Source organism: Acipenser ruthenus, chromosome 18, assembly GCF_902713425.1.
Source record: "Acipenser ruthenus chromosome 18, fAciRut3.2 maternal haplotype, whole genome shotgun sequence".
NCBI classification, from domain to species: Eukaryota; Metazoa; Chordata; class Actinopteri; order Acipenseriformes; family Acipenseridae; genus Acipenser; species Acipenser ruthenus.
Window position 1 is genome coordinate 2,399,473 of NC_081206.1, and position 142,991 is coordinate 2,542,463.

Here is a 142,991-nt window from a genome sequence, read left to right on the forward strand (position 1 = left end):
CTGAGGCCTGATGCAATTGAAGGCCAGACTGAATGAAATAATCCCTTCTTTATAGTCACTTCTATCCTTTTGTCTGCTTTCTTTTTCATGGTCTTTATTTGTGTTCCACCACACAGCCTTGTAAATGAGATGATGTTTTTTTTCCTGGTTAACAAGCAATACAAATAGTCAGACAGAAGGGTGATGGTTATAGCTATAGATTGATAGACAGTTAGTTTTAAAAAGGATTAGCTAATGAAGGGACTGAATAAAAAAACAGAAATCAGAACTGATATATTTTTACAAATAGAAAGAGAATTGCATATTGGATTTTGATGTAACTTGTTATTGTTATTGACATTAGCAGAATATTATGAGGACAGCTGAATGTCACTCACATATTATTTTGTTTCACATATTTAATATTTTGGAGGGAGAAGAGCATTGTTATAATCTACAAATTGGGATCATTCAGTATTGGGTTGGGGCTGAGTATTGAATTGAATTAAACGAAAATCCTAATCTGTACCGTGCACACAAATAAAATGAAATACTTTCACCAAAGCATAAAGATATTTTTCGTGTGATAATATTCACATTACTTTAAATCTAGTACATCTATTTACATAACGAATTATTAGGCCAATGATAAACAATAGACACTATGATTAACATTAAGCGATACCTAAATAAATGTTGAAAATATTATATTTAATATAGTAATATATAATATACCTATTGAGGTTATTTGACTCAAATACTACATTATTTTAGTGATACTACACCTAATGCCTTACACGCTTACAGAGAGAAATAGACCAGAATGGAAAATCTGTTTTTCAGTTCTCTGAGGTTTCTAATACAGGTTTTTCCATATCCTTCCAGAGTATACTGCTGGCTAGGCTTCAGTCAGCCCCAGATCAATGTGATTGTCAGTGATTCCTCTATAGCAGACACAAACACTGACCACGCGATCACTATGCCTCTTCTGAGCTGAAAAATATGTAGGATTCAACAAAAACGAGATCACAAAAATGAATAAATAAAATACTCTTTGTATTTCAATAACATAATAAAACAGTTCCCTTTGTTGAAAACATATCCCTGTTGAGATTATTACAGTATTTCAACATGCTCTCTGCAAGTGGAAGACAACGTCTCTGCATCAAGTCATGTCATGAATGATCTATTACCCTTCCTCAAACAGAAATGTTGTATTCTGTCTTGTCCTTTTAAATTTGTTAGGCGCGTGTTCCTTTTTTGTAATGATATTTGCTTCTTAGCCTCGGTACAACAGCAATAGAGTTGCCTACTGTGTTTTGCACACTGCATTGTTGTTGCCAGCACTGTCTGTATAAACCCTGGACACTTAAACGTTGCACTGATCTGTTCATTTGTTGCTGTAATTAATATTCGGGCCACACTCGAATGATCAAGTGCACTTCTTTGCTTTACTGGGGGTCATAAATCAGTCAACCCCTGGTTGACCTTTGAACCCATAGAAGGTAACATCCGTGGCCACTGATTTGAGACAACATTTTATTGAGTGTTACCCTGAGGCTGACGAAGCCTGGCTTCTCGCTCTTCAAGACCTATCTGTTTAGTTATCTCCGAATTCAAACAAGCTTCTCTCCAACCCAAAGCACAGTGTTTCCGTATTGTTAGTAAAACGATCTGCTTCATGGGCAGAGGCCACGGGTATTTCAAGTTGACCAGTCCAGACAGACAGTGGAGTTTAAAAGGCCTATCACCTGTTTGTTAGTGCCCTGTTGCGGGGCAAGTTTTTGTTTTAATATCATTACCATCCATACGCATTTATTTAGTTATGAATACATTCTTAAAGTAGATCCAATGTTTTTATTTAGTTCAGTATCAGTGTTTGAAGTTTGCCATACATGAGTATAAGAAATAGCCTAACAAGATAACAACCCATTGGTAATTACAGTATACTAGGATTTTTATCATGCTGTTATAAGACTGGCCTTTTAGTTCAGGCACGCCATCATATCTGATATTGAGATGAAGTCTGAAGACGGGTATCTTAAAAATCAGCTGCACTTGTTTTTAAAAACAATGTCTTCTAGTAGTGGATACAGAAAACTAGTTGAGAATAAATAGTACCCAGTATTAAAACTATCAAACCTTTTCTTTTCCCTGGTTTTGGAATGATTTATCATGGCAGATATTTTATACACTAAACTATCGCATGCCGCTCCAAAAAAAAAAAAAAAAGTGTTTTATTCATGACAAGTCCACCATAAAGCTTCCTATTAAAAACAGACAGATAGCTTTCTCCCGGAGAATAAATTAGCAGACTTGTCCTTTAATATCTGTCAGGCAAGAGGCGTTGTTGACAACAGACTGATATACCTTTTCATCACCTACTTTGTTCCACTGTCAAATTCAGCCAGAGTGTTACCATGCTTAGTTAGAATAACAAGGTACAATTAATTAGGGTACTCATTTGCATCAAGGGACCCAGTGCGTGTTTCATATGTTAATTGCCATTGCTCATCAAACCCTTTAATTAATGCCAAGTTGTCTTTGCTTTCCTGTAGTATATCTAAACTCTCCCTCAATCTGTACCCCTCTATACTGTAACAGAGCCCCCAACTCTCCCTCAATCTGTACCCCTCTATACTGTAACAGAGCCCCCAACTCTCCCTCAATCTGTACCCCTCTATACTGTAACAGAGCCCCCGACTCTCCCTCAATCTGTACCCCTCTATACTGTAACAGAGCCCCCGACTCTCCCTCAATCTGTACCCCTCTATACTGTAGCAGAGCCCCTAACTCTCCCTCAATCTGTACCCCTCTATACTATAACAGAGCACCTAACTCTAATCTGTACCCCTCTATACTGTAACAGAGCCCCTAACTCTCCCTCAATCAGTACTTCTCTACCTTGGAATCTATTGATGTGTATTATTTCATCCTCCTTAATATAGTCTTAATTCTGCAAATAACTTGGAATTTGAGTTAACATTAAAAGCCAGGTATGAAGAATGCAAAAGACAAATGTTAATCCTTAAAATAATAATAATAATAATAATAATAATAATAATAATAATAATAATAATAATAATAATAATAATAATAATAATAATGTATTTTCATTTTCTTGAAGTCATAAAAAATAAACTGTTAAAGCTTGAAGAAGAACTTAGAATTTAATAAAATTAGCATTTAAGCAAATTAGTTTAATTAACTGCTGACCTGTGAATGGAAAAACAATGTAATTTTAGTGTGTGAGAGCAGGGTTAATTAGTTACACTGTACTGTGGATTTGTGGAAAGGTCGAACACAGCCAGGGGCGTGCACACGGTCTCTGATCTTACTGCAAACGGGATGTCACAAAGAGACAAGCGCACTGCTGAGGGTTTTTTTCTTTCTTTTATTTTTGTGTTGTTCTTTTCGTCTTTCAATCAACAATTGTTCTGCTGCGTTAATGATCAGAGTACGATTCTTTAACACACATTGCTGTTCCAGGCTTTCTGCAGTACCTGGACTGCACAGATTTACTGTATCACTTTTAAAGGTCACCAGGTCACCAGAAACGTGTTTCCATGGTTGTACAGTAGCTGGTTATCACAGGCTGCAGTGCCCAGGCCACATTTCCTTGGTAGTGTTTTCTAATATATTGCAAGTGAATGAATTCAATAAGGTTGGGTATGCAGGGAAAACTGTTGGCTTCAGAGTCTATAACAGTATCATGATCTTGTGCAGGGAAGTAATTTGGGCGCCCCTCTCTGACCCACCCCCCCTACACACACATTTGACTAAAGATGCAATGCTACTATAATAACATCATAAAAACAGCCTCTCCCAAGTTATTGTGATAATCTGCATTTGTTGAAATTCAAAATTAACGATAGCAGCTGTGTGTACGTTGTGTTACAAAAAGCAAAAGAGAAATGCACGTTTTACTCATAGTCATCATCATGTGTTTATGATGTGTTTTGGGAATGTGTCAGTAAAAGTGCTCAGCTTATAAGACCTATCACGTCACAGCAACCAAGCAAATAGCAAAATAATAGCCAAGGCAGACGTCAGCACCCGGGCAAGCACACAGGGCCCTGAGGCCAGAGGGGGGCCACACACATACAGAAATATGAGTAAATGTACGATTTCTGTGCCAGCTATCCTGCTCAAGCAGACTTCAGGACTAGAAACATTTCGTTTTCACTCAGCTAAACTGTATACGTGCAGTGCAGTGAAACTTGTCACATCTCCCCCCTTTTTATTCCTCATATCCTGCTTTCCTCCTTTTCTCTTAGTCCCGCCTCTTCTCACTCCCTATTGGCTTTGTAAAGTCGAAAGCTATTGGCTGATCTCGACATTGATCGCATACATTTTGAAGTACTTTTATTACTAGTTGTATTGTTTTATAAAGAACACAAATACAACACAAAGACTTCCCGTTGAAATGTGTGTTTAATTGTAAAACACAGTTTCATTCTATGCATACAGCTCTGACCAAAAGTTTTGCATCGCCTAGAATTTAAGGATTGCGACACAATACAAAAAAATAAATAAAAATAAATATATGAACATAATTTAGATATTTTATTTAACATCATGTAATCAAATAAACTACAAAATGATGTCGCAAAAGCCTACCGGAAGCCATAATAGTAGTACAGTATTTCATGTTAGATTTGGAAATGTCACATATGGAAAACTACAAAGCGGTATGTAATCCATTATGTTAACGTAACATTATTCAGCAGGTTTCATTCGACTGTGTGAATCAAAGTGTGTTAATTATATAGGGCGATGCAAAACCTTTGACCACAGCTGTACATAATGACAGGTTTGAGGCATATTTCATCAGTATGTTCCAGTTATTATTTTTTAAAAGGGTGTGTGTTTTTCACTGTTACTCGTGCTTTCTCTTTTCAGTCAGCAGGTATGCAAGGTGTGATAATTCTCCACATTTCATTTGAAATATCATGCATTGCCCTGGCCAGCTGACGATGAGATTCCTCTGAAGCGGTGTGGTTAAACGCATTGCTGGCACAGGGTAATTATGAGGGTGCTTCATTGTGCAGGGATTACTCCTCCAGAAATAAAGCCTTTTCGAACAAAAGCAGGAGTCAGGTGCCTGTCGAGGGAAGGCAGTCACACCTTGTACTGTGACGCAGTAGCAACACTGCTGAACAGCTCCCGAGCAAAGCCTTCATTTCACCGCCCCTCGCCAGGCCAGTTTCTACAAGATTAGCTTTTCTCCATTACTTATTACCATTCAGGGCTGTAACTGTATTTGCATTCCAGCACAGACTTCAATGCAGTGCAAAGGAAGGGCTTGGGTGTCACACTGTGGTTCAAAGCCTGGCCATCTGTGTAATAATAATAATAATTATTATTATTATTATTATTATTATTATTATTATTATTATTATTATTATTATACATTTTGACAACACTGTTGTTAATAGGGATATCCTGTATCCATGCTCTGCCTTTGAAAAGGCCAATGTTGATTCTCTACTGTACAGTACAAGCTGTCAGCATCCCATCACCTGATGGAAAGACATATCCAGCCTTGTAATGTGTGTTTTGCATTTGGATATCACTTCAACATGGGAAGGTTAACGAGGCAGAAGCAGTCACATGCGTTTGATCAGCAGCCAGTTAGGAGTGTAACAGACTGTCACTAGTCTACTGCAAAGCAATCCTTCCCTGAGAAATCCCTGCCTCAGAAGGACTTGCATTTTTATTTCAAGAAAATAAATGCCCCTGTTAAATGTGATTGAAATTGACAGCACTTGTGACTGAAGGCTTGCTTAGATTAGACACACAGAGAGCCATCCTGTCCTCTCCATACACATGTTTAGGGTTTTCTACGGTTTATTTGAAGAGAGATCTGACATGCAACTCGTGTGTGTGTGTGTGTGTGTGTGTGTGTGTGTGTGTGTGTGTGTGTGTGAGTGTGTGTGTGTGTATATAATCTGGAAACAGAATGCTATATTCAAAAATATATATCTTATTGTCTTCATGTACATAAGTAAGTGCGTGTGAAAAATACATTCCTCTCTCTCTCTATATATATATATATATACAAGTCCCTACATCATGACACTCCCTGTTTGGCATCTTTGTTTAAAAACAAACCACACAATGAAGAGAACTCGGAAACAAAGAGGTTCAGATGTTTTCAAAAGAGCAACAAAATGGAAATACAAAGGAAACAGCCACTTGCTGATATAAACCTCACAAAGTCGTGTTTGCGTTCAGTTTGGAGAAACAAGAGATGGTCACCAGATACCTGAAAAAGACTTGGACAAACGCCTTTCAAATGTCATCTTGTCAGTACAAAGAGAAAAACGGGTTAGACTTTGAGCAATGTCTTTTATTTAAGTGTGTAGCCGCCTGCATTGTACTGTACCCTGTACGATGTGGTGCTGTATAACAAACAGCTGAGCCGTATTCTCACACTGCTGATCAGAATGAGAATAATGGGGAAGGTTCACACATGGGCTCAGCCAATTCCGATGTGTGGTGTTGTGTTCTTTAGACTGTCCAGTTTAAGCATGTAGAGCCAGTGTCCCCACGAAGCTCAGGGTGGTGAGGAATCACTGACCGGAGATAATGACTTGTTTAGAGCCGTCTTCCTCTGTTTATTCCACATGGAATCAACCATCATTTGTTAGAGGAAGAACGCAAACAAACTCTGTTCGTTATAACTCCTGTCTCCTGCTCCATCCCAAACAGTGTAATCAAATCAAACACTTCCAGCTAGTTTTCCATTCATAAACCTGAAACAGAAAGCTTCAAACGCAAATCAAATGTTTAATGTATAAATTTGTCATCTACCGGCCTTGGGTATAACCAACCAACGTTTATTGTGAAAAGTGGCCTTGCTATGTACTGTATTTGTGGGACTTGGAGTTCAGTGCAGTCTACACGCAGGTTTTTAAATTTTTATTTTTTTTTGCTCATTTCCATAACGGATATGCAAAGTCAGCCTAGTTCTCTTCTTTTTAAACCTGTTTTTTTACTTTTCAGAAATTACCTGGTTGTGTAATACAGGGTAACTTATGAGTAATGTTTCCATAGCAACAGAGAAAGAATACAAATAGCTGGCCCAATGGGGTGTGGCTGACACACTTTGAGCAAAACCTGTTGACCTTTTCTAAAGTGCTGGCAAGGCTGTGAGCGAGAGTCAGAGCAGGTTAGCATTGGGGATGGAAACGAGGGTATCACTTTAAAACAAAGGCTCAAATTCATAATGGATCCCACAGGAATAACACCTGGATATCTTCTGCACTTCCTCCGTGTTTTTAAGTAATTCATTTTGAATTCAGCCCTGTTAATTCATGTGTATTTTACTCATTCCATGTTCCTTTGTAAGGATGTTGATCAAGGCGTGCATTCATGCTTGAATTAACACTTCCCACAATCCCCTGGTGTTCAAGTAAGAGGGCAGGAATTCATCATGATCTATGCCTTATACATGTGATCAACAGCATTTGTTGCAAACCATGGAATAAATAGGGGTAATTAAATCCACCTGAATTAACAAGGACTGAATTCAACATGAATTACTTCAGAACTTGGAGGAACTGCTTTAGACATAAGTCGCAATTCATTAGGAATTTGCTGCCATTATTTTTAGGTGTTAACGAAACAATACTCCCACTGCATAGCAGTTTGAGACAGTGCAGGTTTTAATTATAACTTATTCACACCTGAGTTTAATTAGACAAACCCCAAGGGCTGCGAGAGCAGATGTGCCTAATTAATCCAGCAGCGTAGACGTAGATCACTCAAAACTGCTAAGTGTTACTACTTCAAATACATTCCCACGATTTCATAGTGAATTTCTATTGCACAGCTAGAGACAGACAGAAATGGAAACATGGGCAAATGTGCAGTTCTCAACCGTTGAAGTCATTCGATAACAATTCATATTTCCTGTAATTATCAATCAGAACATGTGACAGTGTTATCGTAAAAGGAAGGCACTATAGGTGTGATATGAAGTAATCATTATACTGTATGTGTGTGTGTATATATATATATATATATATATATATATATATATATATATATATATATATATATATATATAATATGACATGCTGTGTGCCTTCGTTTTAATCCCTGCCCCTATCTGTAATGCATCAAGGACACGCTCTGTTTGAACCATGCTTTAGTAGGTTTGTTTGATTCAGTGCTGGTAAATACTGCAAATGAATAATGAGCTTTCCTATGGGTGGTTCCTGTGTTTATATATCACATGTGTGGGGTTACGTGAACCCTCATAAAAGATAATACCCCACTGTGTGTACTTGCCATTACGCATATGTGAATACATTATATATATATATATATATATGTATGTGCCACCAATGACATCATAAAGGAAAGATGTTTTGTCTAACAAAGATACTGGCCTGAGGAAAATGGAGTTGTTGTCTTCATGTTTAAAGGGAAATCCGTACATGAAAACATTCAAACTTGAATCTAGTAAGCGTGCAGCCTCTCTGTCAGCAGTCCTCTATCCAGCAAGCTTCCTTCTTCTTCATTATGATTTGTTTGCAGTAAACATTTGTAGACATTTCCAGTTAGCTTCTGCCTGCACTGCTTTCAGATATTAAACCAGCACCATCGCTCTCTCTTGGGTTGGGTAGCTGAGATCGGGTGCCGCCTCCACTCTCGGTGCTCTTTGAACTTAAAGCTGGCAGTAAATTCCTTCATCTTTTATACTCTTCCCCTTCTCAATTAGCAGGTTAACAAGATTCAGCAAGCAGGTTAACGAGGTCCTGCCTGGCGACGGGCATGACAGGAACACCCTGCCGAGGGGTCCTACTGGTCTGGGGTCCTAATAAGAACCCTAATCCAACCCCCACCCCTCCAATCCCGAGGTCCGGCACTTCTGCACGCCTGGCGACAGGACCTTCTGGAGAGGGAGAGGGAGGGAGCTCTCATTAAGGCAGGATGTGCCAGGATGCTGTAAAATGTTTTTTTTATGAAGCTCAGTATGCCATGAGATCACTTGCAGATGTACAAAGGGATGGCTCCTGACTGAGCAAGCTAAAGTGGCCTTAAATCCCATTGTTTAGATTAGGAGACCAGAGTAATAGAGAGCACTACTGTGGTTCAATGCTGTGTCTGTCACCCCCTGGAGATTTCACTTCAAAGCTCCAGCTTGGCTTTAATTCATGATCTTTCTACCGTATGTGTACGTGTAAGTGCGTGTATAAAGTATATACATAATCACACAAAGTAATGCCAAGCTCTTTGCATAGGCAAAACAAATTGCCCTTGGTGTTCTCAACAGCTCTTAATGTTTGTATTTCCATTTTGTTTATTATGTATATATATATATATATATATATATATATATATATATATATATATATATATATATATATATATATATATTATATAGTGCAGTTATCATTTTTATTGGCTTTCATTATCAGAGCATCTTTGAATGAAGGTTGTATAGATGTTTTTTTCCTTAGAAAAGCATGAAACAACTAGCGTTTGCACGTTGTATGCAGTTTCGATCACTTGTGCCTTTTTCTGTGTTCCCAGAAATACATCACCGAATCTAATCTTGTATTTCACATATCGGAATAAACAAAATGTAAATGCAAACATTAAGAGCTTTTGAGAACAGCAATGCTGAGGGCAATTTGTTTTGCCTATGCAAAGAGCCAGGCCTCACTTTGTCTGGATTATGTGTGTTCTGTATGTGTTTTGTTGTTTCAGCTTAGATGGCAACAATTGCTTCTTGGCCGTTGTGGGGAAGCATATTGGTGTTGCAGAGTATGTACAGCATGGTGCTCGTCAGTCTGTGCTACACTAAAATGCTTCCCCATATTCACAAACAAACTTTGCTGTAATAGTAAGCATGGTGATAATGACCAAAACATCAACAGCAACAGAGGATTCTACAGCACACTCTCCAATATGTTGAACAAGTAAATCTATATTGAGAAACTGTAGCCTTAAGCCTCAACCATATACTTGCCCTTTTTATATAATCTTGGCCAAGTGAAGCAGTTCCAGCTCAATGATGCAGGCTGCAGTGTAGATGTCCCTTAGGCACTTGACATACTGTGTCAGAAGTTACGACACACACACAAAAAGAAGTTTCCTTTTACACAGTGTGGATGTGCACCATGCCAGGACCAGACTAGACGAAGTGTAATAAAGGCGTCATGCTTTCTGATGGTTCGGTGAAAAGCAAAGGCACAGAGCATACAAAAAATGGTAATTCCCCCAACAAATGATATTTCTAGCAGTAAAATACACACGCTATTCAATTTAGAAAAGTAAGGAAGTCTGCTTAATCCTGGGGTTTGGTACATTCATTCTGAAATGATGGGCACACAGGCTTGGTGTCACCAACACATGTCCTGGGTTGAATTGTGTTTGATGTTTTTCATGACAATGATGATGATATTACTAGCAGTAGTAGTTTTAACATCTCATATTAACACTGTACAGTTAGTGGCAAGACTTCGAGTTGAATTTTATATTAACTAAATCAAATAAAAATGCATTTATAAAAGGGCGTTGAATAAAGAGCAGAGTAAACGCTATGACAAGATGTCAGATCTTTCTTCATGCAGAGCTGCTGTATTCAATAACCAGTGCTGTCTGGCTCAATTGAGACGAACCCCCCTGAAGAGATTTCCTCAGGACAGCTCACAGGATCTGAGGGGCTCCATCGTGTTTCCAGTAGGGGTCTGGCCTCTGGTCACCTTTACAGCAGGGGTAGACATGAAGCCCAGGGAGGTTAAGTGACTTACCCCCCACAGGTCACACAGTCAGCAGCTGACTTTGCATTCATACCCAGCAAGGATCTCCTTGTTCCCAGTCCTCAGCTCTAACAACTACACTAGACAACACAGCCTCCTTGTGTTGGGACCCCCATCCATCACACACACAGGGGTCCCAGTACCGGAGTGCTGTCAAGACGTCTTATTGGTGGGGGAGGCTGGCTTGAACCCCCACTCCCACAGGACTCTTGAGAGCCTGAGGGCTGTCGGTAGGGAAATAACTGGGGTAAAATAATCAGAACTAGGGCTAATAATAATTTAATTAAAAGAACGCTCATTATGGGGCATGCACAGATTCCGGTGAACAGTCACATTCCTACCGCGGGCTGCCTAATTGAACGCCGCGCTTAATGATTTCCAACATGCCCCGCTGTAATTTGTCCTGCGGGGGGGACCTTGTAATTAGTTAATTATTCCTTACAGGAGCCGCTCAGCCCAGCAGCATGGAACTGGGGGAGGGTAAACAGGCTCCTTCTTTGTGTGACGTTCCATCCTCTAAAAGGGCTGTTGTTGAGGCTGACCAAAGAGTATCACAAAGTATCCAGGAATGCTTAGCTTCCAGCCCCCCGGGATCGAGAATCCAAAATGCTTAAAATCAGGAGAAAGGATCTGGATCTGGTTGACAACACAGAAGCAGAAAGAAAAAGGTGTGTTATTAATGAGGGCAGGGTTTTAAGTGATTAGACACTAGAGCAGCTGAGCTGATAAAAGCTTAACACATCAAAAACCACAAGTACTTGTACCGCCTACATTAGAGCTTGTCAGAAACATATACTTCCATACTGTATGCTTTACTCCTACAGAACAGAGGGGAATCAAAGCAGCCGGTGGGAAACTGATGCTTATTGATTGTTTTTTAAATGCACAGTAGAATCATTTGTGCAGTATTCCTGCACCAGGAAGAGGGAGAGAGAGAGAAAAACAGAGCTGCTTTCCAAACAAGGAAAGCTGTAGCCCTCCATCCCTTTCACGTCGGATGGACTGCTTTGAAGCCCGGATCACGAGACCGATTTGAGTTTCTCAGTTTTGCTCCTGGCTGAGTGGATGTTAGTCTGCATCCAACCCAGAGCTATGAGTAAAAGAGCTCAGTTTGCCAGACAGGATCATGTCTGTGAAGTCAGTGTCATTGCCCCTCGATTCCAGTCGCTCTAGAATGAATAAAATAAATATATCTTTGCAAAATAAAAATAATAAATGGTGCGATTGAATAGCGTACGGTTTTCTACAGGCATAGACACAGTATATAAAAAATATAGTAAATCTCAAGATAAGACCGGAGTTATCCAGTCTGACGTAAAAGTATCTACTGTGAATCCTGTTTCAATAAGCAGAATGTCTCCAGAATAGAAAGGTCTCAATGTAAGCAAAAGGGGAAGGCGGTTATACTCTTGCTCTGACAGCTTTGCATACCTTTATGAACCGAGCAGTGACTCATTTTCATCTTTCAGTAAAAACTAGTCAGCGTAGTAAGTTTTCTGTTAGAACTTGTTCTCACTGTTTGGTTGTGCTCTGTCTGTTTTGTAGTGTGGGAATCGGAACTTTCAAACAGATTGACATCAAATTACAATTTGTGTTGCTTTTTATTTTGTGTGAAAAAAGCAACTCAGAAGATTATGTTTAAGAACATGCAGGTGTGCCTGAGCTGTGACTTCTGGTTTTATTTTCCTTTCACAAAACAGAAATGGTGCCCTAATTTAATTGTAGTGTACATACCATGATACTGTAGATGTTGTGAGGGGATTGTCAACGTCAATATATCCAAGAATGGTAGTTTGGAAAGAGGAACAAAAAGAAGACACGAACCACATTATCAGATATTTTGCAAAACTAAGCACACACTTGCACATATGCAGAGCACCACTGAAAACGAACTTAATAGAGTGGAAGAAAAAAAGTCTGGAGTCAAAACACAACAAAACTCACGACGTCAAACAGCATAAAAACACTGAAGATGTGTCTCAGTCGTCTGCCAGCTTTTTAATAAACTAAACTTAACTTACAGCGTGTTTCTATTTTTAGTGGTGTTGCTCTTTAAGAATTCACTGGTCATCGACGTGGCTCTTCTTAGCCCACGAGTTTCTGTGTTAATGCATGGCTGATTAAGAGTGTGTGTCTCTGTTCTGACGGAGGATGTATTCAGCAGAGAAGAGGTCGGTGTGTCATTGGTGCTGCTCTGCTGTTTCAAGCCAGGGCAGTGCAGGGAGGTGACAGTGAGTGGCAGGATGTCATGACGCTACAGATGGGGCTGGTCAGGGAACAGCAGTTCAGTGTTGCCCTTGTCACATGGCCCGCACTTAATTGACCACCATATTGAAAAGCTCCCCTAAATGCCACAGTCGTTATACTGGCAGACACTCGCTCTGTCAGGCGTCATTCAGGTCAGCTCAGCGCTGTTGACAGGGCTTTCCCAAGCTGTTTAGAAACTGCCTTGATCATTTACAGGCAGGGCATTGACAGAACTGGGGACTGGGGCAACCATATTTTGATGTGTACACTGTGAATGTTTCTGCGTCATCGTCACCTGTCTGTGATTCCTTTAGTTTATTCCCCTGAATCAGGAATCCATTCTTTTCTGATATTGGCCTACCCTCCTTCCCTTTTTAAACCACTGGAGCTAGTTCACATTGTCATAAAACGAGTTCTTTATAAATGAGGATTGCAAATCCATTTCTACTACCTTTCATTAGCACTGTCACAATCGCCCGTGCCCTGGTAGTTATCACCAAGATCTTTCTGTTCTATTTTGCTGGTTTCTTTATTTTTTTGTGTGTAAATTCAAGATATGCAAATAAAAAACAAGTACAGCGGCCTACAGTTTAAACTGCCACTTCCTGGTAATCTCTGTGCTGGTAGCCATAGTAACTCCTACCTGAACTCTGTGTAGTTACACATTACCTTGCGAAGGGTCTTCAGCTTTGCTTGCATGTTAATTGTAGATCGTTCTTGTGTAGCGACCACCGTGCAGTTTGTGAAACTCCGGGGTGCTGATGTGTCTGAGAATTGATGAGTTTATTCTAATCATGTAAATAAATAAAGAAATGAATGAATGAGAGAATGCATGCATACATAATCAATAAAAGAAATAAATATGTACAAAATGCTCATTACAGAAGGGCAGCAGCTGGAATTACATGTACTGTTTGATGCTGGATGGCTGTTGTGGTTACAAGTGCTAATCTGGTGCTTTTAACCGGTATTTAAAAGGTTTTTTATTTGCAGTACAACCAGGACTAAAACTGTGCATGCCAGTTTGCAAGCAGATATAATATAAGGGATTAAAAGCACAGGCACTCAGTTTATGGGTGAGTAGTGACCAATTGAAAGGGTTAATAATGCTTTTGGTGTGGAATTGTGAAAGTATAAACTGTGCCAGTAAAAAGTTAGGTGTACATCTTGACCTTTATTTCTCAGTCGTTTAGCTCCAGTAGTTTATCCTGCAGTTTTGGCTTTGTGAAGTGTAAAAGCGTGGTATTCTGCACAGACCCAAACGAAAGCCTCTGGGATCACTGGGTTCTCTTCTAGTTCTAGAAAGTTTAATAATAGTAATAATAATAATAATAATGTTATTACTAATAGTGGATGGTGAACGTGTGTAGTGTATGTGTGCAGTTGTGTGTGTCCGTGTGTTTCCGATGTCTAAAAGAATGCAAATGGTGTCAGAAGGAATTTAGCTGTAGCCAGGCTGCGCCGGGGCCTGGCGTTCACATTTAATTACCGGCACAGTGCCAGCCGCCCCGAGCCGGCCTGCCCGCCTCAGCGGATCGCGCCGTGGCCGCACACCGAATGCCACATACTGTACGGATCAGCAGCCAGCTCCGGGCACTCGCTTCTAATGTACTTGCCCTGCTGCCATGTCAGGCCTGTCAAAACTGATTTGTCTCCCGTTCTCTTCCTCCCTCACTTTGCCATCCTCCCTCCCTCCCCCTCCTGTTTCTGAAGATGGCTGAGGGCAGGAGCACTGCCTTAGCTGCCTCTTTGCATTACTGGCTGTGGATTTTGTATTCCCGTCACCCCCTTGTAGCATGCATGCTCCTCTTCAAAGACTGGTCCCTCATGCTGGGGTGGGGTTTCGAAGGGTATGGGAAGGACCAGAGGCCACCCCTTTGAACATGCATGCCTATCCCTAATCTTGTTGTGGGGATGATGTTGATACTGTAAACCCACTTTTGTTCCTGTCTCGTTAATCTTGGCAAGTTTTGCTTTGCCTCTATAATAGCAGACTGAAATAAAAGCTACATGCGCAATGTTCTGGGCGCAACTCATTACAAGACGCTCCCTGTTTGTCCTTCATCACTAAAATGTGCTTCTAATGTTGAGTTTCTTGAAAATGTATATAAGGACAAGAGGCCGGTCCTGGAAAGTGGAGGTGCCTGCGTTCCTAGCATTAACAGTGAGGTTCTCGGATTAAACTGAGCACTGAGTATTTGTACAGTTGTTTCATAGTTATCATGGCAAGAGTTAAAAGCAGCTAATAAAACACTACCAAATCCATACACTTCTTTTATTTGATTGCAGCATTGCATAAATGCCAACACCCTCAGTGAATGATGGAATTACAGCTGGCTAAACTCACAAAAAGACAGGCAAGTATCAGCAGGTTCACTATATGTACATACAAACCTGAATTACCCAAGTCAGTGAATTGACTGAATATCAGTGGCTGCTAAAGACAGACTGCTCTTCCCCCATTTTAGGTGAAGAATCATTATAATGGCTTGACGGGTCCTCCCACAGCAAGCACACTGATATATAGAACAAAGTAGCTTTATTGAACCCTGGGTTGCATTTCCAACATGCTGTAAATTACAAGGCATGACTTCATTTAGCAAGGCTAAAAAAAAAAAAAAAAAATTAAAAAACTTTTTTCATTTATTTAAGAGGAACGTTCCATTAAATTGGAATATTTGACTTAAATGAGGGGTATGTTCAACACAACTTGATAAGAAGAAGGAGAAAAACCAAGCCAGTGTCCTTCTCAAGCAACAATCATTTGGGATCTCAAGAGTAATGCGTGTTGCAGAAAGGCAGGAAAGTAACTGAACTTGGAAGAACAAGGAAGCCTTGTGGAGCAGCTCACACTGCTATTCCAATGCACTTCAAACCAAGCCTATGTTTCCAATGCAGTGCTGTTTGAAAGGCTTTCCTGCAGAGAGGTGCGCGGTGGCTGTTTTTGGATTTTGTTCCTTTTTTTATTGTTTGGGTGCGTTTGTGATGCAGATTACAAGATATTACTCAGAGGATCGCTGGATTGTTTTCATTACAGATGTCTCTTAAAGGGGCTGGTCTGCAAGATTTCCAAAATATTAACCCTCATTGTAACAACTTAGGGCAAGCCATTTCAAAGTACTTTGGCGAGCAGGGATGTGGATGAAAAGGCTTTTGCCTGCATAGCTTCACACAGCTTGATTAGGTGAAGACAGCTAATTCACTGCTCAGTCTTCAACAGTACTGTATAATAACCAAACACTCCAGCTTAATATTCATACCATTCATGATTCCAAACATGTGGAATGGGGAAGCCAACAATAAAAAGTTCAACACTTTTAATTCCAGTTCGAATTTAAGGTAAACAGCACCATATTTCTGCGTATCCCAAGCGACCACAAGAACAATCAAACAGTGGCATTATTGAATTTTTTTTTTTTTTGGCTTTTTTTACATTAACAGGAAACAAACCCAGTATATACGAGCACAATTGTGTATTTATTTGTCTCTGATTTGCTCTTTTCTTTAGTCTTGACATCTGAATTGAGTGATACTAATCCACAAGTTGCCTCCAATAACAGTGCTATCCTGGCTGGCTAGGCAGGTCTAGACAGTATTGTATGGCATTGCACTAATAGTTTCTCTGGCAGCGCTCCAGAGATGCAAACACACAAGGAAAGGCTCATGGGATTTAGGTCTTCACCTCCCTCCCTGTGTTGACTTACCTGAGTATGGGGTGTGTCTCGAGAGGTCTCCTGGCCAGGCAGAAAGGTAACAACAAGGTCACTGGCCTTCTGTGAGCTGGGGTGCGCTGAAGAACCCCAATTGTTCTTGATCAAAAGCTGCGTTTCACTATCCTCGAACCATTAATGTATTATTTTGATTATGATTTGCCATATAAACTAGTACGTACTAGTAATGTAACATTAAGTACTTTGTTGGACCTTCATTTGACCTAGTGTGACAACACCAAATAAGGCTTTCGTTGAAACATTTGGCTACTTTTATAGTTCTACAATAAACATTCAGCAAATGTGTTGCTTTACCTTTCCATTTTGTTTGGATCTGCCAAGTCGACAAAAGTCTTGTCTAATTCCCCTGGTGAAGGCATTAGACTTGGTTTCATATAGTTCTTACTCTGAATTTGTGATTGAATGGATGGTGGCAGAGACCTTGCAAAGGACTGCAGCATCATTTCTGTTTCCATGATGAAGCTTCTACTACAAAGAGACAAGAAAGCCAGGCAATGAATCAAAGTGATTATTACGGAGATCTCTCTGGTGGTTAAGGTTCTTTTTCAAAAGCAGCTCAGTTGCAAACTGTGCTGACTCTCTTTGTCTGAAAGTTGTAGTCAGTTGGTGGAGCGGTTAGAGCTGGGAGGCTGGGTGCCATCAGGCCCTGGGTTCCAAATCCTAGCTCATCCCCCGCACAGACACACATACAAGAAAAACCAAATGTTCCACAACAGAAATAACATGAAAAAATAATGCGTTAAGGATAAAATGCTTCATCTGCTAAGACGTGCGTGAGAGGACTGAGCTCTGTGCTAAAGAACGTATCCAGAACTAGAGCTCTGACACCACAGAATTAAAAGACCCACCCTTTTAACACAAGAGGCATTGACAGTGACTTCCCATTGAAACGCTTGTCTAATTTCATAACTACTTTCTTTTTATTTACTGCTGAAATATCTTGCATTTGAGTATACGAAGTTACGGTTATTCCCCACTTATTTGGGAAGATGAACTACACAACGATGGGTGAACATTGAGAAGCGTGTGGACTGTAATGAACAGTAGGGAGTGTAATAGTTAAGGGACTACCCCTTTTCACAACTGTAAACTTGGTGGCCGATCAAAGGAGAAATGTACTGTTGCAGGATCAGCTATTTCACTGTTCCTCTTTAAATGTGCTGGCTTATTTATTTTGTCTAACCAGCCCCTGAAATAGCATAAACCAGTTCTCTGAATGTGAGGTACAGTAAAAGCAATGCTGATTTGTAGCTGGGGTTGTCTAAGAGGTAATCGCGGAGTCCGGTACACAAAGGACAGCGTGAACACAAGTAATCCGATCACACAGCTGATGTACAGCAGTGTTTGTGATGTTGCTGCTGCCAGTGCGTATTAGCATAACTATCAATCCATTTTAAGATCCAGCTTTTCATTCAGATAACAGCTTTAAGTAGAATAGCACTTAGGGGGTTTCAAGGACTTGTGAAGTGTTTGTAGTGACAGAGGCGGTCATTCGCTAAAAACAACTGCTTTACTAGACATCAAGTGCAAAGCCCAAGTCGGCATCGTTTTCTGAGGGATTGGGATTTACTGCATTGATGTGGTAATCACCATTCATTTATATCTTAACAATATTATGTGACCAGGGTTAAACTATCTATCTATCTATCTATCTATCTATCTATCTATCTATCTATCTATCTATCTATCTATCTATCTATCTATCTATCGATCAATCTATCTATCTATCATGGTGCATTTGTGAATATACAGATCATATAAAGTATACCTTTACATGATATTGTCCATATCTATAAAACGTCAGTATTGAGTGAGCCGCTCCAGGACTGATGCAATGCTATGAGCAGGGAGTGGAGTCTTCAATGCTCCCTCTGTACTGTTATCAATAAGACCATCTGTCATCTAAACTGGGGGCTGTCGTACCCCCCCCCCCCCACACACACACTCACCCACACTCGCACACACACACACACACACACACACACTCCAGTGTAGCTAGCGAGGCCCCTGGGGTTAGTGCTGCTGGATCTCTTACCTGAGCTGCTCATCAACTCCGTTTATTTAGAGCACAAAAGTGGAGTTTAAGCCAGTGCTTTATTTAGGTAAACACGCTTGCGTGCCTGAGCAGTCAGTCATGGGTTTAACAATTTCACTGCCTTGACAGTGTATTGTGTGTCTCATCTGTTGTGTTTCCCAAGTAGCAGTGCTAAGCATGCAAGTGTGAGAAAGAGAGAGGGAGAGAAAGCATCAAATTGTGTGTGTGCGAATGTGAGTGTCAAAGAGTCTGTTTGTGTAAGAGTGTGCGAGAGTGTGTGTGTGTGTGTGTGTTTGTTTAGCTATGCCTCTATTTGTCTGAATGAGTGCTTGTGTGCACTGTTTTGCTGTTTGTGTGTGTGTGTTTAAGGGCTTTTCTGAGCTTGTATAGTGTACAATAAAGAAGAAAAAGTGTTTGCAACATTGTAATGTTACAATGAGAAAAAAAAAAAACTGAATCTACTTACTGAAGGCCTTCAGGCAAGACTATTAACTCTCAAGTTGCTATTTTTAAACAACAAGGAAGTAAAATGACTATCTGATACATAACAAAAACCAGAATTTCTCCTAAGGCTAGTATTGGTCACACATGCATGAAGTCCTTTGATGCTGGTTCTGTTGTGTAAGTTTAGAACTACAGCTATGGCCAATTGTGCTTCATAAAGTCGAATTCAACCTGCTGAATAATGTTATATTAACATATTGAATTACATACCGCTTTGTACTGAATGAAAAAGTGACAAAAATGGAAAAAACTGACATTTCAAAATCTAAGTACTATTACGGCTTCCGGTAGACATTTGCGATATCATTTTGTAGTTTCTTGTGTTAAATATCTAAATATAATAAAATATCTAAATTATGTTCATATATATATATATTTTTTTTTAATTATGTCTCAAGCCTAAAATTCTAGGTGATGCAAAACTTTTGGCCAGAGCTGTATATGTGGATTTTCCATATTAAATGCTGAAGGACTTTACATTTAAAATGAATGAAAACTTGCTTTTTCTTGTTAGCTTCCCTCTTATAAAAGCTTGTTAAATAATACTGCAAAGTTACAATGGTAAATAGGTTTGTAAGTCATGCTTTTACTTTTATCTACTGCGTTCCTTCAAGTCCAATAACTTTTAACAATAAAACTATTCATAGTATTAACAGAACAAAATTGCAACTTCACTGTAGTTCAATAGTGTCCCTCAGACAAAGATACCAGTGCAGTCAGAAGCTGTTAACAAAGGTGAGAGGGTTCAAATAAACTCCCTTTATGCAATCTGCACGCCCTGTACCAGAGCTAACCACAATCTCATTTCTCAGTACAGGCAGCATGCCCCAGCCTGTTTCTTTGACATGCCTCCTTGCAATGTTACCATAGGAGAAAGCACGCTATCGTTCAGATCTCCTTCCCTATGCTGTCATCATTTCCTGTGATGAAGTTCCACAATGCTTCTTCACCTGCCTGCTATTTTGACATCTCTGCGGAGAAACGTAAACCAACCCAGGGATCCCAGCCACCTGCTCGTCTCCCAAAGAGCCCTGACCAAATCCCATTGGACAGCAAGACCTGCATCACCGATGCAATCAGGGCTCTCATGAAATAGCAACAGTGTGGCAAGCAGGTTCGATTAGTCCGGAAAGTATTGAGAAACAAAACAAAACGAAACAAAATCATTCTGATTTATCCAACTCCTTCAGAGGTCTATATTCTAAAATGTAGTGATTTCCCTAATATAGTGACATACTTACTTGAACTTAGACGTGTAAAACTACACGGGGAGGGGGGGCTGCACTGAAGCTCTTTGTTTCTTCACTGAGCAGCAGCTCTGGGGTGAGGGGGGTGGGCTGCCTGGTTCAGGTTTATGGAGTTCAGGGCTAATCAGGTGATGACAGAAAAATACAAACCGGAAAAACCAGGGGACTAGAAAACACTTCAACAACTAGAGAATCCAATCTGAAACAAGAGAGGTGAAGCCCCAACGAGGAAGTCCAGGATATTATTATTATTATTATTATTATTATTATTATTATTATTATTATTATTATTATTATTATTATTATTATTATCACTGCTCCTGCCGATAGTTTACCGGATGTGTCTGTCTGCAGAAGTGGGTTACTGGTAAGAGGGAAGTTTGTATTTGAGAAACAATTCAGTTTGTGATACTGGGAAATGCCTGTATTTGTTATGTACTGAACGTAATATTTTGCATTTGGTAGCTGTGTAACATCAAGGCATGATGTTACACAGCTGATTGGTGTTTGTAAAGCTCAGATAATCCAGTCATCTGTCAGTACAGTACACAGCATTTTCGTCAAACTCCCCTTGAAATAATTACAATACACCACCCCAATACTTTTCAAATGTATAATGCACAGTACCTTACTGTAAATAAAAGAGATTGAGGGCTGGAGATCACATTGTCCCTGTGAGAATGAGGTAGAAGTACATTGTTCAGATTACTGTTAATAAAAGCAAAACTCAAGGTTTTATTACTGTCATTACTGAGCTTGTCCTCAGACTCCCTCATCCCTGCTTCTTTGAGATGCTGAGGTCAGCTGTCCAGACCTGTCTATCTCAGGTATCAGGCCTGAGTTTGAAAAGGCTGAAGCTGGCCTCTCTGCAGATCTGTCCACGCCGCTGTGCCAGTTTTAGCGAGGGAACGCGTGCTGCCTCAGCAGAACCCTGTCGCAGATACAGATTCAGCTTTTCTTTTTTTGGTTAAAAGTGCCTGAAATGATACGTGCTTTTGCTACTGTATAAATGTGAGACGCAGGGAAATTTACAGAGCGATGCCAGCAGTGCTTTTCATGTCCATGAAAACAGAAACAAGTATGCAATACCAAAAGGTAGTCAAAACTACAAAGCAATAATAAACAGTTGAAGAAATTAGGTAATGAATAAGAATGATAAAACAGAAAATGACAAGCATAAGAAAAACTGTTATATTTGTAAGTCAGGTTACAAAAAGCTAACCTATAAAAATAAGTCTTTAATCTTCATTTAAAAAATATTGATCGAAGCTGCATCTCTAATAGAAAGGGCACAGTTCCAGAATCTTTTGAAATTGTACCTTTGGGAGGCACAAAAGTCCAGCGTTTGCAGATAGATTTAGCACTAGCTGTAAGATCATTAACCTCGTATTTAACTCTCAAGGACCTCTGAAGAGCACAGAATTGCTAGAAGGGTTTGTGGGTGTTTCTCTAGGTTGATAGTCAGGTAAGAAGAGTTCCAACAATCTGACAGTCACCATTCATTTCTGATTTGTTTTAGCATGTTTTTTTTCCCCTTCTCTCGCTAGCACTAAGCTTTGTTATCCAGCAGAGGATGTCTGCCCTTTTTATTAGTTGCACATGATTTCATTCTGAATAATGATTTCACAAGACATTTCTTGCTGTACAGTTTCATCAATGCTATGGTTGAAACGCCCTGTTGGTTCAGTCTGTTCCCACTTCTTGTGTAGACACGTTCGGTTTAGTCAGTTCCTAATGTAATATTAAACAGTTTTCCAAAGCTAGCGGCATTCATTTGAGGTTGAAGCTTCTTGGATATTAATGGACAGATCTTAGCGGTTTACCCCAGGGTATCATTTTTCTTTTTAAATAGCAGGAAACAAAGTAGGTGAATATCCTACTGTAGTTCTCAAGTTTTATCCTACTGTAGTTCTCAAGTTTTTTTTAAAACCCTGACAGTTTTAATTTGCTTTCAGTTGACATCCTGGTTTACAGTAACGGTTTAGAAATTTAGATTTTGTTTATTCATGTATTTTTTTTTCTGCTCAGGGTGCTTTCCCTTCAAGCTTTGAGTTCTTGCTGTCTGTCTGATGATGTTATTCTCGCCCAAATGAATGACAGAGGCCTGTCATGTGGAGTGAGACCTACACTCTCGGACAGCCTGAAACCTGCCCCCCTCACCCCTCTGAATAGAGCCCCCCACCTCCCCAAGACATCGAGGGCCAGCGTTGAGTCTGTGTACCCAGGGGGGATCCCTCTATCTCCTACGCATCTCTCCCCAGGGACTCCAAGTGAGATTGAGGAGGAACAAGCTCATACGCACATGCAGCAACAGACTGAAATAAACACAGAACCCCACACAAACACATGGAGTGCGCGCGCGCGCACACACACACACACACACACACACACACACACACACACTCTACACTCCCTACCCACAGTGTGATCTTAGCAGCACGGACGAATCTCAGATACAATCATCTTTCCAACAGAGAGAAGAACGTTAGAGTTTTGAGTTTGTTTGAAAGAGATGTTCTCAAAACAATCCCACCACTCCAGTGACAGGCTGCTCCTCAATAGAAAGCTAATTGCGAAGCCGACCCATGAGATAAGAGATCCCTTGTTTTGACTTGGCTTATCAACGGTGAGAGCAGTGTTGGCACGCTAGTTCCCAAAGTGCCCGATGCTCTTCAATGCTTCTTTTATCTAAACAAAGCGTTATCATATTTGGAACCTTTTTTTTTCTTCATAAATGCACCTGCTGGACCTGTCAGGTGTTGACAGGGCTCCTTTGTCTCTGAGGGAGGCGAGGAGAGTATTTGATTGTCTTTCGTTTTAGTTTAAGGTATACGTTACAGTTAGCAGAAACTCCAGAATGAGACAGGAGGACTGAGACGCAAAAGGAGTCTGGCAAGAGAAAAGAAAATATGCAACACTCTAGGAGGGAAGATGTCGCTGGAACTCTGTAGGAAATGAGCAACAATTGGGCCAAACTGATCGAGCCCCAAACAGCTGCACTTGTCAAAGGTTTATTTAGGATTCTTAGTTCTTTACCTTGATCTTTTTACTGATACTGGTACAGTACACTGTAATTACAATCTTGTTCCTTGTATACTCAAAGCCAGGGGTCTAAAACAGAAGAAAGTCTTCACAAGAGCTTTCACAAGACTCTTGAACTTGCCACAGATACGGTATGCACACACAGTAATGTGCAAATTAATAAGAACACCCCAATCCTTCTGCTGCGCATATGAAATCAAACCACTGTAACTGAAAATCTTGGAAAATTGTCAAAATAGGCAAAGTGTGGGTACGAACATAAGCACACCCCTAACCCTTAGTGCCTGAGCTAAGGGAAGATTTCTGCTAACTCATATCATTGCTCAATCCTCACCTGGGAGGAGATTGAGGAGATGAACGATTAACAGTAAGGGACGGGCCCCCCCCCCCCCCCACTCTGTGTGTGTGTGTGTGTGTGTGTGTGTGTGTGTGTGTGTGTGTTTGTGTGTGTGTGTGTGTGTGTGTGTGTGTGTGTGTGTGTGTGTGTGTGTGTGTGTGTGTTGTGTGTGTGTGTGTGTGTGTGTGTGTGTGTGTGTGTGTGTGTGTGTGTTTGTGTGTGTGTGTGTGTGTGTGTGTGTGTGTGTGTGTGTGTGTGTTTGTGTGTGTGTGTGTGTGTGTGTGTGTGTGTGTGTGTGTGTGTGTGTGTGTGTGTGTTGTGTGTGTGTGTGTGTGTGTGTGTGTGTGTGTGTGTGTGTGTGTGTGTGTGTGTGTGTGTACAGCACATGTCTGTGGTTTTGTTACAACCCGTTCAGGCTTCTTTACAGGACAGAGAGAGAATTATGTTTTATAACAATGTACAGGGTGGGGAGGCAGCAAGACAGCTAATAGGAACATGGCTTAAACACATGGCCCTAGTCCAGCTTGCGCAGTTTATCTGTACTTGTTTATCTATTTAGGGTTTTTTTGTGTATTTTAGTACATCAAATGACCTTTTGTCAGTTTATCTTCTTCTACCGTGACGTCCCTGTAAAATTAATTTCTGATTATTCGTCGGCACTGAATTTTGCTGAATCACTAATACACGTACCAGTCCTGCTGCCCATGCTTCTGTGTGCTTCTTTGAGGCTGTTCGACTCTGTAGAGGTGCACTGCAGCGAATCTCACACGCTGAAAAGAATGAACAGGTGTTTCCTCTTGTTTAAAGAAGGGACAGGTCTACACTGACAGTTTTTCTCGCCACACCACACAATGTGCTGAAATCTGTGCCCTGGACCCTTGCCAGTGTCTTCTGTAAACATGCCTGTGGTTTATGACACAATAATCCACCCTGACAAGAAATCTGTTACCATAGGTGATGTGAGTTAGAGGTGGAGTGGGAATCTGGGAGGCGAGAGACGGGCTGAACGTTGCGTAGCACGCAAGGGTAAGGGCAGAAAGAAATCTTTTTTCATAGTTGATGAGAAATATTACTTTTAAACATCTTGGACGGAGTATAATATGTTCTGTTAATTATTTGAAATAGTATTGATCCTAATTAAGTATTAAGGTTACCAAATTTGATGTCATAAATATCCCACCAATCAGTATCGGTAATGGAGGTTTTTAATATTTTTTTATCTTATATTCTTAACAGGGTTTACATGAACTCTTATACAGGCATGTGTTCTAGATATAAATGTGTCAGAGCTCTTGTAAATTGATAGCTTTGCCATGAAAAACTACCTGCCAAAGAGAAGATTCAAGACCAGAGTTCAAGTCCCTGCTTGTTAGTTTATTAAGTTTTTCCCTGCTTATGTGGAGTGGAACACACACACACACACACACAAACACACACGCCCTGACATGGACAGGCTCCTGCTCACTCACATGCATTAACACATAAGCATGCTCACCAGTGTGTGGCACATACAATCACGCACACGCCACAGACGATACACTTGCTAATACCACACACACAACAGGGCACTCGGCCACCACTTGAACTGGGTCCTTGATACAGTAACATCTCCGAAGAGCAGGTTTTATTTATAGACTGCACATGAGGAACATGTCTGGACAGTTTGTGTCTGATTCCCGTGAATAAGCACAGGCAGGAAATGAGTGTGGTTTTCTGTGATTCACTCTGTTCTGGAACTATTTATTGTCAAAGAAATCTCTTCAAGACGATGCCTTTGCTGGAGTTGTTTACTAAATAAGCCTGGGTTTTTTTTTTTTTTTTTGCTGAAATCAGAGACGACTCTAATTTAAATGGCTAGTTTCCAGCAGTGCTCTCTACTAAATAAAAGGAATTGAGAAGCTGTGCAATGGTTTCAAATATTAAAATATGAATGCAATATTTTGTGTTCACAAAGACAGTGTGCATCAGCATCACCCTGCAAAATATTCCAACTTGAACTGTTTCTGCAGTTAAAAAACTTCAAGCTAAAATGTGTTCCTTGGGTACACAGTGGGAGATGGCTAGTCTTCAAATCATCAACAGAACTTTGCACTCTTTCAAAAAAGACCATATGCATGAAAATTAAGACTTGGTTTGCAACCCTGTTAAAGACCACTTTTGTTCATCTTCTGTAAGTGTCCCAGTAGTCAGGATAACCCTCAGGGCTGTATTAAATAAACATGAGCCTGCCGGTAAATGCATGGCAGTCCTACACTTTTATAGTACTGCTGTGCTAATTCTTTATCAATACAGCCCTCTGTTCTCAGTTCATCTGCTCCTCCATGGTGGAGCAACAGAGCCTGCTTGGGTTCGCAGGGCTTAAACTTCTGAGATAGACCATCTCCATACCCAGCAGGAGAGCCATGGGGGTAAACCTGGAGCTGAATGAATGTTTCAGCTGATCTGGGTGCTTCGTCCGTTCAGAACCAATGTATGTTGTTTATATGTTCTATTGTTTTCCTCATAGGAATGAACCCATCCCTTTGACACATGCACAGTCGGCATGTAGGTAATTTCTTAGGCAATTACGGCATGCTGTCTGTCATACAATATCAGCATTATACAGCGATGATTCATTGATGATGTGTTAATTCAATCAGTTTGCTCCGTCGCAGATTGCATGAGTTGTAATTTGCCCAAAGCATTTCCTTCCAGCTAAACCCTTAATTGAATTAGTCCCAAAGAGGCTCCCTCTGGACTGAAGCTGAATAGTAGTTGAGGGGGGTCCTGTCTTCAGCAGGACAGCTAGAGATCTGAGCAGCTAACTCAGGGCTGTCTTTCTAGTTTCAGCGTGCTGATATTGTCTCTATTGCCTGTTATCTGATGGCAAGCCCCCTAATCTTGCATTGCATAATGTTACCAGCTTGTGATGAAGCCAGTTTGCTGTAAAAAGCTGATTTTGAAACTTCCCTCGCTATGTGTACTGTAGTGAACAATCGGGACATGCTGCTGTTAGCAAACAGATCAGACATTCTCCCTGGAGAGCGTTCAGCCTTCAGCTCAGCTTCCAAACTCTTGAACAGTGATATCCTGTATGCAGAACACTCCTATGCTGCACATGATGGCCACAGTCAACATGAGGTCTCATTAATAAAAGTTCAAGGGGAATAAGCATTAATAGCAGCAGCATCCACGACCATACTGTGTATTTACAGATTCCTTCATTATATCAAGGCACTTCAGGTCATGTTCATAATCACTCCCTAGTTCTGGCATCCCTACCCAGCCGATTGTTACAAGGGATTTGTAAAAAGCTCTTTTTTATTATCAGTGTTGGGCTTGTCTTTCTTCGCAGTTCATTTTATAATCTGATATTCCGGAGTTTGGCTGAATGTGAATGGACTTCCATCAACAAAGCAGAGATAGAGCCAGGATTACCTTTATATCCCACGAAATCCCTTTAGGACTAGAAACAGGATTCACACGTTACTGTAACTGGATAGGACACGAAGCTCTGATGAGTCCGCAGTGAGAAAGTGGCCTGGGCAGGCTTTGCGTTAACGCAGAGTAGGGTGTCAATGCCCTGGTACAATGCCCTGGTACAATGCCAGGCCCTGGGAGACATGCAGTTAATACAGTATCATGGTCCAGGCTTAAAACTGCAGTGACACAGAGACATGTTCAGGTTTACACTGAAATGCCCTTCCTAGATGAGTTGTGTTTGCTGACTCTTTCACAACAGTAGTTGGCTGCCCAGCATTCACTCCCAGAAGTCAAGAGAGTTGTCTTCCTCATTCCTCTAAGCATTTCTTGCCTCTGGATCTACAGAAATGCCCCAGCAATGCCAGCAGCAACAGGTTGTGACTCTCATCTGTAGGCACTATGGCAGTGGTATGCTCTGGCACCACTTACAGCCCTTGTTCCTGGTCTTAAGCGACACCTTGGCTCAGTTAAATAGTTAAAGATGACTTTGTAACAAGGCTATGCATGGCTTTATTCAATGATAACAGACCTATTTGGATGGAATAAATCGAAAGAGACACCAAATCTGTAGCACTGCACTGCGAAGTCTATTCAGTTGATCTAAACTGATGTTTAAAGTATTAAAAAAGGACACTCCCTTTCACAGGTTTTCACAAACATAAATGCCCTAAAGAGACGCACAGGCACTGTTAGATATTGGATTTCAAGACCCTTGATACACAAAGGGTTTGTTATTTTACTCCAAACAGTGGGCGTGTTTTTTTTTAATAATCCTTGCATATAAACAGATGAAACAGTGTGATTCTCTTGTTTAAGTTTCCTAACCATGATCCACCGATAATGTTTGCGATCTCTTACAAGTAGTGGGAAAAAATATCAATGAGATGACAATCTTTTACAGGTAAACAATATTCATAAATAATACAGCATGCAAAGCTTCATCTCCTCTGGCAATTTAGGATGCAAATGCCGTGGCAAACTTTGACAGCTGTGGCTAAGGCTATCGTACTGTAACGTTTCGCGTGGTTTTACAACCAAATAGGAACAACAAAAAACAGACCTCAGACAAACCCAGTGCAGAACAGTGCCGCGCTTGTTTGAAGCCGTGTCGCTTTTCAGTCAGGGAACACATGAAAGAAGTTATGAACTTTTGCTGCTCAGTAAATATTCAGTGAAATAGATAGCGCTGGTTGGCTAGCACTTAAACTTTTTTTTTTGGTTATCCTGTTTTTTACTGTCCATATATAGTACCTTCCTTTTTTATGATTCAGCCCCGAGTTTGTTATTATTCGTTGTTTCTATAGTTCACTTTAGAGATGAAGGAGCTAACAGACCCACGTGGCTTTTGGAAGGAGGAAATCGAAGACAGTGACGTTTTATCCCCACATTGAGATACCAGCACTTGCATATCTGACATTGGGAATCAGGCTGTAAATCTCAGTTTAATAGATTAACAAGTGGTTCCACAGAACCTGATAAGCACTGATCTTGCATTACCTAGTGGTAGGTAAGGTAATCCAAGACTAGAGCTAAGTGGTTTCTTGAATAATATTTAAAAAAAAAGCTTTTTGTGCAAATCACATTTGCAATGGAAAAATAAGTTTACAATGCATGAACATACAACAAACGATGAAACAAAAAGCCAGAATTATATATAAAAAAAAGGAAATTATCGGTTTAGTAAAGCGCTACGCCATTTAGGAATTGAAATGTTGGCTTGTTTTTCGCTTGCAGCTCTTTATACCTTTGCAGATTTGCTTCAGTTGTGAATTCCTTTTGTGCGTTTTCTTTTATGGCCGTTGACTTTGAAACCAGACTTTCCAGTAGAATGTCTCGTAAAGCTTTGGCAAGCAGAAGCCCAACCTAACACACTGTTCACTTACTGCTTCACTGACACCTATGGAAAGAGCAGCACACCTTCTGCGAGGGCAGCCAATGGAAGGGGCTGCTGAGTGAGAGGCAGTTTAAACAATCCTCATGTGGTCACGCATTGGCAAGGACCAGGATCGCAGAGCAGATTCCATGTACGACAGCCACTTAGCAGCAGATGAAATACATGTGCTTTAAAGAGCCAGCCTTCAAAACACAGCTGCCATGCAGAAACGCATGAATGCCATGTGTGAGGGAAGGTCTTACAGCTCAGATAGTCTAGGTAATACCAGGGGAGAGGGGATCCTTTATACAGTTTTACCCAAGTCTTTTTTGCTCTGTGTTTTTGCAGTTTTCCCATGCTTTTCCCATGGTGATACTATGCATTTACCATGGCTCACCCTGGTTTGCCATGTTTATCAATAGACAGACCATACATCACCTATTCTCTACAATGCATACCTATGCACAGAACCGCAAGCTACCACTGAAAAGCCATTTGAAGTCTGGCCTGGTACAATTATGTGAGCTGAATGCCACAGTATACATAATAACTTATTGAGTAGATCGAAACGTAATAGTTAAAATAGGTAATAGTAAATTACTAGTTGTAATAGTAAAACAATTTTATAGGCAGAAATATACTAAAGAGGCTCACATGCACTGTGTGATATTTCCACCCTTGGTCCTTGGCTATTTTAATGTAAAGCAGTGGTATTTTGTTCTGCTGCTGTTTAACTTGATCGAATGGATCCCATTAGTGTGTCTCCCTATTTATCTGAAGGCAAGGGATTTGGGGCACTATACACTGCATAAAGCATTCTCGGTACTGTTTCTACTACCCTACAGATCCACCCTGGAAACTGGCTATTCTGCTAATATTTATCTGACACGGTCTTGTCATGCCTTACCTTGTATAAACAATGTTTTAAAAACCATACAAACAAAACCCAACAAAAAAGGAATAAAAAAAAGAATATCTGGCCTATTACGTGGCAGGGAGGGATCGGCTGTGTTGGGACTTGATATCGTCAAGGTGATTTATGAGGAATAACGTAGCAGGAATTCAAACCTGCGTGCAATGCGATGGGCTAATTCACTATGTAGCACTCACACAATGTGCTCTGTGCTTTTTCCTTCGCTGGTGACTTTGCTCCATGTGGTCTCTTCACTAGATGCTTGTTCCTTTACTGCACAATGTTATTATGCACAGTTGCAATGCACTTAATATAACCCTAACCCTAAATTTCCGATACAAATGTGTAGAAAAACACATAAAGTGCCTTGAACCTATGCATAATAACATTGTAATTCTGTGCAAGCACAATGATATTTATCAAGTAAATACTATGTCAATACACAGTAATTAGAGACACGCAGTGTGTTTCCCATTATAATTGCTTTATTATAAGATCCAGTACCTTTCTTGCTGACAAATGAACCGCTGCTTGAGATGTTACCAACGCACTGGGAACACTGCAGGAGACAAGCTTAGTACAAGCCTCTGTGAGATTGAAATGTAAGGTGCGTGAGAGATTTAAAGGCTCTCATCAAAAAACGTTATCCTTCTGTTCAGAATAAGCATGCTGTATATATGTGTGTGGCTTCACACATCCCCACACACTCTCGGGTTACATTTCTATGGGCCACTTGAATAGAGCAATGCTTGTCTGACTGGTATGCATGGAATCATGCTTTCACACATACAGTAGGTTTGCATTTGTGTCAACACACTAGACAGCAGGGCAGGTGCTACTGTTTTGAGTCTCATACAAGATGCCTAGAGATAACGCTACGGTGGTGGAGGGCTGGCTGTCAGACATCCACTATGTCGCTCTCACACTAACCGTTTAGAAACACATGTCAAGGCAAACATGTAGTTTCATTTTAAAAGGTTAGATAAAGCTCTGTTTGCCAGCCTAGTTTCAGGTAGTCCTGGGTCTTTTCTAAACTGTATGGGAAGCGGCTCCTTTAAAACGTGTCTGCTTGGTAAGGCGTGATTCAAAAAGTACTCTTGCTCCCTGACATTCATTTTCAAATCCTCATGTTTACGGTTGTTTCTCTCCTTTCGTTGGTGAACACAACTCAATCTTCAGCGTTGGGTTGCTTGGTGATTCATTGCTTGTGCATGCTTTTATTGCTGGCATTAGGTGATTCATCAGTCCTAGACAAAACCTTTAATAACTCTGACTCAGTAGTGCATAAAGGAGATTATAGACGTCCCATACAGAGCCAATTATTAAGATGAATAGGTGACAGGACAGGGCGCTTTTGGCACAGAATGCGCTTTCCTAAAACTTTGGCGAGTGTTGACTTAATTATGGTCTTGAAGTCTATGCAAATAACACAGTGTCCTCTCAAAATTTTTTCAATTTGTTTATAGGTAGCACAGTATCAAAGCACTGGCAGTCCACATTTCAGAATATTCTGAGCAATCGGCACTAGGTGTGGCCCTTTAGGAAGAGGCCCCTCATGAACTGCTCCATAGTAGCCCCTTAAAGGACAGTTCCCCCAAGGCAGGCTTGAGACAGACTCACAGGGTAATGTACAATACAGTAGTTCACATCTGCATTGCTATTCCCTTCTCCTTCTCGTTATTGCTGAGCTTCCCACACACTGCCATTAGGAGTTGGTTGCCACTCCAGTTCCTGGCACGGATGATGAAAAAAAAGAAAAAAAAGCATTAAACACAGATTGGTTGTTTTCCAGGTCGTAAGTCTACCTGAGAGGTGCTGAGTGTGCAGGAAGAATGAGTCACAAGACAAGCCCAGGGAACACCTGAGTGAGAGCGAAAGAGCGGAGTTTGTACAGGCACTGCAGGAGCCCAATGCAATCACTGTTCGGGAAAATGAACTCTCTCCATAGATATTAGCACTTCAGATACTCTTTTATAAGCACCAGCAGCTCTCTGTATCTTAATTCAAATTGAACTCGGTAAACCAGAAGGCGGGGTGAAGTTATTTTAGCAGGGCTCACTGTTCTGACTGGACTGTTCTCCAATTAACCTGGGAGAACCGTCATTCAACCGCGCCGATAAATCTTTGCTAAAATTGATTATGATGGTAGGAAGCTGCATATCTATTAGGACCACATGAGTATTTGATTTTTTGAACTGATATTTTTTTATTCATTTTGATGCCTTTTTGTAATTTATGAGAAGCAAAAGAAAAACAGCCAACCTTTACAGTTTCAGCACTAAGAAACTTTGCAAAAAGTCAACCCTGCTAGAAGTGGAATTATTCTACTGCGCCGCAGCTTCATATGCCACAGCTTGACCAGGGACACAATATAAAAAACAGATTTCTCTCCTCTGTTCCGTGGCAGGAAACTCTGCAATTGTGCAATAAGATCCATGATTCTCTCCAGAAGTGTGCCCTCTCTGAAAAGGGAAGTTAATCTCATATACAAGGTTAGACTGTCATAATCAGACAGGTAGTGCAATGGGCTTGTGGGCCTGGATTAAAATCCTTTGATTCCTTCCTTCCTTCATTTTCAAAGACTTGGTTCATTTACCTTATAGTCAATGAAAAGAACATGCTTCCATGGAAGTGATATTCTGGGATCCAGTATCTGATGATAGACAGCTGCCCACATGAAGCCTTCCCATGTTCCTCTGCTGTAGCTTGACGTCTCAACCCGGCCTGGCAGGTGGCTAACGGGATGCTCACCACTGCTCTCCCACACAGACTTCCCTGTGTCCCCGACCTCCTAGCCATCGTTTGGAATCAATTCACTGCCGCCCAGCCTCTACAGGGTGGAACTCGTGAGAAAAAAGGCTGCTGAAAACAAGAAGCTCTTGCCACATTATAGCATGAAGAACTGCACCGGTTTTAAGCCGTGGGATGTTGACGTCACAGCTGTTGTCTAATGCCTGCTGTTTATTCACACTTTTGTATTGCCTCTCTCTATTGTGCTCATGGTCATTATTACTGTTGTGTGTTTGCGTTGAAGCGAATGGGCATATATACAATATTCAACTATAACATACTGCTCACCCCAGGCAAAAAGAAGATTAAGTAGCATTATCAATGATTATTACACATCTGATCACCGAGTACTGTCAGTCTGGTACACCTTAAGATATGGTTTGTGTAGCATTTTGCAACCTTTCATTTATATTCTGTACCGTTTGTCTGGCAGTAAATACATTGCTGTACATGCAAGCACGCACCGTATAACTTTTTTGGTTGATGACAATGACCTACACATGCCTGTGTTCTGGTTTCTGATTGGTTAAGCTACTAAGTGCTATATCTTAGGAGCTGTTTTGCTCTTTCTGGTGCAACAGTTTTAAAGTGGAAGGGGGGAGGTTTTAAAAAATGAATAATGAGAGGGTAGCGTTCATGTTTTCTCAGAAAAATGAACATCTGCTGTCTGCCTCTGAAGAACGTTAATTGGGACGGAGGGCAGCCTGGTAGGAGAGAGGAATCAAACATCTTCTATGTGGGGAAGGGGAGGGGACCGGCCGGCACATTCCCACAGAATGACTCAGGCAGAACAAAAGGAAGAGTCACTATACCCCATACCCCCCCTAAACATCCGATGTCTGTAATTAAATTTATTTGCACCACATCTCTCCGGGGATTTGTAGTTCACCCCCGGCAGTTCTTTCTTTCTTGCCGTTTTATTTCTTTTTTTATTAGCAACTCTGATCCTTGTCTGACCTGAAAAAAACAATTTCTGGGGATTCTCTTGTAGAGAGGCCACGCTGCAACCCAGCCCCTTAACTAACCATTAGGCCACACTGCCTTCCAGTCCCTCACCTCTAACCACTGAGTCACAATGCCTCCCAGTTCCTTTAACCATTAAACCACTCTGCACTCAAGTCTTAACGCTCTAACCACTAGGCAACTCCCAGTCCCTCATCTCTAACCACTGATTTGCCTCAGACTCAAACAGCTGTTATATTCATCCATGAAACATCTCATCGCTGTAATGAAGCTGGTGCAGATAGCTACAGTAGATATGTTAATCATTCTGTTTACTTTTTCCCTGTAATTGCTTCCCGGTTTTCTTTTGCATGAGGTAAAATGGCACCTTTCCAATGTGTCTCCTGGACTCAATTCAACGCAGAGCAATACGGTGCAGCCTTCCATTCCTCAGGGGTCACGGATCCATGTCTGATGGCTGACAGTTGAAGGACCTCCCCAGCACTGGTTCCCTTTGCAAGCCCCTATCAGAAAATATGAAATGGAACAAGGCAGCATGCATCAGGTCTAAGTAAGACGGATAACAAGCAGTTAAGGTTCAAAGACAATGTTGGCAGCTCTTAAAAAGTTTTTCATTTTGAGGCTTTTTGAATTGTGTTGAGTTCTGTACTAATTGTACATTCAAATGAATGGCTAAGTACTAAGTTTTCAGTAGTAGGTTTGAGTAGCTCAGAGGCTAGTGCAGGGCTGCAGTGTGGAGGGCAGTGGGTTTGAGTAGCTTAGTGGTAAGAGTGCACGGCTGCAGTGTGTTTGAGAAGCTCAGAGGCTAGTGCAGGGCTGCAGTGTCGAGGGCAGTAGGTTTGAGTAGCTTAGTGGTAAGAGTGCACGGCTGCAGTGTCGAGGGCAGTGGGTTTGAGTAACTTAGTGGTAAGAGTGCACGGCTGCAGTGTGTTTGAGAAGCTCAGAGGCTAGTGCAGGGCTGCAGTGTCGAGCGCAGTGGGTTTAAGTAGCTTAGTGGTAAGAGTGCATGGCTGCAGTGTGGAGGGCAGTGGGTTTAAGTAGCTTAGTACTAAGAGTGCAGGCCTGCAGTGTGGAAGGTTGCAGTTTTTAATTGTTCTTTAATTACTGTATTACAGTGTTGGATGGCAGTGGAATTAATTACTAAGAAGATCAGCAGCTCCAGAATTTGGCTGTTTTTAAAATGGAAATAGAAAAAGAACAAAAGATAGTATAGATTAGCCATTTGAGTTTGCTACCCTGGGGAAACAATGTATTTGGCTGAAGGTGTTTTTGCAAAGCTGCAGTGCCAGCTGCTGATCCGACAGGACTGGTAGAACAGGTTTAGGGCAGCACAGCCAAACATGTAACTGTTATTAAAAAAAAAAAATCAAAAAAAATAAGCAGCACACTTTGCATCCCTTATTTAAGTTCCACTCCACTGAAGTGCAACTTTTTACACAGACTTAAATGAATAGAATCAGATTTGCATATTGGAGCTGTATAAATACAAGATGCATTAAAATGCACACCTGCACATTTCTGTAGGAAAATGTGAAAAAACTGTGTCATTTTAAATGATTAGAGAATAAAGTATTCTGAATAGACTATTGCATCAGCTGCAAGCCTATTTATGTCTCCTGATTTTCCAGACCTTGTTTGTACTTCCAATACATAAATACTTTGTTTCATGAAGTGTGGGTCTGCTGCAGTCCAAATTATTTCCACCCGTTCCAGAACTGAGGGTGGGAGGGGATGACATCATGAAGGGTTTATGGATGGACTTCGTGTGAACCCCTGAGACTCAATCAGTGCCCTGTGCTGAGCCATCTGCAATGTGTTATTTTATAGGAATACAATGTCCCGATTTTCTTTCTACATTCTGCTTAACCTCCCTGTTGGTCATTCTTGCTTTACAAATTGGCATCGGGCGACGTCCCTTTGTTTTCTGGGAAGCACAGTACTGTCGGATGCCTGTGTGCATGTCCAATGTGGCGAGCACCTTCCTAACTTCATTTGTAAACAGAGTACACCATCATCTTTAATGTGGAAGGCATGAGAGAGGTTGATCTACACACTCCTATACAAAGACTACCTTTAGTCACTTGCACATTTTAAACAGGTTTGGATAGTCCAGATCATCCCACATATTAGACCACCCCCACTCCTGTTTGCAGATGCTGTGCTCACACTGCAACAATCATTATTACCTCTGGATTAGACCCAGCTCTGCACACCTCTCCGAGCAAGACCCCTATCATGACGGTTCTGTGCCTGAACAGTAATCTGTAGCCACTGCCATTCATCTCTGTCTGCACATTAAGAAATACTGAAAGAACCATAATAAAAGCAATGATAAACATTCAGATTAGAAGTGTTTCTGGCTCTGTTTAGTTTTGTTTGCTGCAGTAATTAACGCTCCATCAGTCAGAAGGCTGGGATATCTCTATTCAACATGTTTAAAAAACATTGCAGCCATGAAAAAAAAAAAAATCAAAAAAAAAATCTATCAAATTATCTTATGCACTCAACAAAAAATTATGTCAGGAACGGGACATGATAATGTATCCCCCAATGAGCCACGTTCTCTTAAAAACAAAAGTATATAAAACCAATTTTAACCAGAAAATTAAATTGCTTTATTGAATGGCTAAGTCACACAGATAGTGGTGTTCGTTTGGTATTTTTTACAGATTGCTTTTCCACAAAGCACCTTGCTCTTTTACTGAAAACAATCTGCAGGTATTACTTTCTCAGTTTCACAAAAGGAAGAGGCACCGTACCACATCACAAAGACTCAAAAACAACTAAGAGAGTAAAGGGCAAAACTGTACAAAGTCACTTTAAAATTACCCTGTTTTATTTCATTTTAAAAGATACCTTTGCACGAACTTTAAACATCTCAGCATCCCATCACAGCTGATCACATTTCTTCTAAAAAATAAAGAGCTGAAACCCATTTACAAAATTCAAACTTTTTTTTTGTTGTTTTTTTTTTTAAAGTTAAGAGTTATCACCAGTATTTACAAATCCCATTAAATTACAACATAAATAAAAATATTTACACATTCGAGAGGAAAAAAAAAAAAAAGCAGTATCTTTTTTAAAAGTTAATAATAACAACAATAATAATACCAACAATAATGTGCCTTTATGTTCAGAGGTCAGACACCTGAAACAGATTTGGCAGGTTTGATGCACAGTTTGCATGACTCTGCAACAGTCTTTGTCTTGTGCACTCATTTCTGCTTTTTTCAGCTTGCACGACTCCCCTGTCTTTTCTTGCACAGGGCCACTTGTGCCAAAGTAATTTGTTTGTTTCATGTGTCCGGTTTTCTTGCTTACCCCACTTGTTTTGCATGTTACTGCGCACTGTCCGTTCGGAAAAGGGAAAGAGAAAGAACGCGGCTTTCAGGCAAAAAACAGATCAGTCACGCGAAAGGAGTGGCCAGTCAACATGAACAGATTGGTCAGTTAGAGAGTGAAGACAAAGCTGGTGGAAACATGCAGCAATATAGATTTCCCATGATTGTTTGCCAACTGTGATAAAAAGCACCAGCGGCTGCCTTCGTACAATGTCCACTGCAGTAAAAATGGCATGGACTGTCCAGACTGCGTGCTAGTTGTGTGTATTCAGCCCAGTGTCCAGCGGCAGCTGCGTCCTCTAGCAAAGTGTTCTCACACAAAGCAGGACAGCCACAGGCTGCTGCTGAATCCTCCTGTTCCTTCAAGCAGCGTGCCGATCCTCTCCGATCAAAAAAAAAAAATGGTATCGCTGCACCTCTGTAGGACCTCTTACTCATTCCCAGCAGGTAAGACCACCTCTTTCAAAAAACACAAATAAAAAACAGTAATGGCAAAAGCACTGTCGGGGGAGGTCGGAAAGGGAAGCTGGGTGTAAAAGTTATCAAAAAAAAAAAAAAAAAAAAAGTGGGCTTAGGAGAAAAGTTGCAGGTTAAGAGGCATACATGTAAAAAATATTAAAATATATTTTTAAAAAATTGGGACGTGGGAAATATGAAGGCGTAACCCCCTCCCTCCCCCCGTCCTCGGGATGCTCACTTCCGGTGCTTGTCCATCTTCTCTACAGATTTGCTGCCGTCCGAGGAGCCCTGCTGCTCGCTCCCGGAGCTCAGGTACATTTTGTCCACCTGCTTGAGCGCCTCGTTCAGGTAGTTCTGCAGGGAGGTCATGGCAGCGCAGATTGCGGGGCCTCCAAACCCGTGTGTGATGAGGCTGAAGTGAGTCAGGCAGCCCTGGATCCCAGGCTCCAGGATGGGCGCGGGCCGGGAGTTCCCCAGCGGAGATCGGTCTTGGGTCAGCACCTCTGTGAACTCTTTGCAGATTTGCCTGGAAGAAGCAGCGAAGAGAAAACAGAAGATGTAAACACATGGAGAACGATAGGATGCAATTACTAACAATCAGAACATATCAAGAACTGATCAACAGCCAATCAGTTTGCCAGAAATGTTTTTCAACAAGGTATTATTATACAGCACAGCCGTTCAACTACATATCCAGCAGTAGTGTGGAGTAGTGGTTAGGGCTCTGGACTCTTGACCGGAGAGTTGTGGGTTCAATCCCCAGTGGGGGACACTGCTGTTGTACCCTTGAGCAAGGTACTTTACCTAGATTGCTCCACTAAAAACCCAACTGTATAAATGGGTAATTGTATGTAAAATAATGTGATATCTGTATAATGTGATATCTTGTAACAATTGTAAGTCGCCCTGGATAAGGGTGTCTGCTAAGAAATAAATAATAATAATAATAATAATAATAATTCCTTGCCAGCGAGACAGGCATATTTATTTGCTAAGAGCTTCTACAAAGAACTGCAAAGCATCCTTTCTGACATGCTACTTTCCAGATGTCTAGAGTTCCCTGGACCAGCAAGACATTGACTGACATGTACAGAAGCATAGTCTCAGTGCCCTTCTTCAAGAACAGGTGAATAGATTCAGAGCTGCTGCTCTGCCAGACCCTCGCTATCCCAGAAGCCATAAAGTTTTGTGCTCTACGCTGTCAGTCAAGTACAAATTACCCAAGTTTTATAATGCTCTCATCTGGTTTGTAAACACATGTTACTTCATTAATGCGGCTGAACTTTATTTCATTGAAATGCAATTAAGTGACAGGATATGATTTTGAAGTGGAACCCACATCCTAAACCAGGCTGCCATGTGGGGCCCTGCTCCAGGGATGTGGGCACTGAGGGGCAGGGGTAGGGGCAGGCTTGACAGTAAATCGCCACAGCCAGGGGTTCAGACAGGCCAGCGCTAAGGCGAGACAGCTTTGAATTGAGAACACAACTGTACACAGCGTGCTGCATGGGCTAGGAACTCACTTTGCGGCGAGCAGCATGTTCTTGCGGCTGTTGGCCTCATTGCGTTCCACATGCGGCCGGCCCAGGTACTCGGCCATGGCCTTGGCAGGGAACTCCGTCTCGCAGACGTAACCGAAGTCACGGGCCAGGTGCACAGCCTCACCTGTTAGTGAAAAGCATCCTTGGTTAGAGAGGACAGCTTGAGAACACCAGGAATACATAGGGTCAGTGCACCCACTCAAGATAACAGTGGACAGACATTCAGAACACAGTTCTTCAGAGCTAAACGCACTAAAAATGTTTGACATTTTAATTGAGCAGTTCAGATTAACTTCTCTGTTTTCGGGCTATTATGGGTAATGAACATTTTCCCCATCTGTATGGCTCCCAGTGGTGTGTAGTCTCATTAGTGGGTCCAGCTCTGAGGCATGCCCAGTTTTAATGGGTTTCTTCCCCTACAGCAGCAACAGAACCTACTTCGACAGACACGCACTTAGTTTGCAGGCGCGTTTGTTCAAAAGACAGCCTTAAAGGTCAGTTAGTCCTTGTGGCGATGGATCAAATGCATTGACAATTAATTCTTAACTGCAAGCTGCAAAACATTTCTTTAATAGGGTGTATCACCTGAATCCTAAACGGAGACCAAAAAAATAAATAGATGATGGCACTGCTAGTTGCTTGGCAACCTCAAAATGTCATATACAAAGTCCTGTTCAATAATGTCAATTCTTCCAGGCAAAAGAGAGAAACTGGGATTTGAAACAGAGAGAGGCTGTTTCTGCAGCATCAGCCCTTCCACTGCACAGAGAGTGCAGCGACTCAAACACAAAGAGACGCCTACCTTCTACCAGTGCTGTCAGCAACGTGACGTTTGCTGCCTTTCGTCTGCCGGCAGGGAGGTTCAGACCGATTTTATCCAGCTTTTCCCGCAAGGAGCGGCCCCCGTTTTTGGATTTCGCTCTGGAGGAATAAAAGAAAAAGCAATACCCAAAATAAGCCTGACGCTTTAAGGATTGTTTGCAGATGTTGCACAGGAAACATACTGCTTTGATAAGAGTCTTACAGTCAACACACAAGACCAAAGTTTGAGATAGGACTGGACGATACAGGAATCATTTAGCCCTATTACGTAATAGGGTTGTAAATGTAACAGGATTGCCCCGCTAGGCTACTCAACAATGGTCTTTCAATCTTTACATTTCCATCATTTATTTTATTTGTAATTAGAGCACCTCTTCAACATAACATCATACCCTAAACTTAACCCTGAACCAATCCAACCTCTAAATAAACAAGTCAGGGTTCAGCTTAAGAAAACAAAACAACAACAACAACTGAGGGAAATATCTAGGAATTCCCTACTCGCTGTAGCAGTTTCTCTTTGACTGCAGCAACGCTTCACACAGAGCTTGGTGAGAGCTGACAGCCGTGGAGAGGCAAGTAGGGCAGCCCCCCCCCCCCCCCCCTCTCTCCTCTCCTCTCCTCTCCACGACACGACCTACTTTACAGCGTGTCTAATGCTCAGTGTCTGTCTCTAGCACCGCGGCACACATGGGAAGGAAAAAACATGCTCTCCAGACGACCAGAGCCATTTAGCTCTCCCCAGGAGTCTACACCCACTAGTGACTGGAACTGGAGACAAACACACAGGATCTAGAATCAATTCGATTAAGGAAAAGAAAGTCTACTAGTTATGTTAATTTCAATAAGTTTAGGGAATTTCTTTAATAAAATAATTATATGTGAAGGACCACAGGAGTATTTGGGAGGCCCCTTATAAGTAAGTTTGTCTGCATTTATTTCAGGCTTAAGCTGAGAGAACATGAAGCCACTTTGTGGCTTGTAACTTGGTTTCAGGAGACTGGTTTTCAGGACACTGCATGGCACACCAGGGGAGACTTGGGGTTTGATACAGCAAAGTTGCCTCAAACAAGGTCTCCCGGAACCAGATTTCAGGCCGCTGTTTGCGTTCCTTCAGCTTCAGACTCACACATTCTTGCTGAACAGGGCCCAAAGAGGGAAAGGCAGGGACGTGGGCTTGTGGGACTGACCTGCGCAGAACCCCTCCCAGCAGGGAGGCGTTGAGACACTCTGGGGGGGACAGGCGGCGCTGCACCTCGGACACCGTCACCTTGTACTTGGAGGTGGAGCTGAGCAGGGAAAGACGGCCAGGTACAGAGCAGAACACCTCAGTGGGGTTCGATACCATCCCCAGCAAGCCCTCCTTCTGATAGGGGTTCACCAGGGCATTCCCCTTCGAATGATTCACCGGGCCTGTGGAGCAAGCAGCGCAAAGTTACAATCAAATATGCATCTCTTTCCTTCCTCCAGAGCGAAATTCTTTTGACAAAAAAAAAAGGAATAAAAAATATGTATAAAATGCATCACTGTTAGTGGAAGCAGATCTACAGTGCGTTCTGGCATGCAGCATGGAGTGCATTGACAAAGTCATTGGGTCACTTAATAGGGAAATGACCAGAGACCAGAAAATCCTTTCAGACAAACTTTTGATTTCTATATTCTTGTTTGGAATTTATAACCCTACTATAGAAATGGCAAAACCAGCTGCAGAACCTGCTGCTTGAAACCTATCAACTGCCTTGCTTCTTCACGGATCATGGATATGTGTAGCACACCTCCATCCTAGCAGTCTTGAAAAAGAAGCAAGACGCTCTCGTCACGGGCCTTTGTTTAATCACACCAGCCCAGGAAAAGAACACTCTCATTGGAAATCTCAATTCATTTCTCCCCATCTCCCTTCTCTTCCTTTTACACGAGCCTGCACTACTGAAATGGATTACTTCTTTCAACAAAAGCTCAACTCAAGAGAGTAAATAAAACATAAGCATTGAAAGAACCCCTCAGACACTTTCTGAACAGAACGGAAATCCTTTTAAAAAGACATCGGCCTCCCGCACAGCCAGCGAGCCACACATTTTAAAATACAGTATACCTTCATCCTCACCAGCAAGAAAGCCACTCCCAAAATAACTCCTCCGAATACGATCCTGACTCGTGCCACTTCTTATTCCTAATACTGAGACAAGAACAGCGCAAACTTTTAGCACAGAACAACCCGGGCACACCAAGAGATTATAAAACAAGCATTCAAAAGACCATCATAAAGACTTTCAATGGCTGTGTGTTTCGTAGTGCTAAATGTTACAGTATCTAGCCCAGCCTTATCTAATCTGCAGTCCTGCAAACTGTAGAAGCAAAGTCTGAGACTCTTTACAACCATACAGCCTCAATGTTCTTTTCAGCACAGCCTTGGAATCCTCGTTATGCCAAGTATGCCTCATTATCACCACCCTGTTTCACCTTCATTACCATCTTTGGTGGAGCTCGAGTTACGCATTTAAAAGAGTCAGACCTCTTGCAAAATGAAAACACCTTTGTAATGCAAGGATGAGCTTTATGCACTGCTTGAACTAGCAACAATGGTTTGTTTTTTTGTTTGCAAAGGACCTTGCATAGGAAGATCAGGCTCTCCTGGTTTTAAGCCATCCAGGTTCATGATCCAAGGGGCAGGTACTCAAGCACCTTGTGTAATTGTCCTGTTGATGGGACATTGGGCCTAATGGGGGTTAGGTAAATACAGAAGGCACAACTGTGAATGGTCTCTCACTAGGGAAATGGGTTAGGTTAAGGAGGCAGCTTATTTTTTTTCTTCTCCAATTGTTTGGAAATAGTTCCAAGTATATACAGAAAAATGCATTACCGAAGCAGCGGGACAGATCTTTCCAAAGAGAGCAATGTTAAAGAGCTAGGACTATTGTACAGAACGCACCTAACAGTAACTCCAAACAGCCTGCTCTGCAGATACAGGGAAAGGGAAATCAGCTGGCATGCTATTAAAACGGCTCAGCCCGTCTGCACTTCACTATTCCTGGCACCAATGAGCTTTACCGAAGGGGTCTGACGGGATAGTTTCAGCATGAACAAGAAGTTTCACATTAAAAGTCCCTTCAGAGAACGCTGCAGCCAGCAATGTGTTATCACCACAACAAACAAACAGAAAAGGGCAGTCTATTAGGTACTGCGAATTAATCAAAGCTAACAGATTCAATGCAAGGTTCAGGTCCAAGCTCGGTCACAGGCTCACATAATATATTAAAAGCATCAAGAAGTCATTACATTTAACCAAGAAACAGATGTATTTGCATACAAGGGATCAGTGGAAACAGAACGGCCACATACCTAATGTTCTGTTTGCACTGTAATATTGGAGCAGTTTCCAAAACACTCGCCCTTGATTATGAGCAGGGCTGGGGGGGTCAATTCAAATTCCATTTCCAATTCCTTTTTAAAATCAATTTCCAATTCCAATTCCCCATTCCCTTGTAATCAATTCCAACACAGCAGTGGTTAAAATTATAATGAGTAGTATTCTGGAAAAATGAGCTTCTCACAGTGGCAAGAAATGACTTCAGTTGAAGTCCCCATTAGTCAATTAAATTGGCTTCAAACGAAAGCCGTTGAACAAACAATCACAACAATTATGATGTCTCTAAAATATAATTTCCGTCTAAGGAATTGGGATTTGATTTGGAATTGAAACAAAGGAATTGACCCCAACCCTGATTATTCACATATGATCATTTAAATGAGGTCACAAAACAAGCTTTCCAACCAACAGGGCTGTGTTACTCAAGGACCAGCACAGCTGTGAATGTTTTGTGCAAGTAGTGTGTGCGAGTATGTGTGTACTGTACTGTACAGAAATTTGCTAACAGAATTCATAACCTTATACTGTGCCGGGATCTCGTGTTAAATAAAAGTGGATAATCTCTGCGGCCATGTATTAATATACACATTAAAAAAAAAACAACAACAATAATAATATTCTATTGTGCTTTATCAGATCAAATATGAGAACACTGAAACCAAAAACCAACGATTAGCCAAAAATACATCAACTGCGCAGGACGCGCATTCCATTCATAATCAACACAGAACCCGAAACGTGCAAACTCCAGCTCTGGAGCGTAAACTCTCACTCCAGAATTGAAGCGACTTTTCATAATATTGCGTTTTATTACAGAGCAAACTATAAACACAGGATATCAACTCGAGGCATCCTGTCTGCAACTAGTTATTGTATTTTAAACATCCCCCCCCCCCCCCACACACACACACAAAACCTACCTTTTTTAATTACTGTCTGGTCTGCCATCACGATGCTGCTATCATCCACATGCTGAAAAAACATGGGAAAGAAAACAATTAAAAACAAGGGACAACAGGATTTGAATGTTCTAGATTTGTAGTTGTAAAAAATTAAAAACGACATTTTAAAAAAATACACCAAGATATATTTTAAATTTGTCTTTTTTAATGTTTTAAACTTACAAAAATGTGGTAAATGACGGCGTTAGGCTTGGTACAGAGTGTTCGTCTAAGAAAATAAAATGTAGTGACGTTTACGACAAGCATCTTTGTATTCAATAATCTACACACTTCACCTCCTGACAAAGAGCAAATTAGGTTTTCTCGCTTGATTAGCAAATCCTGTGTTCATATTGAGTATAGACTTCTGATTAAGAAAGGCTTGGATCTGAATAAAACCGATCTGCAGAAAATACTGAGGAAACACGGGCTGTGTAGACTACTGCTCAATCTCTCCATATCTATATTATTGTTTCTGTGTGTAATATATACACACACACACACACACACACACACACACACACACACACACACATATAATATATATATATATATACACATACACACAACCCATTTAATGCTTTGTACACTGCCATTATACCTCCTTTCGAGAGAGAGAGAGAGAGAGAGAGAGAGAGACAGAGGTTACAGTATAAGCAATCCATTAATTGAAAAGGTTAAGTACACTTCCAGCAAGTCGTAATAAGTAGTGCCAAGCACACACCTGCACGTCGTCCATGCTTTGCCCAATGTCATGCAGTCCCATGCTCTCTCCGATGACCCCCGAATCGATCTGGTGACCGTGGGGCAGTAGAAGTTCCGGCCGGCGGAATGCTTCTCTTCTGCCGCTGATGGAGCCCGACTCCAGTCCGAGTATCTGGCTGGCCAGACCGGAGCGTCCAATCCCCGAGTGGTCTTGGTTCTGTCTGCTGGGCCATCCTTGCTGCTGATTAGGCACTGGTGGACCCGATTGGTGGAGAGAATTGATGGAAAACGGGTCTCCCAAGTGGGAAAAGGGATCGCTGGATTGGGCGTATGAAAGCGGCTGGTATGGTGGAGGAAAGTAAGGGGGCTGGAAATCCGAGCTGCCCGGGTGAGAGAGCGGGGGAGCCGGGCTGTAGAGGTGCTGGCTCACCGCTGACAAGTGTGGAAGCCGGGTGTTCCCATTGCTGCTGCCGTCGTGCCGTTCCTGTGGGTAAAATACATGATTATAGCTGGGGGCACCGCATGCATATATTTCCAAACAGTACAATCTATTTAAATTATTGATTCATTTTAACATGTAAAAAAAAAAGTTTTTTTTTTTTTTTAAACATATAGGACCCAGCCTTTTAGTTAACTAAAAAAATAAACCTAAAAAACAAACCCAGCTGTATTCCCAATAGAAACATTAAAATAATAATCAAACCCTTCCTTCTGGTTTCTCAGAGCTCGTCTGTCAGTACTCTACTGTACCGAACACAGGTAGCCTGCAGGGTCTGGAACCGCCAGTTACTCGAAGTTTAAATGGATGTTACCCAACTGTATCCTCTCAGAAACAGTTTAAATACAAATACATTCATTATGGTTATTACAATTGGACGTACTGTAGGCTACTCGCATTATTTAAAAAGTTGATTGTGTATATTTAACAGCAAGTGTGCATACGAAGTAAATACCGTTATTACTTAAATACAAATGAAAAAGGTAATCTCAAGAAAGATAACGTCGCCTATTTTAAACTTTTACGTTTTCATATTAGTCTCGGATTGCTTTCGTTCTGAATGTAAACAGATTAGAAAAACATTAAAACAATGTGTTTAAAAAAGAATTTAATCTTATAGCCCCCCCCCCCCCCCAAAAAAAAAAAAAACTCGAGTTGTCAAAAACAACTTTTCAATGTAACGTGCATAAGAATCAGATTAGGGAATGTTTCGCATCTAAAATCGAGACGGATGTCGACAGTATTTTTGAAGTCTCGTGGCTACTAAATGCGTCCGCATTCTAAACTGTTAATTGATTATTTTTTTCTTCACAAGATTTGCGGCGATTTAATTATGCAAACTTAATAACAGACAACTCTGCAGCATGCGTAAATTTGATCATGGTTTCCCCACTTCAAAAATAACCCTTATCTGAAATAAAAAAACAAATTTTAGCAGCAATACAGTATATGCAAATGCATGTATTTGGGAAAACACAGAATACATTTGAGTGTGTGTGTGTGTGTGTGTGTGTGTACTGGGCGGCAACACGATTGGCAGTCCTAATTGTAAAAAATATAAATAGGCCCTTTATGTAGAAAAATGCAATAAATATCGATTAAAAAAAACAAACTTTGTATGCAAGTTAAACTTTTTTTCCTCGAGTCATAGAATTGTTCAAGCAATCCCCCCTGCTCTCTTTCTGCTATATTTGCATCAACACATGATCTTCCTCTTCCCTCTAATAGATGTAGTGTTCTTGGTTCTTTGAAGCGCATCATAAACGGACCCACAGCTTCGCCAGTGAAAGGGAGACTTTCTGGTTGTATAAAATGTTTAAACACAGACATAGAAATGATCACGCAAAGCGACTGCTGCCAAGCCTGGCTTCTGAGACATGCAGGAGAATCAACGCAACAAGGACGAGCTAATAAAAGACCGAAAACAGGGATCCCAAGAGCGTGACGCGCAGAGGTCCAACCGGCCAGCATTTCTAAATGGCTCTATTGATGGCAAATTGCTGGATCTAATCTGGAGGAGACAAGGCGACAGTGCTGAGCAGACCATGACAAATTTGGGTTATGAAGGAAAGAGGATGAGGGAAAACTGTACAATATAGAAATCCTAATGAACACACACACACATATAATTATATATATATATATATATATATATATATATATATATATATATATATATATATATATACACGCAGACAAACGCACCCCATTTTCGTACTCAAGAATACATAGACTAGATTACCGTAATACTAAACAAGGCCTTTTCTAACGTGTTCTGTTGGGGTCAATCGAAATTCCATATTATTAGCGTCTCCTTCCCCCAGTTTACGGGGTTGTCAATCTGTGCTCTTTATTTGAAGGAGAGCGCTAAACCCGTTTAACTGGCTAGCTGAGTTTCTTCATCATTCCGGTTCTGTCACGGGGTTTACAGACACAGGGGAAGGGTTTGCAGCAAACCCAAACACATCCTATTGTTCCTGCGTGTAGTTCTGCATCCTGTGCGGAGATTTTAATAGAGGGTTGCTTTAAAAAGAAGGAACGACACATCGAATTAGGTAGCTGGAGACGGCTAAAATGACATCAACACACGAGAAACACAAACATCACGTCCATGCAGAGGGAAAAAAACAACCCGTGCGATACGTAAATAACGACCCGAGTTCTGTAAAGACAATCCGACTCGCTACACTTCCAGCAGTCAATGAGAAAAGGCTCATACAAATTGTTATTTTCTTGTTAAATACGATTCTGAACGCGGTTTGTCCTGTGTGAAAGCTCACTCAGTCACCCACCTTGACACCTGACAACTATTAAATCCCAAATTAAAGAGCAGCTAATGGCCCTACTATAGACAAAGCAACGCGAGCAATTAGACTGGGGTTAAACCAAGACACAGCCTATTAAAATACTGCTGTGGCTGCTCTCGTGTTTTCCTTTTCACTTTGGGTTCACCTCGAATCTCATAAAAACTCTCACCTCGTTCACATGTATTTAGTGGCATATTGTCAAACGCGTTAGGTAGATTGTGAAGGCTCCTTTCCTTTAATGGACCATTACCTTGATTGCTTTGATAAATACATAGCTGCTCAAAACTAGGATAGTCTACATAAAAAAGCTCGATTCCTCCGATTGTCGGTGCCCAAGTTATGTTTCGTTAAATCATTGTTCTTTCTTATTTCAAACGGAAACACCCTACCCTGTGCTGTATACATATCAACAAATTACATTTTTCAGCGTCAGCGTGTATACTCAAACAGGACATTCAGTTTGCCTGTCAGTTAGGCATCGGTTAACCCCCAGTTTACAATATGTTATTACAGACGGGTTAAATTTGCATTCTTGTGCAGTTAAATACATGTATATATATATATATATAGAGAGAGAGAGAGAGAGAGTAGTGCTCACCTCGCAGTCATCTTCGTATTTGACGTTATCAGCTAGTTTCCACAACATGATTGCTCGCTGATTCGACCCAAATTCAAAGCAGCCGGGTTGATATATCCCAAAAGTGCTCTTGAAATAACTTGAACACGCTCTGTCACTGTAACTTCTTCGCTCTGAAGCACGGAGTATTGCAGTCAATGCATTCGATTCAAATCAAAGTATACGTGCACAACCTGCAAGTCGGGACTCTAGCGTCTTCAATGGAGAAGTTAGGCTATGCTATACTATTCTATAACTACCGCCGATGGAAGCCCACACTATCTGAATCTAAACTCCTTCTGACGGCCACGGTTCTATTTAGTTACCCTTCTGGGTCATTGTAATCTAACTGGGCGGGATTAAATTAGCATAATCCCTCCTGGGAGGCGTGACGGGGGAATGTCACCTGTGCATTGTCTCATGGGCGGGACTACTGCCCGGGAGGAGGTGGCTCCTGGCTTGCAACTGGCCAATAAAGTTGTCACTGTTTCCATTTGATTGATTATTGGTCGCCTATGAGTTTTGTCGCTTGCTGGCCGTCTTTGTTATTTTGTTTCTGAATCTTGCAAAACACATTGAAATCTTTTGGGTGTTTTCTTGAAGACGAAGATATGTTTCCCAATCCAACTATATAAAACATATTTGGTAAATATAATCTAGAATTGGCTAGTTTCTGCAGCAGACAACTGAACAAATTCAAATCTATAAAGAAAGAAAGGTTTTCCATTATCATTCCTATACAGTGTGCTTATCTTGCTAAACAACTCGACTATATCAATTTTACTGTCCTGGGACCCCCTATATTTAATTTAATTTGATTTATTTCATTTCATTTATATAGCACTTTATGTCATAGACCCCAATAATAATAATAATAATAATAATAATAATAATAATAATAATAATAATAATAATAATAATAATAATATCTGCCAAGTGTTTAACCTGTAGTATTTTGTATTTAATCATATCCTGATGTAACTATCACTATTTAATCATATCCTGATGTAACTATCACTATTATCTGCTGTATTATTGAATTGTGGTTTGTCACACTTGAACAAAAGTTATTGTATTTCTTGCTCTTATTGTATTACTTGTATTGTAACACTTGAAATGTATTTGCTTACGATTGTAAGTCGCCCTGGATAAGGGCGTCTGCTAAGAAATAAATAAATAAATAATAATAATAATAATAATAATAATAATAATAATAATAATAATAATAATAATAATAATAATAATAATAATAATAATAATAATAATAATGGCTATCAATAATAAAAAGACTATAATAAAAGGCTTGTGTATAGAAATAAAATAATAAATAAGCCTCATAAGAAAAGGCCCTTCCTCCCATACTGTTTGTATTGACCCTCGGAATAACCACGAGTCCTGCATCCTGAGATCTAAGACTCCGTTTAGGAATGTATGGGATCAACAGCTCTTGTAAATAACTGGGTGCTAATCCATTAAGGGCTTTATAAGTTAAAAAATAAAATCTTAAAATCAATTCAAAACTGCACAGGAAGCCATTGTAAGGAGACCAAGACAGGGGTAATATGTTCACCTTTTCTGGTTTTAGTTAGAATTCTTGCAGCAGCATTCTGAATAAACTGCAAGCGAGATACCAAATACTTCGGGGAAAAAAGTGCATTACAATAGTCGATTCTCGATGAAACAAAGGCATGCGTTAGCCTCTTAGCATCAGATACAGAAATAATAGAACTAAGTTTAGCTGTATTTCTCAAATGATAAAAAGATGCTTTAGTAATTTTCATAATATGGGACTCAAATGATAGAACAGGACCAAAAATAACCTCCAACGAAATGGATAAGTACATATGGGGTTTGTTGTTGATGTTATCGGAATCTTTTGATCCTCAGATTGACAAGCATCGGGCAGCCAGGAGGGTTAATACACCGATGTTTGTTAAAAAGATAAACTAAAATTATCTGAGAAAAACAAAACAAAATAAAATGTCAACACATACATTATATACACACATACATTACCTCGCAACACATATGCATTGCTGCAAACTCCTACATGCGCATCTAATTGTACGTATGTATTTATTTATTTTGGTAAGTGCTCATTTTATATTTTTTGCATTACAGGGTACTACAACAGTAATGGAATCAATTGAATAGGCATTGTATACAAGACGTAATAAGTATTGCCTAGGCTACTGTAGAATGTTAAAACTCTGCATTTCCAGTACGTCACGCACTGCAGCCGAACATAGGAGCTGGTACAGTATCTGTTAGATACCGTTCCCGCTTGGATATTTCACAAATTAACACATGCACAATCGGTCCAGCCACCGTGCCTTTTCACATGCATATTATTAAGACAGGAGACCAATTCAAAGTGTGAATAATGATACTGCGGTATCAGTAAAGCGCGCTAAGGACCTTTCCTTACAGAGCTCTATACCAGAATGCGTAGCGCAGGCCTTATGGTTTTTTTGTTTTGTTTTGTTTTTTATCAAAGTAGTAAAATTTCGTGTAGAACCATTTTTTCCCCCCATATCTTCGTGACAACTGACAGTGTATGGACGATCCCGCTCCAGTTTCAATAAACAGCTGGAGGAATATATTACAATATGCATAGGTGCGCCTAAATAATAATAATAATAATAATAATAATAATAATAATAATAATAATAATAATAATAATAACCATGCTCCACAGTGTCACGGGGCCCATGTTAATTACCTGTTATTGTGAATATCGCTTCATCGGAATTAAACATCAATCATATGGGATTGATTTTAAACACATTTCTGGTGTTCGTTTGAATTTACACCGTGCTTTAGGTGATCTAAAAACACCAAAATAAACATTACGGTGCAAAATACATAAATATTAAACTGTGTTCAGAATCTGTCAGACAGGGTCTGTGTTGAATTCCTGTGTAATAGTTTATTTTTCAGTAACATAAACTTAGAGTCATACCATAACATGTTATGGTGGTAGAGTTAAAATAGTCATTAGGCCTGTATAGGAATGCGTAAGAAATCATGAAGCCTGCGGGTGGACTTGTGTACTCGGCTGTCTTTTACAGGGTTTAAACCTGGCGAGCTGGCTGGGCAGCCGCGGCTCTTTGTTCCATTGTGTTTGTATGAAGCGAGCGTTTAACGCGCACCGCAGCACAGATCTGTAAAGTTTACCCCAGGATTGCTTTTCTATTTCATAACATAAACTATTTAAGCATTGCTCACGTGGCGTGAATCTATTGAGTCACTCACTGTCAATAATGTGTTGTTATGTTTAAATTAGGCTATGATCATGCTATATATCACCCTTCACTATCACCCTTCATTTAAATGTGCTTTATTTTGCTCTTATCTGCCCCCTATTTTAATGCATTTAATCCTGTACTTCAGAATATTGTAATCTGCCAAGTGTTTAACCTGTAGTATTTTGTATTTAATCACATCCTGATGTAACTATCACTATTTAATCATATCCTGATGTAACTATCACTATTATCTGCTGTATTATTGTATTACTTGTATTGTAACACTTGAATGTATTTGTATTTGCTCACGATTGTAAGTCTCCCTGGATAAGGGCGTCTGCTAAGAAATAAATAATAATAATAATAATAATAATAATAATAATAATAATAATAATAATATATATATATATATATATATATATATATATATATATATATATATATATATATATATATATATATATATATATAAGACGTATCTTTGAAATGCCGGGGCAGTGTAAACAAATAGACATCTTTTAAAAGGAGCTCTCGCGAAAAGCACTGCAATTCAAATTCTTCGAAATTTTTGTCATTAAATTGATGGGGCGCTGGAAGCAGTTTGAGGTTATTTAAATAGGTTTGACAGAAAGCCTGTACATTTAATTATATCTATGAGCTTTCGCCTTTCGTTAAGATAACATGTAAAATTCAGATCATTAATAATAAAAAATAATACTACTAATAATACTCATGAAATCTTTATTTAACAGGCTTTTTCATCATCATCATTATTATTATTATTATTATTATTATTATTATTATTATTATTATTATTATTATTATTATTATTATTTGATCTGGTCAGGAGTAAACGAGTCAAACAGACATTTCACACCTCCACTGACCAGCATTGAAAGACTGAATTGGTCAGAAACAGCCCCACTCTGCTAACTAATTAAATAACATAATGATGAAGCACCAGCACCGCCAATGAAAATGTCTTCAGAGTTGATGCTGATGCTCAATAATCTACCTGTGGCGTTTCTGCTTGATAGATCACCCACTGCTACCGCTCCCGAGCCTGCGTTCTTTCAAACCTTAATAACAACCCAGCGGGCAAAGCGGGCGTACGAATGGTCTGCTGGCACTGACTGCACTCAGCCCATCAACACTGGTTATTAGGATAATATTTCACTACATTTCGCTTTATATATATATTATTCCTTACAGCATCTTACAAGTCTTGCACACCCTTGTGATAGATAGATTCAGTTCTGAAGACAATGCTTGTATCAGGTCATGGAATAATGAATATCAGCATTGAGGAGGCACGACTCTTTTTTATGATCATGGCTGGAACTGTAGTATAGATTACCAATGTGAATACAGCTGGGATCTTAGAGCGATCACTGCACGCCTAGGTCTAATTCAGCACAACGTGTTTGAAAAGTCTGGGCCGGCTGAAGAACCAGGAGTCTGAAACAACGCTTCTGTGACTGTCTACCTCTTTTCTTACATGACACGTAGCTGCCTCGCAGCGTGAGTATGCGGATAGTCCGCCTCCTATTGTTCAGAGGTCCCGACACCGCTCACCCCCGGGCTCAGCAGGTAGGGCGGGCCCATCTGTGTCGTTTATTGCTGATAGCCTCCCAACAGGTAGAGTAGGTCCCGGTCAACCGCTTTAATGGACGTCGGGTGTCGTAGCCGCTAGAGGGCGCTAAACAAGCGGTGCTGAAATAATAGTGACAGTTTAATAGTAACGCTGTTAGGTTTAGGGGTAGAGATTAGGTTTAGGAATAGAGATTACGTTAGTGGTAGACATTAGGTTTAGAGGTAGAGGGTAGATTTAGAGGTTAGGAGGCTAGCAGGTACTTACTGGCCCATTCCTATGGGATGATTTTGCTTGATAACGCCCTGTTGAATCGACTGATTCTAATCGGATCGGCTGTTTCTTCAGGTAGCTGGAAGGTTGTTAAATGAGTTAGGGGCGCTTGCCCTGCACGGTTCTACAGCCCCATTGCCCCTACCTGTAACTGCCCGGAGGGAGCTATTAATGCACCCTTCCCCTCCCCTCCCCTCCCCATACCCCAACAATGCGGCTACTGATATTCACCCCCCGTGTAGCCGTGAAGAATCGTCCATTAAAATACATAATGGTCGCTTATGCCTGAAAAGAAAGCGCTACCGTAGAAAGAAAAACGAAAGAAATAACTGTAGCCTGCTCACTGACTACCCCGAAAACCCGCCGAAGCCCGCAAACTAAGGACCAGCGCGCCAAATTAAGCAGCATTTTATTTTTAAAATTGGAAAAAACTGAAAAGAAACCGCTCAGGTGCGCGTATAGGGCTCTTGTTTATTTGAAACTAATATCAGCTTTTAAAATAAAACTGGTCACTTCACAGTGCTGAATATGACCCCAAGTAAATGTCTTATGATTATTTTCTGTCTATATATTAATTTTCAAAAGGAGTAATATATATGCTTTTTCGGGTAAGCTGTCCACATAAAGATCATAAGAATAGTCTAAAACGGAATTCGGTATTCTCTTTAATTAATCTTAATGACATTAGTGTGTTTCTATGCACACGCATCGCCCTCTAAGAAAACATCTATAGCCTAGGGTTCCTGTGTGTTCATTTAAATAAACAAAGACTACGTTTATGGAAAGCCCTATTGGTTAGGAGCTCTCTAGTTGTATGTTCTGTTGAAATGGTTCTAGAACGGTTCTTTAAAGAACTTTAAAGCGGGGGTCCTTCCAGAACTTGCGGTTACAGAACGCACATGCACTGGGTCGCCCCCACACAGTGCCGCCCTGCGGGGATTCGACGCCACCTTTAAAAGAAACGCAAATGACATGTGAGGTAGAAACACAGACCATTGTATGCAGATAAAGACTACAATCAGGCCCCGAAGATCTCCCGCTTCTCTTTCCAGGAGCTGGTACCCGGTCCCCTTGTCTTGGACCCCATCACCTCGGGGATTCACTTCACCGCTTGGCACTCATCTTCATTACCATTTTTGGTGGAGCTCACCTTATTTTTAAGAGAGAGAACCCCTTTGAAATGCAAATGCATAGCTTTATACACTGCTTGTAGTAGAAACACATGTTTATATTCGTCTCAAAGGGACCTCGGGGTAATTAAGACCCATGATTTGAATAAATAATGAGGACTGTACACTTTGAAGCTATTCATATTGGAGAGAGCTTATTGACTCTTCTCAGTAACGGTGGGATCGTGTCTCTCGTTTGATTCTGCATGAATTCCTCTAGTCTTGGAGTTATTACACAACCTCAGAAGAAGACACCGTGGCTGCAGCGTCGGGAAATTCATACGCCTGTGATACAAAAACAACGACACGCCGCTTACACGCTACAAAAACCCGCTCCCCATAGTTACAAGCAGACCAGTCTTTCTCCGTGTGTGATAGCTATTCTCTACGACAGGTGATGCTTTTAATTGCATGCCAGGGAAACATCAAGCTTCATAAAACTGTGAAAGCCACCGCGTGAACCGTCGCTGGAAATAATCCTCATCGTTCCAAGTTCTTAATGTTCAGATCATTTAGAAACCACACGGGGAACACCCTCGTGAATGCAGCTGTTCACCTGTACTCGTGTTAGATATACAGGTAGAATATCGGTTTGTATAAAGGTAGATGGGTTTTTATATTCCGGATTCCTTCATTCACTCTTCTTAAACACACGCTGTGTCAAAGTTGTAGTGGATTTGCGCAGTAAATTCAGAATGTATGGGCTTGTGATAAAGAGTTAGGTTAGTTCATGAAATTTCAACTAATACTTGCTATTGTTGTTCAAACTGTCAAAAAGATCATGACTATTCTCTTGAATTGTGACTTCGCGTTTGTGCACTACAGGCTGAGAAAAACACTGAATGAACTCATCAAAGTAACGACGTGGTTCCTTAAACCAATATTTGAAATCCATGCGATTTACCTGCATGACGTTTCATTGATATTGTAATACAGAGATCACACTGAAAAGTACTTACAGGTCACACGACTTTATTTGGTAAATCAAGGGAGAAGTGTTAATTAGTCCTGGTAAATACTGCTCCTTACATATCTTAATTATTTTAATTAAAAATGATACTGTATAAAATGTGCTACTATCTGGACAGAGTAAGAAGAGTTATTACCGAATTCAATCCAATCATTGTACTAATCTGTTGAAATAAGACAAGGGTATGTGATTATCATTTGTGTTAAATCTGTAACAAGGGTCCGTGTTTATTATTATTATTATTATTATTATTATTATTATTATTATTACATGTTGTTAAATACAATCATCGACATTAAGTTTATATAAAGGAGTCAGCTCATTGTTAAACACATTATTACACTAAAATACTTTCCGTGTGATTGAAAGCAGACAGGTGGTCTTTGCGACTCCAGTTTGTGACCCAATATATTCAGCAAACCAGTTAGAACGGACTGGGATCGAATGCGTCAATAACATTATTATTATTATTATTATTATTATTATTATTATTATTATTATTATTATTATTATTATTATTATTGTAAGTGTTGATAGGAGGTATTTAAGTTCACGGGAACGCTTTCTTACTTTCGCGCTGCACTCTTCATTAAAAAGCCGTTTCAATTCAAGCCTAACGGGGTTGAATTAATCTTTTATTTTGGTGATATCGATTATTAAAACTGGGGCTGGAATGCGCGCAGGAAATCCACGCACATTGTCGTCTTCGTGACATCACAACCGGACCCTTTCCTCGCTCCGTTATTACTCATTATTCTAGTTATCGATTGCTTTAATTAAACACATTCAGGAAAATACACAGTAACAATTACAAAAAAGTGTTAAACGAATTATGAATGATGTTTCGGTCATTAAAAGTGTGTTAAAAGCGAATACCACGGTGCAGCAGCCATGGATATAGACACACACAGGCATGTTTTATAGCGCGTCAGGTTGACTGGCATTTCATTTAATAAGAAACTCAAATCCGTTCTTGTAATCACTCTTGTTATTTCTTTCATTTTTTGTTATAAAACTGAATTGAATAATTAGATCAAAAGCCACATTACCTGCCAGTCTATCCTTTCCAGCAAAGTCATGATACAGGGTTCGGTCGGTAACGTTCCTTTTTTCCAGAAGCTCTTGCAAGTCGCTTGATCCGAATTGTAACCTGCGCTGCGGGACTCACCTGAACTTCTCTCTCTACCTGCGCAGGCGCACTCCAATTTACCTGCGAGGCTAGCAATTAGAAATGCCATCCCTGTTTAGACAACATTCCAATCGCTATCGAGAGCCCAGATCATATTCGTGTGCAGGAGTCATCATATCACACCCAACTACAAAGGAGGAAGACAACAGCAATCGATACCTGCATCCAGGCTGGTGGATCCCATAGGCTTTTCAGCATCAGCGAGCAATATTCACGTTTTGGTTAGATCACTTTTTTCATTTTTAGAGCTGTTGATGCCCTTTCCTCCTTCTTCCCTATGCACTGGGATAGACAATTTACCAGGTGTGCTTTATTTCATTTTCTATGCTTTTCTCCGCGGTATACAACAATAAACTAAAACTAAAAAGAAGATAGGTTGTTCAGCGGGGCCTGATATATCCAGACGCGTCTTTTTAAAGGTTAGCCAGCTGGTCAAGTGTTTGCATAATTTGCTACACATACAGTTAAAACGGGTTTATATTACAGTTAGAACGGTAAATATTTCAATTTCAAATACAGTTACATTCAGGTGCATTACTTTTTGTGTTGCAACGGAAAGAGGTGAGAAAATACCAATGTTCTGTCAAAACAAGACGCACACACACACGTATTCCTCTTCTTATTGTGTACCTACAATACCTTATTCTTTCTGTTTCCTTTAATCCACAGCAGCTTTCCTTTTGCTAATGGCATATATAAAGCAATATATATATAATATGACAGAGAGAGAGAGAGAGAGTGCACAATTGGTGCATTTTGTTTCGTGTTTCTCTGCTCACAGGTTTCTACTCTCAAAGCGCCGCCAGGTTATATTGTTAACCCGCCATTTTAAAGTAAAGTAAAGCACCGGCCAAAACGGTATTACAAGTATTTTCAGCAGTCGACTATATGCTCATATATATATATATATATATATATATATATATATATATATATATATATATATATATATATATATATATATATGAAAATCTTCTGATCAGTTTAATGTTTAGAATTTCTAAAGATTTCTGGTTTAGGTCGCTCGTAGGTTCCTCTTAAAACCACATAAAATTGTATTAGCCTATACAAGCAGGATTTATCAGGGGAAACTATGAATTACTCTTTGGACAAAAACAAAATAACAGTTCTTTTTTTATTATTCAATACATTTAAATGAACTATAGTTTCCACATTAATTAATTATAATAAAAAATATATATTAAAAGAGACAAATCCTCGTTGGTAAAATGATCTGAGAGTGCTTGAAAAATAAAACCTTTATTTGGAGACTTGGGATTGTGTATTCCTGGAGAAGATTGTGTCAAGCCACTAGCCTATGACTTAGGGAATAAAACAAGAATGTTTGTTTGTTTTAAGATGGGGGCGCAATGTAGCCTACTGAGAATGTATGCACACGACATGAACAGATCCTCCGTCTCCACAGACTCATTGAAACATTACGCTTTCGAATATGCTTTACTAACAAAAAAAAAAAAACTACATACACACATACATTTGATTGGATGTCATACTGTCCTGGCTTGCGAGGTTGCAAACTGCAGCCCATTTACGTTAGCAATTCAAACTGCTGTTCTCATCGCTATTTCCAGCCTTGTCCGTCTCTATAATGTACATTATTATACAGCAAATTACCAACGCAACCACGCCGTGGAAGCCCGCTGTCAACAAGAACACAGGTTCAAATTCAATTAAAATATGATGGCAGTGAACCTACGGGTTTTCTTTTCTAATCAGAATATCGAACAGTAAAAGGGCAGCTCCGGTCAGTTTATTATGCACTTGTATTGCGATACCCTCTCATTTAAAATAGGACACAGGCGCCTGCACTGTAACGATTCCTAATTAATAGCATCACATCTCTTCTATATATTTAAGATGTTACTCTTGCTATACCCACCCAGTCCAGACAATGAGCGACTAGCACGCATTGAAACCACAGGAGACATTCACTTAATGCGTTCTCAAAACGTGTCGATGATAGCGCATGATATAGAATAGGGTATAGCTAGACTGTAATTTAAATGTCTCGGATTGTTCTGCATGACCCCGGTCTCGGTGGATAAATCTCCTGGTTCAAATAATAATAATAATAATAATAATAATAATAATAATAATAATAATAATAATGAGTAAAGGTATAGATTTGTGTTATGTCCTAAACTATTACATTGAATTATTACACCCTTGACCTGTGTTCTTTATTGAATTATACATGCTGAATCTGGAAAAGCCCCCAGCCCAGTACAGGTTATTGGCTTCATACAAATATGAAGTGTTTCAAACGCTGAGGTTACCTTCCTTGTCGGGAAAGAAGGAAGCTGATAAAATCGGCCTCGCTGACTTGTTTTTTTCACTCAATAAAAAAGGCTGGATCTGCACGCCTACGCCTATTTTATCTTTTTAAAAAAATAAAAAATAACTAATGTTCCATATCTTATAGACTCTTTATAAGGGCGATGGAAAACATGATTATTGTTATTTTATTGCTCGCTCTCTCTCTCTCTCTCTCTCTCTCTCTCTCTCTCTCTCTCTCTATATATATATATATATATATGTATATATATCCAGTAATACTGGTTACTCTATTAAGTGCATTTCAGTCTTTTTTATTATTATTAAAATTGGCATATTGTCAGTGCCCGTGGTGTATACCGTACCGTGCTAAATTGTCTCGCAGTTTCTCATTTTCGTGTCAGCTTTTTTAAAATTTTATTTTCATGTTTCTGGTTGCGTGTATGGACTTGACGTTCGGCAGCCTCCTCTGATGATATTGAATAAACAACTTTTAAAATTGCTTATCGGAAAATTATATTCCAAAATTGCCCACAAATATAGAAACATAACGTCTTTCTGCGTTTTTTGTATCTCTGCGTGTGTGTAGGGGAAGATATGGTAAACTACTCTTAAAAAAAAAAAAAAACATTAAAACCAAAAAGCCTTAATACACACGTTTACCGTATTTATGATGGCCTTAATGTGTAGTTATTGTACGACCAAGAAAGGATATTTGCTTGTAAGTTTTCCGCTATTTCTGAGAAAGCAGAACGATTCTACGGGTAGATACGGCGCTCTGCTATGCCAGAGACACGCACCCTCATCCCGTGGCGTTTAAGAGCAGGTGCCTCGTTATCTCTTCTATATTTCAAACCACCATAGTCTCGTTGTCTTGTCCCTACCAGCAGTTACGACAGCTCTCATTTCCAGTAAGACAGCATTCTAACCTTTACAAAATCATTTTCAGAGGAATGTCTGACAAATGCCAAAGGACACCAAAACCTCGTTAACCTGGTTTTACAGACTCTGATTAGACTAATCTTGGACTCTCCAATATTACTTAAGGTAAGGTAGTCCGAAAGCAGCGCTAATTGGGATCTGTGAAAGCAGCTGATTAGAGTGTATTTATTTTAAAAGAGAATGTAGGTGCATCGATACTCTTGGGTGTACCTGTGCGTTACCTGGCGGCGTTAAGACTGGGGTTAATTATTAAATACATTAACGCATCAGTCAATGTGTGCAAGAGATGTATTGCTACAACAGTATATATTTTAAAAAACTGCTCCACCACCTTTATATTTCTAATGATTCTTGTGTTGTATTCAAGACATCTCTCGACGTCCAGACGCATTGGTTTCCATATGGTCTCCACAGAATCAGGCTGCGTAAAACCAGCCATCCCGACTGCGTTGTGATCTCGTTTGGATCAAAGATTGTACGGCAACCCCACAACATGACTGTACACAAAGTGACAGACCACCGCATTGTTTGGTCGAGTGTCACGATCAGACTCCAGATCCGAGTCGACACACACACACACTAATCACACCTGCATGTGAAGGAAACGAATGGCAAGAACTTGGTTTCAACGCGTGTACAAAAACATCATGCCACTCCAAACGCTCTGTTTACACGGTCACATTTCTAAATCAGCTTCAGTCCACATTCTTGAACTGCCGGTGAAGATGAAGAGTTAGTAAATTCATTTTAATGGGCAATGAACAACTCGAGGTTTATCTCGCGAGAAATGCCACTTTTTGCCTTTTTTGTTTATAGGGGTTAAAGTATCACTCAGAAACTTACAGATCGGATGCAAAAAATACAAAAACCGCACTCGCTGGCAATGCACCTAGGTTACCATTTGGGATAGGGGCGGGGGGGGGGGGGGGGGGGGTTACAGATAATGACCGAAGTACAATATCTACTCACCCGCGGATATGTAACCCAACCCCAAAAGCATTATCGTACCGACCATATGAATGCTTACGCGGTTAAAATACCAACGTAGCTCTGCTGCCATCTAGAGGGCGAAAGTGAAACCTTGGAATCCAACAGAAGATCACGCTTTTATGATGCAACAGCGACTCGTGTGTCCTTAATGCAACCTTGATGAAACTGTTGATGTTTTTAGAAATGTAAGTGAGTCATTTCCAATAACTAAACAGTAGGGATTGAGGGACAGGCTGCTAATACTTCCTGCTTCATCACTGGGGCAGCAGTAACAGTTTAACCAGCTGATGTACAGCATGTTTTAGGAATGATAAATAGTCTGTGGCTGTCCTCCAACAGTATGTCACCACTACTCCAGTAAAGCTGAAGGAGCTTGGAAGTGTAATTCAATTGAATACACACGATTTGCAATTGCTTTCCTTTAAAGAATATATCTATTATTATATTTTGGATTGAAATATATCTTTTTTTTTTTTTGCATTTCCAGTCATAATAGTATCAGCAGCAAACCCTACTGTGTTTATCGGATGCTAAGTTTGGTTTACTCTGATCAGTAGACTTGTATCTAATTGGTGAGGAAATACTTCAGACTCAAACTTCACATTCAATTCTCAAATCAGCATGCCATACCAAACAGTCAGCAGTAAAACAAAGATATTTCATTATTTATTATTTGTTTTTTTACAAAGGAGACAGTGAAATAATCAGATTTGTAAAGAAGTACAACAGAAAGGATTCGTTCATTTTCTCACTTCGCATTAAAAGCTGACAAAGTTAGTCATAGCGTTGCACAGCGTGCTCTAGTTTGCTGCAGTAATTGGGTTGGATGCCACTGTATTGACTTCACTCCTTTGTTATTTAAATTATTTTGTTTTAATAAAGAGTCTTGTCCACTCCTCCTTGTTCACTAGTGAGCTGTGAATGGCTTTACCAGCTGGATTCGTATACGCAACACACCTCCAACAGGGCTGGGTATCACACGAGAGATTAGAATAGGAATCCTTAATTGTTACATTCATATCAGCCAGGTCCTAACTGGCTCTTCCTAAACTCCCACTAGCATAGCAACAAAAAACACACACACACACAACACAAACAAGCAATGTCTGTGCTATCCCTAAAAAACAAAATCCTGCTTTTCCCCTACACTACACTATGGCCGTCTAAAAAGGCAATCAATGGCATACATTTCTCCGTTTTGTTTTTGTCATTATTATTCGGTACAGAGAGGAGGTCAGCTCCACTGGGCAGGGGCACAGTTTTGTTTTAGAAGTGGTAAGGCGTGTGGGTGACCCAGTTGGATGTCTGGTCCTTGGTGCGCTTCGCAGAGCTGTGGGAGGTGAAGAGGGATTTGTAAGTCTCAGACTTCTCATCTCTGCCCGAGAAGAGCCTCTTGCTGCCAGCAGCGGCAACGGGTTTTATGGACACTGCTGTTGAAGTGGAAGGTTCAGGGGCTGAAAGAGCAAGGACACATTCATCTCCAACTGGAAGATGTCTACTAAATTGAAAAGCGTTCAATTCAAAAATCTGACCAGGCAATCTTCAGCACAATTAAAAGGTGTAGTGCAGGTAAGCAAGCCATACAATTCTGCCACTAAAACTACATCATACTGGTTACTGCCATGCGCGATTAATGACCCACCTGATGCGCTGCTGTCTTCGGCTTTATTGACAGTGGCTGTCTTGAGTTCATTCTTCGTAGTTTTAGAGGGGCCAGGGTTATCTGGTGAAATAAAAACAAACATATCACAAAAAGAAATCAAAAGTCAGTATGTAACAGAACTGTTGAACACACAAACCCAAAACTGCTGCAAAAAGATCAAGAAAACGTGGTGTGCATGACGGCCCAAAGCAGAGACAGGACTGTCTTTTTACTTCTCAATGAATGCACAGTCACAGGCATTCTCTTCAATTTTGCCACCATCATTCACTGCTTGGTTAACAGCACCATCCTGTGGCTCAGGAACAACATTTAAAAACCAGCTCCCAGCATTAAACTATGCAAACCAGAATAGGTTATATACTTGTAACAGGCGTTACTACTGAGATTACAGTGGCCTGGAATCGGCAGCAATCTCATACTGAAATACATTTACTCAACAAAAACCAGCCTTGTGCCAAATATTATGTGACTGTATTCTTCCAAAGTTTAATCATCTACAGTATTTTAACATTCCCCACAAGCGGTGTCGCTCTAGGAACGCAGTCCAAACAAACACTGTTTGCGTAAAGTTTTTTTTTTTTATAAATAAAACAGGTGATTGATTTATTGTGGTTACTTCACTGACACTCCAAAGTTTAGGTCATAAAGCAAACACCCTTGAACCACCAATACTGTCTCTCTCTCTCTCTCTCTGTCTCTCGCTCATACATTGTGTACCTTTAACTTTACCTTTTGAAGCTTCTGATTTGGAAACTGTTTCTGCTGCCTTGGATTTCTTAGATTTCTGAAACAAGAACAACATTTTATAATATATATATATATATATAAATGCCATAAAGTATTATTTTTTCATCAAATTGGAGGGTAGTAAATTTGGGCTTCGTCTTAAATTCGAAGGAATACAGTAATAAAAGTTACCACCCCCTAAATTACCTTAAGTTAGGTGTCTAATATAATCTAAGAACAGATTTGCGTGTTGTTATATTACTATGCAATAATGGGATGGAGATGAGTATTGTTTAATAAACCGCTTGATTGGATAGATCTTGAGTAATACTTGTCACTGTCTTTATTGTTAAACACATATATGTAGGGAAAAGAAATAATTGTTAATACCACAATCCAATCCTGGTTACCAACAATTGCTATGAAGGGTACAAACTGCAACTGGTCTCATGCCATTTTCATATTCAAAAAATCTGTTCACTCGCTAGTGAACCAGTGTACCAGTGGAGGTAGCGGACAAAAATGTCTGACAGATGAACTAATGAATAAATAAAATAAATAAACATACATACATACATACATACATACATACATACAGCAAAACTTTCTTGCTGCTATCCTCCACAAGAGGAATTGGGAAATAAGTTCGACACTGCCTCCCAGTCCCTTAGCTCTCAACACTTGGCCACACTGTCTACCATTCCCTTGGCTCTGATCTCCAGGCAACACTGCCTCAGCTTAGCGCTAAATCACTTGGCAGCACTACCCGCTCAGCCACCTACAGTGTTCATACAGGTCTGGAATCCATTACTACCGTGACATCAGTATTACTCAATACTGCTTTGTACCTTTCCCGGCTTTTCTTTGGCTCGCCTTTCTTCCATCCCCTTACGGAGCTCCTCCACCTCCTCCTTGCTCCCGTTGAGAATCACAATGTCACTGTTCCGAAACGGGTCGCCGCACTAGTGGAAGAAAAAACAAAACACCTCATTATAATATAGGAGGCTGTGTGGTCCAGTGGTTAAAGAAAAGGGCTTGTAACCAGGAAGTCCCCGGTTCAAACCCCACCTCAGCCACTGACTCATTGTGTGACTCCTTGTGCTCTGTCTTTCAGGTAACACGTAGTTGTAAGTGACTCTGCAGCTGATGCATAGTTCACACACCCTAGTCTCTGTAAGTCGCCTTGGATAAAGGCGTCTGCTAAATAAACAAATAATACATACATTTCCATATAGAGAGAGAGAGACACACACACACAGCCCTGTGAATAGTACTGGGACAGCAGCAGTAGCCCTGAAACTGAACACCTTGTTACCTCACTCATTACCAACTCACTAAATGTCCTGATATCACCGCAAAGATAAATCATCTCCTCTTTAAAAACACGCAGGTGCTTTTTCCACAGCTGCAGGTAAAGGTGGCCTACCAGCAGCAGGTATTATTTCTGCACATATTCATAAACAAAAACATAAAGCAAACCATATTCACCCCTTGAAAACAGCAAAGATGACATGCAAATACCCTGCTTCCCCTCTCCAATCATGAGACACAGTTTCAAATGACATCGGCTCGGTAAAAAGGACTCTAATCTAAATATCCAAATACCACTACGAGGTGACAGGGTTGAAGGACAACGCTTCCTTTACTGGCAACAATGTAGCTCTTCCTTTTTGAGCTGCATTAATTCGCTGGTCCACTCCAGCAATGAAACCTGACTGAAAGAATCATATAAAACAGCTGTGTGCCAACTGTAAATGCAGCATGTGTGCTCTCTGTATCACTGGCCAGAAACAACGTGGGAGTGAATTCATTTTGTTTTAAATCACAAGATACAGCTATGTAGCAAATATTAAAAGACAATGTGTCAAGTGTTCTGTCTGAGTTAACTGATTAGGTAACACTATACATTTAATCAAAGGTTGGTGGAAGACTGACAGCTGGGCTTACTTTTTCATCATCAGTCTACACTCCTTCACGCAACCGTCGCTCAAATGATCTTGGATTGTTATGTGTTCCCTCTGTTCACCTGCGTTCTATGAGCGACAGGGCTTTTGTTGTTATGCCCCAGAACTTTGGAACACCATTCCTAAAGAGATCAGGGATTCTGCCACTCTTAATGCTTTTAAATCTAGCTTAAAAGACCTACTTTTATAGAAAGGCATTTTTATGACTTTATTTTCTGTTTTGTTTGTTTGTAAAGCGCTTTGAGATGTTGCTTTTAAAGGTGCTATATAAAATTATTATTATTATTTACAGGTTTGCAGAAACATGATTATAGTGACAACATCTTAATGTAGCTTGTTTAAGTAAGTTTTTTGGAAGATGACAGCAGATTATTCCCAGCCCAAGGCTCTATTGTGAGTATTGTACGATAGTCAGTTAGGCTCTCTTGTTTACACAGTGCCTTCATTGTACATAGGAATGCAGTGAATGCAGCTATGATGCTGGAAAGTGGAAACTGAGAACACCACCTTACTGAATATGGGCATAAAAACAACATTGGAATGAACATATGTTACTATATTAGAATAAAACTCCAAACAGTACATAGGTAAGAATGCAGAAGATTATACAATACAACAGAGAATACATAATGCAAGAGGTGACTACGTTATTCCAGTTCATAATCCTCTCTGATAAACTAAACTAAAAAAATAACCGATAGATTAAGTGGAGTACAAAACATGAGCACATTCCCTGTAGTTTTAGTTCTGAGAGCTCTGGTATGCAAAGTAGGCTGTGCTGCACATGTGCAGAAGCAACGTTTAGATAAGTAAAACAGAAAGTATTTAAAAAGGGGCCGCATTCAATTTGACAGCGCATTGTTGTTTGCAGGGAATGTATCCCCAGTAAAAAAAGCTTGTGAATCTACAATTGAAGACGCTAATGCAGCACATGGACACACAGTGCAAACCATATGAACCCCACAGTAAGTAGCATGCATTTAATATTAGTGCCGAAAATGTAGAAGAGTCATTAACAGAATGCTCTAACTTAATTAAGGATCATTAATGAGTCAAGTACATTTTGCCCTATTATGGGAACCCTTTAAGTGCATACAAACTCTATTCCTTGAAATGCTAATCGAAATTTGACCTCCCCCTCAATGTGGTATAACACTATGCATTGACTTGTTCACTCATGCTTTTTGAATATGATCCACACCTGCAGTAAAAGGAAAATATAAAATCACCCGTTTCGGGTATTGCTAAAATAAAACATTTCTGTGGTCTGCCAGGGTTAGACAACAGAAGAATGCATTTACGCAAGTTCTAAACAGGTTATCTTGCGATATAGAAGGAGATAAGACTGGTTTCCCAACATTTACTCCTAATCTACAGTTTGGAAGCTTTTCACTGATAGATTTTACCATTACTGCCAGTGTTTATTTGTGGTCACATTCATTAATAATACCCCCTGCTTGGAATAACAATTTCAGTGAAAGTTCAAACACTTGAAAGGTCACACTTCTCGGTATTATGTATAAGTACAAACGCCGTATGTGTCTTTAAACAAAGTTGTAGGTGTCATATCTGGCCAAAAAAATCACAAAACCCATTCCATTTACAGCAAGTCCCTCCCCTAGAGGAACATGTTTCAACTGAATAGTCCCCAGGATACAATGTGTGCCAGAGAAATCTGACCTTTTACTACCGAGGCGGCACAAATAAATGATTACCCGGATCAGTCTGACTAGTTAAGTGCAGCAGCATGAAGGAACATTTACATAGCTGCTATGACCCCATGAAGGGCATTGCTAACCCTCAAGGAATTCAGCCAATAAAGCACACACACACACACACACACACACACAGAGGAGGCAGGTGGAGAGGCTGGTCTCAGAAGGTGTGTTGCTACAGTAGGTGGCCGAGAGCCTCAATGGGATAGGGGCCAGGGGAGAATTGTCTCTAAATACTACATATTTTGTACAGCTGGGTTATTTAAAACAAGTTTCAAAAGAATTTAAACAAAGAAAAAAAGGACACAGGGGTGGTCATAATCTAACAAGAGCCATAAAGTGATAAATGACATACAAGTTTCCTGATGTTGAGGTTAACAGGCCACTACAACAGCAACATGCAGGATGGAAAACTTACACTTACCCTGCATGGTTGTTATTTTATGTTATCGGGCAACAGGGAAGGGTTTCTGGAATATAAGTTGGCTGCCTTTTACTTTACAAAAAAAAGCTCCAATTCCAACTGGGATGGTGCTAAAACCAGTGTGTGAGCTTGATCTCATTTTTTATACAAGCCATTCACTTGAAATAAATAAATCATAATTTGAATGCTGGGAAAGGGCAACATTTCTCACCCTGTACGTTCTGAACATTACACTAGGCACAGGATGCCCATAATGCAGCATAGTCTAAACCAAAACAGCAAAAAAAGAAACTGCCCCCTCTCAAATGAAGGGTCAGCCCGAGGTTACTTAATCATTAAGCTCTAGCACTCAGCCTGGCGGTGTTGGGTGCATGTACTGTGTTTACAGGCACTCTCGCTCAGAACCCAAGAGAAGTTAAATAATCTCAACTGCCCTCATTACACATGGATGAGGGCGGAGTAAGACATGTTACAGAGGGGTAGGGTAAAGAGAGAGAGAGAGAAAGAGAGAGAGAGGTTACAACATCCACACAGATATATTACTCGGCAACCAATGCAACGCTTTACTGAATCAACAACTGTATGCGACTGAAATTAAAAAATATACAAAAGCGATGACACACACACAGAGGCAGAGAATGTTCCCCGCTGCATGACTGACTAACTATTCTCCTCCTCTAATTGGGTTAAAGGAATCTGTTTTAAACACACCCACCAGTCTCACGAGGAAACTGCTCACTGCATTACTACCAACAAACAAGTCAGGCCGAAAGACAGAGGAAGACAGAATCCATGTACAACAGCAGATAAAAGATCTGGAGCAAGAGGCGAAAACAGAGGAAGCGAAAAGCAGGAGGAATATATTGATACAGAACAGCACTGAATATTTAAGTGGGACATTTTTATTTATAGAAACAAACGCACAGGCTGGCTGACTGCTGATTCACTGTTGCTAATATTTAACACGATCTTTCCTTTCGGACTGGGATTAACATTTTCATCAGGTGAGATTTAAATAAAATAACATTTCTTTAAACCTTTTTTTCCTTCAAGTGTTAGCAGGAAGTATCTCAGTATCTGCTTTAAAATGTTACATACAATGCCCGTGCTAGTTTTAATATTTTGTGGTTTGACTATGTTCCAAAGTTATTATCAAGGTATACACGGATAGCTGCAACCACTGCCTTTTTTTCTCAGATTTGTTGACAGCCACTGGCATATACTTTAATTACCTCAGAAGAACATACAATATAAAGAAAACTATTTTGTACCACTGGAATCTGGTGAAATCTGCACATTTGTCAGCAATATCACAAATATTCACTTAATGAAGCAAATACCAATTTCTCTACAGAGTACACAAATTAACTGGTGTCAGTATACCAACGTGGACTTCGGACTGCCTCCCGCTGATAGTTTCAATGAGCCATTAGCAGGGTTAGACGCTTGCAAATTAAACAAACAGGTGCAAGGAATCTGGGCAGTCAGGGCCCTGCCTGAATAAAAGGCTCCCCTGAGTTTGCAGGTTTACTATTATGGGTTGTTTGTGCAGCTGCAGGGGACAGAACAAAATACTTCACGTGTAAACCACGTTTAGAACAAAATCCAAATTGGTCTGAAATGTGTTGATCTGTATGTAATCAGTTTTGGAAATGAAACTGCTGCTGCATTACAACATGCGTTTTTGACGATTTCAAAATTCATATAAATAATGATACGTAGGATACATAGGGCTGCTGGTTGTTCCGAGAGTGAATAAAGACAGGGACGGAGGGCCTTCTCTTGTAAAGCCCCAATATTGTGGAATGCTCTACCATCTTCAGTCAAAAAAGCAGAGAATCTTTTATAAAATGGCTTTTTTTTAACCATAATTTTATCATTGACTATATATCGTTTTAGACTTTGTAACTGTTTTACAGGAATTATCTTTGGCTTTTAAATTTTGTATTACAGTGTAAAATGTTGTAAAGCGCATTGAGGTCCCTGTGATGAAAGGTGCAATATAAAATGTAAATAAAGTATATTACGGGGGGGCAAACAGCCAAGAATTCTACCCTGTGCAGAGAAAAGCAAATGGCTGTGTTTTTTTTTTGTTTTTTTTGGCTTCAGAACAAAATTCCAAGCAACATTAAAGCTGTGAACAGTAACTGCAGAGTAAACCTGTTCTTTGAAATGAGTCATTTAACTTCTCAAACGGAAGTCTACACAGAAGTCTGGTTACAGGATATTTTTACCTACTGTTCATGGGAAGTTTCCAGTTCAGAAAAATCACAGCACGCCTGCATTTCCCCTGTATAATGGCAGTCTTGAGAAGCCTTGTGCACTAAAGAGTGAAACATCATAAAAGGCACTTGCTCATCAAATTACAGTCACATGTTTTGACCTTCCTCTCTTTCTCAAGATCTGCTTTTCCAAAACTGCTCCATCAAAAAAGTACTTTACTCTAGAGGTTTATAAAAAATGTACAACAATACATAAACGCTTTTTCGGCAGAGGGCCAATGCAGCAGTCTGTGAACATATAGAAGGAGAAATTGAATCAAGTGGTTTTACACGCATATGTACACAAAATAAATAGTTATAAATAAGAGGCAGTTAAATAGTACACATCAGGTATGGACTTGAACACAAAAATAGGTTTTAAAAAGTAGATCTCTGGCTGTAGCACATCCTAACTTGAATCCAAACCGTGGCTAAGCAGCTCCACAACATAAGCACCAGGACTGTAACGTTTCATTGTAGACTGATGAATCGTGATGGATTCTTTACATGATAGATCAGATGATATCCTGACAGCAGTGCATTGTTACATTGCTAAAAATTACTGTTGCACCAATCTTCAGTTTAATTGTACTGTAGATTTAGGTTGACCATTGTATTTATTGCATAGAATTCAAAAGATTTAGATACCATGTTCTTTGCGCTATTCTTTGTGTAATTATATTTTTAAAACAAGCTCCAGTCAGACCACAGTAGAACTGCGATCTAAAAATATCATGAATGGTATGCCATCATCAGTACTGCTGTTAACATGTGTAAGGTGTGGATTATTGAACACTGCGGATAAGCATTCTCATAATACTGCAACTGAATATGGGGGGTTTACAGGACCTTGACTGAACACTTTTGTTCAGGTCTGACCCATTTGATATACATGTATTTTATTTAATGAATGAATGAATAAATAAATCAAAACTAGCAATTTCCTCGCTGCAACCTACAATGTAGGGGCATTGTGCATATTTCAAAATATGCACATTTTTGTGGCTCAGGCCATGTGTTTTGGTGCTGCGGTGTATGAAAATTCAGACTTTCCCACTTCTGTTTTCTTTGCTTCAACAATCAGCTTTGATCAAATATGAATTTGTATATAACTAGCACTAGAACGAAACGGGAAGAGCTTAATAGTACTTTGCATAAATATATTCTTCCTCCAACCCTGAACAGAATGTTTGTCAGTGGCTTCAGAAAGAGCATGTACCTAAACTATAAACTGGGGCCCCAGATACAGATATTTTTTTTCTTTCCGAAACTGAATTAACTTTCACTCTGAATCCCCATTCGTATATGCTGCAGGGAGGCTAAACATAATCATGTTTTAATTCAGTCGGTCAAAGCACAACAGAATCAAAACCAGTTAAAGCACACCTGACGCAGAACTGGGAGCTGTGTTTCCAACCTATGTTTTTTTTTCTTTTTAATGCATAGTGAAATCCCCTCTGGAATTCATTAAGATGATCTCTTGTAGTTATTCAAAATTCTCAAATGGTAAACACTCAGCTTAAATACCCAAGGGGTCTAACTAGAGGTACAATCCTCAGGGTCCTATCAACTAAATCAGAAGAGGGCTTTTAAGGGCCTGGTTTGTGCATCATGCTTACTACTCCTCCGTGACTGGGAAGGGTAAAAACAAAACAGTACAAGAGGCAACTTTTCTGAATAGAAAAGAAATAAAATGACTGCAAAAATACAACACAGCAACAATGCACCTTTTGTCATCAAACTGAATGGCAGTAGGCTAATGCAGAGACAGGTAGGTGTTACCCGCATTAGTATTATTTTATTTCTTTCAACACCCTTGCACTGTTAAAATACATTACATTTTGGATTGTATCATAAATACAGAAAGCATTTATTTTTGTTTATTTTTTTCTTGATCCAGGTAATTTTAGCAACACCAACTGGGGCTGACCTATTATGATCCAGCTTAATGCTGCCAAGCTAAGTTTCCTCATCTGTTTGGGTCTATGTCTTTGTACCTTAATATACGTGAAGACCAAGGTGCCCAGCCTACAGGCGGAGGAAGCAGTGGATACGGCAGTGTGCGGGATTCACCCCGATGAACTGTGCATGTCCCTCTTCGACGGCGAGGAGCTCGGGAGCGAATGCCTGAAGCTCCACAAACCGGAAACGCTTCTGCTGGGAGCCAAGCTGAACTGCTCCCGCTTGGCAGAGGACCTGCATTTCATTACCAGCCCTCTAAGCAAAGAGGAGGAAGAATACCCCCTGGCCTACATCATAACCATCCACAAGGAGCTGGAGATGTTCATAAGGTTGCTCAGGGCCATCTACGCCCCTCAGAACGTGTACTGCATCCATGTGGACGATAAGTCACCCGAGGATTACAAAGCTGCCGTCAGGAGTCTGACTGACTGCTTCCCTAACGTCTTCCTAGCCTCCAAAGCAGAGAAGGTGGTATATGGAGGATTCTCCCGGCTTCAGGCCGACATGAACTGCATGAAGGACCTGGTGCGCTTCCCAGTGCCCTGGAAGAGTGTCATAAATCTCTGCGGCCAGGACTTCCCCACCAAAACCAACCACGAGATAATTCAGAACCTGCAGGGCAAGCAGTGGAGGGGGAAGAGTATAACACCCGGGGTGAAGCAGCCACCCACCATGAGCCATAGGACACAGAACCAGCACAAGGAGATAATGAACCCAAAGGACCCCCATGTGCAGCGGCTAAACTTAAAGAAAGGGAGGCCCCCACATGACCTGGTCCTCTACTTTGGGAACGCTTACTATTCTCTCACACGGCCATTCGTAGAATTCGTCCTAAAGGATCAGCGTGCAAAGGACCTGCTGGAGTGGTCCAAGGACACCTACAGCCCAGATGAACACTACTGGGTGACACTCAATCGTTTACCAGGTAAGACAGCAATGTTGTGCAACAGGCATGCACAGATGACAATGCTTGTCATTCATTCTTTTTGCTTTCACAAAATAGAACATCCATAATTTAATTAACTATCTTTCAGATTTTTTATTCTTTGATATGTCAATAAACAGTGCGCGCTGTACAGAACAGTAGATTTGAGAGGAAGCATCCAAACTTTTACTGTTTTTATCAGGGGCTCCAGGAGCAGACCCAGAAGCAGGATGGGAGGGCAATGTTCGCTCAATAAAATGGAGGGACCAGGAAAAAAAGGCACATGACGGGTGTAAAGGTACAGGAGGTTTTTTTTTTTTTTTTTTTTTTGTTTGTTTTTTTTTTTTTTAAATAAAAATGTGAATCGAGTGTTCATGAAAAGCCTGCTTCTCCCTCTTAACTCTGCAAGCATACCTCAACTGAAATGGTGTACTGGTTAAAGATTGTACCGTATATCTATATCCCAGTCACAAGTGATATTCATCCCTGGCACAGGATTATACATTTGATTTATGCTTCATGATTTATTTCTGGGATTTGAACTTGGGAGACATCAGAAAGCAATTGTGTCAAATAGTCCCTTGATAATACTTGTGATTTAAAACCGTGTGTGGTGCCTAACATAAGTTACTTGTTTATCTTATTTGCAGGGCACTACATTCGTGACATCTGTGTTTATGGACCCGGGGACTTGAAATGGGTCATAGAACAAGACAACATGTTTGCCAACAAGTTTGAGCTGGAGACCTATCCTCTTGCTGTGGTGTGTATGGAGCGCTGGCACCGTCTTAAAGTCCTGGAGCAGGCAAATGTCACCATAAAGCCTGCCTGGCAGCTACAGAATGAGAGCTACATCGGAATGAGGCTCAACGCTTCTATAGAGCCGTAGATACGGAACGCCCTGCTGTCTTCTGCAACAAGGGATTTCATTATTCTGGATAAAAAAACTACTTCAATAACAACAACAACAACAAAAAGAAAGGCTTCTACATAGGAAGCCACTTGAAAGATTTTCTTTTTTTTTTACGGTTTTCTTTGCAGAGCAGAAACCAAGCAGATTAGTATTATTATTTATTTATTGTTGTTACAACACTTAAAACAAGGAACATAGGGTTAAGACACCCAAAGAAATTCCAATGGCTCACCAACACGCACAGCGCTTCTTCATAAACTGAAGGACTACTTTCAATGCTGAGAAATGTGTATTGGGCAGACTTTAAAATACAAAAAACAGGAATGTAGAATATGAACTGAATATTATTGTTCAGCAGCAGTAATATTTATTTATTTATTTATTTATTTTTTAAAAGTTTTACTATTTTAAGGTAAACAATTACAAGAAATAAAACAATGTATATACTTGTAATTATGTTGAACTAAGTGGGTTGACTGATTAAGTACTGTATGGAAATTGAAATATGCTTCCCGCTTGCATAAAGGGAACAGCCCTATTATACCACCTATAATATGTAGCAGTGTGTAATAAAAATGTAATGTAAAATTAAATAATGGAAAAGATGTATGAAAGTAATTATTGAAAATTATTATTATTTATTACCACATTTTACACTTGGTTAATGGACAGTTACAACAATGTGTTTTATGATAGTATGCACTATTTCACCAAGGGCACATATATGTTTATCAATAAAATTTCTAGATACCGCATCTTGCTCTACATGTTTTTATTTCCAATCTAGTTCTACAGGATTAGAGTCAGAAATTAACAGATTGCTGCACGCCCCTTTACTGCAAACACAGCACACCAGCGAGAACAGAAGTAACGATCTAAAAGGAATAAAAGTGCTGAGAACACAGGTTCCCAAACTTTTCTATGGTCTGATCTAAATGCACACATCTACCTGTCTGCTGCAGCTGTAGGGCAGGTAAAAAAACTTGTGGGAAAGAAATATGTAATCATAACAGAAAGCCTGGGATCTGCTTAACAGCTGGAAACGTTCCTCCCTATAATAAACACATCAGTCTGAATCCTGGTTAGTAATTCCCAGTCTAGCACTAGGTCAAGGGACAGAATGAGAATATTTTCCTGGCAATAGTCTGAGAATGTGCTAGTCTCTGCCTCCAAAACCCCCTCAACCGAGATGAAAATGGAGCATGCCTTAATTTGACAGAGTGGCCCAGGGACCTTGAGGGAACATGTAAAGGTCTTGTTAAAATACATTCAGCTATGTATCTCAAGTGAGATTCTACAAGAAAGGATTCATTAAAACAAGACCTGAAACAAGGTCAAGGACAAATACAAAGCTGAATTTGCACTCGGCTATCTATATTTAGAACATATCTTTCCGAAGGAGTACAATGTGGGCTTGTGAACAGGCTGGCTGAGTGGTGACGTCAGACCCAGGAAAGGAAACACACACAGGACAGTGAAATGAAATGATGAAGGCGCTTGCTTGCGCCGGTTTATTATAAATAAAAGGTTTGAACAAAACACAACACAGGACACGGCATGTGATGCCAAAATAAACAAACAGACAGATAACCAAAACGAACAGACACTAACACACAGGGACGAACACTAAACAAACACGTACCGTGCTGGTCCTCCAGCACCACGTAGCAATTGGTTATTTACTTTTTTACTTTACTCTCCTCACTCTCTCCCGTTCTTTCGCCCTGAACAAACAACCCCGAGTGAGTAAAACGTGCATCTATATATTCTGTTGTGCCGGGATTCAATTACCAATTAATTATTCACTTGAATCCCAGCACGTGAACTCATTCTGTGCAACCCCGTGTTCACATATTATTACATACTTTAAATGCACGTGAAATGAAGTGCAATCCCCGTGCCTAAATACAATTATACATTTTAAACACTCATTACCCGCATTATATCCCGTGTACCAACTACAATACACCAACATTAACACATGCAACATACAACACATAACACACAAATACACACAGGGGCAGGGCACATTGCCACAGGGCTATATTATGAAGGGATTCCTAAGGGGCCATGGGGAAGGGTTTTGCTTATATTTGGGTGGGGTCAACATTATACCTATTAAGGAACAACTTCACAAAAAATAATAATTATGACAGTAATAAATGCTTTTGAAGGCTATCTGGATTTTTTAAGCACAGACTTAACATGTTAGTTGTTGATATATTTTTAATGCAGCTAAAATAAATGTGTTATGACAACAGACCAGCAAACAAACAAACAAACAAAAAAAGATATATTATTTTCTCCTACCTTGTGGCAAATCTCAGTTTTAACCTCCCTTAGGGCACGCTCAGAAAACACACAGCCACAGGTTCGAAGATAACAAAACCTACAAAAGAATTAAATAAAAACATATTACATATACGTTTTTGCTCAAAGAGCAAACTTCCCAACGTTTCAGTATGTTTAACATGCTTTTGTCAACGGAGCGTGTTTGAAAACAAACATTGGATGTATTTATAGGCTTGTGTTGCCATGGTAACCACATATTTATTTATCTTTGAATAATGTCTGTTACATTATTCGCTATATAGTGAATGACATCATAATCTACTTTTCCTTTCTATTTAAACCTGCAGGCACCACTGTATCTAGTCTATTTATCAATTTATTTTGTTTTATTCTTCTATACTGTACATTATCTCATTTTATTTTTTCTAAAACCACAGGTCCTCCATGGTGTGTCTGTTCCTTGTAAAGTGCTGAACTATTGGTTCATTTCCTTTTTTTACTGTTTATATTTGACAGGTGGTTCTGTATTATTTTATATAATGATGTCCCTGTCTCTCCTTTGTATTTTATTTTATTACATTTTATGCAATTATATACCATATACAAGGTCGCTATCCTTGCATGACGGATTTATTTTCGTTACTTGAGATTTCACTTTTATCTTTTCCAATATATTTGTACACTTTACACATGCTTAGACAGGTTTCAATGTCCCTTAATGCAGGGGGTTCCCAAACTTTTTAACCTGAGGCCCACCTGTTCAGCTGCATTAGGCACTGCGGATCACTATTAGCACTCCTTGGGAAAATGTCAAATTAAAAACATTGTATATGGTTAAACCTGTAACATTATAAATAAACCTAATCTAAACCGTCCTTTATTCATTTGAATAAATATTGTGAAAGATGGAAATCACATAGAATATGCACCGAGTGAAAATGAAACATCATCAGTTCACATTTCAGCACTCACTTGTGTCTCCCGTTCATCTCCAGCCCGACCACAGGGCAGATATAGCAAGCGCGGTGCAGGTCCTCATAGCGATCCCCCTTGGTGTTCGCTCTGTCTCCCTGCCAGGCTGGATTATCAGTCAGGTTCAGCTCCTTCACATCCTGAGGAAACACAAGACCATTTTCACATCTCCATCACCTGCCCTTAGCTTTCATTCACGTGTATCTCCGGAGGTCTCATATCAACAAAACTAACTCATCAATGGAAAGCAGGTATCATCACATGTGGGGGAACTGAAAAGCAGGGAATAAAATAAATGCAAAACTTTTTTAGCATACTAACAATTTTATTTATTTTACAAATGCAAGCAGCGTAACAATTCTGTGAAAGTAATACGAACCTTGATACCCCTGATGTGCACTGCAACCTCCATGTTGGGTCTTTCAGCAGACTTGTCTAACAGGTACTCAATAACAGCATCTTTGTTGTACAGCCTGGAAAACAAGGGGAGACGGTATAAAATATTGAGCATCTCTGTGTGGCCTGGTAGTCAAGCTAGCTCTGGTGGTGCCTGTTACCACCAGAGCTACTGTAATCGGCAGACCTCACATTAATTACAGTAAATCCTGTCTAATCAAGCCCTTTTACAAAAACACATTCTGTAAAGTTCGGCATCATTTTTGAGTTACGACCCCATTGAAATTCATGATGCGACACCCTCTACAATCCGGTACCTGTATATTCTGGAATCCGCCACGATTTTCAAGTCTTGTCTGCCTAAAATCAGAGTAAATCTGACTCTGCACTCCAGCATCAAGTGAGGTGTTTTTTTTTTCTTTTGTAAGTTTATCATCAGGTATGTTTTGTAAACATGCACATGTCCCACAGGTACGATACAGTAAAATCCTTGTTTACTTAATGGAGAAGGTAAAATGAATGCAATGCTTGAATTACAGGATACACCCAGACCGCACTTCGACTCTATGTATTGTAATAGTTTTTTGATAGTATTTCATAGCTTTATTTTTATTTAGGTAGAGTATTGCATTTAACAGTACCTCTGTAATCCAGCACAAAGCCAGATTAGACAGGTTTTACTGCAGTATGCTACTGTCATTCCTGACACTGTCTGCAGGTTTATTGGTTTTTAAGTTGAGTTTTCTTACCTTCCCAGGTCACAGGAGACAACGGGTCTGTTCAGCTTCTCCTGAGTAAGAGCGCAGTAGTACCAGCGGGCAACCAGTGCAGCATTTTTATCAACCTGCATCAAACAAAGAAAGGAAGGGCCGGTCAGTGGCTGGACTTGAGTTTTATTCCCCTTCTTCACAGAATGCCGACAGTCTAAAAACAGTAATATGGACAGTGTCTGCTGAGCTTAGCTGAGATGCGTTTACATACCAGAGCTGTACACCTTTCAAAGCCTGAGAGGACCCGATCTCTTTACTCCCTGTGGTACTGTCTGACAACCCTAACTCGCACATGATCAGATGCAATGTAAGTATTATACAGTAGTTCTACACGTTACGTTTGAATTGCCTTGAGACAAATCACGGCTTTTGTTGAAGGTCAGACACCGACGTACAACACAGCTGCACTGACTCGCTAAAAACAGAAGAGATGGAGTGGGTGAACAGTACGGCATCTACACTAATTATAGTGGGGCTTAACGTTGGAGTTGTCAGTGGAGAAGATATTGCAACACATTTCTGGGAGACCAAGAGCTAAATATTAATGAAATATTACATCCAAGTTAAGTATCTAACCGTGAGAATATCAAATCAAATATCTCCGCTAATAATCGCGCTCAGGCTGAACCCCTGGAGCAGTCACTGCGACACCGAGGATTCAGTTGAACAGCAGGCCCCAAAACAAATCCAAATTATAAACAAACACAGATTTTTAAATAACCACCCCGTACCTTCTCCACTTTCTTGGGTCCTTTAACGAGTTCGTGTCGTTTTGGAATGGTCCCGCCGTCACAACCCATGGCGAAAGAGCAACAGAAATATATATATTAAAATAAAAAAATAGAAAAATCAACAAAATATTTGTATTCAAACAACAAGGAGCGACACAAAGAGCGTTTGAGACCGAGAAACAGCTTGGAATGTTCAGGAGCGAACAACGCACCGCGCCACCTGCTGGCTGGATGATTGTAGTGTCTGCTTGATAAAATTACTAAACACCAAAATGAAACCCTGAGTTAAAGACTTTAATATTTCCGCACTGTTTGGATAACCTGAAAAATATGTTATTACATTAATAATGTATTTATTAATATGCTTTTCCTATGCAGAATACAGTTCTGGCTTCTACTTTTTTTTTGTCTGTTAGGGATCCGGCGACAGAAAAGGTTGAAAACCCCTTGGCCTACTCTATAATAGCAGAATGTTTGAAAAACAAAAAGGGAAACTTAACCGGCAATTGGCGTGTGGTGAAGATCGTGCTTTGTGCTAAACAGACATGAGGTTTGCCGATCCCGCTGTATTCACAGAAGCACGTGTGTGCAAATAACCTTGTCTACCTTAACAGAATGATTGTATGCACTGCGTTGTATATAGTAAAGTGTGAGATAATGTTTAATGCCCAGCCCAATTGAAAGGCACTGTACTGTACTTTTTTTCTTGAAAAGACCCCGCCCATTGTTTAAACGGCGCTGTTTACTTTATTGCAGGTGGTTTATATATAAAATATATATATATATATGAAAATATAAACAAGTAGAAACGTCATTTAAATCTAGCCTTATGGTATTGAAATTGGACACTAGAGGGAGCTAAAGCTCTACCTTGGACTCACAAAGTTTCTAACTTTGCATTCAGTTACATTGGAAATAAAAGGTCATTTTTAGCGCTTTATTAAAAATCAATTTTCTTCCCTTAGAAAATATCCTTTAAGAATTGACCAATTACTCGTGTGGCACGAAAACCAGAAGACCCTGCGGCTCTCCAGGACCGGGGATGGCCGCCTCTGGTACCCTGGTTCAGGCTCTCGACCTCCATCCTGCCTTTGTACTGATGAGCAGCTCTACCTGCTGTCTGAACCCATGTGTCTGTAGGTAGCGCATCAATACACCGGGTCGGCTATATGGACAGGGCTGGGGAGATACCCTCTTAAACTGATGCAGCAGCAAGGGGGATCTAACCTTTATTTTGTATCAAGAGACAGTATGAAATCGTTCTTTTCAGTGTGGGTGGCACGTTCTCACTTGGACATCGATTCATTGATCTAAATGGTGGCGTTTCTTAATACCTTTGATACAAATCCACGCCTCTATCACAGTAACTTTCGTGTATTTGACATCTTTAACAGTTAGTAAAATGGCAGAGACATGAAGGAGGGAGCTGCTGTACAGGGGTCTTGTGAGTACAGAGGCGTCTCAAAGGAAGATAGGAAAAGACTGCAAAAGCAAGGGGCAGGAAATACAGAGCTTAATGAACTGATACAGGGACACGTCACAGAGTTTGTCTTGGTGAATGTGTCTTGATTCCTTATGTGGATGTGGGTGGAAGAATTCTCTTAATATAACCAAATCTCTCCAGGTTTGTTGTCATGGGCTAGATTTTCTGAAAACCCAATTCTGTGTGAGGACACCTGCTTTTAAAAAATGTGAAAACACAACACTCACTGATTGTACCGTCACTGGAAGCATGGTCAGGTATCGACCGTTTAATTATTATTATTATTATTATTATTATTATTATTATTATTATTATTATTATTATTATTATTATTAATTTCATTGTTATTTTTGTCACCGTCACAAAAAAAAACAACTTATATACAGAACAGAGGAAAGGCAGCGTAAGGCACAGTACAGTAGACACATGCAAAGTCCAATAACAACCCGTACCACTTTTTATTTTTTTTATATGAAAACACATTGATTTCCATGAACAGAAAATGATCCTAACAACACATGTACTGAATGCAGAACCAGCTCCCCTCCTGAAGATTGTCCTTCCACTTGACAGACGGAGCCACAGTCCAATCCCAGAAGTGTAGATGGAAACGCTACCAGCGGGTCCATCACACCTCCCTGCTCTCAATAAATTCACTGGGAGAGCCCAGCACTTGGGCTGCAATAAGCAATCAAACAGCTCCAAGCAGCTCAAATCTGTAGCCCTGAACATCTATTGGTATCTCTGAGGTTAATGTTTAGCTAATAAGCTGCTGCTGCTGTGGACAACCATACACCTGCCTGGTCTTCCTTTAAGGAGGTGTTAGTCCCCGTGGGAATGCTGCGTTGAGACTTTTTTAAGTCCTGTGATTAACTAAATCCAGGGATGGTATTGCAGCTTCACCCATTGTAGGTTTTGCTATGAGCTTGATTAGCCACAGTATATAGGTAACAAGCTCAGGTGTGTCTTATTAAATTATTAGTGAAACCAGGAATGGATTACATTGCTGTGCAACGGGAGTCTTATTTCCATCCCTGAAATCAAATGTTTTATTCTAGTTCATTCTCTTGTTTTTCCCCCCAAAGCGCTCATCAAAAAACAGTCCACGTTTTGTATATGAGGATCTGAAATGGTTATTTTTATTAGCGCCTGACCTGTAATTGCAGTCCTAATGTTTCTGCGTGTAACCTGTAGTCTTGCGGCTTTCTCTGTCATGTTTCGGAGGTACTGTGACCTGCATTCCCTGGTACTGTCTAAACCTGCACCCAGAACAGGACCTGCACTTAATCAACGAATACAGCACTGCAGGAGACAGCTTCGCTCTACAGCGCAATTCAGGAACACGCTTCTGGACTATAGACAATAGCATAGCAGAAACAAGAAGGGCTCATAAACAAGAAGGAACTAAGAAAACAGTTTATAAATATGAAAGTGATTGTCCTATGCGGATGAAGGGCTTTGCTCTCATTCCAGGCAGGATTTAAACACACACCGCAATGTATCGTATTGCATACCGTCTGATTGGATCAGAGGTATCATGTGATGAGTCACCTTGCCCAGCCCCTGTTACTGAACTGCCAATCACTGCAGTCGTATACCTGCGCCGTTAAAAAAGAAAGCGCTCCTTAAGGACGTCGTCCCAGCCCTTATTAAGAAGAGAAAATATCTTATTCAAAAAGAAAAATAACTTATTTCAACTAGCGCGCAGAGTTTTCTATTCTGCAGCACAATAGCGACCCCCGGTGGCCGGACATGGGTTTTCCCTTTCTTGGTCTGTGAGCAGTGTTTAGAAAGCTCTTAAGAAGGATATGACAGATCCTAGCGACGTTAACTAGCATCTCTGTGCATGGCGCCCTAATGGCTACGGCTGTGCTCTCATCTGGACTGAATCCAGGCTCTAGCACACAGGTACAGACTGACTGCAGCAGCTTGAAATTGGATCCTTGTCCCTGTGGAGACCATTGCAGATTCTGTGGGGTGCAGGAAGCTTTCAGGTCTGCTTCTGTGGCAATAGAATGATGAGGTTAGCTAGTGTGAGTGTGTGTGCGTGCGTGTGTCAGTGTGTGTGTGTGTGCGTGTGTCCATGAGTGTGTCAGTGTGTGTGTCCTGAAACACACTCTACAAATCCACACTTTCTATTGCAGGTCTGGTAATGCACATGACCACACAGCCCTGAGCCTCAGTATGCTCTGATCAGCACTGAGCTGGGCAGGAATCGAACCAGCGACTCAGAAGTGAACATCTTTGTATCCCCTTGCGATACACTGAGCCGCCCAGCCTGTCAGGACAGCCTGCTGATGCTCTGTTTTATTAAATAACAGTGGGCTCTATTGCCTCTAATTGACATGAAGGACCCGCGGTGAACCTGCAGCTGCACAGCCAGCATCAGTCTGCCTGGATCCTGTTCACCTGGGAATTAGGACTGGAGACGTCTTCTGAAACTGAAGTCCGTTTATTTTTTTGCTAATCCCACCAAGTGTTTTTCTAAAAGTCTTTAACGTTGAAACGCAACGAGATTCCTGATGTTCTTGAAAGCTGAATGATGAAACAAGTGTCAAAAATCCTTTCTGATTGATTGTTGTTTTTTTAAGCTCCGCTGTCGCCAGCGAGAGATCCACCCGGTCCAGAGAGATTGAGAGGTGGCGCCCCCTAGAGGTACTCCAGCTCCAGGGCGTGGCTCAGAGCATCCAGGTCAGCCCTGCAGCTCACCCTCCAGAATGGCATGTTCTTCTGTGGGGAGAGACAGGCAAAAGCAGGCTTAGCAGAACAAACGAATACATTGACGGGAGTAAAGAGGGGAAAGTGACAGGGAGAGGGGGGTTGGGCTGACAATCACATGGAAGCAATAACAGATTGACAGGGGAGAGTGGTGTTTCATTATGGATGAACAAACATTCAATAGAATCTAGAAATACTAAAAGAAACATCATTCCACCCTTGCACAAGTTTACCATAGTAAAAGCACAGCACAGTGAAAGCATGGTAAAGCATAGGTAAGCACTGTAAAGAATAGCGAGGTTTGGTAAAGCATATTAATAAACCTGTCAAATCAGGGTAGACGATGGTAAATGTCTAGGATAACCATGGGAAGAGCATGAGGGAAAACTCCAACTATACCATGGGAAACTTTTCTAAGGGCAATGACAAACGTTTCCAGCGGAAGTCTGTTTCTCCCCCGCGCCGTACCTTCTTGGCGGCACTTTCCTCCTCTGCTCCGTCCCCCACCACCACGTAGACTGCTCGCCTCCCGAAACGCTGCACCACCCTCTCGAAGCAGCTGTCCTTCCCTGGGACAGACAGGCACACACAGACACGGAGTTACTGATCCTCGTATAACCAGAGCGCTTTCTTTTCATGCAAAGCATCCATTCAGACACGCCAGCAACCACCACAGCATTCACTACGGTACATACTGTATATATATATATATATATATATATATATATATATATATAGGTAAGATGATGGATTAAGCCAAACGCATACACCTTCCTGCTGTAAAACAAGAGTGTGACTAGTCCTCGCAGTACCCTATACAGACTGGTACACGAGCGTGGCATACTGACTTATTAGGCAGCCCCTGAATCGTGTGTCCGTGCCCCTCACCTGTCTTGGTTGCACTGTAGATGTTCTCGATGGGGAAGGCGCTCCCCAGCCCGTACAGCAGGACCTTCGACAGCGCTGGGATCAGCTGAGTGGTGGTCACTAACACATTCACACAATTCGGCCTGTAAAACAACCACCAGGGGGCGTTAGAACCCCACATCTGCACCACAGTCTGAGTATACAGCACAGACAGATTTTATTAGGAATGTGTGTTTCTTAAGGCTAAAGCCATATAGGTATTTTATTAACTGTTAACAATGAGCTGCTGTTGTAATCTTTTGATATAGCTTAGATTATTTGAAGCAATGCATTAATAACCCCTTCGTCACAATTTTGATTTTTTTTTTTTAAACAGTTTGAGTTTGAGATGCTGCCTTGCCAAAACTTACCAGTCATGCATTATTAAATAGATACATAGACAGGAAACTTAACATGGTCCGATTGTACACGCAGTGACTGATGGGGATGCCTGGTTTTTCTAAACAGAAGCATAACATGCTGGTTGCTGGATTAAACACACTTCACCGACTGAATGAAGTTAGTTGTCTAAAGTACGTGAAACAGTACAAGAAGACTACGCGGCGATCTGATTCAAGCATTCAAAATCCTAAAAGGTATTGACAATGTCGACGCAAGGGACGTTTTCGACATGAAAAAAGAAACAAGGGGTCACAAGTGGAGATTAGATAAAGGGGCATTCAGAAAAGAAAATAGGAGGCACTTTTTTTACACAGAGAATCATGGGAATCTGGAACCAACTCCCCAGTAATGTTGTTGAAGCTGACACCCTGGGATCCTTCAAGAAGCTGCTTGATGAGACTCTGGGATCAATAAGCTACTAACAACCAAACGAGCAAGATGGGCCGAACGGCCTCCTCTCGTTCGTAAACTTTCTTATGTTCTTATTGTTGAAATGAACGCCGCTCTGAAGCAGTCCTGTGAAAATGAAACCTAGTCCATCAAAGAGAATTTGAAACAGCATTCCTTAAAAAACTCCTGAGTGACAGCGTCCCGCTGTGTTAGCACCCCCGATGGCTCCTGCTTACCTGGAGTTGATGAGAGTCAGTGCTTTCACTGCATTGGTGAGCCACATGTCAGTCATGACCTCCATGTCTCTCCTGAGCTGAAGCCACTCCTCCCTCTTGGGACTGCCCAACACACCTGCCAATCACAAGACGGAGAGTCAGTCAGGGTTTGGGAGTGCTAGCATGGTCCTGAACCCTGCTTCTATATAATTCATGAAAGAGACAAGCGGGCCGGGTCCTCCAGATCTTCTAACGCACGTTCCACACTTGCCTCCGATGTTGTTCTTGTAGGTGTTGTAAACCTCCTTGACTCGCCGGTAACGGAAGGCCAGCTTCCTCATCCAGTCGACCCCACCGTGAACCCCGGACCCCAGGCACAGTGTGGCCCCGCTCGAGGGGCTGTGGAACCCGTCCGCAGCGAAGTTATACGTGCTGGAAAACAAGAGGGGGAGAGGGGGCGCGGGGGTCAGACTGTGCTTCAGAAGCTCTCAAACACTGCATTCTACTCTTTATTTAAAACTACTTTTAAGCATGCACTTACACACAAGTACAATGCTTTACCACACCCATAGCTAGAAGGGGGTGCAGTATATTATTCAGAGGAGATATAGATATATATATACACACACATACAGTATAACATAGCTATTGAGAAGTGCAAATAAAAACAGGACAGTGAAGTCAAAAATAATGCACACATAGTACAGAAAAGATTTAATTGTATCAAATATGCGAAGCTATGTAAGCCTTATATACACACACACGTGTATAAATTACATTCTTGTTCAGTTAATGAATCTGTTATCAAGGCTCCCCTCATTTATAAAAAAAAGTTTCCCTCCGTTGAGTGAGATTTAAGACAGTCTTCGAGTCTCTTTCCAAATGTTTTTCTAACCGCAAAATGATCTGCAGTGTATTTGTCATTATTGTATAGCGCTGTTAAAATGTACACTTGAACCCGTGAGAATTTGGGGTGAATGCCAGAGCCCCAAGCGCAGCAAGAAGAATTCCCGAGCAGGGTCAGCCCCGATAATAAATCATCTTTAATTAAAAGAACATGACGCGCATATCTCACAGTCACCCTCTCAGACAGGCGAAGCAAGACGAGGGAGAGAACGATGTCTCGGAATGTTTGTGAATGACCTACAATTAGAACCTTCTAAATATTCCTGTTCTTTAAATTTGAACATTCTGTCCTTGCAAAGAAGCAGCATGGAGCCATGTGCTGTGCCTTGTAATGAGAACGCATGGACTTACTGTCCCCGAGTGGTAGCTTCAGGTTCGTGTCTGCTTTGTTTTAAGGATTAGGAGCAGGTCAGAATTGTGGGTCTTGTCTGATGCAGCGTCTCCTTTCCAAAGACACCCTGTCCATCAGCAAAATTCATTTCTCTTTTTCCTACTTCAAAATATTGTTCCCTATTATTACAGAGCCAGCAGCTCAGTGCAGGGTCAGCCAATCCGATGTTATCTCTCTGACAGCTGGAGTGTTATTAATTACCCCGAGCTTTCTGATTTATTGTGGGACAGCAGGATCTCTGAACCCGCCCCTGTTGCCCCGGGGCAGAGGGAGTCACCTGGAGGCAGGTGGGGAGAGGGAAGTGGAAGGCAACGTCTTTGAGTTGACTTTATTGAATTCATTCATTTTTTTAAATGTACCACACAGGAATATTCAGTATGGCAAGACGTCTTCTTTTATATTAAACTGCAAGATTATTTGTGAAGATCTCCGCAGGGCGATGAGAAAGAGGTAATACAAAGAAAGAACAGAAAAGGGTGGAGGATGGAACACAAAAACAAAAGAAAAGGTGTTGAAAGAGAGACAAAGAAAGAAAGGAGTGTGAGGCAATCGATGTTCTTTCCACCATTAATCCCCCCCCCCCCCCCCCCGCACAACACAGCACAGCAGATTTAATCGTCTTCGCCGGAGATCAGCTTTCAGGAAATTCCGCACCTTAAATCTTGCCCATTGTCATCCGAAGCCACGTCGTCTATATGAACCTGGTCGCATTCCTGGGAAATGAAAGAAAGAAAGCAGGAAATGTTACAAACCGGGGCTTTTTTTTTTTTTAGACGAACAAAGTGTTCTGCAGGAAGAAACACGCTGTTTTCACACAGCGAAGCCTGAGCGTGGGGAGACATGGCCTCAGACAGGTGTGCCTGGCACCATCGCCCCTCTGCAGTGAGGCTCACAGACACACACCGCCTCCTGAAAACACTAGCACTCATATTCCTGAAGCGTTTAGTGTGCTGAGAATTAAAAAGAGATGAAAAGAACAGCACACAATGCAGAGAGAGATTGTGATGTCAATAAATCTGCTACTGGATGAAACCCAGACACACACACACACACACACACACACACAGAGCCACTAGAACTTCAGCATACAGTTTCCAAAGCCAATGAACACAAACACAGCCCTCCTCCCAGCATGCCCCCTTCCACCCCCCCTTGGTTTCCCAGTAAGTCAGGCCCAGCAGCCGTGCTCGAGATGTCAGCGCGATGGTATGTATGCAGATCTGCTATTCTCATTTTCCACTTTCTTTTCTCTCTCTCTCTCCCTCTCTCTCTCTCTCTCTCTCTCCGCCTCTCGGCTCTTTCATGTTGCTGTTAAAGGATGACAGGTCCAGCGATCGCATTTCGAACTCTCAGAGTCAGACCAAGACGCTACCTCATCCCCTGTCCCAGCTCCTGTTCCCTCATCCCCTGTCCCAGCTCCTGTTCCCTCATCCCCTGTCCCAGCTCCTGTTCCCTCATCCCCTGTCCCAGCTCCGGCTCTCACCTCCTGCCTTTTCCCTGGTGTTTATCTTTCGTTACCAGCTCGGCTGGCTCTCACTGCAGTGATGACATTTTATGGTGGTCAGTTTCCATGCTTTGTCAGGGTATTGGCCTCAGGGTCCCAGTCCCAAGATTTCACTTCAGTCCCATTCACTACGCTGTTACCATGGCATACCGCAGGTAGGGTTTTACAAACCTGATGTTAGGATGTTTTCTTTCCCCCAGGATTATTTCTGTGTTTAGTCTCTATTTCTGTCTAATAAATATATATTACATTCTGTTTGTGTTTGGTAAAAGAGAGCAATTTCCTTTCACTTTCTAAATCCAGGATACAGCAATCGTGTTGACATGAGGTTGAAAACCCAAACTCTTCTCCTCTGCTGAGTTAGACTCTCCACCAGCTCCCCAGCTGACTGATTAGCAGCTTCAATAAAGCATATCCTCCCAATCCCATACCAGCACAGCACAGTAAGCACTACCAATTACAGAGACAATAGCAGGCCAGCCCTTGTTAAAAACTCATTGACGACCACTTATACTGCTCCTCCTAGAACAAAGTGTGCTTTAGCAGCAGAAATGTGCCTTTCGCAAACAGGCACACACCTGTAATTAACAATCTTGCTTCCCACTGGGATCAGGGTTAACTGTAATCCCATCATTTGTACATACAAGACTTTGGAATTTAAAAGAAAAAAAAATACAGGCTTTTCGAATTCTTTCCCTCTTTCCATCCCCCCCCCCCCCCCCCCCCCCCCCCCCCCCCCCCGACTGTTAACTATAGGGCTGCAAAGTTCATGGGAGTTGATATTCCCAGGAGTGAAGTCGATTGTTCCCAGACTTCACACTTCAGGTTAGTTAGCTCCGACTGATCCTTCAGTTCGTCCCTAAACTTAACCGAGACACATGCATTTAGTTCGCTGTTTTTAATTTGCTTGGTTATTACTTGAGTGGTTCATTCTAGTGCATTACGTCATTCTTTCTATATGAGTAATAACCTCATTACAAATAGTTTGGCAGTTTGAGTACACTGTGTAAACGAATGAACTCTCTGCGGTAGCTGACTGAGTTCAAGCTGAGCAATAGAAAGTGATGAAAACTCTTACAGCCCAGCGTAATGATTTCTGGAAACTGAACCCCATTCAGGATCCGCTGCCTCGCATCCAAATATATATACGGTGATAATACATCTGGACATTTGTATTGCTGGACATCTTGAATTGCAAGCTGTGAATACTTAACATGAACCTTAATGTGAATAAATAAATAAAAATCACTGAAATATCTAATAGCAGCCTACGCTCCAGCAGATCTTGTAAAGCTATTTTATTTGTTCGTTCTTTAACCAGGAATAAACCCACTGAGACGGAGGCCTCATTTACAAGGGTGTCCTGGCAAGATGACCAGCAAACAGGTAGCTGTGATTTCACATCCCAAGAAATGAGCTGGGCTTAGGCAGAACTGATTCTTACTAGCTTACAGCATTTCCATTGTTTTCCCCTACCTTCTAGATTACGTTGAAGTACTTTACCTGTTACTGGAACCTGTATTACTTAACCAGTCCAATGATCCATGACTACACTGAACAGCGAGGAAGGGTACCCCTCTCAGTGCACTCCACCTCTGGAACTGGGAGTTGTGTAGGACCCTTGGTGTCCTGGGAGGGAGTCTGGGTAAATGGAGAGCTAGTTAAGGTAGGCTGATAGTGGCTCTTACCTCCAGGTCGTTAAAGAAGAGCCGGGTATCCGCGAGATTGAAGATCATCTCCTCCATCCAGAGCCCTAGTGACACAGCCTTGGCAGAGTCCTGGAGGGAGAAAGGAAAGCACAGGGCTCAGCATACTCCATACTGCTCAATGCAGACACACTGTGTGTCACTACCTCTTTATAACAGGGCTCAGCATACTCCATACTGCTCAATGCAGACACACTGTGTGTCACTACCTCTTTATAACAGGGCTCAGCATACTCCATACTGCTCAATGCAGACACACTGTGTGTCACTACCTCTTTATAACAGGGCTCAGCATACTCCATACTGCTCAATGCAGATACACTGTGTGTCACTACCTCTTTATAACAGGGCTCAGCATACTCCATGCTGCTCAATGCAGACACACTGTGTGTCACTACCTCTTTATAACAGGGCTCAGCATACTCCATACTGCTCAATGCAGATACACTGTGTGTCACTACCCCGTTATAGAAACAGCAATTATGGGGAAGAGTAATAACAAGGTAATTAAATTGCATTTTTGATCTGTTTCCCAGTAATACCTCAAGGCTTTAGAGTAGGGGTAGCAAAATGAAATAATCTTAAAATGACTAATATCTTGTCATTATTCTAATTACTGGTAATCATCACCCATTTCCTGATGAGCTGTCACCTCACAGTCCCCTGATTCAATTAACTTTATGGCAAGCGAAATCTTTGGGAGGCGGGCAGGCATTACATGCAGACTAATGGAATAACTGGAGTCATTTTGGATTGGATTAGGACAAATTTAATGATGTGTTAATCAGATCTAAATAAATATTGCTCTGCGATCACACGATTTATTGCATGCTGTTGAATTTCCCCCCAAAACATCTTTCTCCAGTTAAGAAGGGTCATTGTGTTTGGCCCGATGGTAACACTGGGGCTGTCCGGAGACATGTTTAATTTCAGACATAGGGAATGACCCAGGATGAAAGCTGAGGAGAGGCCCTGAGGGAGTTTTTATGCAGATCATTAGCTCAAGAACAGGTACAGTATAAGAGAAGAAGCCATTTCTTATAACAACCACATACAGTTCCTCTGTCTAGCCAGCAGGCTGCAGCACGGCTAGCGCTACTTTGCGTTGTTAAGGACCAACGGCTTTATCCATAACTGAACAAACACTGCAATAGAAACTAGCAAGAAGACGTTCGATTGCCGTTCAGAGTTGTTTCTTACTAGTTTTATAATATTTTCGTTGTTTTTCTCCTTGTCACAACAAGGGAGGCAGACAGAGCCCATTGGCTCCCAACAGTGCCCTCCCTCCCAAGTCCCTTTCACCCCACCTGTCTGCTCTGTGGGCCCTCAGATTATGTTTGTGTCAATCATTCTGACAAGGGATTCTATTATTTCTTTGTGGGCTGGGAAATGAATCACATCGCCTCCGGCAACCACAAAAAAAAAAAAAAAACACCACACACACAGGCCCATACAAAAGAAAAACGCGCCAGAACCTAAAAGCAACAGGCTTGCGATTGAAAACAATTCCCTTTGAACTACTGAGAGATGTGCACCATGCCAGGTAGCTAGGATCAGCAGGGGCTGGCTGGCAGGTTGGAGGAGTCAGCCAGGGGTGAACATCAGATTAGCACTCAGGAGCTGACAACCTGGTTCCCCTCCCAGCACTTTGAAAGAAGAATAGCAAAGTCAGAGAGGGGCTGCAATTGAACGGTTTTAATTAGGGATAATTACTTGGAATCTCCTGCCAAAGAGAGAGAGAGAGAGGCACCCAGCTTCCCGTGTCAGAACAAAAAAGATTTGAGTAATTATAGTCAACACCATGGAGAGATGAGAGGTGCACTGAGGTGGAAAACAAAATACTTGATCATCAAGACCCCTATTCACAAAGCTTCAGCTCCTGGTTTTAATGGATGAAAAAAACTTTGATGTTCATGGGATTCTTCAAGAATGTTGCTGGGTTGTTAAATAAAAGTATAGAAAAAAAGTTTCATGAATACCACACTTAAAAAAACTAAAATCCTGGCATAACACTTTGTGTGTGGAGCACATTGCCAAGGTTTTCAAATGTGGATTTGTAACTGGACTACCTTTAACTGACTGTTACTGTTAGTAACTCAGCATGAGCAATGATGTATCACAGTGAAAACTGAAGTTCATTTATTTCATGGGTTTGTAAAACCCCTGACTGAGTTCAATTCGTTTTTCATTTTCAAGACAGGCACACTTTGCTGCTGTGTCTTGAGAGGTGCACCAGGAGAAAGGTGATTTATTAGGAGAAGACGTTCTTCCAAGGCGAGTTCACCAGCCCTGTACCTTTGAACTCAGAGATAACAATCTGGGTGTGTCTGATGATGACACAAGAAGAAGGTGTCGCCTCATCTGAAATCTTTATCTTTACGTTCTGCAGCACATTCTTGTACAAATGACCAGTGGCCTTGGAAGTGTCTCGTGGTTGCATGGATTTGTCAGGTGTGACATGTGCTCCTCATCCAATACTTGCTTCTGGTGGAACTGTACTGTATGCAGCCTCCTGTGCTGGTGTTTAAACACCAGTGGAATAGCCACCATCAGTGCCAACAGCTTCTCTATGGAGACGGTCTGCTTTTTTAACCTCATATCTTTCATCATGCCATCTATTTTGAATACGTGAATCCCTGCCCCTGTGAGTCCTGCAGGAAACAATTCCCTCACAGTCTTGCGCACCACAAACCCCAAACCCATTCACAAACAACTGGCTCCAGTTACACCCAGTTCCTTTGTACATTGTTTTGTTTCGTAATTATCTTTCATTTCTACCTCTTTAAGTGGGAGGTTGCTGAATCAGTTACAGGCAGCCTTTGCTACAAAAGTTAATTCTGAGTACTGATTGGAAATGCGTGTCACTAACCCAGTAAATACGCCTTTTCAATAGAAATCTACAGTTTCTTTAAAAATCAGGGGGGTTGAATTCTGGAAGAGTGCACATCATCGAGCACTGAATGGGTAGCAATAGCAGGCAATGGGGGAGAGGGTGGTATGGCAGCCCCTCTTTCATCATAGCTAGGAAGGCATTACCCACAGGGAGAAGAACAGCAATGCGTGAGGGGTCCTCTGCACCCCTGTACTGCACAGATCCAGTCATACCATCCCTTTCCTTATTCTCCACTCGTGCGACCTGACATGTTTCATTGCTCTGCAGTGCAGACCCGTCTCCCTGGTATAGCTGGGAACTGGCAAGCTACTTTTGAACCCGTAACTATATTTAGATAGATTTCAGAAAACAAAATCAGTACATAATAGATATAGATAGATACTGTCTATTTTTTTTTTCTTTCTCATATGGGAAGGAACAAACCTCTGGCCAGAGAGCTTGCAAACTACAGGGAAGAGTTTCTGCTTGACAAGTCGATCACAGAAACGAGGCGCTGCCTGTCTCTTTAAGAACAGAAACCTGAACTTAAACAAACAGAGCCCTCTGTCTGGCTGTGCCAGGATTTGTCACAAAGCGAATCGAATTAATTTCTACCTAATTGAGCTCCAATTATCTGTACATAACTCATCTCAGAGCTTTCTGGTTTTTGTTGGGTTTTTTTTTTTTTTCGAAATCTTTCCTGCGTGTCTGTGGTTTGGGGTAGAGCATGTCCAATCAGAGTTCACCGGTTCAGCAGGAAAACCTTGTGGGAGGAATGAGGTATTTGGCACGTCAATAGATGTCATCCCCCCACCACTCTCTCCTCCTTTATCGAAGAAAAACACACACACACACACACACACACACACACACACACACACTCACACTCACACTCACACACACACACACACACACACACACACACACACACTCACACACACACACACACACTCACACTCACACACTCACACTCACACACACACACTCCATAGGAATCTACTGCTATCAATTTGTATTGTGCAGCCCCACCAGCAAGGGACCGTGGGAATTCAAAACATTTCCCCAGCCAAGAAAAGCAACAGCACTATTGTTCTCTCGTTAGCTGCCATCGAACTCTGATTAACACAGGAGCTGTCAATCAAAGTGGAGCTCTGTGTGAGTGACAGGGGAATGACAGGCAGTGCTGCCGTGGTGCAGGATGGATTCTTTCAATCTGGCTTCTCTCACTGAGTTAAGCAGAGTGCAGGGCGAGAGAAGGGGGAGCTGGCGACTCAAGGGGGCAGTATAGGCCTTAGGGACTGGGAGGCAGTGTGGAATAGAGTTGAGGGACTGGGCTGAGAGGCAGGACTAGTCTTTAATTCACTGGGAAGGTGCACTGGTTGAAATGCTTTTCTGTTAAAAAAGATCTCTCATTGGCAACACAATTGCAGTGCTTTGGTTTTACAGCAGATGATAAAATGCTGGTTATTGTAGGAGATAATATGTATTTCATATGAAATGCATCTCAGATTCTTTTACCATATTTGTTCAAATGGCAGCATAGAAAAAAATATATATATTAATGCATTGAATATTCTTCATCTAACTTTTAAAATACAGAATTGTCTCCAGAGAATCTGGGGGAGTTCTAATAAACTACACAGTAGAAATGGTCTCCCCAGTCTCCTGTAAACATGTGTTTCACCAGCTCTTGCATATCATTTAAGTAGTCTCTGCTATTCTCCTCACACCACCCTGTAAATTTCACACAGACACCCTCCATACTTCAGCCAGCACTTATAATATGATCTATTGCGTGTGTTAATATTTTAAGAGATTGAAGCAGGATAGTTCAATTGAGATGTGGCCCCCTAACACCATACTGGGGGATCGGTTGAGTGCTATCCCTGAGAGGGGAGAGAGAGAGAGAGAGTCCCATCTACTGAGCTACCGTCACCCTTTCAAACACTGCAGCATCTTCCTTAGAGGCCATGCAACCCAAGTACTAACAGGTTCCAGAGCAGGGTAATGATTCTAAAAGCAGCCAGAACCACCTCAGAATGTTAAGAAAGGGATCCTATTGGTTGCAGGTAGTTCTTCCTGCAAAAGGTTCCAACAGAATGGATCTGCTGTGTTGCAAAGCTTCAGTCTAACGAATCTGAAGCAGCAGCCGGCCCCTTACCTTGCTGAAGCGTGTGGCGAAGGTCCCTGTGAGCAGAGAGTGGAAGATAATGAGCGTCTCATCCAGGTCCCACAGAAACACGCGCTGGGGAGGGAGGACAGAGACGCAGTCAGAGACACAGCAGCACAGCCGATAGAGCTGCAGAGGGCCTGTCTGTACTGCATGCTGCTCTCACCTCGATCTCAGAGTCCAGCGGGGGTGCTGGGTCGCTGGCCCTCTTCCTGCCTCGCAGCTTCCCGTCTGATCCTCTCCTCTGCTGTGCTGAGTCCTGCTCCTTCTCCGGCGTGGGGGGGCTGGCGGGAGGGTGGTATTCCCCTAAACAAGAAAAACCTCATCACTGCTCAGCCTGCCCCAAGTTAGAATGAGCAACAGGAGAGCAGCAAACAGCTGAGACTCAAATCCCCAACCCCTTATGTACTATGGTAAAAGTAGCATGGCAAAATGTAACATAAGCATAGTAAAACCAGAGCACAAGCACATGTAAGCACACAGACTGCAAAACTGTAGTCCAGCAAATACGTCTACAATAAGTTATATAACATGTTTTCCTCTGTGCTTCGTGAACTTCAACAGCAGTTCCAAAGGCCTTGGCAACAAATAATACCCTCTGCTGAAAGAGAAAACCCCAGGGAGGTCAGTAAAGACAGACTGTAGCCGGGGAACACAACAGTCTGCTGTGTAATCTGTGAGAACGTCTCTGTATCTCCGAATCCCTCACAGCGAAAACAATGACACGCTGTGATCCGCCTGGGAGCCGCCTGCCCTGCCAAAGAGATCAGGGGTAGCTCAAGCAGCAGGGCTAGCCTCCTTCACCTCCAGGAGTAACTGCCAGCAACTGTCCTGCTGGAATCCACTGGGGCGGTGCTAGAAGAAGAAGAAGAAGAAGAAGAAGAAGAAGAAGAAGAAGAAGAAGAAGAAGAAGGAGTTCTCCCCTCACCTGCTAGTGACTCAGGGCTCTGGTTGGTGATGACAGAGGGGTGTTCCTGCTGTAGGTAGGAGGTTGCCGTGGAGATAGCGGAGGGGCTGACGTTGCTGGCTGTGAGGTAGGGTGTGTTGTAGTGTGAGCTGTAGTAGGGGGAATACTGGCCTTGGGTGAAGCTCGGGTAGGCAGAGAAATCCTGACAAAAAAGAAAATCTCCATGAGGAAGAAACACGCGCACAGATACAATTCAAAGGAGATTTGCTAGTTACAAGCAGCTTTTTTTTTTGTTATTTTTGCTGAAATGGTAAATGAATGTTTAATGGCGCGAGGAGATTTAAAGTAAATAGCATAAGGATTATGACTGTAAAAACAGCTTCCACTTCACTGAGTAAACAACAGTGATACAATTCAGCCAACGGTTCATGTGTTTCTTTTTTTGGCTGCGTAAGATTTTGTTTCTGGTTGTGTGACACAGAAAAAGTGGGTGGGCTTTACCTGTTGAGAGGGGCTAAAGGCTGCTGAGCTGCTGATCCCATTGGCTCCCTGGAAAATTCCAGGCGGAATACTGTTGCCTGTGGAAAGAAAGGCATAGCAGTGATCTAATTAAGAGCAGTAATAATGTGTTAGAGTACATTACATGCCAATACGAGGAACCCCCGTGAGACGACAGGCAAGGTGTTTGGGTCAAGAGGACTTGGCAACACCTACTGCCTGAAGGTACGGGCTGTGAAGAGCACTGGGTGATTAATGGTGAAAACAGCACAGGTGGGAATTCTTGTTGCTATTAACAGGGCAAATTCATCATTTGTTATGAAACGTGTCAGAGGAATATCATCCTGCAGGCCTCTTCAACCTGTTCATTAAAAAAAATAATAATAATAATAAAAAAAATTCCCCAGCTCTAACCCCTCCAGCCCGTAACCTTTTACTCCTGACGATCTCTCCTGAAAAAAAACAAACAGCGAACTCTACAGAGACTGAACAATCCCTCCTTCCCGTGTATGTGATGATACGCCTCTTAACCTCCGTCCCTGAGAGGACAGCTGATTTCACGGAGCTCTGGGAAGCAATAAAGTCAATTTGGCGCGGTGTGCTGCGGGCGCCGCTGGGATGGGGAATGTGGAGAGAGAAAGAGAGAGGGAGAGGGAGAGGGAGAGAGAGAGGGAGAGAGAGAGAGAGAGAGAGAGAGAGAGAGAGAGCAGGGGAGGGGGGTGAGGCACTGGGCTCCACTCCTCCTCTTGTTTTACAGAGTAGAGGAAGAGCCCTGACCCCCAGCAAGCAGAGAGGGCTGCCTGACGCCAGGGTTCAGACCAGAACTAATGGGGAGCAGGTGTGCCTCTGGAGGTGGGGGGGTCCACACTGGCCTTAGATGTTATTGAACTTTCTTTGCATTTTATCACATGAAACCTCTCAGCTCCATTATAAAGACAACAGAAGAGGCATAGAGGTGAACAGGAATGCTTTGGGTTGATAAAATTTATAGACAAACGTTTTGGCTCATGTGCAAGTTTAACAGCTCAGACTACTTTATTATGATTTATTTCTTAGCAGACGCCCTTATCCAGGGCGACTTACAATTGTTACAAGATATCACATTATTTTTACATACAATTACCCATTTATACAGTTGGGTTTTTACTGGAGCAATCTAGGTAAAGTACCTTGCTCAAGGGTACAGCAGCAGTGTCCCCCACTGGGGACTGAACCCACAACCCTCCGGTCAAGAGTCCAGAGCCCTAACCACTACTCCACACTGCTGCCCCTACTACCTTCCTGTCTTCAACTAACCATCGGGCCACTCTGTTGGGACTCTATTTTTAGGTGTTTCTTTGGAACAATGGTGGAACACGGCGGCCTTCCTCATAGTCTTGAAACCCAACGAAACCCAACACCAACTCTCGAGGCCTGGGAAAACATCCCACATCTGCACCCCGTCACGACCATTCAGAGTGCTGTGCATTTCATATGAGAGAGTGCAGAGAGTGAGTCCAGCTGCTGCTCGCTGCATGGAATAAAAAACAAGCAGCGCTGCGCTAGGATCTCATTCCACTGCCGTTCCGAATCAGGGAGGGGGGCGTCAATTCATTCCCCTTCACCCTAACAAAGGAACAATGCAGCGATCAGTGTCGCGGGGGCTTTGCTGCCATAATTCACCAAAAGAAAATCACTGCGTACAGTACAGTCAGACAGCAGTAAGAGTTTCCATGTTCTCACTCTGAAACACTGCTACGCTGAGAGATCTGATACCATGATGCTCTGAGGCCACCCTTTACGCCAATCACGTGCCAGACTTTCGTACCTGCACTGATGGCTTCAATGTTTCGGGGTGACGAGGACACAATAAGAATGCATTTCTAAGCGGGGGGGGGGGGGGGGGGGGGCGGTGGAGGGCACTGACCGTGGCTAGGGTAGCTGTAGAGCGCCTGTCCCGATGGAGAACTGCTGAAGTTAGAGGCGTAGCTGAGGAGGCTGTTCTGTGCAGGAGAGTGACTCAGGCTGTCCTCTGTCTTTATACCTGGAGAGAGAAGGATCTGGCAGTCAGGGCTGTTCACGCACACAGCTGAAGCTTGAAAGGAAACGACATTCTTAGATAAAGGTTATTTCTCCTTAAGAAAAGTATCTTGTTCGGATCGCCCTTCAAATCATTTTGACCCAGCGCTGTAGAGACCAGCTTTTATATACCAGCTGATTCGAATGCACACACACACACACACACACACACACAAATCCCAAACAAATGTTATTGCTCGCTGACGTGACTTTAATGGGGGTGAATCACAAGTAGAAGATTGTTTTCTTTTGTCATGAGCAGATGGTTTAGTGGTGACATCACAAACATCCCTGAACGCTTTCCAATCCCAGCAAAGCTCTAATTCATTTACCAGCACCATGGAGAGTTTGGAGGGGAGCGCTTGCTCCATGACTCTGCACACAGGGTTCGAAGATGTTGTGTGGGGAGGTATGAGAAGACACCTTTCTTCTGAAACGCGTTTGGAGGCTGACACACTTAGGTCAGTATGGAACACTCAATAGTTTGGTAGTAGATCTTCATGTTACCGAAGGCACCTGGATGCAGCAGTTTATCTGCAGTGTAATATTCCAAGTGGCTGTACTCACTGTAAGGAGGCACTGTGTAGCCCTGCCCGTGGTGAGGGTAGGGTGTGTACGAGGGGGCTTGCTGGATCCCTGTGCTGTACTGGCTCTGTCCATAGGCAGCCATGGCTGGGAGCAACCCACTGGGTCTGTGGATAAAACAGAGACCTCAGGTCTGCATTCCCATTGCAAACTTCACCATGGTCAATATGCATTGTGATGCTGCAGCATTACCACATGTACAATGTGTTTTACTATATATATAGTAAAGCATGATATATTTATCTTTACTATTTTAGACTGTGCTTTAATGTCCTTTCACTATGCTATTATTTACAATGCAGTACATGTTTTTACCACATTCAGCTGTAAAAGTGGGTGAAACCAGGCTACTGAAATGGCAGTGTTTGGGAACTAGATCTTTTTCAGTCTTACCTGCAGGCAGGGGTGGAGGAAGAGACTGGAGTCAAGTCCCAGGAGTGACCTGCAGATACGAGGACAAGCTGCTGTCAGACACATCAACACATTCAATAACACTTCCTGCTCATTATTATATTAACCTGCTGTACAGAAACGCTCAGCAACTAAACAAAACAGCAGATTCAGAGCGCTGCGGTCCAGTGTAAAGAAACACAACAACGATACAAAGGGGCGGATTCAGAGCGCTGCGGTCCAGTGTAAAGAAACACAGCAACGATACAAAGGGGCAGATTCAGAGCGCTGCGGTCCAGTGTAAAGAAACACAACAACGATACAAAGGGGCGGATTCAGAGCGCTGCGGTCCAGTGTAAAGAAACACAGCAACGAAACAAAGGGGCAGATTCAGAGCGCTGCGGTCCAGTGTAAAGAAACACAGCAACGAAACAAAGGGGAGGATTCAGAGCACTGCGGTCCAGTGTAAAGAAACACAGCAACGAAACAAAGGGGCAGATTCAGAGCGCTGCGGTCCAGTGTAAAGAAACCCCTTAACTTAAGAGCACCCTTATAAAAGTTTACCCTCGTAAAAGCATAGCAAGGTGTAATAAATCACAATGAAAGCATGGTAAAGCATAGGTAAGCACTGCAAAGAGTATGGTAAAGCATATTAAAAAAACATGGCAAACCAGGGTAAACTATAGTAAATGCAAAGGGAAAGCATAGGAAAATTGCAAAAATAACATGGTAAACTTAATATTTGATATTGTTATATTTATTTTACATAGATTTTACAGAGGTAAAAAACTGTTACACTGATTACAAGAAGGTATTTCATTTAACAACACCTCTATATTGCTCTTTATAGTTTGTCTATTCCACTTATTCACTAATTAACATTACCTGGGTCTGCTGTGAAGATTGATGCTGGGGCGGTACTGAACGCCTTCAATTCATCTGCAAATGGAAAATACGTTTTTTTAAGGTTTTGTTTTCCAACGGAGGGCCAGCGCTGGGTATACACGTTGGGGCTGTCACTGTGATGTGCTCTATAGAGACAGGGCTGGGTCTGTGATGTGCTCTATAGAGACAGGGCTGGGTCTGTGATGTGCTCTATAGAGACAGGGCTGGGTCTGTGATGTGCTCTATAGAGACAGGGCTGGGTCTGTGATGTGCTCTATAGAGACAGGGCTGGGTCTGTGATGTGCTCTATAGAGACAGGGCTGGGTCTGTGATGTGCTCTATAGAGACAGGGCTGGGTCTGTGATGTGCTCTATAGAGACAGGGATGGGTAATATGCCTTAGTCTATTAACATGCTGTGGACTGTGCTCAGCAGTGGAACTCGAATCCCCAAACAGTTAACAGTGAGGAATGCGCCGTTCTAATCTTGAGACCGAGGTTTATCTAAGAATGTGTCACTCCTGCCAAATCCAAGGTATTTGCAGAGTCTGAGAGACAATAGCTGGGTTTGTTATTTGTGGAAACGTGTCAGGTGACATGCTGTGCCAGTATTGTGTGCTTGTGTCCATTTCCTCAGACTGTGTGTCTCTGTTTTTACATGTTAAGAGTGTTTCACAAGCTAGATGGGATCGTCGCGAGGATGGGGCAAGCTGCCGACTTTGATACCTGTGAATTAAGTTCTCACGCATGACAGTTAAGGGACAGACAGTGCTAGCGGCATTCAGACCCAGTGCAGAAGGGGTTAAGGCAAGCTGCTCTACAGAGTTCCACCAATGCACCTTCATTCTCCCATCTCCCCAGCCCTGGCTCTGCAGAGCACGGATACTACCAATGTGGAGTCCAGTCGGTATTTGAATGAGGCTGTTGGCTAGAGGAGGACTCTGTCGTCTCAATCAGTAAGACGCAGTATCTTTCACGCCTATGTCATTAAAGTGAAGTTAAAGATATTCAAGCTAAATCAGCCATTACAAATCACACAGTCTTCAAACATTCCGGCAATCTTGTAATTGACGGCTTAACTCAAGTGGAAGCCTATACAATCTTCCTACGGGCTGAAGAATAATAATTAGGTACACCTGGGAAAGCTGCAAGCCGTCAAATAAATTACACTAAGAGACGTTTTTATTTTTTCAGTTAGGGTTAACCCTTCATGCTATTTAATCTCTCTCTCCAGTTCCCTTGTGCAAAGCATTTCCCTTCAGTCTGAGCTCCATGTGGCAGGCTTACAGAGCGAGCCTCCGCTGCTTTGAGTGGAATCGAAGGCTGAGGTCAGAGGTGCCCTTCCTGTTGGTGCTGCCCTGTTTTCACTGGCACCCCAATTTGAATAGGCCACACTCAGGTCAAGGACCCAAGACTTGGTGGAGCTCAGATAAAGCTAATCATTCAAGCCCTGCTCATCTACAGGCTCAGCCCCTGATGTTTCGCTGCAGTGCTGTTTGCACTCAGCTCTGTTGGAACCCTTCCACCCTGCTGACTCTGCTGCCCAGTGGAGAGGTGCCCTTGGTTATCTAAACCAGCCTTCCTATTGTCTGGCAGTGATTACAACATACTGTACCTTCTCTGTCTGTAAATGTACATTTGGGTGCATTTATTACTTGATTTCACATTGCTGTGGAAGAGAATGCAAATCTGATTTTATTACTGGTTTATTAGGGACCCTAATCCTAATCTTAAAACCACAACATTCACTTTTACTAAAACAAACAAACAAAAAATTAGTAATAATAATCTTGCAAGCACCATGTGTAAAGTTTGTCCCATTTCTTCTTTAAATAACTGGATTGTAGCAGTGTAGTAGCGTAGAGGTATTGAGAGTTACAGAACACGTTTTTTTAAAGCGCTTTTCTGATTTTGTTTCTTACCAATGTTTGGTGAAAAACTACAGACTCTGCACTGGTGCAACAGGAAGACAACAGAGCTCAACGGTTCGGGGGGGCTGACCTGGAGAGTGGTGTGGGTTCAGGGGGCGAGAGGGGGTCTCCCACTGACTCTGCTTCCAACCAGCCGGACCCTGGGAACTCGCACTCAGACTCTGAGCGATCACAAGATCTAGCATTTCCTTCAACCTGGAGACAGGAAGGCAAACAGGAGGTCAGGAAGGTCTCTGTCAACCAGCGCCGCTGCAAAATAGGAAACATTCTTTCCTAGAGCAAACAAATGGACAGTGCCACATGCTGGCAGCGCTGCAGGGGTTACACAGAGCAGACTGCACATTGCTGAGCAAAGCTGTTTTTAATAGGATGGATGTGCTTGAGAAATTATTCTCATTTTCAATATCAAAGTGCATGCTCTTCACGCATTATTATTTCACGTTCAGCTGGATGTTTAGAAGCACATAACAGTTTTCCATAGTAACTGTGCATGGCCATTTTGCATATGCTTTCAATGGATTCAGCATTTCTTTAAATTTATTACAATACAATGCTGTTAATTAGCACGTTTCCACTGAGACATTACTATGCTTTACAACCATCTATATGTTTTTACCATTGCATACTTCAGTAAACCTTTATAAAGGGGACTGACACCCTAAAACCAAATACCTTTATCATACAGTACCAGTATATACTCCCGTAAACATTCATTATGCTTCAAATCAAATAGCCCCTGCCCTAAATAACACAGTGCATTTCCCTAGTTCACACCCATCTTAACATCCTTCACTTACTATTTAGAGTAAGAAGCAAGAGCAAGAAGATACCTGCCTACTTCACCCAATCACAAACACAAACAGGAAGAGAGTCATGGCCAGTACTCAAGCACCACAGGTAGAACTGGCCACTGGCAGTGAGTAGAGACTCTGTGCTGCACACAATAGCATTTGTTCATGTGGCTTTACCCCAAACCAAATTCAAACAATGCCGTCTGCTTTCTATTTCCTGTTACTCCCGTAAGCTCCTTCCATGCACCCCAGACAGGTGGGTCTAGCTGTGCCCTATAATGTCAGACCCAATAGAAGAACAAACAGAAAGGGGTGAAGACTCACACAATAAAACATACTGCCAGTCAGGCTGCAGGGTGACACCCCCTTTGCACATACAATACCACAGTAGCACTTCTGTAAAAGTTAAAGGCTCACTGTCGGAAAGCTCCCTACCTTTGAAAAGTGTGTTGGTTTCAAGGGGCTCTGTTTAGTAAATCCAGCTGGTCCTGACTAAAGAATAGTCCTCACTGAAGCCAGCTCTGAACTGAAAGGGAGTCCCATTCTCCTCCCTGTCCCTACCCCCCTCCCTTTGAGGCCCTCTGGTTTGGGCACATGCTGTTGTCCTTTCCTAACCCCCCCCCCAGGCTACAACAGTCTGGCCTTCTGGCCCCGCACTGCTGTTTGATCACGGCCCTGAACTGGAGTGAGCAAGAGACGGAGAGAGATACAGAGAGTGAGCAGGGAGAGATGAAGCGGGGAAAGAGAGAGGGAGGGGGGGTTAAAGAGCCACACATACAGCATCAGCCACTCTGATCAATTACACTGACACAGGCAATATGATGTGCAAAGAGTGTAAAGAGATATCTGAAGAAAATGCCTGCAGTCGGAAGTTGCACACCTAGTATAGAGGGTAGTATTGGCTCTGCAGAGCAGAGCTATTCTCCAGGTTCCTGCTTTTGGCGTCAGACCTGGTAAGTGGTGACGATATAGAGTTTGTCTAGACAGCCTGGGGTGTTGAGTGTTTGAGCACAGGTAGCAGGGATCACCTGGACAGCCACCTGTATTTACAGTACAGAGCTCATCGCTTGGATTTTTCTGTATTGAAAGGTAACATGGAAGATGCTCCCAGAGACGTCTTCCTCTCTTTGTGGCTCTCTTTCTTGCAATGTAACTGTATTCAGATGCACGAAATTAACAGCAAGGGATAAACAGAGTTGACAGCTGGGGAGGGAGGACGGTGAAGGAGTGTCACAGGGGAGTGGATGAGGAACATATGGAGCCTGGAGCCCCCACCTACCTGGTTCAGCTTCCTGACTGCCTGGGGGAAAACACAGGGCAGACCCCACCCGAGAGGAGCCTGAACCTGCCATTAGTACCTCTGCAGAAGAGTTCTACAGGGGGTGCTTTCTGTGTGTATTTAAAACAGTGCGCCTGGGAGTCTTACTCCAGGCACACCTTGAATGCACAGGTGTACCTGAATCTACATACCTGAATCTAGGAGGTGAACCTATGGCCATCTTGAGACTTTACATTGAGTCATGTTCATTTATGGCACTACCCAACTGCTGTAGCTGTATAATGGTGCTATAATTGTGAATGAATTCAGGGCAGACAGCAGGTATACAGATGTTCAGTGCGGGCTTGCTCTAAACAGCCTCCATTTAAACTAATACTAGGATTACATGTTCATTGTACAGTAGCACCTCTGTCTTTACAGCAGCTTTTTAAAAAGCACCAAATAACAAAACAAACCGCATCAGTATAAAAGAGGTGAATTCTTTTTGCTGTTACATGCAGCGTTAGCATTGAAACAATTGCACAAGATCTACAGCTATGGTCAAACGTTTTGCATCACCTAGACTTTTAGGATTGAGACATAATTAGAAATATATATATATATGAACATCATTTAGATATTTTATTCAGCACCATGTAATCAAAGAAACTACAAAATTATATAGCAAAAGTCTACTGGAAGACATAATAGTAGTACAGTAGTATTTCATGTTAGATTTCGAAACGTCACATTTTTCAATTTTTGTCAGTTTTTCGTTACGCACATGTAAACTAGAAAGCGGTGTCATTCAATATGTTAAGGTGACATTATTCAGCTGGTTTCATTGGGCTTTATGAAGCACAATTAGTTAATTCTACAGGATGACGTAAAACCTTTGGCCACAGCTGTACCTGGAAAACAGGTAAGTCTTAAACTCTATCTCCTTTGCTCTGGGACTCGACACCACACAGCAAGCCTCCGGGCTCAAAACGTCTGTACCCTTTGAACCCTGCACATCATAAATAACAAGTGATTCATTATTATTAGCATCATTTTTTTCATAAAAGAATAATCGCAGCAGATGCTGACAGTGATTATGGGAGCAGTAATGGGCTGGTGAGATGATTTACACGCAGCGATTACCTCACTGTCCTGGGACTGCATTAGCAGGCAGCTGATTCATCCCCTGCTGGTGCCTTCAGATAGGATTGATATGTGCGGCTCGCTCCGGCTCTCCAACAGCAGCTGAGCAATAATGAGAAGGGTGTGCGTGCAGCAGAGCACGCTACTCACACAGAGCTGTCCCGCAGGGCAGCTCTCGGGGTATCTGTGTTCATTTCAGACCCTTGGTCTACGGGTACCGTACATGTCGTTAGCAGAATCATTTTATAGTCATTTTACTTGTGATTAACTACATTGTAGTTGGCCCAGTGTGTGTCAGAAACCCAACAGGGGACGGAGCAATTTTAGACCTGGCGTTCACAAACAACCAGCATTTCAAGCAAGGTCATCATCAGGTAATGGCAGTGTTACTACACTGCCTATGCAGCAGTTCTACATCAGGAAGCCAACATAAAGTACTGGGTATTAGACTACATAACAGAAAACTGTTGGATCTCAGAGCCAGCCAATGCAATACAGAATAAAACTACTAGGGGCATCCGAACTAGGAAAATGCATAACAGGTAAGTAATTAGAGGGAAACTATATTGAACTCAGTTAAACTTCAGAGGCTGCTCCATGTACCAATGATATCACGCAAACAGACTTTGGCACAAACCCCCCTTTCTGTGCCTCTCCCCCGCCCCAGTGCAGGTAGTGGTTACTTTACACTCAACAGCCGTTCGGGACAACAAGCCTCCCTTTATGAAGACTGTGGGCTCGCTCCACTGCGTGGTTGGAAGCAGTCTGGCCCCCTTCTCACCCCCTCCCCCAAAAGCAGTGCCTCGGGACAGAGGTCAGCGGGCAGGACAGCTGGGAGGTGGACCTCCACAAAGCAGCGGTAATGAGATTCGGGACCCTAGGGGGTTGGTCAGGTGCACTCAGCTCAGGTAGAACAGCTGGTTAATTGAGGCTACATCTGCAGGGTTAGTTATCTCTCTGTGCACGTGTGCCTGCTGACAAAGAGGTCTGTCCAGTCAGGCAGGGGTGATGAGAATTAGGTTCATTTATAAACTATAGGAAAGGGATGGACCTGTTATTTCTACCTGAGGGGTTACAGGCATACTTCACAGCATCTTTATTTTCCTAGAAGAGGGTTTAATAAAGCAATGGTTTGTTCTTAAGTATAAGAGGAAGTAAATATTCCAAATACTAATACAGTCCTGCCAAGTGAAGAAATGTTTTTCTCTTTCAGCTCTATTTCACACAGAAAAAATGTTGTGTATCGTGACATATCCTACGGCTACGGAGCAATCTGATTGGTTGTTAAGGTTGTGAGGGTGTAGAATATCCTATTTTCTGTATAATTCTCTAGTATTGCTTCTTCTGAGTTCATTATTTGTTGTATTACTCCAGCAGAAAATTATTCTGAAAAGGCCGATTCTTGGGGAAGCATATCAGTGTCACACAGGCTACAGTGCGCAATGCTAAACCTATGGACTTCAATGCACAGAGCAACATTAATAAGCTTCCCTGCCTCACTTCAGAAAATCAACACGACTACTGAGAAGCAAAATGTCAGTGATATGCAGTATCCTCTTAAACTGATTAAACACTTATTTTTGGAAGGTATCTGGGTAATGCTGTCTTGCTTCTATATTTTTGTAGTTGTATTGGCTTTAGTTTAATGACGACATGTTTGGTGCATTCGTTTAGCTTTTCCAGTGAAGCAGGAATTGCTGGGCTCTTCTTAAACACAGTCTTGCGTTCCCTGGCTCTCGCAGCACCTCTAAGTGCTTTGACAGAAGGCACATCTCCGTAGATCTGCAGTGTGTGTGTGTGGCTCACACAATTAGGAGCGCTGCAGAGACTTGTGTTGTGCAGGGAGACAGCTGCTGCCAAGCGTTAGGAGACGACAGATCTGGCTTGGGGAGGGGGGGGGGGGGGGTATGGAGCCTCAGGCCCCCTGGAGAGGTCCCCTGGGTCAGGATCTGCTGGCTCTTAGCCCTTTGCTCTAACCACGAGAGCAGACTTGCCTTCTATAACCTAATGTGTGTTTAGCACATATGCATAAACACTGGCCACTGCACTACAGGGCATTTCAGAGGTGTGGAACCACAGGCTGTAAGCTCAGTTAGACAGGATTCCCCCCCAATGTGCCTACTGTGTCTCTGAGCTGACCTCTCACGCAAACATATGCCATCATTTTGAGCTACAGATATAAGCAGAGTGCACAGTTTCCTAATAGTATTGTAACAAAAGAGTTTTCCTATTGTGGCACATCAGTTTGTCCCCCATGCTCATGGAAAGTGAGGTTGGTCTTCAAGGTCAACAAACCACATTCAGGACTGAAGGGAGTCGTATAAAGGACTGCTGTATTGTATTGTATGTTCTTGTCTCTGCTCTCCGTTTATGAGTCTCTCGGCACCATGACACAGAAGATCTGGTATCTCAGATCTGGCTCTTACAGGTTTAGCAAGTCTAAATGAATGAATTCAATTCTGTTGCCTACTTCTTGTAATCATCTGGAGGTATTCTTTTCCTTCCTTGAAAGTCATGTTACCTTCCATTGTTTTGTGGCCGTTGCTACTGCAAACAAGACAGAGCTGTAAAGTTAGCGTGTGTCTTTAGAAACTTCTTGTTTCAGTAAATACAATTGAACAATGAAACTTTTTAAGCAACTTGCTATTTTTTTTTTCTTTTGCTGGCCTAAAATTCTCATCCCCAACGGCTAAAACAAAATGGAAAGTTGCTAAAAACATTCCGTAGGTTGCTAAGACACTTATTACAACATTTTTTGCAAAACAGGAGAAGCTGCCCCAAGCTAAAAGACTGAGAGTGATGTCAATTAGCTTGGTGTTCAAGTTTGAAACCCTGCATGCAAGTCTTGCAAGCTTGTGTCCTCTGTGTGTAAATCAGTGCTGTTTCTGAAACCCCCAGACTGACGCATCCAGGCGGTGTGGGTAGTTTGCCCCAGGGCTGAGTGATCCAGGCTGGGAGGAGGGGGGAGGTACAGACAAGGACACTGCTGCTGTCCATCTGGCCAGGACTGTAAACCACAGGAACTGGCACCTAATTCAACTGTTGATTGACCGAGTGCTTACACTTATTACCCCTCCCAGACTCCTTGGAATCACCCACACACATTGGAAACTGCTGTAAACAAACAAACAAACAAGAAAAGCTGTCGTGATATGCTGCAACACATCTCTACATCTGTGCCACGGCTATACAGTTGCATCTATTGTCTCTGCTGTCAAGGTGTTACAGTACAGTAGTTAATCAATGTCACCAGCCCATTTCCAGGGGTTATTTTCCAACACGAGAGAAGCTATTTAATTACCCTCCCGAAACCTGAAGGTGTTATGCTTTACAAACAAGCTTGTGTTGACAGAGGACTGTCCCTGCAGGTTTCTGAGAGCTGGGATCACACCAGAGAACAGGTTGAGATTGCAAAGCTTGCCAGGGATAACAAGACAATGGGCAAATTCAGCAAATTCAAGTCTCAATAATGGGGTTTACCTAACCGAAGACCTTCTCTTCTGATCTGGGGAGATAACCCCCCAATTAAAGTAGACTAAACAAATGGCCGTAACTTCACAGTGACGATGGGTGCTGTTGACAGACAGTCAGTCGTAGAGCTGTCTGGCTTTCAGGAACACAGTGCACATAAGGTCTGTGTATGTGTAAAGGATTGCCAATGGAGCGTGCTTAAAAGAAAGTTTCATAACTAAATCTGTGTGCAGTGTTCTAGCGTGAGCCTTAGCAGGGTGCGCAGTAGTGCAGGAGCATTACAGATTACTAACGCGCCTCAGTTTATTCGAAACTCTGCATGACGGACTGTTAATTAGTTGAAGTACACCACAATGACCCTCTCTGACTGATCCTACAGCCTCTGTGACTGGGTCAAAAGACAAGAGTCAAATAAACTGCATCGGGCAGCCAGCTGATCAAGGGTCAGCTCCCTCTCTCCACTGACCTTCTGTCAGCCTTGACCAAAGTTGCCTCTAGTTTTTCAGTCATGTACACAACTGCACTGCTTTTGAGAATAACCTAATTGTAAGTTTAGTGAAGTACACCATGGAAACAGCACAGGACAGTGTGGTAACTACTGTCCTACAATTATACTGTAGTATGTACTGCAGTATGCTATGGGATTTAATGTAGTATTTTTACATATGGGTAAAGCACAGACTGGTATGGTGATGTACAGTTAAGCATGGTAAAGCATGGGGATAATCGTTGATAATCTTGATAAAATACGGTAGTATTGTATAAGAATGAGAATGGGAAAGAAACATGGGGCACTGCAAAATGTACCAGGGCAAAGAGGGGAACAAAAGTGAGAAGTCATGCAGGTATTAACGGCTGCCTTGCACATCCAGCCCAGTGCCACCAGGTCGATAGTGTTAGCTGTGTATCTCCATGTCCAATGAGCTAAGGTAGCAACAGCTGTGAAGTGCTGCTACTTACTAATCTGAAATAAGGATCTCTTTTTCAGACTGAGCTACTTAGCTGAACTGGGTAGATGCCAGCAAACAAAAAGCACCTTTGAATGGCCAGTCTTTCACAGTGACGGCCAACTCTAAACAAATGAAAGTCCCACTTGGTTACCCGAACGTAGCATATAAACCGTCACAGCAGACCTGGTAAATACTGTGTGGTGCAGCTGCACAATATATTAACCCTTCACCCTTTCTCAAAAGTGACCTGTGTCGCCAATAGGGCAGTACAGAGTGACAAGGATTTTGGAGAATTTAAAAATAACTGCCTTCATGGAAAAATAACTTAGAAAGCTTAAAAAATGGGTTACCCATTACTACCGCCTTTTCCCAATGCACACTTTGCTAAATATAAAGGAATCATCCTATACAAAATGAACATACTATATACAACATAAACATCACATACACAAAAATAACTTGTGCATATTTCTCTGTGTTTGAACATGAATTGCACCATATGCCTGAACAAAAAACAGCAGAAGAAAATATAGTAAAAAAAAAATGTAGGATTTTCAGAATCCATATATCTTTTTTTAAATTTCATATCTCAAAAACCATGTAACACACACAGTTTCTGCTACCGACAGTAATACAATATTTGTAGCTGTGAACCTCTTTTAAAATGGCAGTGGAGGGGTTAATAACGGCTGCCGAATACTGCACGTCAACGAGATAAAGCCAGGAAAAACTGTGCTTTCTGTGAAAATATTTATCATGCCAGAAACCTTTGGCTTCAGAAGACTCAGGAATGAATTCCTGTTTTTGTAAGGGGGGTGTCTACTACAGGATGTGGAATACTCCTCTGCAGCGTGCTCCCATACCCAATCCTCGCTCCAAACACACACAATTTATTGGGTTAAGTAATAGGAACTAATGAAAGGAGGGGGGTTGAGAAGGCTGGTGAATGGGGCCCCATCTCAAGTGTACATTAATCACAGGGAGCACTAAATCAAGTCTCCTTATAGAGGGTGTGCTTAAGGTGTTATAGCTTCAGCTGGGAATTAAACTGTCCTTATCAGGAGAAGCCTGATTTCTCCATCCATATCTATCCACCTATCTAGCTATCCTATTTGGGGTACCGCAGCACTTGTGAGAGAGACTGTTCATTAAAATCTCTTGAATAATTTTAAAGAGGAGATGATTTTCTATTCAGGGATACCAAGATATTTAGTGAGCAAGTAGTCTGAGTGAAGTTATCCTGGATAAAGCTCCCCATCCCCAGCTGTGCTGCTTTCCTAGAAAAAAGAGAACATTTCAAGGTACTACTCTGCTTGTGAGACGTCTTTAAAATATTTTGTATATTTTTAAAGAGCAGAGGGTGATCTATTCAGAGATCCTCAGGTATTTAGTAAGTAAGGGGTCTGAGTGAGGAAAAGTGGGCAATACAATCCCCAGCCCTAGTCTTGCTGTAAATCATTTGTTGTTTTCAAACTTTTGAATAATACCGTGTGTGTGTGTGTGCGTGCGTGCGTGTGCGTGTGTGTGTGTATACAGACATGCACACACATATTTCATCTTTCTCTCCTTCTCTCTTTTCCTCGCACACTATTTTTCCATTGTCTCTTAACCACAGACTCCTGAACCTGATGCAACATGTTTTTTTTTTCCTCTGAAAACACGCATGCTTTGTTCTAAAAGGAAATGCAACTCATAAAATGAAATATGCAATGACAAGGTTTTTTTTTTTAAATAACATTTAAGAGTCGTTGTTTTGTTTTGTTTTGTTTTTTCACAAAGCCACGGCTCATTATTGGTCTCTTTCTGGTGATCAAGCTGTTTGAACCTCACAGTAGCTTTCTCTCTCCCCCACACAAGCAGAACCTTGATCGATTCCATTCAGCAGCATCAGGTACAGGCAGGGGGTCATGTTATTGCCATTCCTTCAGTGCGGGGGACATTCCTCACGGCACCAGGAGAAACAATCACAGGTGACAATGTGGGTGTTAATGAAAAACAAACGCTTCAGTGATGTGTGTTTAATAAACTACAGGGTATTGTACTTTCCACATGTCCAAGATGATCTCAGATGTGATGTCATTTCAATTTGATCACACATGGAGAAAACAAAAGTACAAAGCAAACAAATGAACACAGCTCTGTTTCACTTCGAGGCCCCTTACAAACGTGAATTTACTGGAAAGACCCCTATGCTTGTTTATTTCATTTTTTTTCTAAGAATTTGATATTTATTAATGTTATTTATTTACATTTGTATAGCGCCTTTAACCAAGGCGCTTTACAAATTTAAACAAAATGGTACAATTGAGAAAAAATGGGTGAAGAAAGAATGTAATTTTATTGGGCTCGGGCGGGGAGAATATTGTATTGGGATGTGATATTTATTTTCTTGATTAAAATGAAATCCAGTGAATTCAGATGAAATATCCCTCTTCTAATCACTGCTGCCATTTCACAAGGTCATCGTGGGGTTTTTTTCTGTAAAATATGTTTTTTTTCTGCACTAGGTTTGCAGCTGTTCAGAACCCTGATCATGACAGAATATCCCTATCGGATTTCTAATAGAATGAACAGAAAGGGAAACAGTTTGCTTTCAAAGAGAGTTCTGGTTGTATGAACATGTTGTATATTCACGTACACGCACTATACTGCAGATATAGTTATTGCTCTCTCCTTCTGTACAGCACACATAGCCTCTCCTAATGACGCTTTGAAAATTAAACTAGATTTCCTTTGTCCTCTAAAATAAAATAAAAAACTAGATAAATCAAAATAATTTGAATATCTAATCCAAACCCAACGATACTACAGTGACGTCTTGGGATATTAAGACTATTCTGTATATTGTGAGATTCTCATAAAAGCATGCTGGTTGCTTGGAACTTAAATTCATAAATTCTGAAGCCCAGACGTAGTTTCTGGTACCCCTGCTCTCACAAATCTAGCACAGATATTACAGCCAGCGATTCCAGTAGAAATGCATTGCATGGTGATACTATTCCCTCAGCATCAGTAAATCTTACAGTTAATATATCCAGCTTACATAGCACTGTTCTGGCCTTCGCTGTGAACTTCCAAAGGAGATAGCCCCCGGTGAGCGGCTGACTCAACAGATTTTTAATGCTGGCTGTTGATTCCCCCTTTATAAATCAGTTTGAAAGCTATAGAGCCCAGGACAAAGACCCTACAGTGCTTAACCAAAAGGAGGTATTTGTTTTCAGTTACATGTTGGGGGGACATGCAATATTTTTTTTAAAAGATTACATTTACTACTACAAAATAAACATTGATATTATTTTTTATTAATGGCTCTTCTAGAATAAATGTTAAAGTCACGTATTAAAAAAAAAATTATACAATCATAGATTTGCTGCAGATGTTGCACATAGAAAATGTAGGAATGCAATTTATAGAGTTTCAAATGGCATGTTTTGTTTAAAAAGTATAAAAAAGCAATTACATTAATAAAAAAAAAGTACTGTTGTATTTTAGTAAATTATTTTAGTAAATTTACATTTAAGTAACACAAAATGGTATGTTATATTTGCAATTATAAGACAGCAAGCTGTATGTTGGTACAAAAAATCTACCTCCTCAAGATGTGATCATCACTATATACTTAATAGTGTGTATATATATATATATATATATATATATATATATATATATATATATATATATATATATATACATACAGAAGGGTATATATAATAGGATAAATTTTACTAAAAGATATGCGGAACATGACAAATTCCCAAATGAACAGAATGCTAATGTAGTTCCCTTTTTAGGGTATCATGTAATTGTGTGTATTTGACCAGAACTGGTCTAATTTCGCGACTCCCGATACCAGCTTTAGAAATCATTATATATACAGTTGGGATGAGATAAGAAGTGCCTCCACGATAGAAAGGGTTAGGGGTGACACATTGTGCTGTTACACATATGAAGAATAGACTCGACTGATTGAGAAAGACCGGCCATATAGAACACAAACAATAAACAACGCGCTTCAATAAAACAGACTTGAAAGAATCGAGGATTAGAGGGTTTAAAAAGCATGGAGGATTTAAAGTCACATTTGAGGAGTGGATTTTTGATTTATTTTGTATCTCCGTATGGCGTGTGAAAATCGCTTTAAAGAAGCATGTATTAGCTTGTTTAAATATGTCTTTATCTGAACTTGTGTTGTTTTTTTGTTTGTTGTTTTAACTCGGGTTATTTTCAATATTGTTTCCACAATGTGTTTTAATTAATTTGGTTTAGCATCGCAGACTAGAAGAAACATAAGATAGTGTTTTTATACTAACAAAAAATGCATCTGAATATATTATATATGTGTGTGTGTGTGTGTGTGTGTGTGTGTGTGTGTGTGTGTGTGTGTGTGTGTGTTTGTACAAACTCGCACATTGTTTCAGACATGTGTGTATTATTAACGACTGTATAGAAGGCTATCGGCGTCAAGACAAGTTTCTTAATATAATGAAAAGAACATCAACAATGTTCTTCAGTGAACATTCCACTATATAAAGCACACAACTAAATTCCAAGTAAAAAGGACATTTACCTACAGATTAAATCGAGACACAGATCACCATAAAGGTTTATTTAGCTACAGAAGGCACAGAAGAACTTTTTAAAGGGATAATAAGGATGTCTATTTTTTTCTCAAAAAAATCTAACGAAGTTCACAGTTATATGAAATTCAACAGCATTCTTGTTTTATTACAAAACTTTAAAAACACGTGTTGACAATTTACAAAATAATAATCACATAATAATATTTAAATTAAATAAATACATTTAAAAAAAAAAAAAAAAACAGTAGTAGCCTATCTCATAACATCGCGAGCATCACACAGAACGCCGTCTCATTAAGAAGTTGCAGGTTTGACTTTAAACACTTACCGCTATCCCTGGGAGAAAAGCCGTGAGTGTTGATCCGATGTCCTGCTCGAGTGCCGCACACAAGAAGAGATCTCTCAGCTGCGCCGCGTACAAATGAAAAACGCCACAAAATCGCAACGCTGGCTTTACCTGTTGGCTACGCAGTTGCAACAGCGAGGTCAGCAAAAACTGACACCCCACTCCAGAGCGGTTAGTGGTTTGAGAAACTATTATTTTTGCTTAAAACAAAACTATTTTCTCAGGCGACGCAACATGACAGGGGTTGCTGATTTCCTACCCAGTACCGTATATCGTTAACTAGACTCACTTCGCTGTTTTGCTTCCTGTAAATACGAGACCGGTAGTCTCCTCGCCTCGATCTTAACCCTATACGAGGCAAAACAAGGAGCATTCACTTTGTGTAGCAAGACAGATTCAACGAGACTGCTATGTGATGGGAGGCTTGCGGGAAAGTAAGGCGATGCTAAATAACTCCAACTCCAACCCCTCCTCTTTCTCTCTCTCTTGTATCCACCCCTCCTTTTTAGCCCGAATCACGGGGGAGTTGGAGGGTAAGAAAGATTAGCTTGACCTTTCCAATGTGGTTAGCTCATTAGATGCTATCTGCTATCAGTTTTTCAACGGGACAAAGAGGTAAACGAGGAAAGCACCGCTGCATTCTCGCCTCATGCCTTCTCCGGCGCAGCACAGCACAGCGCAGCGCACACAACTCAAGAGTTTTCACAATCTAATCAGGAACTCGCTCCCCGGTTTGTTTGCACAACGCTGGTCACAGGCTAATGGGTGCATACCACTTCGGGCGACGCTGACCAACAATTTAGCACCTCGATCGGTCCATCTTAACGCAATGAAATAGCATTAGCAATTAAAAGCTGATCGAGTTCTCAGTAAAATAAATACAACCTTTGTTGTTCTTTCTTTCTATTAGGAACATTAACGAATTAACACCACGGTCGATTTCTTAATTGTGTGCCTCATTGTTCTCAGAAAGTTGGATTTATTTACAGTATTGTGTAAATCAATGTATGTTATGTGTCCCTCATTGCTTCTGACCCAACAGGTAAAAAAAATACATAGCTTATACACTGGGACAGTATTTCTGTAGTGCTGAAGTCTCTTTACTACGCGGTTAATTTATAATTTCGTTAGCACAAAACTCCCTTTCTTCATGAAAGATATATATATGCTACTTAAAGATAAGTAACATCAAGACTCCGAGGATCTATGCAATTCTTAATATTACAACCGTTTAAACAACTGCCAGTGAAACTTTATCTCGTAAAATGCTGCTGTGCACTCTGCATACACAAAGAAGCTACTGGTCTTGTTTATAACGTGCAGTGTGTGAAAACTAAAGCTATATCCTGATGGATTCCACAAATCACGGAAAATGCATTTTTAACATAAGCATCCATTTAAAACAATAGCTCGAGATAGGCCTCCTGTGTGCATCAAATATCCCCGGACAATCTCAGAAAAATGGGAAAGTTAAAGGACTGCAGTTTTCATTTATTTTGTTATTGTTCGTTTTCAATCAAATACAAATTAAAAAAACTAAAAAAACTGTATTGCCCGTGGAAACACGATATGTTGTTTTTCAAATTATACGCGGTGCAATAAAATGATTTGCATGTGTTATTGAATCGTGGCAATACAACAGGGCTACATAAGTATTAAGACATCATCATAATGAGTACCTCATGAATCCTACACAGAATGTTAACTGCATGTCAGTCGCTGTGTTTCCCACACGAACGCAGGGTATTTCCAGAGGTGGATTCCATATATTTCGCGGGGTGTTCGCGGTAAGACAAGTATTATATTTACTGTACGTGTCATTATCTGTTCTATCACTGCTCGTACAAGTAAATGAGCAACATTTCTTCTGTCCATAACCGTACAACAGCACAGCTTCATCCATTCTCTGTAAAGCAACCAAGCGCTCAAACCCAGACGCTGCTGAAAGGTGATCGGCGCGCGCCCTAGTTCTTTCGTTTCTTACACCCCGGTTATGATTACTATCATTGGAAAAGCTCGTTTAATTGATAAAGTTTATTTCAATAATAGTCACCACATATAAACACATTGTTTTTATTATTGATATTATTTGTATGTATTCCGTACCTCGATAGGAAACAACAAGGAAAAACATTGCGGGCCAACATTTCTGTATCACCTAGAATTTTAGGGTTGAGACTTTTTTTTTTAAGTATATGAACATAATTTAAATGTTTTATTTAACATCATGTAATCAAAGCCACTACAAAATTATATGGCAAAGGTGTACCTGAAGCCACAATGGTCGTACAGTATTTCATGTTAGATTTCGAGATGTCATATAATACATTTTTCTTGTCAGTTTTTCGTTAAGTATCTGGAAAACTACAAAACGATAAGTAATTCAATATGGTAACGTAACATTATTCAGCAGGTTTCATTCGACTTTATGAAGCAAAATTAATTAATTCTATACATTTTTGGCCATAGTGGTACATGTAACCGTAGCTACATACAAAAAAATCAAATACAACTATGGATACCGTTTAAAATGGTTTCGTTTATATGTAATTTGTTTAATATTTTTATACATAATTACATGACTTTATTATTATTATTATTATTATTATTATTATTATTATTATTATTATTATTATTATTATTATTATTAACCAGACACAGTCATGAATAGAACAACAATTAGTTACCAATAGATTTTTATTTTGTTATTAAATAATAATAATAATAATAATAATAATAATAATAATAATAATAATAATAATAATAATAATAATAATAATAATAAAGATTCATTTGACATTTTAAAACACTGGAGCAAAATCTTAATAAATGTAACAAATATAGAAATACGTATTTCACGAACTAATCAGATTTCAGCATAGCACACAATGCCACCTGGTGCCTGAATGTTGAAATCCTAAACAGAAAGGATAATATCTTTATATTTCAAGCGCATTTAAAATGTATGTATGTATGTATGTATGTATGTATGTATGCATGTATTTAGTTTGCAGATTGACTCTCAGACAGTCACGCACCGCATACACACAGTCTCTCTGCTGGTAATTATAAACGGTATACAATTCAATGTATAATTGAGAGACCAAGATAAAAAAAAGAGTGCTGCGAGACTGGAAAAGTCCCGTAATTATTTGTGCAATGTACCTGAGTAACGTGATCCGCAGCCAGCCCTGTCAGCCTTGCATTCACCCTACGGAAGGATGGGCCGACTCCCTCGTTATATAGCGATGGGGTGTCAGGTACAGTGCCGTAAGAAAGGAAGTCACTGTAATCACATTTCCTTTCAAAAATACGGCGCTGGTAATCCCCTTGTAATCACACACAGCGGGCATCCGCGGGTACAGCTGCCTGGAAATCTGTGCAGCCGAAGCGCCTGCCCGGGCCCCGCCTCCGCTTCTCAACGAGCCGCTCCGCAGTGCCACTGGAACCGGGTGGAGAGAGAGATTTCAACCGTCTCCTTAACTGAAAGACGGTGTTTCAAAACAGCTGCAACAAAATTAAAAGTGTGTCTCACACAAGCGTGATAAAACTGGATCTTTATAGCAATTTAACAAACCAGTAATGGAAACTTGGAATCTGGTGTAAAAGTAAAACAAAAAAAAATTAAAAACAGAAAAAACTGACATCGGTATTAACTTATTTGCAATAAAGTGAACTTTAGAATATACCAAACTGGGGCCTATTCCAGTTTTGTTGCAAACCCTTCACATCAGGCTCTTATTTTGGTGAATTATTTTTATACTATTAAACAATGTGACTCTTGTCAAAGTCTGTCAACCTCATTATTATGTGCATCAGAGGAACAGTTAGATATTCATCTGCCATCGTTTGGGCTTAGACACTTCTCTAGGAACAGGTTACTTCCCCTTCCCCTTGAACATTAATAATCACAACTGTACTTTTCCGTTAGTATCTGAGTGCTGTCTGTTAGCACCGGCACTGGAGTCTCGCAGGAGGAATAAAACTGAAACACAAAGGTTTAAAAAAAGAATCCCTGTTGAGCAGAATTTGATATAGATTCTGCTGCAGAGGGCAGGGGTGCTGACAGCTGTACAGAAATCCAGCATGTAGGGACCCTGAGCGAGCACACTAATAGACAGACTGCACAGCTAGACATTACTGTACTTTTTTAATATGCAGTGCTGTCACTGTGCCTGACCACACCACCTCCTACTCTACAGCTCTGGTATCACCTCGCAGAGCTCCGCTCTACCTGCTTCACCACACTGCCTCCCACACCTCTCATGTCAACCTCATCATTATCTTCATCCGAGGAAAAGTTCAATATTCATCCCTCACGATCCTCCCTCCCTATCCTGTCCTGCCCAGTAGACCACGCTGCCTCCCAGTCCTCAGCTCTTACCCAGTGTGCCGCACACTGCCTCCCAGTCCTCAGCTCTTACCCAGTGTACTGCACACTGTCCCCCAGTCCTCAGCTCTTACCCAGTGTGCCGCACACTGCCTCCCAGTCCTCAGCTCTTACCCAGTGTGCCGCACACTGCCTCCCAGTCCTCAGCTCTTAACCAGTGTGCCGCACACTGTCTCCCAGTCCTCAGCTCTTACCCAGTGTGCCGCACACTGCCTCCCAGTCCTCAGCTCTTACCCAGTGTGCCGCACACTGCCTCCCAGTCCTCAGCTCTTACCCAGTGTGCTGCACACTGTCTCCCAGTCCTCAGCTCTTACCCAGTGTGCCGCACACTGCCTCCCAGTCCTCAGCTCTTACCCAGTGTGCAGCACACTGCCTCCCAGTCCTCAGCTCTTACCCAGTGTGCCGCACACTGCCTCCCTCCCAAGTCCCCTTCTTGAGGAGCCCAGCCTGTGAAGATGCATTCGATACCATTACCTTGTTCCGCAGGAATGTCGAAATGATTTCCTTAATTTTATAATGCAGAGGGCTCCCTTTGGTTCAATTTTCACCAACATAATAAAAAGCTGGAGTTGCAAGCGAAGCGGCGGCATCTGTTTTTCACATTGACGTGGCTTTAATGATCAGCTAGTAAAAGTTAAATTTGACGGAAATTATAACAGATGTTCCAGGCAATAAACTCTGGATATACACGGTCTATCAAGCAGCTCCAACCACCTCCTACATGGCTCTTTATATCACTTTTTTGTCTCTCGTAATTTATAAAGTAGAAAGTATTTCTAAACAGAGCTTTAGCTCCAGTGATGCTGTGGAAACACTGTCCTCCGGATCTTAGCAGGTAACTCCTGTCATTCTCACCAGAACTCCTGCCTCCTAACAAGATTAATCAAACGCCCTTGACTTATGTCAGGAAGCTCTCCCGACATCACTGATCTTCACAAGAAATCCTGTGATTGGCATAGCGGACAACACAGGGCCATGACTAGAAACGCGAGGATTGCACTGCAGTGTTCCGCTCTCCTCTCTGCACCTGCTCACTCTCTGCACTCTGACACCACCACATCTCTCACTGCGTTTCCTCTCATTCACACAGACAGGGAAGACTCTTATATTAGCTAGTGCTACCACTTCTTTACATCAAGGGTCTATAGTCAGCTACTTGTGGGAAACTGTCACTCGGCTGATGACTGTTTTAGCTTTTTGATTTTTTCCTTCACATTTACCAAAGTGCACATAATATAGATGCAATACACCACAGGTAAATATTGAACTTCAAGGTATTGCAATTGCCTGTCTGTATTCATGGTCAGATTTATTTAATAGCAATACACAACAACACCGATAATGTGCTACTGTATGTACACTGGAAAAACAATGCATACTGAAATAAGAACCATGTACTTGTGGACCAGGGTGGAAAACAAATGCCTCTGCTGATTGACGCTCAGTGCTACTGAATTGCCTGTCAATCAGGGTTTCATAATAGACACCTAGAAATCTTCCCATCATATACAACAGGCTGAGTATTAGTGTGAGAAGGGGAAGCTCAGATTGTATAGCTCCCAGGTTCTCACGGGACAGTGTGGCAGGCAGGGCTGCAGGCTCGGATACCCTGGGAGCTGGAAGAGCAGAAAGGCTTGTGAGAGGTGCTGGAGGAATGTGCTCACTGCGAGACAATGGCACTGGGAGTGCTACCTGCTGGACCTGACAGCGACGAGACTGCAGAGAAATGTTTGAACACCGCTGAGGTATTCCAAGGACAAAAGAAGCAGTGTGGGAAATGCTTTGAGGGAAATCTTCCATCGAGAACAAACCCTGGGGTCCTGCTTAACTCGCTGAGAAAATCATATTGCTTTCTGTCATTCGTGACGCTTCTGACAAGTAGCAATCCTAAAATACCGATAATAATAATAATAATAATAATAATAATAATAATAATAATAATAATAATAATAATGCCAAGCGCTGCTACATTTCTATTGGAGAAATCAAACACACATGACAGTCATCAGTAAGTCAAAAGACCAATACAAATAGAAACACGTGTATTATTTAGTGGTGTCTGATACACCACAGATATGGAATGTAACCACTGGGGGGCACAGCTTGTTATGCAGTAGTGATGTTTTCTATGATATTGCCTCCACAATAACAATGCCACTTCCCTTTGCTCCTCCACAGTATCAGGGTGTTGCAGCCGCCTGCCTGCCTGCCTGGCTGACAAGGAGACAGAAAGTGATTTTTCTGCCCCCTCCCCTCCTCTGTGCTGATTTATTTCGGCTCGCTCTCTCATTCTCCTGTTTCACTTGCCCAAGGCAGGCTGTCAGATGATGATTCCTCACCGGAGACACCTCTTAGAGACACACTGCCAGCCCCTAAGCATTAGGGAGACTGTCTTGACACTGTAGGGTGTCATGGGACGTGATGTTCAAAAAAAGGGGGGGGGGGGGGGGCTATTGTGTTGTCAGTGTGAGGATCAGGAAAGGGGTTCCCTTCCTTAGAAACTGTTACCTGGGATTTCTTTAAAAGGTCGAAATCTGCATAAAAACAGCTCAAAATGCCATGCAGTATTTATAACTCATTCACATATACAGTAATATCATTGTGCAAACCCCAACACTGCACACGTGGTTAAGGTGCTGGATCACATACACTGCCGTTTTGAAATGCCCCCCCTATCAGTGAGGTGAGAGGAGGTTAAAAGCTCTATAACCACACATGCAGACAAGCCCAGCTCTTTTGCACAGTGGTTAAGACACTCGCTTGCCATGTGTGGGGTTACCCGTTCGCACCCAGCCTCCTCTCTGTTACATGTAGTCAGCCCGGCTCTTTGCTTGGGTAGCATTGTCTTTTTATTTAATATGAATTATAGACAGCGGTGTAATGCACAATAAAATACTTTTTAGTATATTTTTTATACTGGAACTCATCAGCAGCTGGCCACACCCCCCAGGATGAAGTCACACAGAGAGGGTAAGGATCCTAATAACAGCTTGCAGCTGCTAGGAACGTCACCACACCAGACACCCAGGCAGAGAAGCCAAGCCACAGTCTTTCCTTACAGGGCAAGCTGGCCCTCAGTCCAAGGATGCATGTTTATAAATAACACCGCACCCTCAGTGCATGGTGAAAATGCACCCTGTGTTACTCCCTGACGCACTGTGCTGGTCAGTGCAGCTTCTTGCTAACTAATGGATTTAGTGTTGGGTTACTGGGTTTCAACGCTACTGTAAAAATTCAATCCTCTAAACCAGGTTTTTGTGAGGGACCCACTTCGTTTTAGTTATTGCCCCACCCAATCTCTGAGTTTATTTGGGCATCCAAATCTTATGTTTGGTCAAGCCAGTATGAGAAAAATAACGTTTTAGACCAGATCCTGCTTTTGGGCAGGGTGGTTTGTTCCTTCGAAGACCCTGACTGTACCCCGGGCTGCAGCTCATGGGACCAGGGAACTGTGCGTTGCTACAGCAATTGATTTGGGATCATTACCAGCCACTGTGCAGGTGGAGCCCGGAGTTTATGAGTCACGGTAAAGACGTACACAAAGTTGACACATGCACACACATGTACACTTGTGTCTCTTCCAATCCTTTCCACTCCAGAGCCCTGTACTGCCCACCAAGTCTTTAACTGGGTCTCAATTGCATGACTCCCTTGTACAGATGTCCAGATGTAGATAAACATGCATGGCCTAAATTAGGAGACAGAGACAGAGACAGAGATAGACAGATCTCACATATCTTCTCCAAGCATTTCTTGAGAAACGCCCCCCAACAAATATTGGAGGGCGTGAGGGCAACCCTCCTCATTACGTGCATTGAGATGTCAAATTGTATTTTTTTTCTTTAAGTAAAGGTTCTTTGAAGTTTCTTTTTTGAATGAGCCCCGCATGACGCCTTTCAAGTGGGCATAGCATTGCTTGTATTTAATGCAAACAGAGTGCCAGCAAAGAGCCTCAGAGTAATCCCTATGTTGTGTACACAGTCTGCAGAGTAGAGGTGAGAGGGGAATTCCAAGGCAATTGAGCTGTGATACTGAAAGAGATGTAATAGGCTTCTTCAAGAAGTGCCAAGAAGAGAAACCTAGCACAGGAATAAGAATACTACTACTACTACTACTACTACTACTACTACTAATAATAATAATAATAATAATAATAATAATAATAATAATAATAATAATACTTTTGGGTCTGTCTGTTAATCTATTGTCTATTGGTTTGAACACACAAATCAAAGCCAGTAGAACAGTGTTTCGAATCCCAGCTTTGACATTTAACACAGTAACGCGATAGCGACATTTTCGCCCGAGTCTAAAGCCACCTTGAAGTTCGAGTTCCTTTGTAGTTAAAGGTGCTCAGGGTGTGCCGGAGAAGTGCTGGATAGATTCATAGCCCCGGAGAAGGAAAGAATCATTAAGGGTCTGGGTTTGCAAAAGTGTCCTTTTCAGTAAACAAGTGTATGGCTCTGATGTTTCCATACAATGACCTTGGAGGGTTGGAAGGGAATTCAGCCCCTTGTGTGTCAGCCCCAGCCCAGCAGCAACACCCCCTCCCCCATCTCAGCTGGTACATTACCATAGATAACAATGTGTGCAATATGTTTAGATATCTGATTTAGCACAGGGACAACGAGGAAACACATACAGTACGCCTCTACTAACGCAAATATATTATTCATTAGCATGTATCGGATCCATTAAACAAACCAAATCAATGATAAAAAGCAGTGGCAAGTAATAAAAATCAATGGCTGGTATTAGATACAGATGTCTTTATGGATTGGTGAATTTAGTGTGAGCCTGGCGGAGAGGAATGAAACTGGAGCTGCTCCCCTCTTTCCTCGACACTACTCAGCAATGCTTCTATCAAACAGCCTTGTCTGCCAGCTCCACGGGGTCTTCATATCCATTTCAAACACTGCAGAAGGGGGACGGGTCACCCCACTTCCCCTGACGCAGCCTTACATGTTCACCCCCACTTTGTTTAGGACAGACCCATAAAGATTCCAACTAAAGAATGAGAAGTGGGTCCCCTCCATCTGTCACCCATACTAGTTATTCAGCGTCTTTATAGAAAAAAAATGAATGTGGCTGCTTGTGGTTCCTTGGAGATATATATAGAATAATTCAAGAAAATTCATCAAGCAAAGTGCAATACATCCTTTCTATTAGCATGGGCCACTGTGAATATAGTGGCCCATGCTATATATAAACTTTCAAACTTAAACATTAGCTAAAGGTTGAAACTAATTATTAAAATACTGAGTTTTCAGTTTATCAATTACTTTTCTTCTTCATATAGATAGATAGAAATATCTGAGTTTTGATCGTCATTTATTTCTTAAAGTTTAGATACTATACTAGCCCTTAGATTCACCATTGTGGTCTTAAAATGATGTATTAAATATAGAAGATGACTTGTGCATACATAATGTTGAAAAATAGTTTAAAATTACAGATTACTTAGTTTACACTGTGGTGTGTGTGTGTGTGTATATATATAATTTTTTTTTTCATTATTTAATTCTAATAATTGTAACACTGGGACTGTGGGCGGTTTATGGAAACACCTTGTTCATTTGAAGAGTGTCGTCCCCTCAGGAGATTCACAGGAGATGTAAACCTCATTACTGAAAGAAGCTGACCTGAGGGGCAGGACGTGCTTGTTCTGTTTCTGAGAGCTGGGAGAAAGTCCAGGAGTAATGTGTTAATTTCCTCCTCATCTGTCAGCAGGCTTCAGGCGCTGTATATCCACAATATAACCTCTCACTCTGCGTCAATCACACACTCCACTCCCAGACCCAGCTCTACCTGCCCTGCAGAGCTCTCAGTGCCTGCCTGTGTCTGTGTGTTTAGAGGGGCTAGAGGTGAGGGAGAGCTGCCTGCTGTGGTACCAGCAAAAGGCCTCGATCGCCATTGAACCCCCCCCCCACACACACACCAGAAAGCACTAATCAGACTGGGCACCAAATCATACCTACTATCTTCAGAAACATCTTTTTAATTCCCGATAAAGCTAAGGGGATGATTTGAGGAATCTGTACCCCTCTGGGTTAAGTCACAGATGAGTTGTTTTTAATCCAACACAAAGACGGGCCACACTCTTTCACCTGGTGCAGAAAGACAGACCAGTGGAAAGCTGCACTATATTCTTTGGAAGACGTGAAACGTTCTCAGGACCACTGTATCACATCGCTTACAACTTATTCGATGTGCCCTGTTTTCATAATACAGTGAGCGTTTTGATGGTGGTGAGATTGCCACTGCTGAGACTCTGTAATGAATTTCCCCGAGCGCGATTCTTCTATGGTAGGTGTGTGTGTGTTGGAATTAAGAACTGATTCTCTCAACTGGCCCTTCGCTGAAAATCCTGTCCCTTTTTACACCTATGCCTCAATCTTTCTTTCTTCGTTGTATCGCTGCCTTGAAACGGACACGCTGTCATCCAGCTCCATGTTTTTAAACGCACAGTGCGTGCGGTACTGCTCCACACGCAGCCCGGCCCGGACTCAAAGCCCATCCCTCCTCCTTGGTCCGCGGGCAGCTGTGATTAATGAAATGCCTGCAAAGAGGAAGACCTGCTCGGAGCCCCTGCTGTCTGCCCTGCATTATTGATGAGCCGTGCCGGGCGCACAGGGCTCAGTGTCCCATCAATTATTCAGCTCGGGCTCCGTAGAGGCAGATTTCTGTAGTGGATGATTTAATTATGTGACAAGTAAAAAGGGTTTTAAGGGCCGGACCTTTCTATTACCTTCATCGTTTTATTGATAAACTTAAAGATGGAAATGAATGGTAATGTATTGTGAGCTATGATTTATTAATGGGGACTAAGTGCCCTGTTTAGGTTTGCTTCTCTCTCTCTCTCTCTCTCTCTCTCACTCTCTCACTCTCTCTCTCACACTCTCTCTATATATATATTTCTCTCTCTATTTCCTCATTTTTTTCTCTCCGTCTTTCTCATCCTCCTTTTCTTTTGCACTCTCTCTTTCTCTCACACACTCCCTCATTCTCTGGACCGGTAGGGCAGGAGGCAGGAGTGTTTGCCTCTGGTTTGGTTTCTGTGTACAAAGCGCTCGGTTGCCAGTGGCTGAAGATGTTCAACACAGAATTAGTTCATCCCTTCAGAAGGTGGCAACTGCATGACCCCCTGTCTGTGATACAGGGAAGAAAAGACAGCTGAGAAAGACTCTCTAGCTGCAACAGGAATAACATAAACACCTCCTCTGTCCTTTCTTCTCCAGTTCTGTCTATTAGGCACATCGCTCTCTCCTTTTCACCTTCCCCTCTTTCTAGGTTTATCCTCGTCCTCTATCCCCCTCTTCCCTCTCTCTCTCTTTCCCTCTACCCCCCTCTCTTTAAGCAGCCTGTTTGACATGAGGAATGATGAGCATTTTCTCAGTGGAAACTAGATCCCAGCCATCGATTGCACTTTCACTCCATCCAGACGACCCCACGCTACCCATCACTGCCAAGCCGGGGCTGGTCTCCTTCTCTGGTTGGGAGGAGCGTTGTTGGGCTGCAAGTCAACCCTCTGCAGTAGAGCTCATTCAAAAGAAGACTCGCACTGTAGAGACTTCAGCCACAGCTGGCTGCTTCCCCGGGCACACATATAAATGCACGCTGGTTTCCTGACTCTGAATCCTTTACTACTTGATTTCCATAGTTGCAGTCTGGGACACAGAAGCTCCAACTAGTCGGGACCCGCGATCATGCCTCTTTAAAACCCTAGGCTTTCTATTCTGCACTGTCCACCATGTCCCGGGGTCCAGCTCCTCTGGGTAACGTGGTGTTCATACAGGGTGGGGAGGGTAGGAGGCATGACCAGGATTTTCTAGGCAGCGCAGTGGATTTGTGGGTTGGCACAGAGTCTGAATGTCTGTGGGATTGTGGGATTGCTTCTGTGTAAATTAAAATCTCCCCTGAAGAACCACAGAATGTTCTGCCAGTTCTACTGCAGTACGAAGTCAGCAACACCTTTTTAAATTACAGATTGAAACAATGGGCTCTATTCACAAAACCTTAGGACTGTTTTACAGAATGTTTTCTAAGTGTGTTTATAAACATTCTCTTAGGTCAGACAATGCTTTGCAAATTTAAAATAAACTAATAAAACTCTCTCTGAAACAAATAAAAATGGGGTTTGTGAATCACAGACTTTATTTAATTAATCAAAACTGGGCGTCAACAAAACAGGCCTATCTATATCAGTTCTTATTAACAGCATTTGTATTGTCTTAAGAAGGCACGTCTTTCTGAGAATCAGGTCCAAAGCACAATAAAAACCAAGCAGATCTTAAACCATGAATGATGGTGTTACAAATGCAATGGAATGAGGCTGCTGGTAAGAAGACAACCCTGTAACGTCACCGTTGAGATCCAGCCTCGCACTGGAAATACTATTGCATCCACCCACCTCCACTACGAGCAACACCGGGAACACAAATAAAAGAGGGATGATGTCAGGACGTTTCAGTAATACCACATGTGTGCATGGGACCAGCCTTATTTATACTGGCTCGAACCATGGCAGAGGCTACAATGCACAACCAGCTGTACACATGTGTTAAGTATTGCTTGTTGCTGTTATTTATTTGGCAGTGGTAGCAAGTCTGCTCCAACCCTCTTGACATCTGGTATTAGACATCATATTCATTGAGAGAGAGAGGGAGGGAGAGAACCAAACAGCTTTCCTCTGCAGAAACTGTGGTTTTCACAAAATGTTGATTTTTTTTTATTTGATCGACACTCCCGGATGGCAACGAGCACCAGCATGTTTCTGATTCAAATCTCACCTCACCAACATAGCCCTGAATGCAAGACAGGGTCCCTCACACCCTCCTGCCTTCCATACTGGACACACCCATGCCTGGAGTTCACATAGAGATGCCAATAGTCTCTTTATAGGCGGGACATTGTTATTTGTTTAGCTTATCACTGTCCTTTACACCACTTTTCTATGCTGTTACCTTGATTTTTCACAGTAATATCTTGCAAAACAAATTCTATTCCATGTGTGTCCTAAGGAGGCATGACCAACTCACCCAGCAATGTTTAATTATGTTTCCCAGAGACTAGAAGTTCTCGTCAGCACTACTGGCTGTCTGCACACTCTTCCAATGCCCCCCTGCATCTCAAAGCAGCCCTCTCACCCTTATGCATCCACTAAGCCTGCCATGTGTGTACCAATGTGTGGATCAGGACTGTGAAAATGGAATCCCCTCGAATGTTATCTGTGGATGTATACAGTATGGGGTTTGTAAGTGGCACCGAGATGTGAGCCACTGATTAGCAGCATTTCAAAGGCAGAGTAAGCACCTGAATGGGATCCTGAGAGCAGTGATGCAGAGCGCTCCCACCTCCCCTCCCTGGAGCTGCGGGAGGGGGGTGAGAGGTACAGGAGCAGAGCTGGTGACTACAAACTGATCGGAGGAAGACAACCACGACTGGCCATGGCACCTGGTGTCGTGACAACAGCGGCTTGTACAAACCAGGCTTCATCGCGAGCACCAGAGCGAGGATTAAAGACAGCAAAGAGGCGGGTTTCATTGAGGATTTTTCACAGCGTACGTATTCTACAGCACATGTCAGCAAGTTCAGGCACCATCTCATTTTGTTCTTGTATACCTGCACATGTGGAATGCTAGACATGACTTGAACTTGGTTGGCTCCACTTGCACTCTACTATACTATACTGTTCTGAACTATACTACACTGTGGGAGGAGCCAAGCAGTAATAAACAAGCCAAAATCGACCCCCAAACTGGCTCAATCTAGCTGTGCTGTGCCTTATCGTTTGTGTCTGCCACTGGCATCACCAAATCTCTACACTTCTACAACAGCTAACAGGCAGAGTTGCACTACTCTAGTTGTGGCTTCAAGTTAATTATAGGAACATGGCTGATAGCAGACAAGAGTATTCTTGGTTTAATTACAGCACTGTCATTATCTCTATGCCATCTGAATCCTCTAGAACCAAGAGCTAAATAACATATGAGGGGCAGGGTGCCAAGCTGCAAGCACAGCGTGTTCGCTCAGTGATTTAAAAGCGCAGGGGAACGAAAGCGATGCGGCGCACATAAATCAGCAGGAGCAGGATAATAATGTCATCGTGAGGCACAGGCAGACCTTCACCAAGGTAACCGAGATGTGTGAGAACACAGCGCAGAGACAGATCCCGGGTTTATTGATTTCCCCATCACGAAATCAATAAACAGGACAGCGCAGAGAACGCCATTCCCCTGCACCGAGCCCTACAGCACTGAACCAGACCCATGTTGACATGTACAATGCATCGTCAACATGGCCAAACCGTGAACGAATGGAACTGTGATACTGTACAGCGAGTGAGCACTGCAGTCTCATTTCTACCTGACAAATCTCAATCCCAGCCAACGGCGTTCACATTTTCATGGCTGAACGTGATCCTCTGTGTTTTTCAGAGTGCTGGTCTCTGCGGTCAGAAGTAAGGCGTGCTCCCATTCCCCTCTCTCTTCTGGTCACCAGCAGCACAGGAGAATCAGCTAGAACTGCCATGAAGGTCAACGCAGTGGCGTTCCAGTAACAGTTACATTAAAATAGATGTTCAGACTTTTACAGCTGCCTGAATTCTGGAACTCCGCCCCTGACTTGAGCCTTCAGATTAAATGTGATTCCAGAAATTACTCTCTGGGGTCCGCAGAGAATTTAACGTTCGACTCTCACCTGTAAAAAACATCCGAAAAATATTTCACAATTACATTGCAAGCATGTTGAGGTTAAACACTCGCCCGCTGTGACGAAAAACCATCCCCTGAATTTGATACAAGACTTGCCGCGAACGAACTCAGAAACAGTGCGTAAAAGTCACCTGAATAAAAAATCCCATTTAGATGTAAAGCCTGTTTGAGCCACTTTCTGTTGCATAATCAGCTGCAAAGAGATGTCATGCTTGAGTAAGATCAATGCAAGGGCTGCAAAATGTGGCCTATACTTAACTAAAATATATATATATAAAAAAACATAGAACCAAACAAAGGGTTTGCAACGTCCCTCCAGCAGCAGAACAGACTCAAATAGACCCAGGACTCAGAGGTGACCGGCTGTGGGTCAGATTGCCAAGGCCACAGAACTCCAGTGCTGTTTTAATTGCAGTGGACAATAGATTTGTAAATGTTTGAAAGGGAGGAATGACAGAGCCTGGTAGACTGTTTAATCTTGGCTACAGGCAACAAACCCGCAACATATTATTATTATTTATTTCTTAGCAGACGCCCTTATCCAGGGCGACTTACAATTGTTACAAGATATCACATTATTTATTTTTTTTACATACAATTACCCATTTATACAGTTGGGTTTTTACTGGAGCAATCTAGGTAAAGTACCTTGCTCAAGGGTACAGCAGCAGTGTCCCCCCATCGGGGATTGAACCCACGACCCTCCGGTCAAGAGTCCAGAGCCCTAACCACTACTCCACACTGCTGCCCCACTACTCCACACTGCTGCGGTTTCAATTCAGGTGTTTTCCGTGAGGGATTCGCTATGGAATATCTTAAATATGTCAAATTAAGCCTAATGTTTAGCTGTGGACTGTGAGGCAGTGTGGCACAGTGGTTAGAGACGAGGGACTGGGTAGAAGCGTGGTCTGGTAGTTCAGGTGTACATTTAGCTTGATGCTGCTAAATTGTCAAGAATTTAACGAAGAATATACAAACGAGCGAATTACCGAGGGAAGCCCTGAATCGGCTCTAATTCATGATGTTAATAAATATATAGATTTGTGGTCTGACAGGAGAAAAAAAAACTCCAGATACTGTAAAATGTAAGTTAAACAATACAACGCAATTCAATAAAATGGAAGTTAAAATAAGTCAAATGAAGTGTGTTTTTCTGCAACCCCCTCTATACTGGATAGTGATCACCCTGGCTGCATTCCATCGCCGTGTAAAGAGGCTGGGCTCATGTGGCATTTATTAGCTTCTGGTGCATTAATCAGCCTTGTTGTAATTTCCACCCTCCTGATTCCCTGTGTGCCAGACCCCCCCCCCCCCCCCCCACCCCCACCCCAGCTGTGATTGACAGCCCAGTGCACTCCAGTGGATTATGGGGGATTGAGAGAGGATTAGGCAGTTTTACATTCATTAACCTGAATGTTTACATGAGCTGTTCTTTATAAATAAGGAGCTTGACTTCCCGCAAGTGTCTGCTTCACAGGTTTCTACCCTGTAGATTGAAATTGTGACAACGTGACCAGGGTATTTTATAAGAGAGCATCACAAAGGACCACTATCCAGGACCCTGCAGTACAGCACAGCGCAACAGGGTGGCACACCAGGACGAGGGGGCAACAGCTGTCCCAGGAATTTATGTTACACTTTGCCTGGTAGCTTGACACCAAGTAAAAGTGAGATTTAGGATTTTACAATTACAATTTCCTCGCTGGAAATGAGGCCCAAGGTTCAAAGGTAGCTGCGTAAATTATTCTTGGGGAAAAAAAAAAACCCTCCAAAAAGAAAGCTACACACATCATTCTTTTTTTTTTTTAACGTTTGTACGTGCAGAGCAAACCAAATGTGAAATGTAATAAAACAAGTCATGTGTACAATAAAATCCAGCCCTATAAATCATACTGAACATTGAACGCAGTAAGCTTCTTCTGGAGTTCTGAATATTTAACCCTTTCATTTTATTTTAAATTCACAAAAACAAGTCTTGCAAACTTTGCCCAGGAGCAAAATCTTAGTGGCTTAATGTCTCCAGTGCAGTTATATACACTAATGAGACTGAGCGTGTGCAGTACACTGAACGGTCAATAGAAATATTCAGATGCTCACTTTAATACAGGCATCCCCTCCATTGTCTTTCAGCCATGACAACAGCAAGGTTAATCCCACAGCTGCTCCTTGTTCCAGCAGCGGCTCACACAGTGAAGAGACCTGCTGATAGCGAGCAGTGGCTGAGCTGTTCACTTGGCCAACATGAGTTGGGAAACACTGAAAACTGGAAGACATTTTAATAGGATGTTTTTCTTAGTCTGTAAAAACTCTCTAGACTGTACATGTTTGAAATGCTTTGTTTATTTTTTTAAACCAGCATGACCATCTGAAAACCAGCATGACCAGCTGAAAACCAGCACAACAAGCAGCTCTGACCAGCATCTAACCAGTGCCCCTCCCCAGAGCTTCCAGTAAGAAGGGAGGGAGGCTAGGGAGCTGAAACAGTTAAGTGGCCTGGTCCCCAGTAACATCTGTTGCTGATTTTCCGAGTGTTCGCTGGGGTGTTTTGACTGGACTCTTGAGTGAGATTTTTTGTACTTTCTGGTTGTTTGTTTTTCAATAACAAATGGGTTATTAAATGGTGGGGACGCGGCAGAGTCCCTGGCAGAGAAACGCAAGCAGAGGCCCGGGGAATTCTCTACAGACACCTCTCCCACGCAATCAATCTCCCCCTTCACTCCTTCATATAGTGAGGAGGGGATTGAGTGCCTGTGAGGTGAGAGGTGCCGACAGCACAGGGGACTGAAGCCTTCAGTCTATAAAGGTACAGTAGCACACAGGGAGGGGTATACAAACACACACACACAGGGGCAAGCGCACAGAAGCACTGTGTGTTCACAGGACAGGTGGTGCCGTTACAAAGTAGGTGTCGGGGAAAAGGAACGGGAGGAATGGAGTTCTTTAATTTAGCCAGCCTAGTCGGTTGTGGTGACACATTTAGGGGCTGTGAAAGGTCTATCTGCAGTGCGGATACCAGGCTGGGTTGAGCGACTGTAAAACTGACTGCACTGTGGACTCTCTGGGGCAGCTCAGGTGGGTACAGAAACCTTGTACAGTATGAGAAAGACAGCACTGGAGAGCTGTACAATATTACCTTGACTTTTTGCATAAAATGGCAAAACAAGGGTACAAACCTGAGCAGGACAAGGTTAAATGGCGAAGGTTAAATTTGATCTCCAAACTCTCCCCAATACTGTACAGAACCTGTGCTACACTCTAGAACCTCTCCCCATAGCACTTTACCTGGCTGTGAAGACAATTCATTTCAAAATCACCGAACCAAAAAATAAAAAAGGCATGAACGGGAAACATTTTGGACTAAGAAGCCAGCAAAGTGTTGGAAACAGTGCTGCTAACAAGAAATCTAAGAGCGCATTTTGTGCAAGACGTCAACTCTTTGATGGTAATTCTCTGTGATGTCTGTTTGGAAGGTCCACTTCACACAGCAGCCAGGCTCCCAGTACAGCCTGCCACTTCAAATCTCAGCTCTCAAACTGAGGGCTTCTGCGCCTTCCGCTGGAAACTTTAAACCTGCCGCCAGTCTCCACGCTGCTCCCAGGCACTGAAGGCAGGCTCTGCTGCCACAGGGCAATGGCAGATCACTGTCTGACACAGAGTAAAATGATAGTGTTTAACTACAGTAGTCTTTATCTTGTAGCTGGCTTTCTTCTAGGCGCTACAGAGTTCAGTAGCAATCTTCCAGGGAGTGCCTAGTTAACTTATCTTGACCTATAGGAAGATTAAAGTGTTTTCAAATTACTACAGTAATGATTCAAGACTACCAGCACTGGAATACGTTTTTGAAGACTGTTGGGGTACCAGTAACTTTCATTTCTTCCATTTCGGGGAGGCTTGCCTATGCGGTCAATTCAAAAGATGAACCTAGGATTGATGTGACCAGTGCCAGAACCCAGAACCAAAATGATTAACCATACTGAAAAGTCCATGGAGTCACTGAGAAGATGCAAATATGTTACTTTGCAAAATGTATTTTACATAGAAATAACCCTGTGTGTAAAGAACAACTAAAGACTGTGCATATTGCTTTTGAGATAACAGAACACCTCAACATGACAATGTTTACCTAAGTAGCCTAGGGTTGCAACAGGGCAAGCAATGCTTGGTTAAACAGGAATGTCTTGAGCATTTCTTTGTACCGAATAGGTTCTCAGTACCTCTGTTCTCCTTAGGGAGCACATTCCAGTGAGATGGGGGGAAAAGCATCTTAAATCCTGGCCTTGGAGAGATGGCCTGTGACCGAGGAATCTGGTGGTGGGGGGGGATCTACAAACTGATACCTGCGCTCGTGCACATGAAAGCAACCAAGGCGGTACTTGCCCAAACACTGGTCTTCTTTTGGTTATCCAGTGAGTCTGGTGATGAGGCCACTGCGGTCTACACCTTGTGCTCTCTATGAAGTCCTGCATGATGCTCAGAGCCCATACGCACCATGCTGGAGTGCTAGCAAGATTATTCCTTATCACTGCAGCTACTGTATGCTAGCTGACGAAGCAGGTAGACGGCAGGTCATTGCTGGGCTGCTGCAGACCAGATTGATTTCATAAGCAGGTTTGAAGCCACATCCTCATCACAGCAGTAAAGCAGCTCTCCCTGCTGAATTCCTCCCAATTATTACATTTAGCCCTGGTAGAAATCAGAGCAGCCTGTTATGTGTCCTCTGTGCTCGGGGCTTTTATTACCTCTGGCAGGCTTTAACTGGTTTCAGATTGTTCTTCCTCCTTAATTCCTTGATTCCTCACTCATTTCTGTGATTTTCTTTTCAGTCTGGGCAGGCGAGGGAGGGGGGGGGGTTGTCTGCACCCAAGGTCACATCTAGGTTAGACTTTGACTAGTGAGATGCGGGTGGTGAATTGTCCACCTACTCAAACTATATGCAGATAACAACAAAAATACCCACTTTTTGCCATCTGTTTTGCAACATGGGTACCTATTCGCAAAGCGCCTGTGTTATTCAAAGAAGGTTTTTAATGGTAAAACACTGTTTGATATTCAGAACACTGTTCTAGACTCTTGTTGCACTCTTTAGCAATAGATGAGGTACATGAATGTCAGACTTTATGAATTAGATCAAACTGGATCTCACTATCACCAGCTCTTCCAAGTACAAAGCACTGTGACTACCGTCAGCAGATCAACCAATTACAGCACTCGTACTCATAATAATCAAAGTGCAGTCAGGCTTCCACTAAGCATCCTAGTTCAGCTTTTCAATCCCTGCTAGTTTAAAATAATAATAACAAAAAGGATCACTGCTACTATGACTAGTACTACTACTACTGCTAATAATAATAATAATCATAATAATAATAATAATAATAATAATAATAATAATAATAATAATAATCATAATAATAATAATAATAATAATAATAATAATAATAATAATTTCTATCACTATTTCTGACATTATCCCAACAGCTCTTTACAATGGAAGGATTTTACGTGACAGACAATTGAAATGAAGGCTGGAGGTCATCTCTACCCATCACTCATTATCCAATCCATCACTCCAGCCCCCAGAAACCAGAACAGAGACGGGTTTGTACAGTCCCCCGAGATTCAAGGGGGATCAAAATGTGTGTACATTGATATCCTCTTCCCAACAGCCTACATAAATACCCCAGCGAAACTAGTAGTTGTGACTGGTACCGACACAAGAAACGCTTGCTGAACTATTGACTATTGTTTTTTTGTTTAATGGAAATAAAAACGTGAACATCTCGGTCTGTTAACATTTCTTGACTGATCGTATGATAAAAACACCTGAACTGCACTCCCACACTGTTTGTTTTTTCATAAGAGGCTGCAATGTGATTTCTCTTTTATAAAAATGAGCAGGTCTAACCATGGTTTAGATCCTTACAAGTACAGTACTTCTGCAAAGCGCTGAATACAAATGACTGCCACATGCTGCAGATTATTCCAGGAACGCTGCATGCATACTGCAGTATATTTTTGTCAGGTTTACTCTGGGGAGATTCGATCCCATTCCTACACATGCCCTTCTCTCCAGGCCTCTGTCAGGGCATGCAAACTCAGGAAAAGCCTTTCTACTCACTGCTGCTCTGGCTTGGGTCTCAACTCAACACTGCATATTTATTGAAAGCCTTTAAAAAATATGCCCTGCCCTGCTTCCTCTCCCTGTGGGCACACAGACTGTAACCTCCTTCCCTGTTTATTACATCATTTATCAAACCGAAGAGCTTTTTTTTTTCTCTCCTAAAGAAATATTGTGCAACAGGGCAGGCTCTTAACTCCTTCTTCCCTTTCCTTTCCTTTTTAAAATGTAGAATTTATGGCCGGTTATTCTTTCTTGTACAGTATCCTCCTCCCTGAAGTAAAGATCCTCTCACAGGACTTGACTCAAGCAGCTGCAGGCTCCCTACACAAGGAAGAGCAAATGCAGACAAGCAGCTGCGGGAGAGTGTATTTTTTAGAGCAGGGAGGTATAGCTGGGTATAGCAATTTCACTGCACGGTCTGTAACACTGCCTGTTTTTTAGTTTTTGTTTATGGCAAACACTTTAAAATCCCCTTTAAAAACATTTTCATTGCTGTTATACGCATCACTTCCACAGGCAAAATCAACAAGAAATAATTGGTGAGGTCACAAAGTCAATATGGGTTTCCAAGTACCTGATAAAACATTTACCTGGTTCCTCTCTCTGCACACTAGCAGTTTTCCCATTTTTATACCATGCATTCACCATGGTAAAGCACAACTAAGCATTGGTCTTTACAATACTTAGCTATGCTTTACCATGATTGCACTGTGCTTTATAACACTTTGCTATGCTTTTGATGTGGGAAACGTATATAAAGGTCCTTACACTGCATTCCTTACCTGTAATACATAGGCTATAACACCAGCTGGTGTCCAGGTCTAACTTTACCTATTGCACCTGTTAGGACTGATATGTGTAGAGCAAGCTCAGGAGGATTTATATCTATCCTGCACATGCTGCTTGTCAAGATCCCAGATAGAAGATTATCAGCATCACTCAATGCAATACAATCACACCCGATTCCTGCTACTGGACTCTTTAGCCCTCTGTCAGACCGCTGTCCGCTTCCTTTCATGTTTCAGTGTCCCTGATCAGCGGGGACCGGCTCTGAGAAGCCAGGCCCCTCTGTGTACTTTCCAGTCTATCAGATGTGTCGAAATGTTGATTTTCCCAGACTTCGGACTGATGGTTATTCTAGACCATCTTCCTTCTGGCACTGCCTTCAGCAGCGGCACCATCTGAAACTGAGATTCCACACTGGCACCCTGCTCAGCAACTGAAATCACAAAGTGTCCTGACAATGATGTGTGGCTACAGTCTGGGCGGCTCTTAGGGTCAGTTGCACAGCAGTAAGAGTGCTAGGCTGCAGTACAGAAGACAGTGGGTTTGAGGGGTAAGCATTGAAGCACTCACTGACAATATGACAATGGGCCCCAACATTTAAGGACTGTTTGCAAAAGAGGAACTCACCGCCCGAAACTCTGATCCCATGAGTATAGGAACCCTTATAAAAACTGACTGTGGTATTCCGTGGCAAAAGTACAGTGAGATGATTGCAAAGCATATTCAGTGCACAGTAGAAGCAGGGAGACTCTGCTAATAGATTTTCCATGGGAAAATGTACGGAAGGAAAATGACATGACCTAGCTTGCAAGTTTGGTGGTGCAGTGCAGGTATTGGTTTTGTATTGAGTTTCCGTTCAATAATAATTTAGTGAATTCCTAACAACAGTAGGCATTACTACACCTCTGAATATTGGGAGAGAAGGTGTGTGGTTTTGAAATGAAATACTGTATGTTTTGTGGAATAGGTTGGCAATTTACAACTGTAGTACAGTATCTGATACGAAGCAGTGCATTGAACCTAGACTATTTTTATGGATTTATCTTCCTTGTTGAGTTCAGACACCACATGGTGAGCAGGGGCACATGCAGTCTAACAAGCAGCAGAATTGTTTTGCAAACATGCTGAATATGATCCATGTTGAAGGGTCAAGGGTAATAAAATGTGAACTCCACCTTAGCTGGACATGTTTTTACATGCTCACGGAAGAGGGATACAGATGAGAATCAACGCTGTATTAGTCATGCTAGCGACTCACTGTTAATAATAAGCATTGCATTTCAGCCAAATTACTGGAACTGCTAAAAAAGCAAACAAGACCGATCACTTCAATCAGCAAAACTCTATTAAAGCAAGACTTCCAGAATCTGATGCATGTTAACTTTATGCAGGAATTATATTATATATATATATTAGTTTCTATGCAATTAGCTGTCATTTTTGAGTATTTAAATATGGATATATCTGCCTGTTTGTGATTTATTAGGTTTTGCTACAAGTTTTTTTGGCCAGTTCAAGATATCAGAATGTAAAAGCAACACATTCAACAGAACAGACACGATGTACGTGAAAACTCAGAGATACACCTCAATTGCAAATCTGGACTTTTCTTTCGAAACATTATTATTATTATTATTATTATTATTATTATTATTATTATTATTATTATTATTATTATTATTATGGTGCAGAACGAATTCAGGAGGCGGTGCAGAACGCAGTGATGTCTAGCAGTCGACAGCCTGGCGCTCTAGGGATATAGCTTATCAACCCAAATGAAAGCTTCTTTCAAATAAGAGGTGGCAGAGAGGTAAAAACAAAACCCTCTCCCGCTGTCTGCAATGCAAAAATATTATCATAACCCTAAACATGTTAACTGTCTTTTTCAATAGTTTAATGTGAGTTTATTACCTCCGAGGCCAGCGAGCCGGCTTCAGGTTTCTATTGCCGGGTCGCGGTGGAGGCACAGTGACTCGTCTGGCTCTCTGAGAGGCTGCCAACACAAATAAGGCAATTCCTTTCCAATTAGAGAAGGAAAGTGCACTCGACTGAGCGCCTGGCGCAGCCTGATGTCTGCAATTAAAGCTGGGCTTTCTCAAAAAATGAGTTTAAAATTGATTGGGTTTCAGTCCAAATGAAGTTTGTGTGGTTTTAATTGGATTTCATTCCTTGCAAAATCTGTGGCAGACAGAGCCAAGTAAGGCTGTGGGCCTGCCGGAGAGGGGGCTCATTCAATGTTTGCAGCTAAATAAAAGATAATGCACGTCATTGCCTTCAAAGCAAAGTCAATAGTCCATGTAGCCCAGATATCGTAGCTTATGGACTGGGAGGCAGTGTGCCCTAGAGTTGAGATATTTGGAGGCAGTGTGGCCTAGCGGTTTGAGCTGAGGGACTGGGAAGCAGAGTACCTTAGGGATTGTACCCGAGGGACTAGGAGGCAGAGTGGTTTGAGCCGAGGGACTAGGTAGTTGTGTTGAATGGTGGTTAGAAAAGGTCAGGACTGCCCAGTCCCTGACCACATTCCGGCGCCTCCTCAAGACTCACCTCTTCAAACAGCACCTGTAGAACTCCTCTGTTTGTATCCTGGGACACTATCACCCTTCATGTAAATGTGCTTTATTTTGCTCTTATCTGCCCCCTATTTTACTGCATTTAATCCTGTACTTCAGAATACTGTAATCTGCCAAGTGTTTAACCTGTAGTACTTTGTATTTAATCACATCCTGATGTAACTATCACTATTTAATCATATCCTGATGTAACTATCACTATTATCTGCTGTATTATTGAATTGTGGTTTGTCACACTTGTACTTTGCTTGAACAAAAGTTATTGTATTTCTTGCTCTTATTGTATTACTTGTATTGTAACACTTGAAATGTATTTGCTTACGATTGTAAGTCGCCCTGGATAAGGGCGTCTGCTAAGAAATAAATAATAATAATAATAATAGAACACAGGGACTGACTGACAGATTCCATGAATTGCAAACAAAGATGACCTTTTTAACAGAAGGATTTTGTTCTTCAGTCAAAATATTTTAAGAATTCCCTTCCTACAGCTATGCTGGTTAGCAAACAGGACTTTTGAAAAAGTTGTTTTAAAAATGAAACATTGAGCTAGCTGGTTCTGCGTAGGCCAAGAGAGGTGAGGGATGTTAGCACCAGTTTGCCAACAGAAATAGCACTCTGGAGCCTAACAAGAATCAGAACGGGAAAACATTCAATGGTGAAGCAGCGGTGATCTAATAAACTGTAACGCAATTTCTAAATTACTGGAAATGTAGCACGGGCAAATGGAAGACAAAAAGACAGGTCTTTGGGCAAATTGGAAAATTGAAAAGCATTTTGAAAAAAAGAAGGAAAGAAGTGCATTAATAAACAGCTTTTTTCTTTAAAAAGCCCCTTTCCAGTTGTCCCTCGACAGCCTTAATAAAGTGAAATGAAATGATTTTTAGCTAAGGTTTCGGGGCCGAATCAATGAGAAAACCTCATTGCTCCTTAAAGAGGCAGCAAGTCCACAATCTAATGGAACTTCTGATGTGAACGTCAATGCTAAGCCAATCTGCCCAGCGGAAAGAAACAGGAAAGAGATCTGGTTACCACAGGTTTAGAGAAATCCTTTAACTAAGAAACAGACTCTGTCTGTGTCTGTGTCTGTGTGTGTGTGTGTGTGTGTGTGTGTGTGTGTGTGTGTGTGTGTGTGTGTGTGTGTGTGTGTGTGTGTGTGTGTGTGTGTGTGTGTGTGTGTGTGTGTGTGTGTGTGTAAATGTACTTCCCAAAGCTGCCGGCACAATTAAAAACCAAGAGATTGACAGTAGAAGCAGTGTCCCTCCATACTCCACCCTGCCATGGATAACGCTGTCACGTTTACAGTTTTTTGTAAACGGGTAAACTCTCTGCAGTAAACTAAACGGCATCCTTTAAAAACAATGGGTGGAGCTTTTTCAAGAACAATAATACTAGTATAATACATTTTTTTTAAAATTGGGCATTATGCTTTATCTCACATTTAATATAGCACAGCCGTACATAATTCACTTTTCTATTAAGGTAGAAATATCATTTATATTTTAAATTAGATACATAAGGATAGATGTTTGCAGACACGCGCTTCTGTGTTGGAATACACGTGGCTAATTAACATAAAGTACGCTCTTCCGCACACGCGGGTTAAGTTTCACTTTTATGAAGCATTCTTCAAATGTACAGGTAACTTACACAAGAAAAATAATACAAATAATCTTATTTTGGCAATAAAACTGCTTTACATTTACAAAAACACGCTTACTTAAATATCATTAGCGATTGCATTGCGCCTACCTTTTTCTTATCGGGTCTCTTTTTCTAAATTGAGATGAAAAAAATATCATTTTAAAACGCTGACAACGACTGCATCACAAGAAGTCCGGTCAGATGCATTGTGGATTTTGTAGTTTCACGTATTTAAATTATTTTGTAGTTTATGGATTTTCGAAACGTTTATTACTACTAAACTAAACAGAGGTGTTTTGGAGTACTCTGTATAATTCACAAGCCAGTCCTGTAAGTGATACCTCACAGTGCAGGTCAATACCCCGATCTCTCAGCCTGAACAGCAAACAGCAGCTAGCCGTGCTGCATAAAGGCACACGCATGACTACATGTATGTGCAATGCTGTGTGGTGCTCTCCTGCTGTACACTCCGACCCTGCACCTGAGACGAGGTTAAAAGCTATACAACAACCGCTCTCACAAACAAGCGGCTCTGTACAGTGGAACTTGTGTGGAGAGCACTTGGTCGCTACTCTGCGCCTAGCCTCCGTCCTCTAAATCTCTTAAATGCATTAGAATTTTAGATGACACTTTCCTTGTTAGCAAAATAAAGTGCAATTGAAGTGATTTTCTGCCATTGAATTTATTTTTTCCTGGTGATACCCAGTCCCTGATTTGGATGCACACAACTTGAAAGGTGTGTTGCTCTGTTTCAAGTGAGTGGTATGGATCTATAAATATCCAGAGCTCTGTAAACAAAGCTAATTCCCATCAATGCGTTGGAGAGGGAGGGGTTGTTTAACCTCAGGGTCCCAGGGGCGCTCACTGGATCCTCAGAGTGGTTCCCTGAGCAGTAGCTGCCTGCTGGCTCTCCCTGCTCCCCTCCCTTGTGCTCACTCATCCCCTCACCGCTTATCAACAGCTGGGAGGGGGGACTTTTAATACTGGCAGAGAAATGGGTAACATGACAACATTGAAACCATGAAGGTTTGAGAGGGAGTTCTTCAGTCGATTTAAAGACTAAACACTCATCATGGCAGCCTGGCCAGTGTCTAGAGAGCAGTTGAGATAGCGTTGTTGGAGACTGGGAGGCAGTGTGGTCTAGTGCTTAGAGCTCAGGGACTGGGAGGCAGTGTGGACCTGGTTTTGACCACTGTTGGTTTTAACCATCCCTTGGATGCCTTTTTCCAAATATACGTTCTTGTTCACCTGGCTGGATAATTACATTAAAATCCAACCCCTGCTTTTGCTCAGCGTCTGAGAAGCTGTGAATGGCAAATATTCTTTGACTCCCGGCTTCCATATAAAACATGTGTTTTGAAACCTGCTCCACGAGCTCTGGAGCTCCCTAGACGTACATGCAGCCAAGCTCAGGACCTTCGGTCATACCCATTTCCCCTGTTATTTATACAGCGAGGGAACAAGAGACGAAGGATTAGAGAAGAAAACTCAGGTCTCATGTTTTTAAAGGTCTGGAGCCCAGGGCTAGAACTGGGTGCTGGACAAGCCAAAAACAACAAGGGTTCAACTTTAAACAGCAAAGGCGTTCATTACCCAAGGGGAGGGGCAAGCATGGGTTATTATCATAAGGGGAGGGGTTATCACAATAATGGGTGTGGTTCTTCTCAGTAAGAGGTGTCTCTATTGTAAGAGGGGAGTGGCTGGGCTGGCAGCACAGTCTTGACTCAGCCATATGTGCTTTAGGAACTTCATGAGCACCACAAACTATTCCAGGCTTTGTTCCAAATGAATGCGAAATTACACCAGATTGTGTGGTATAGTTGGGAAAGTCAAATTAGGTTAAAACCAAACTGAAACCCAGCCCTCCAGAGCGAAAAAGACCCACAGGACCCCAGAGCAAGTTCTACCAGCAGTGACACTGAACCCAGGCCTGCTCGCTGCCTGATAGGCTCCCCGGGACCACTGTCTGCCACTCGCTTTAATCAGTCATCCAACCAGCTCTCTCTTATCTGTCAGTGTGAGGAGGAGGGAGGACGCAGAGAGAGAGAGAGATAGAGAGAGAGAGAGAGAGAGAGAGAGAGAGAGAGAGAGAGAGAGAAAGAGAGAGAGAGAGAGAGAGAGAGAGAGAGATTGGGAGAGATTGACACTTATCTGGACTTGATTTAACTTAAAGAAGGAAGAAAGGAAAAACAGAAAATAACTAAATAACAGTTCATCAACCCCTAATCCCCCCACATGAGAGAAAGAGATGAGGGATGGAGTGAGAGAATGGGGGAGGACAGAGATAGAGAAAGAAAGGGGGAGCAGACTGGCAGAACGAGAGCAAGAGGAGAGAACAAGAGAGAGACAGTGTGAGAGAGAGAGAGAGAGAGACAGAGAGAGACAGAGAGAGAGAGACAGAGACAGAGAGAGAGAGAGAGAGAGAGAGAGAGAGA

The 142,991-nt window shown here is 41.7% G+C and overlaps 4 protein-coding genes and 1 long non-coding RNA gene across 14 annotated transcripts; 2 read left to right on the top strand and 3 right to left on the bottom strand.

The window, feature by feature from the left end:
* Positions 1-36,492: 36,492 nt before the first annotated feature.
* On the bottom strand, positions 36,493-56,929 carry LOC117409533 (transcription factor AP-2 gamma-like). Of its 6 annotated transcripts, none has more exons than XM_058990781.1 (8): positions 56,799-56,929; positions 45,097-45,561; positions 44,352-44,403; positions 42,169-42,240; positions 41,255-41,477; positions 40,045-40,163; positions 39,225-39,366; positions 36,493-38,227 (listed from the first exon to the last, which is right to left on the bottom strand). In XM_058990781.1, exons 1-8 carry the CDS (start codon positions 56,826-56,828, stop codon positions 37,936-37,938), a joined length of 1,395 nt encoding a protein of 464 aa, XP_058846764.1. In that variant the 5' UTR covers positions 56,829-56,929; the 3' UTR covers positions 36,493-37,935. The 6 variants fall into 6 exon arrangements, with proteins under 6 accessions (XP_058846764.1, XP_058846763.1, XP_058846767.1 ...); XM_058990780.1 differs by having other exon boundaries at positions 42,157-42,240; XM_058990784.1 differs by lacking the exon at positions 56,799-56,929 and adding an exon at positions 48,481-48,829.
* Positions 56,930-61,809: 4,880 nt separating this feature from the next.
* Positions 61,810-79,114, bottom strand: LOC117420781 (replication termination factor 2-like). The gene is made up of 9 exons (XM_034034419.3): positions 78,880-79,114; positions 78,128-78,222; positions 77,362-77,455; positions 76,983-77,122; positions 76,029-76,107; positions 64,403-64,516; positions 63,558-63,612; positions 62,808-62,888; positions 61,810-62,619 (listed from the first exon to the last, which is right to left on the bottom strand). Exons 1-9 carry the CDS (start codon positions 78,946-78,948, stop codon positions 62,432-62,434), a joined length of 915 nt encoding a protein of 304 aa, XP_033890310.2. The 5' UTR covers positions 78,949-79,114; the 3' UTR covers positions 61,810-62,431.
* Positions 68,178-74,466, top strand: LOC117431005 (beta-1,3-galactosyl-O-glycosyl-glycoprotein beta-1,6-N-acetylglucosaminyltransferase 7-like). The gene is made up of 4 exons (XM_034051577.3): positions 68,178-68,661; positions 71,819-72,805; positions 73,008-73,103; positions 73,456-74,466. The coding sequence occupies exons 2-4, from the start codon at positions 71,854-71,856 to the stop codon at positions 73,692-73,694; spliced, it is 1,287 nt and encodes a 428-aa protein (XP_033907468.3). The 5' UTR covers positions 68,178-68,661; positions 71,819-71,853; the 3' UTR covers positions 73,695-74,466.
* LOC131698572 (uncharacterized) lies at positions 78,218-80,681 on the top strand. The gene is made up of 3 exons (XR_009307636.1): positions 78,218-78,455; positions 79,296-79,429; positions 79,845-80,681. It is a non-coding gene; the product is annotated as an uncharacterized LOC131698572 (long non-coding RNA).
* A 115-nt stretch (positions 80,682-80,796) lies between these two features.
* Positions 80,797-117,607, bottom strand: LOC117420767 (eyes absent homolog 2-like). 5 transcript variants are annotated; one of them, XM_058990789.1, is made up of 17 exons: positions 117,499-117,607; positions 101,865-101,989; positions 99,866-99,919; positions 98,984-99,032; positions 98,573-98,697; positions 97,854-97,970; positions 95,951-96,027; positions 95,471-95,651; positions 94,709-94,848; positions 94,534-94,617; positions 89,483-89,572; positions 86,945-87,003; positions 85,265-85,425; positions 85,015-85,129; positions 83,969-84,090; positions 83,549-83,649; positions 80,797-83,092 (listed from the first exon to the last, which is right to left on the bottom strand). In XM_058990789.1, exons 2-17 carry the CDS (start codon positions 101,977-101,979, stop codon positions 83,012-83,014), a joined length of 1,671 nt encoding a protein of 556 aa, XP_058846772.1. In that variant the 5' UTR covers positions 101,980-101,989; positions 117,499-117,607; the 3' UTR covers positions 80,797-83,011. The 5 variants fall into 5 exon arrangements, with proteins under 5 accessions (XP_058846772.1, XP_058846770.1, XP_058846771.1 ...); XM_058990787.1 differs by lacking the exon at positions 117,499-117,607 and adding an exon at positions 114,316-115,082; XM_058990788.1 differs by lacking the exon at positions 117,499-117,607 and adding an exon at positions 103,021-103,098.
* Between the last annotated feature and the right edge of the window lie 25,384 nt (positions 117,608-142,991).

Excerpts from the sequence above, each read along its gene's own strand:
- LOC117409533 (XM_058990783.1), bottom strand. The coding sequence starts at position 48,528 with ATGTTGTGGAAACTAGCTGATAACGTCAAATACGAAGATGACTGCGAG. Across the intron at positions 41,478-42,156 it reads TCTTGCTGGTGAGGATGAAG|GCCCGGTGAATCATTCGAAG; the intron begins GTATACTGTATT and ends CTTGCTCCACAG. Across the intron at positions 40,164-41,254 it reads CTGGGAGGGGTTCTGCGCAG|AGCGAAATCCAAAAACGGGG; the intron begins GTCAGTCCCACA and ends TTATTCCTCCAG.
- LOC117431005 (XM_034051577.3), top strand. The coding sequence starts at position 71,854 with ATGATCCAGCTTAATGCTGCCAAGCTAAGTTTCCTCATCTGTTTGGGT. Across the intron at positions 72,806-73,007 it reads GACACTCAATCGTTTACCAG|GGGCTCCAGGAGCAGACCCA; the intron begins GTAAGACAGCAA and ends TGTTTTTATCAG. Across the intron at positions 73,104-73,455 it reads GGCACATGACGGGTGTAAAG|GGCACTACATTCGTGACATC; the intron begins GTACAGGAGGTT and ends TCTTATTTGCAG.
- LOC117420781 (XM_034034419.3), bottom strand. The coding sequence starts at position 78,948 with ATGGGTTGTGACGGCGGGACCATTCCAAAACGACACGAACTCGTTAAA. Across the intron at positions 63,613-64,402 it reads CCAAAGAAAAGCCGGGAAAG|AAATCTAAGAAATCCAAGGC; the intron begins GTACAAAGCAGT and ends TTCTTGTTTCAG. Across the intron at positions 62,889-63,557 it reads CAAATCAGAAGCTTCAAAAG|ATAACCCTGGCCCCTCTAAA; the intron begins GTAAAGTTAAAG and ends TTATTTCACCAG.
- LOC117420767 (XM_058990789.1), bottom strand. The coding sequence starts at position 101,979 with ATGCTAGATCTTGTGATCGCTCAGAGTCTGAGTGCGAGTTCCCAGGGT. Across the intron at positions 98,698-98,983 it reads TCCTCCACCCCTGCCTGCAG|ACCCAGTGGGTTGCTCCCAG; the intron begins GTAAGACTGAAA and ends TTTTATCCACAG. Across the intron at positions 87,004-89,482 it reads TCTTCTTTAACGACCTGGAG|GAATGCGACCAGGTTCATAT; the intron begins GTAAGAGCCACT and ends TTCATTTCCCAG.